The 121,851-nt window shown below is 39.9% G+C and overlaps 4 protein-coding genes across 7 annotated transcripts; 3 read left to right on the forward strand and 1 right to left on the reverse strand.

The window, feature by feature from the left end:
- The first annotated feature begins 5,378 nt into the window (after positions 1-5,378).
- On the forward strand, positions 5,379-27,818 carry LOC145435841 (solute carrier family 23 member 2-like). Its single transcript, XM_080313110.1, has 13 exons — positions 5,379-5,582; positions 6,629-6,772; positions 6,866-7,032; positions 7,097-7,283; positions 13,744-13,925; positions 18,604-18,724; positions 18,792-18,928; positions 19,648-19,815; positions 19,872-19,992; positions 22,436-22,608; positions 23,863-24,044; positions 25,715-25,847; positions 27,629-27,818. Exons 1-13 carry the CDS (start codon positions 5,502-5,504, stop codon positions 27,675-27,677), a joined length of 1,845 nt encoding a protein of 614 aa, XP_080169236.1. The 5' UTR covers positions 5,379-5,501; the 3' UTR covers positions 27,678-27,818.
- Positions 27,819-40,555: 12,737 nt separating this feature from the next.
- On the forward strand, positions 40,556-71,736 carry LOC145435842 (solute carrier family 23 member 1-like). The gene is made up of 13 exons (XM_080313111.1): positions 40,556-41,189; positions 45,454-45,597; positions 45,691-45,857; positions 45,918-46,104; positions 48,362-48,543; positions 56,371-56,491; positions 56,559-56,695; positions 58,568-58,735; positions 58,793-58,913; positions 60,417-60,589; positions 62,298-62,479; positions 63,485-63,617; positions 71,195-71,736. The coding sequence occupies exons 1-13, from the start codon at positions 41,106-41,108 to the stop codon at positions 71,241-71,243; spliced, it is 1,848 nt and encodes a 615-aa protein (XP_080169237.1). The 5' UTR covers positions 40,556-41,105; the 3' UTR covers positions 71,244-71,736.
- A 5,210-nt stretch (positions 71,737-76,946) lies between these two features.
- LOC145436500 (uncharacterized) lies at positions 76,947-77,732 on the reverse strand. Its single transcript, XM_080313862.1, has one exon. The coding sequence runs from the start codon at positions 77,730-77,732 to the stop codon at positions 76,947-76,949; it is 786 nt and encodes a 261-aa protein (XP_080169988.1).
- A 9,319-nt stretch (positions 77,733-87,051) lies between these two features.
- On the forward strand, positions 87,052-103,746 carry LOC145435839 (uncharacterized). 4 transcript variants are annotated; one of them, XM_080313104.1, is made up of 13 exons: positions 87,052-87,232; positions 90,154-90,269; positions 91,031-91,163; positions 91,218-91,385; positions 92,633-92,764; positions 92,825-92,890; positions 93,086-93,148; positions 93,527-93,658; positions 93,764-93,826; positions 99,144-99,326; positions 100,423-100,616; positions 100,699-100,805; positions 103,302-103,746. In XM_080313104.1, exons 1-13 carry the CDS (start codon positions 87,169-87,171, stop codon positions 103,549-103,551), a joined length of 1,671 nt encoding a protein of 556 aa, XP_080169230.1. In that variant the 5' UTR covers positions 87,052-87,168; the 3' UTR covers positions 103,552-103,746. The 4 variants fall into 4 exon arrangements, with proteins under 4 accessions (XP_080169230.1, XP_080169228.1, XP_080169231.1 ...); XM_080313102.1 differs by having other exon boundaries at positions 87,053-87,232; positions 93,755-93,826; XM_080313103.1 differs by having other exon boundaries at positions 87,055-87,232; positions 92,825-92,884; positions 93,755-93,826.
- Positions 103,747-121,851: the final 18,105 nt, after the last annotated feature.

Raw genomic sequence — 121,851 nt, forward strand, 5'->3', positions numbered from 1 at the left:
TCAAAAGCAACTTAAAACTACTTGAAGTAGAATTGAATGACTATAAGAACTACTCAAGTAAGTAAGTAGTTGTGAAAACGGTCGTAGTTCGTTCGCATGGACTGTTAAAAGCTGCAAATTGAGTTACGGAGAAGGTGCAGAGAGCTTGATTCAAATCGATGCGTCCGAGTGGTATCAATTTTCGAAAGAATAAGCATTCGCCCGCATCATGGGATGCAAATGATAGTATTGACATGAAATGTATTATTTATGCTTTGTTTACTCCAACACTCAGTTTTCGAAAATATCATGGCATAGTGCCATCCCCCTTAGTTTAATGGCCGTATACTATAGTTTAGTCGAATACGGTGGTAAAACACTTTGCGCGAGCAGTAGACGTTAATGCAAAATATGGCCGATCGTAAAATGACATACAGTGAATCTTTATTTTCGAAAAATGGAGGCATTACTGCGCTTAATTTTATACTTAAACTTGCGGCAGTTCTCTTCAGACCTTCGTCGAGTGCGGAGGTCAGGTAATGTCAGGTAATTTGTGGATTGCGCTACGAGTAGTAAGAGGTTATACAAGAGGGTTTACAATACGGTACGATCTTCCTTTTTTCTAGTGTAGTGTCCACCATAGATGATATATATCTGATATCGTTGCCTCCTCACTACCATTAGAGTAGAAGATGGAAGGCGTAGGCTATCTTCAGAAAAGCGTAAATCGACAGACCCTGTCTCATCCGATAGCGAAGATTACACATCGCCAAAGTACCAGAGAGGTGATAAGCTTATTTGTCCACCCCTCCCAACCATCGAACCTTCCGACCGGCTAACAATAAAAATCCACCATGCAGTTTCTTACGCCCAACCGGCGGTAATGCTGGTGATAATAAGACTTCAATCAATACCATGGCATCTAATTCAGCAGACACCTGCTGACTTTAGAAGCAGTGCGCGGCCGGTTGGAACAGTGTGTGTAGCACGCCTCCAGCACGGTGCTATAATTGCAATCGATACGGAAATACAGCGAAAGCACGTAGAGGTAAACACAGTTGCACAGAATGCTGCGGTCGAGATCACAAATAAGAATCTTGCCCCAATGATAAGAAATGTCTTATTTGTCATCAATAGCATTGTGCCGCCTACGTACGATGTCCGACGTATTGAGAAGAGGCCAATATTCAGGTCCTGAGAGAACGCTCGAACATTACATATGACGAAGCTAGGACTTTCATTCGCACGCAACCAGCACCACCCAATATTCAAAGTGAACACAGTACAGTTTCGTACGCTCATAATGTAGCCTCTAACCCGAATAATAAGAAAGTTCGCGGCCCTGCCAAGCGTCCAGCGAAGAACGATGGCGATCTTAGACATCTTTCGTGTGGAAATAAATCACCATGTGAAGTAATATCTACTCAGAACTCGTAAATCTCCTTCCTCAGATTAAGGTATCACCTAAGTACTTTCATAGGAGCCTTATGTCTCAAATAGAGGCTAACATTTAGACCAGTGGTTCCCAACCTTTTTCCACCCACGTACCATTTCGAGGTTTTATGCAGTGCTCGCGTACCACCTACATAAGTTACGCGCACTGGAGGCGGTCGAAACATGTTTCCGTCGTGTTCAGCTGCCATAGGCAGCAAAACAGAAGATAAACTGACCATTTTAAGGCGCAGTATAGGATTTCTGTAGTGGATCCATTTGGGATTCTTGTGGTCAGATATATTAGAACGGTGTTTGGTTAGGTAGGAATCCCAATGCTTTACATCTAGATCTCTTCCCCGTAGGTCGGTGGTTCTCAAACCTTTTAAAACACGCTTCCTTTTTGATAGTGATCGTGATATCACAAAATAGCAAAGAGATAAATCAGAAACCTAGCCATCCCAACTGATAGTTTGATGGCATTAAAGGTTATAGCTACAGATGAGAGAATTCTTAAATATGAAATAAGAACAATATACTGAGCCGGATCAAAATCACGCCCTGCGCGAAAAATTTTTCAGTTAACTGTGACTTCGCCCACCTATTCAGCTGTTTTCACGCCCCCCAATTTGAGAATCACTGCTGTAGGCCGTCATTGGTGGGATTGCCACTATTCCCACGACGACGACCACTTTACCACCACCACCACGACGACTTCAAAAAACTCAAAATCAAACTCACCTGAACTAATAACTCCCTTCGGTCGAATAAAAACAGAATCTACTCGCGTACCACCTGGAAGACCTTCGCGTACCACTAGTGGTACGCGTACCACAGGTTGGGAACCACTGATTTAGACAAATAGTAATGACTATCGACAAAATTTGCTATCGAATGCAAATTTATGCATTTTATGGGATATGGTCCTTTGGAGTTTCTTCGGATCTTATTGTGCCATGGTAATGGCATGGTTTCAAAACCTTTTTAGCGCTCGTACCCCTTGTGCTTCTAATAAATTTGTCGTATTCATTTTCAACACAATTTCCGATGGTACCTATATTAAATCAAAAGGCCCATCCACACGAAATCGCGCCTAGCGCGAAGAATGTTTTTCAATTGAATAAATTCCCCACTGCAGTTTTGATCGTTTGTTGCGTCCATGGTCGTACCAAGTCATGGCATTCCGAGGCACAAGTCCTTCACTGATTGTAACGTGTTAAGTGACTCAACTCGAGCTATATTCATTTTATCACCCAGTCAGTCCGAACCCGAGTAATTTTACGGAAGGTCGCGCCCATAAGTCCAAATCACAATTTTCAGTCACGAATCATCAACGGATCATGTTTTATCATCATGAACAATAAATGTGACACATTAGCTGATCTTCCACCGCATGTCAGCTTTTCAAAGTCCTGCGATAGTAAAGTTTGATGAATTTTCAGGTTTTTGGAGTAGTTTCAGAGTGAACTTTAAGTTCTCAAATCAAAATAAAAGATATTTAGCAGTTGAGTATATTATCAAATACTTGAAAATCCGAAATGCCTTAGCATGCCGCACAAAATATTCTCGCGGCCGCGTGTTTGAGACTTCTGCAGTATAGAGCACGCAAGTGAACATCTCTTCGGATAAACTTCTTTATTCATATACCTTTATGCATATCATCATGTGGAAACACTGTCGTTTGAGAGTTCGATTTACACTGCAGGCTGCTTGTGAGTGGGCTCTCTATTACGTGTGCAAAAGCAGCATTCAAACGAACCCGAGAAAATAGCAATGAAACCATTTATTGACTGTTTGCTGTTGTTAATTATTACCCAACAACTTAAAATGAGGTGATCTATTTTCCAAAATACTCCTCTCATCAACGGATCGGTATGTGTGATTGAATCTTTCTTCCCAGGTTACATTACATTTGAATAAACCTATAAATGTTTGGTACATTTAACAAGTGCACCCGAAGGTCTGTGTATGGTTTCTTCCATACCGAAATTCGATTGGAGATAAATCAAATCTTCAATGTACGTGTTAGACCCGACCCGTTTATTACTAAAGGCTGTACTATCTAATAACTGAAACTCACAATTGTTTAGCATTGAAATATTCGTCAACGTTTTTGCCAGCAAATATGATGAGCTGTAAATGATTGCTCCTGTGCGTTACCGGCTCACTCTTTGCGCCTCATAAGAACCATTAGAGAAACCGATTCCGTTTCCACTTTCAGATAATAAGCGGTCGGTGGAATTCCTTTCTTTAAATCATAATTATGACACAACTATAATAATGTTTGGCACGACACTTCGTAATATTTTGACTTTTACTTATAGCACTGGAGTAATTTGTACTTATGCAGGCGGGCAGGCGGCATGCCGACCGGCAATATCATAAATACTCACTATTAAAATATGGAGCTGAATATTACGATGAATCAATCGCAACAAGAAATGGACTTTAACCTAGATTAAAGTCACCAAGCCAAAGAGCTAGAAAATGTCAACCCTGACTAACTCCCAGAATCACATCGCTCTTACTTTGAACTGGTAGATAAATTTTGAGCGAATTCAGTAGTTCTGAATCTTATCGAATTTGGATAAAACGATGTTACTGTAAGTTTAATTCTAATATAATATGGAAAAGGTGAAAATTCTCGAGATGCATAAGTCTTGGTAGACAAAGCAGTGGTAAGGTTTTTAGAGAAGGAGATTTTCAAAAATGGACAATCGAAATTACAGTATGGTGATATGGAGAGGAAGCAACTTACAGAACAACAATTCTTAAGGCAACAACAACAACAACAATCTCCCACGATGGGATAAATTCTATGACCGGGATGCTAATTGCGGAAAGGTGAGACCAATTTCAAGTTAAAATAGAATTGCACGATTCAACGAGGAATTGACGTATGCCGCACTTATATTTTGCCGTTGCAGAAATACGGCTAATGATTATAATGATGAAGTAATATTCTGACCATACCTAGACCAATATTATATGGGCCATACAACGGGATGATATCAAACACCCATGCAATTTTGCTTGGTGTTCGAAATGAATTGATATATTTAAAGAAGTGGTCATACCTATATGATCAAGCTCATTCGGAAAAAAGAAATATATTTTCATTTATGATCGCTCTAGAATCGAACAAATGTATCGAAATGTTGTAATTTTTATGCACTTATTTGATCTGAAGTCCGGCTGACGCGAGGACGATGTCGAGATTCGAAAACAGAGGTGGTCAGTAACGAAGTACTTCTACTTTTTGAAGTACTTGAAGTAGATTTTGACTACTCACACTACTTTTAAGTAGTTATGATTTTAGACTACTTCTACTTCTACTTGACAATTTTCAGTTTTGTAGGCAAAAATAAGCATAGAATACCTACTTACTTACTTACTTGTGAACCACCAGTCCTACTTCTACTTGAAATTCCGACGTTACTTCTACTTCTACTTGAGTAGCGATGGTGGCTACTTTGACCACCTCTGTTCGAAAAACACGTTTATCAGATCATCGCGGGCGAGTGACAATTCCTATGCCTAAAGAGGGCGACGCGCTTGCAAATTCCAGATTGGCTCAATCAACCGGTTATATTTCCATTGTTTAATTATAAACGAGGCTATTTGAATCATGATGTCACTTTAGCGCGAAATGCTGCATTACCGTGACGGATATTTCGTACGTTGACAGCCGAGGAACTTGCGCTAGAGTCTGTCCAAACGTCTAGATTGAATAAACAGCTGCGAATGTATGAAATAAGCCAAGTTCGATAAACTCATTTTACTGCTTCAGGCGACATCATGTTTCCGTTAAGCAGATAAATTACCTATGACGCGAGAAATACATCCTTAATTCATTGTCGAAAACAACGCTCGTTTCCAATCTGCTACTTAGAATAGGTTACTTCTAATTGCGGAGGTGAGCTCTCATACCGTAAATCCGAGGAAAGTATGAATCTCGAGGCGGTAACATTAATGATTATCTTTTCGATGAAGGGATTTTGTAAGGTAGCTAATTTGCCACCACTAGAACGATATTCAGTATATTCGTTGCATGACGCATTAAACCACGACTTTAGACACATAAACTACATATGGAAGATTTGGAAATGGAAGATACAAGGGAGCTGAATGATACCTCACATGAGCGTCTTGTGGGTACGGTCATAAAACAGGTATGACGATTTAACATTCATTGAAGGGAGTTGATTTTTAGATCGACACACTGACCTACTTATATTTGCATACCATCATCACCAAAAATACGTATAATTTGTGGAGTCGAATCCTGTATAACCGGGATATCAATTGCCATGATGGCTGGATCACCAGGTTGTTATATGAACTAAAGCAGTCCTGTGATTTTCAATTTTATGGACAAACATTCTCCCTTTTTTTTCAAAAATGTTATCCGCACAAACCATGCTAAAATTATTACATTTTTTATACTAACCTCCAAAAGGTTGTCTACTGATTTATCGGTGTCTGAGTTTCTGATGTACTGGCAATTTCAGATCAGAAGGACCCAACTTCTTGATCCAAAGCTTCCCGCATTAAGCCATTATCTCTCCGAGGAAACAAGTCCTTTTTCTCGTTTTCATGTGAACTATCATCCAATGCAGAGCTCACAAGCTCTCGTTCGCAGACCAGTTTGTTGGTCTTCGAGGAGTTTTTTACTGGTGTTCGTATGCTTTTGTATGTAATGTTGATAATTCTGGTAATCCTGTTAACTGATCAAAGTATAAAACATTCAAGCCCTTCTTTTAATGTTAATTGAAGCGGGTGCGTTAGTGCCTGGGCGTCTATAGGTCGGGGTGTTCGTATGTCTGAAAAATACCTATCTTCACACCCATGGCAGCCAGAAAGTTACATTCAATGTGCCGACTATAAACGCTTTGGATAAAAGTCTTTCCGGAATACCCCGACTTTACTGAAAAAGCATTAAAAAACCTTGGTGCCGTTTGCGTCATCCTACCCGCGGTAGGCGAGTCCTCTCGCGATAAAGCAAGCCCGTGTGTCTAATAACGGATCATATATAAGTGTAAAGTGCTTTTCGTCAGTTGTCAATAAGCATAGATATAGGTGGCAATGACTATTATTAGAATGCCAATTACCAGGGGGGCGTTGGCGAATCATTTCTGAAAAAATCATCAGTGCAATTTCCAAAAATAGAAAAAGAAAAAGCTCAATCCACTTAATGCGCTTGGTTGTTCGAATACAGAAGGAAGAACCGCAAATGATTTTGGGAATCGCAGCGGAAGAAGTGGATAGAAAAGTTAATCAAACCGAAAATGATGGAAACAGATTGCTGTACTCGCTTCATGACAATCCTTCGTGGTCTACATCCGTATTCCTAGGTTTACAGGTAGAAATAAGCGTCTTGGGACGATTATAAACGATTTACGAATGCATCCCGGTGAAGGTATCGGTAACATAGACTCCTGTTTCGCCGTTGCAGCATTGCTTTGTGGCAATCGGAAGCTTGATCGGCTCACCGCTACTTTTGGCAAAGGCCCTATGCATGACGGAAAATGAAGAGGGTTACCTTGCACTGGCGACTGTTATGAATACACTATTTTTCATCTCTGGTATATCTACATTTCTACAAGTTACATTAGGTTCCAGGTAGGTTCCTTCTGTACTATTCACGCGCAGGTCGGTGGAATATTACAACATTTGCGTAATTCAGATTGCCGATCCTACAAGGAGCGTCTTTAAGTTTTCTGCCTCCGGCGTTAGCCATATTGAGTCTACCACATAACAAATGTCCAAGAAATTACCTCAACGCTACACTGACCAACGGCAGTTTGTTGTATAACGATAGTGTTGGCGAGTTGGTCGACAGCCAGGAGCTTTGGATGAGAAGGATGAGAGAGGTTTGCAAAATGATTTTTGTTATCACGCAACACCAGTAAGAAGCAAAGGGTTACAACGAAGGCAGATGTTTCCGAGTCATACGTCAACTTCACTTTTATAGTTTTGACTGGAGTCAAGTCGAGTCAATTTCTATTCATCACCGAGACAAACCCGAGTCGACGTCGGGGAACGACGGGTCGAGTCCGGGTCATAGCGTTCAGTATCGCATTGAGTGAGGTTCGACTCATTTCTATGAAACTCTTGCGTAATATCGAAGGCCACAGATTCGTAATATGCTCATTTTTCTCACTCCAATCATGGTTATTCGAACAGATATAAGACAGGTTTTGGCAGGGTTGTAAACAAGTTCGAAATATCCGCCGGAGCGTCACTTCTGTGCTAATTTGCGGCATATCACTCGCAATTTACTCTAAATCTGACCTAAATTTTCAAAAAAGAGGACAAAATCTCAAAAAAGAGGACAAAAGGGCGTCCTCCGAGGACACTTTCAAAAAAGTCAAAAAAGAGGACAAATCCTCTTAAAAGAGGACGTATGGTAAGCCTAGGTCAAGTCATTTTCAATTCACCACCAAGTCAGTGTCGGGTCCGAGTCATAGTGTTGTCACTCGAGTCTGAGTTCAAGTCATTGTGTTCACAGTTCCGTTTCGAGTTCAATCCGATTCAACCCCCTTTTTTCAATTAGAATGGCTCGCATTCATAATATAGTAATTTTCCTTAGTCCTAACAGTTTCTTGCCATATTTTCAAGTATCGGGACTGATAGACGAAATACCAATAAGGTGGTGACTTTACTATTAGTCGAAGTTCCAATGAAATGTCTGTCTTTGCCGTCCTAGTCTCGAGTCATATGACTTGGTTCGAGGTTCGAGTCGTGCACAATGACTCGAGTACAATTCGAGTCGATACAAAAATTGACTCGAGACGAGTCGACTCGTTCTACGCAATTGAAAAAAATGACTCGAGTCAAGTCGAGTCACCAAATAATCGCGACTGGAGCCGGATTTGAGTTGAGTCATGAGTCGAGTAATTACAACGCTGGTTTCTATTCATTTTTGATCATCGGTCCTGATATGCGAGACTTGAATAAATCGTATACAATGTGTCGAGCCGTATGATTTGGTTGAATCATGTGCAATGACTCTATTACAAGTCAACTCAATACACAAATTGACACGAGTCGAGTCGAGTGATTTTCCTTTTTTTTTTAAAATGACTCGAGTCAAGTCGAGTAAACGAAAAATTGCGACCCAAGTCATTACAACCCTGGGTGGACCAGATGCAATAGTTGAGTTTAGCATTTTATCGGGTAAATAAGACACACTTGGTCGTGCGATTCCCATAACATCCTTTTGCATACAGAGCCGGTAAAACGTTTTTACATTTGGTCGAAAAAGAAAGTTTATATCTAAAATCTGCATAAGTTCGCAGCTTATTTTTGGCGTCAGAAACATCAAGTCACTACAACGCTTAGTACGTTATATGCTTCTATCCGGCTACACGTATCTCAAGTCCATTGTTCTGCGTGCGCATCGCTGCTTTACAGCTTCCTGGATTGTAAGGTGTTTGAAATCGCACAATATCATTCATTTTCATTAAATTGCGATGGCTTCAAAAATCCATTGAAAATACGAATGATTCGAAAAAAGGTGCATATGCAACAAAAACACCATGTTTCTACTTTGTCGGAGACGGTAGATTCTGTGATTACTGTAGCCACAGATATTGGGATATTAAAAGTCTTGACGAAGGCACAACTGCTGCAAAACGACATTGCAACTTTTAGTTCTTTAATCGATGACAAATTGTTCTGGTTGAAGCTTGGTAGAGAAATTGAACATAATTGCTTTTTCAGATAGGTGCCGCTATTGACGCCTGACGCTTCGAAAGCCTTCTCGTTCCTGGCGAAGTCTTTTTAGGTGCGCCAGAGCCTGACTTCCTATTCGGTATCATCCCGTGTGGCAATATGGCCGCTGACTGTTTTCATTGGTTAATTGCCTTTATTGAAACCACAATATCACTAGCTACAGTGCAGGGCGTCTTAAACTTTTTCGACCCCGACCAAAATCTTAGTTTTAATGTCATCTCGCAACCCACGCATCAGACATAAAAAGAATACATTTTTAATACTAGTATGCTATGTTTTACATTAACACATGGCATAGAAAACGCGCAGGCAACAGTTGTATGCAGCAGAGGAATATGAAACAGGTCTGCCGCGCGCGATATCTAATTGCATTACATTTTTTTCCTCAGGGAGTCGCGTTTGTACCAAGGCTCTGGAGTCGGAGTAGGAGCTACTCTAATTTTTTCCTGTATGGAGTCGGAGTCTCAAAAATGTTTTAGAAATCCTTGAAGTCGTGAATAAATACTGGCTGGAGTCGGGGTCGGAGTTTGTGAAAATGCTCCAGACTCCGACGCCGACTCCAACTCATAACACACTCATACTCATAATAGAAAAAAAAATAGGATTTGTATGTATCAACAATCACTATTATTAGCAGCGATATTGAAAACATTGGACATTATTTGCGGATTGCAATTCAGTTGCACAGAGGAAAAACATTGCTAGATGTATCTTCGTGACCAACGCAAAATTGCTGATGCAATCACAAATTGGTGCGATTATTGGAATTGTGCGATGGTTCTGCGAAAGAGTAAGTACATCATTTGGTTCCGTAATTCACAACATTACTTGTGAAATTGATGTAAATATAACCATACGTTGCTTCTCACTTGACAAAATCAAAAATATTTCCAGTAATAAGTAGCTCTACCGCCTGGGTCGAACAAATATTTAATAAAGAGAGCAAGTTTAGTCCTAGTCCATGAATACTTGACCAAGTGCATGCCGACATATGCTACTGGACTATACTCACTAAATTTCGTTTCTAACCAACATTTGTTAGCAGAGAGAATGTGTGTGCTTTTCGTCATCATGGTCTGTACTAAGAAAATTTGTACGTCTCCGTATTACTTGCTGACTCATACACAAGAGCTACACGTTTATCGTTTTTATCTATATTTTAGTTATTCATGATGGGATATATATCATATTTGAATGATTCCAGCATAATAGAGAATATTGGTGGCTCGTCTATATTATTAAAACTTATAACTTATTAAATAGGAAGGATACTTCGAAATAAATACTTCCATGTTGGTTGTACAGTGAGTATTTCGAGCTTGGCCACAATGAAACAATTTTGCATGCCATCGTGAAGAATATGTTTGCATATGAATAATGGTTAAATGAAACTCATTGAATCAACACTGTGTCATATAATTTTCGAGATAAATTTGTAGTACTGTTGGAGTTGGAGTTCTGTGCAGAAAGTAGTTGGAGTCGGAGTTGAAGTCGGTGTTAAAATTTACCTACTCCACAGCCATGATTGCACCACTGTCTAGTGTAGGGTTGCCATACGTCCGGAATTTCCCGGACATGTCCGGAATTTCACTGTTCAAACTAGCGTCCGGGAGGAATTTCTAAAATATGCCAAATGTCCGGAATTTTGACGTAGGCTCATAATTTTTTTCGTAGATCAGCATAAAAACAATATTGTTTCGGAATATTTATGCTGATGTATGATATTTTTCTTCGCGCTGCGCGCGATTTACTATCGAATTTATTGTTTTTAATATGGAGACTACCACCCTCGCAAAAACTGCCATGAAATATATATAAAAATGACCTTCATTTACTGGAATAAGCCAAATTGTAATCGCAATTGTAGGAATACGGTATATTCCTAGAGATCGTTCAGGCCGTTTAAATGCTTTATTCCAAGATAGTGGTTCCAAACGGGGGGGGGGGTCGTTTGCCTTTATTCTGGGGTTTGCAAATATGTTAACATCAATTGAACGTAATCAGCTTCCAAAATAGCCCGTGAGTAAGTCTGGGCAAAGGTGCTGACTTCTTTTAGTAATCAGTTCGTAAAATCTTGATCTGAGCCACGGAACATTTTCAAATTGGAGATGGAATCGCGACCATAAAAGGTTGGAAACCACTGGATGGGGGGTGTTTATAAAGCTCCGCACCGGCATAAGGCTGGTTAACAATCTTATCGGTAGGACATGAACATGACTTAGTGATGTGCAATTACGCTCCCAGTATTTTCAAACTCATCATCCTCCACCAGCACTACCGCTAACTCTGATCATGTGTGCGGAGAGTAGATCTATATAGTAATATATGGAACGACCAATATTTTTGACAGAATTCATTCAAATAATTTAACGACCAGATGCATATAGAAACCAGATTCATATATCAAGCACCCCCCTTTCAGAAGTTGCATCGATTACCCTATAATGTGGGCTCAAAATCATTGTTTATTTGGGCGGGAGGGGGCTGAAAACATGTGCTTTCGGTCCCTGTTACACAACACACTGCCACATACTCCTGAACCGGACCTTGACCACCTCTGGTGTATGAGCAAAGCTTTGCTGGTGTGACGTCATAACTCATTTTGAAATCCACTAGTGGGTGCTAAAGAGTGTCCGAAATTGGGGTTGCTGAAATATGGTAACCCTAGTCTAGTGTCTACTCAGATTGCAAGGACGGGACTATTCGGCGCTTACCATTTCGAATACCGGACAGGTCAATATCGAAGGTTTTTGCCAACCAGTCTCGGTCAATTTTGGCCAAGCTTTTATCGCCGCCGATATTTTGGCATCGCAATTTACCCAACTTCATGACTTCATGTGTCCCAGCGCAAAAGAGTTTGGCCTCGAAATACCTTTGTATCATATTTCCGTGCCCGCAAAGACGGTGTTTTACGGACAAATCAATGCCGGACTAATCTTAACATCAATTCAAATCAGTTTGTGTATTACAAAAGTCGGCACATATTCATGACCAAGCCATATTGCAGTAACCACTATTCTGCGTGTATACGTTTATTGACTATAGTATCCAACATCTCGTATATGACAAACTATCCACCTGAAATTGCGCGAGGCGCGAATAAGTTTTTGTGTTGTTGCATGAAATTCATCGTGAATATTAAAACAGCGCTCTGGTGCCGTTGCGACCCAAATTATACCCTTCACGACCCACACCTTAGGAGCCCCTCAGCTACGGTAATCAATGGGGCAAGTTTTTACAACTTTGGCAACTTTTTTACAGCTTCCGGGAGCTTCCTAAATACTCAGAATGCATGTAATAGTCTGGTGTTTTATGCAGTTTGAAGAATTTTTTCATAAAACTTTTACTAGAGCTTTTAACAAGTATTGCTCAAAATATAAAGTCGTGATTTAAAAAACTTGCTGTAAAACTATTTCTAGCATGGTTCTCTCTTTGATTTTCTCAACAAAGAGCTAAGTGATGGATTAGCTGCATCGTTATGTTAGATTTCACGCAGTGGCTTGTAAGCTAGATGTTCAAAAGCGACAGCCAAGCACGAGAGTGCCTGAACTAAATATGTAAACATATCGCATGATTGATTCACTATTGTTTAAATTTGAGATCCATTCCTTGTGACATACGCCCAGGCGAGACTTCTGATTGTTACATTTTCATTGGATCACCTTTTCAGGTTATTGATTTGTTAGTCTCCGACACTAAGTTTTACTGCAATGCCTGAGGTCAAGTTTGCAGGGGGTTTGGGATGTGGTACTTGACTTGTTTAATGGTTAATTGCTTTGATGCTTAGCTTTTCGTGAAAATTATTTCCGAATTGCGTTATTCTCATACTGCGTACCGGCAAAAATGTAATTTATGGCGGTCTCGGCAGGCCATCCGTGAAATAGTAAGGTATCAAATTTGACAGTCCCGCAAGAGATGTCAGCAAAATGCTGGCATGTAGTTTTTAAACCTAAAGAACGTAAAATGTATTCATGTTCGATTGAATAGCGAAGAAAGGAACGAAACAAGCAGATACTCTGCAAACCTTCAATTTTTCGAGCATGTCATACCCTATTATATTCAAAAAAATTATAAATGCAACTTTTTACTTCAACTTATATTAAAATTAAATGCAACTTTCCCACGATTTTAAGTGAAACACAAACTTGCCCTAGTAATCACAGAATTCCCCTTCCCTGACAAAGTCGAAGCATGATCCTTATTCGAACCATTCTCGTTTTTGCATGGATTTTTCGAAATTTTGTGCAAATGAACAATTTTGTGCTATTTCGTCGATTGTACTGGTCAGGATGCTGCAAACCAGCAGTAGGCACGCAAAACAATGGCCTTGCAGTAAAGTTTTAGCCAGATAGTAGCTTGAAACGTACTACATAAACGCTGTGGTGACGCGATGCTTCAGTCGGAAACAATTAGCTAACGTAGATATCATAAGTTACGTTTTTTTTGCCCAGTGAATGCAAAGATTTAACAAATGTACATATATCATATATTTAAGGTATAGGAATGATAGAACAAAGTGCATATGCTGCCTCCGCTCCGCTCTTGGTCAACGGATTGGTATCGGAGGGATGAAAATTGCCATTATTTTCTGGACAGATCCAAGGTGCGATCGCTGTATCTGGATTATTCGAGATCATGCTTGGATTGACCGGCGCGATTGGGTTTTTGACTCGCTTCATCGGGCTGCTGACCGTAGCTCCAGCGATCGGCTTGCTTGGATTATCACTCAGTCACGCAGCAGCGAAAAACGCCTCGGCGCAATGGGGCGTGGCGGTCTTGTAAGTGAATATCACAGTATGACCGATTGGATGATTCCGAAAAAATACTGGAGGTTATGACGATTTTGGCAACATTCCATAAATAATATACGGAAACGAATTTGCGCTTAATCTCGCGTAGAATGCCAATCACTACGTAATTAACGTCTACAATTCAATAGATTTTGTTTCGAGATCGTAAGCAAGACATTGTTGCATTGTAGTTGCAATGGGTATTAGTTTATTATCCTTTTTAATTCTGCAAGTCTTGATAAAATTCTGAATCTGAACCGTTCAACCTGAGGCTTGAGATCCTTTCTTACACTTGATATTATCAGTTCAATTCACCCACATAGTAGAGTATATATTACAATAGACCTGTCCAGTGTTCATACTGCGAGCGACGTATCGTAATTCCACGAGAGGAGTCAGATTAAAACCGATTATACAGGAGTATTATAACATTAACTCGGACGTATTCAAAAAACCATCCGCTCTCATACACGGAGATTAGTGGTAAGGAAAGCTCAAGATTACTTCAAACAACGAGCATGCAATATGTACACTGTACAGTACATATATACAACATATTTCAAGAATGTCTCAAGTAATATGAAAATCATCATTTTCAAAACGCCCGAGGCGCATACAGATCAAGTCTGCTCATCTGATAATATATTTCCAGCCATGTAACCATAGCCGCTTTCAACAGATACAATTAGGGTTGCATTTAAAACAAAAATCAATTTAAAACAAACATGTTTAAAACAAAGCCCTAATTTAAAACATGTTTTTTATTGTTTTTTTTTGTTTTTTTTAGGACATGACGTCACGAATGTTCAATTGTGACGTCATAGTGGATTGACAATTGAAAATATAGGGTAAATATAGCTCCTTTGACGAGATATATGTACTATTGCTGTTGAACTGACTATTTAGAGGGCTCCAACCATCCCATATCGATATACTTAGCTTTATCGGGTGGTAATTGTCCGTAGGCTCATACAACATGTTTTTGGAAAGTATTTACACAATTATGGCATAATTTTACAACTTAAAAAAGAAAATTTAAAGGCGCTTTTTTAAAACACTGTTTAAAACATGATTTAAACAAAGTGTTTTAAGACACCGTTTGTTTTAAATGCAACCCTGGATACAATGCGAATTGAGATTTCATTCATCATCTAATACGCTGGCGTCTGTTACAGGGTGTTCAACTGTTCACACGGTTAGCGTCGTCACTCGTGTAGTAGCAAAAGTAATGTTAAAAATTAGTACCTAATGAGATGTACAATAGAGATTTACAAGGTATGTCGAGTAGCGATGGTGTGAACGTGAGGTTCACGTTCGCGTTCTGTGTGTGAACCTCAGATATTTAGAGGTTCACGTTCACAAACGAACCTTGGTAGGTTCTGCACTGTGAACCTTTTTTACATATTACAATTTACACTGCATTATAACATCTGTGGTTGAAATTTATTGCATTTCAACTGCGGGTCACTCTATGCACGGCGCTGGAAGCAAAAAAAAATCAACACTAAACGAGCATGCACATTGACAATCTCAAAAGTTTTACTTGCTTTGTTACTTAACTTTGCTCGAAATATCCAGCTTTCCGTTTGTGAATGACACTCTGCTGTGAGCTTGGCCCGCAATCACACAACATCAAGAGCGTGTAGTCAAAGAATGATGCTTATTCAACCAATCAATGAAATTGATATCGTTTTCTGCTATAAAAAAATCTAGCGGGCTACGGGGTCACGCGGGGTCAATCTTTACTTCATATCCTAATTGTGTCATAAAAACCAAATCTGTGCGATTGGGGTGTTGGCTACTGCTGTGTAACTTGTAAATCTGGTAATATCGGTAGCAAGTATAGAATCCCGTTTTACACTCTGCTCAATATCAACGTACCAACTAGCAATACGTCGAATGTATTGTCCAGTCTGGCCTAGATCGTTAAGGAGTAAGCTTATATTCCCTTGTAAGTCCTCGACAAAATTGTTGGGAAAGCAACGGAAGATATTGATTTTATGGGATTATTATATCATTTGATTGTCCCAGTTGGTACATTTGGCGACGTTGAAAACATCAATATGCACTTCAGCATCACAGCATTATGTGGCCCGAGTCGTCGCTAGGTATCGCGTTCATCAGATGTGTCAAACATACGGCCCGCGGGGTCATTCTGAGTAAATTGACAAATCATTGTATTGTTCAGTACATTTATAATAGTAGTAAATGTCGAACTTGTTCATTGTGCATCGGTCACATTATAACCATCTGTCGACATTGTTGTGTTTTCACTCAAGTAACCATCAGGAAAAAGGTGGTGACATTGCTATTACATTGTGGGAAGGCACAAAATAGCGCATTCAGTTCAGAGATTTTCCGGGAAAATGGACCAAATAATAGTTATTCACACAGGCCGAAACGACAATCCGAAACCGTTGCATGTAAAATACCTGGATAATATAATAGCTACACGAAGAATAGAATTCAAATATCTCTGGTCGCACTGCTGCTTAGGGCTGGGCAAAATCGAGTACCTGAGTGATTCGATTCTGAATCACGTAAAATGCTTCGAGTCGAGTCGAGTATTCGAGTATCACTCATTATGACGTAATACCATAATGTAATATGTCAAAGTTTAAATATGTACCTTTCATGCCACCACAAATAATATAATGCCTGTTATCGATCACATCAAAGATAGTTCGGTATTTTATCGACCATACGGGTTTCATTGCACTTTGTGACAGTGTTGTGAGATGATCATGACTTCGGAAATATATATTTTCAGTAACGTTCGTAGCGATGTACTGTATGTCTCGCATGCTGCGATACGGCCAGTCAATGTTTCAAGGATTTTACAGGGAAAAACTGTATCGAAACTATAATTATCGTTGATAAATTCGCGTGCAGTGGCGAGGAGCGTATAACTACAGTACTCGAAAAAATCGACTTTTACTATTCGACTCGAATCATTAAAATTATTACTCGATTCAGATTCGAGTACTCGAATCATTGTGCCCAGCCCTACTTATAATACTCTGACCAAACGAGGCATCGCACTACGCAGGGCCAAACGACGCATCACGATTAAAGTAAGGAGATCAGTAAATTATTCCAACTTATATTGTCGTTAGAGCCATTGTTTTAGTAGTTTATAAGTATATTCAATCGGCCAATCATCGCATTTTGCCAATTCCATTGTTTACGAATAACGGTGTTGCTAGAATAGAGCACATATGATCCGTGATATGATATATAATACTATTTCACATGAGGGTTGATAATAAAGAATTTCAGTGGAAAACAGAGGTATGGATTCAGAGGTAACATTTTGGATCATTTGATTGGTCCGGCCCGCCAGCGATCAAAACTATTGAATCCGGCCCGCGACCCGAATTGAGTTTGACACCCATGGTGTACGTGCATTAATATAGGCCAGGGGTTCTCATAGAGTGGGCCATGGCCCACTGGTGGACCACATAGCATTTGGAGGTGGGCCACAAAGCTATTTAGAAAGTTTTAGAATTAATGTAAGTTTAGTTATATTTGTTATGTTAAACACTAGAAAAATATTCATAAACTTTCCATCCGACTCTTATGAGATGTAGTGGCACGCATGGAGTCCGCTGTAAAAGTCAAAAATGGGAGGGACAAACGGCGGCATTTTCCACTGGCTATGACAACCTGCGGATAACTGTAACTAAAGTAATTTCGGGTATATGATAACTGGAAAGTAATGGTGAAGTAACCAAGTATTCCGGCAGGGTCATATGTCATATACCGTTGAAAGGGTGTGCAATAAACTCGGAATGAAGTGTAATTGAAGTATAGATTTACTGTACTTCGGCAGGTCGTATTATTGTAAGAAAAAAATTGCCATAATTGAAAATTATAAGCAACTTCTGGTGAAGGTATACTGCACCACCGCAATGATCTACCAGGGCCGTAACTGCCGCACCCTAACCACCTATTGCGGAGCTCGAAGGGGTCCAAGATTATTTCGTTGGTCATTTGTTGGAGGATATTTATTCAACTTGAAAATTTTCGTTGCGCTTTGCGTGATTTCTTGTCCCTAGAGGTCTAGATTTAAATATCGTCAGTAAATTAAGAGAAAAATGCGCATATTTTAGGCAAATAGGCATATCGGAGCCGTCGACTACCACGTATTGAACAGGATTATGACACTAACATAAGAGGTGGGCCACAGCACATTTTCAAACCGGAAAATGGGCCATGGCCAAGAAAGGGCTGAGAACCCCTGATATAGGCTATCACTTCACTGAAATGTTGGGTTGGAATTAGCATTTATGACGCCACGTGACGTAATGAGGTTCACGTTCGTGTTCACACAGAACCTTTCAAAAAGGTTCGCGTTCACACGAACCTGAATCTTTCAGAGGTTCGCACCATCCCTATTGTCAAGACTACTCGATGTTGAAGTTGACCATAATATGTATAAAAACGAATCAAGTAAGTCGTTTCAATAAGTTGCCCTGGTCGAGGAGTGGCATAGTTTTAGCAGTCAATCCAAGGCCAGTACATTCGGAATTGCAAAATGCATGTTGGCGTCTAACGGAAAATCGGCCAAGCACAATAAATATAGGTGTAACTTTCGATAATATATTCAGTAGCCAATATGCAGTGACTAATTTATGTAATATTCGCTATATATATGTTGTTTCAGCACCATTGGCGCGATGGCCTTGTTCACTCAATATCTCCGAAATACTACGATACCGTTCCCGATTTTCTCAAGGCGAAAAGGATTCCACGTCGTGTACTTCGATGTTATAAAGCTATTTCCGGCAAGAGATATGCCCATTTAAAACATTGGAGTCTGTCGCCTGACTTCAACTTCGTATATTATCATAGGTGCTGATTACAATAGGATTAGTCTGGATATTATGTTTTGTACTGACGGTGGCAGGAGCTTTGCCAGACGACCCCAAACAGAGAGCCTACCGTGCAAGAACCGATCTACGCATTTCCGTACTGTACAACAGCCCTTGGTTAGTATGTCAATTGTATATGTTATTAAAACTTGGCTTTTATGTTACGAACTCACATTCTCGGGGGACTCAAGTCTGTTTTGTTAACTCGCACGACTTAATGAAGTTTTTATGTCCTCAGCTTCCCTCTATACTCATTAGTCTAGTCAGTAATCACAGACCCCAAATGCTTTCACACGGACTCCGGGTTGTGAACCACTGCTTTAGACCATCATATCATACTTCCACTCGAAGTGGTTCGACATCGGTACTTCTACTTGAATATCAGTACCAACGAAGACGACTTTGACCACCACCGCTATGATTGATAACACTTTACACATTTTGTGATGTTGAAAACAAACTTCGTTTTGAGACTGTCACGGCGCGATATACTTCAAACGTCGTTGGAAATAATCTATAATTCTCCGAAAAAAATCTCAAAGTACTGCCTTCCAAATTCTATCAGTGGCTGGAAAATACCATCCATATCACATTACATGACGATGCACCTCATAGTGTGCTAATAAAATCTGGTTGTCTCAGATCCCGATCCCAACAAACTTACATCAAATGCATCATTAATTCGCAACTTTATAGGTATACAAACTTGTCGTGTCTCCGCGTCCAAGAAAAGCTTAAATCGCAATAATATATACCCACTACAATTTTAAAACCCGATTGTTCTGAACAACTTTGAATGACAGGCTCGCAATAACGTGCGTGAACGTTTTTTTCAGGCTGCGCTTTCCTTATCCAGGACAATGGAGCCTGCCCGTAGTGTCGGTGGCCAGTGTTGTTGGTATGTTGGCCGCTGTGTCATGCAGTATTATAGAATCGATTGGCGACTATTACTCATGCGCTAGGCTCTGCAAAGCGCCTCCGTTGCCTAGACACGCTTTAAATAGGTATTTTTTTATGCGCGGGTGTGGAGGCTGACAAATCATTAAAAGTTACATTTCAGAGGAATCGCTGTTGAGGGATTGGGGAGTATACTAGCTGGTGTGCTTGGTACTGGATCCGGAACAACTTCATACAGCGTTAATATAAGTGCAATTGCGCTCACTCGAGTGGCCAGTAGACGGGTATGATGAAGCATCACAATATCTCAGATTTTGTTCGGCGAATTACATATATCAGATTTATTACACTTGTATATCTGGAGTGTTCCGCACATGTACGATATTAATGCAATCCGTCGCAATAGATGAATAATTATGCTACCTTTACCACCTATTTTAGTCTCAATCTGTTGGCGGCCGGCCACGTCCACATGAAATTCCAATTTATTAATTGACCTACAATCATGCATAGAATATATGTCAGGGCTCTTCAACCGGGTGTGTCGTAAACCCCAGGGTGTACCAAAATTTTAAAACGGTGTACCAGTCAGAAGGGGTGTACTGGAGTGTACGAGATCCGCATTAAAGTGGACCAATGACTAGCTATCGAAAATAGACAAGTTTATGCTTCAGAACATGTTGACCGGATTTGCAATATAGTATAATGTTCATATCAGCAGGGCGTGGCTTGGAAATTGCATTCCTTTTGTGATGTCATAAGCAAATGTTTCTCCTCACCCTTTAACCGATGGTAATGGACTTATTGGTTCCTTTTGGAGTAGAACAGGATCGAGTTGACATGTGTTTAGCTTGTGATATATGTGTATAATAATTCTCGAGGAAACCGCCTCGAGAGATCAGACATTTTGAATTGGTAGTTCCTGCGGGAGATGCTTATAAATAGCGCATGCAGTGCACATGTGCAGGGTCGTAGCCAGGGGGTCTCAGCGGGGTCAACTTTGAGATCAATTGTGTTAGATGGTGGTCCGGTGATCTCAAGCTCTGATTAGTATTTAGAATTGCATCCTTGCTCATATTCATTTCAACAGGCCAGAGGTGGCCAACCTGTAGACGCAGCCTACGGTAACATGCAGCCGTAAAACAATAATTGTGCGGCTATCTACACAGAATTAAATTCGCGCGTGTCGGCGGGCCGTCAATATGGAATTAGAATTAACAAATTGATTCCCAAATCATAGTGAGATTTTAATTAAACTTGAAAATTTTATTCACGGCTGGGGCGATTTTGGATGACTTGGAATTTTCATTTTTTATTATAATAGTGTAATCTAAGCTCCACCGTAAAATTGCGAACCGCAGAGGAAAATATGCACCCCATAAATAAATTTCAAGTCGGTATCGTGTGATTCCCACGAATGACGTTTATCTGGTACGTTTGGGCGATTTCAATATCCATTTCGACTATGTCTACAAGCCTGATGGGAGGTCAAAAATAACAACATGCAACAAAGTGATTAATAAAAAACAGAAGATGCTGCATCATCATTAATTTTGTACCAAAGATTTTTGAAGACACCTTCTCCATCGGCTCTACCAGTTAATCTAATCACGTGGGATAAGAATGGATAAGTACTTGACAGTGATGTATGAAACAGCCAATATTATCGTCGAAATTAATTTTTCAATGAAAAATACTCGCTCTTTGCTGATGCTTGTTTTCTATTAACACTGAAATACAATAAACATTGGCACATACATCCTTAACTTAATCAAATACAATCTTAATTGGCAATGTGTCTTCCGGGTTTCTAAGGTAATTATACATATAGATTTACTTTCACTGCAATATGATATCAAAAGAGTAAGGCAATTGTAATTGAAATAACCTAACCTGTCCTATTCTAGTAATGCATCAACGTTACTTATCCTATTTTAATAACTAAACTGATTCGAAAACGATCCCACAACTAACACACGTGCACTGAACAGTGAATTGCACCAGGCTGCGTCAAACCTATAGTTGCCGCTGTGATGTAACAATGACGCTGCGTGCACTTCTTTGCTTGGCGGGAGTGTGAAGGAGCCATAGCGACACCATAGGGCCGTACGGCGGCTACAACCCTTCTTCCAGTCGCTCATACCTAGTTTTTCGAAGTAAAAAACAAGGGTTCACCAACAACAGGCTTTACAGAAATACAGATTCGTTTCATGTGTCCAAAACTGCCGATTTTGCAGTACATTGATAAGTACAAAAAGGCATAGGGTCCACTTGTATATGGCTGTAGTCTAGAACAGAGTGGAAACTGAATTACCACAATGACGCGGGTGACAAACCTTTGTTTTAAAATCAAGGCCAATGAATTCACCATTCCAATGCCCGTAATTTGAAGGGAATCAAGAGCGCCTTTAGTTTCGCCTTTCACCCAACAGTCAATTTGTCGCAGCGTATTGAGCTACAAGAACAAAAGTGCCTTTTTCAAAGTGTAATTGGCTAATAATGTTGTTCCAATTTGATCTGCTGTGCTGCAATATATAGCTTGAAGTCAAAATGCGAAGAAGCGAATTATATAACATTGGATGTTCCCCCCAAGTTTTATACCACATAATGCTTCACAATCGCAATTTATCCGCCAATATTTTATTGTAAAACCTGAATTCTGCTCGAGACAATAAAGCTTTTATTTTGCAGATATCCATTATATCCAGCGTGTATACATTTTTATAGGTATTGCAAATGGCGGGAGCAATCTTTTTCTTGGCTGGCTTGTTCGGAAAGTTCGGTGCCGTGTTAGTTATGATACCCGATCCGGTAGTCGGCGGCATGTTTTGTGTCATGTTCGTAATGATAGCATCAGTTGGACTCTCGAATTTGCAACACGTGGACCTGAATTCGACAAGGTAAATCTTTCACATGAGGTAAATTTGCACAGACGGTTTGTTGTCATGTTACATCGACATATGACCGAATGTGTTCGTTCCTCTCCAATTGACTCTCGTGTTGAGACTAGGGTTGCATTTAAAACAAAAATCAATTTGATACAAACATATTTGAAACAAGGCCCATGTTTGAAACAGTTCTTTCAAAGCCATGACGTCACGAATATTCAATTGTGACGTCTTAGTGGACTGACATTGACAATTGAAAATATAGGGTTGTGGTATTCATGATGTCTGTGGACTACTATGGTCATTTACACCAGGCCGATATTCGTCATTTTTATTCCGTAATTGCCGACTCATAGCACGGCCCACTTCTAGGCTCGTAAGACACCGCTTACGCGGATGATATGGCGAGGAAAAGCCTAGGTAAACCTCCAACACTGGAGAATAGGAATTCAGAAGTCGACCACGGTCGGACTCGAACCCACAACCCCCCAAAAATGTAGCGCAAATATAGCTCCTTCGACGAAATCTATACGTGCTATAGCAGCTGAACCGATTATTTTGAGGGTTCCGACCAACCCATATCGTATACGTCGGCTATATCGGGTAGTAATTGTCCGTAAGCTCATATATGTTTTTTTGAAAGTATATACACAATTATGACATAATTTTACAACTTGAAAAGGCTTCTTTTTAAAACATGTTTTAAACAAAGTATTTTAAGCAACCGTTTGTTTTAAATGCAACCCTAGTTGGGACCATTGCTCATTCGAAAAAAGCTCAAAATTGGACATTTGAGTTCGCAAAACGTTGCCACCAGGTTTATCGTTTTGAAGTATACGAAGTATACGCCATTCTTGCGAGTGTTCCATGGAATCTGAACAACTAATTACTCGCTTTATTGCATGGGTAATTGCGATAGATATGGGGGCTCATCATGCAGTGCTCACGCTTTGACGGCGTGCTTGACACTCTCTGCAACACGGCGACAATGTGATCTTTTGTTCAACCTACGTCATGGCCAGGGCTGTGTAATGTTTCATAATTTCAAATCTGCTGCCACAAATACGTCATTACCTTCGCCCTGACCGAGCGCATGCATAATGCTGTCAATTTGAGTTATTTGTGCTGCCGCACACAATACCGTCAGGTTCATATTGTCTGTTAAATCACCTGTGAACGATGATGAGAATTACTTCGCGATCTGTCGGAAGGTTCGCGCGAGACCGACAACTTGACTGAAACATAATGAAGAAATGTTTTGAACAGGAATCTTTTCGTAATTGGCTTTTCACTGTTTGTTGGACTGATGGTGCCAGATTGGGTTCGTGCTAACGAAAATGCGATCAACACAGGAATAAAAGAACTTGATCAGATCTTCATAGTCTTATTAGAAACATCAATTTTTGTAGGCGGAGTATGTGCTGCGTTCTTTGACAACACGCTACCGGGTAAGTATCAAGAAGCAACTGTGTGTAAATTATCTTGTGTCGGAACTCTTTCTCAGTTTTTCCGAAGGTTGAGCTATTGATCAATGATCATAAATCGGGATTTATAGATTCGTTTTAACAGTTAAATATATATTAAGCAGTATGAACAGTGAACACCCATGATGACACTGGTAACCTTTTTTAGTTTTCACATACAGTTTATGTAGGTAGAAAGCAGGGATGTCATCGTGAATCGACTCGAGTAACGATTTTCTGATGACTCGACTCGAGTCAATCTGTGTATTGACTCGACGTGGACTCGAGTCGTTGCGCATGACTCGAAACAAGTCATATGACTCGAGACTTTGACGGCCAAGACCGACATTTCATGATAATGTTGAAGAATAGTAAAGTAACCACATTATTGGGATTTCGTCTAATGGTGCTGGCACTTGAAAATGCGAACAGGAACTGCTAAAAGCGAGGAAAATTAGTATATTATAAGTGCGAACCATTCGATATCATCAAACAGAGTTATAAAAAGTGGGTTTAACAAGACTTCAACTGTAAACTGAGCAGTCAACACAATGACCTGGACTCGGACTCGAGTCATAATACTATAAGTCGGACTCGACGCTCTGCTCGCCGACTTGGACTCGGTCTTGACGCGATGGTGAATTGAAAATGACTCGACTTGACTCGAGTCAAAACTATAAAAGTGAGATTGACTTGTGACTCGGAGCCTTGTGACTTGGTTACAACCCTGCCTGTTAGGGGTGCATGAGTCAGAGAAAAAACTTAGAAGGTTTCACCACTTAAAAAAGAGCACTGACGTATTCTAGCACGTCATGCCAATATATAAATTTCATAATGAAACAGCATCGCTGGATAACATCTAGAAATTGGTAACAATAAAAGTTAATTGGGCCAAAATGTATCCTGAATATTAGTGAAGGCTTGAAAGTGCTATACAGGCTAGAGTTCGGCATATGAACCGTGATACTTCATAGGTTAATTTCAGTGTTGAGATGTCTCCAGTCGTGGGTTGATTCAATTAGACTCGAGTCAACTTTTTGCATGACTTGACTTGTCTATAGTCGCTTTGAAAAAATGCTTCATAAAGCGGAAATACAAAACGCAAGGTTTAAATATACTCAGCTAAGTAGTTTCAACAATATATTAGGTCGAGTGTTCGCATATTTCAACGGTTTATCGGAATTGACTACTTTGGCAATTGCAGAATGTATCTTCGCGACTAAGGCAGAATGAGTAATGGAACAACAAATAGTAAGAATCTTGGAAAATGTATTTAGTTACCATGATACAGATTCTATTTCATGATGGTGTTAGGACAATTCCAATAATAAAAAGTATGTAAACTTATCATAAAAGTCAAGGTCTAAGATTGTAAAAAGTAAGTAGGTTTGCTAAAATACTTTCAAGTAGAAATGGAAGAAGTGGAAGAACACACTTGAGTAAGCACAAAACGGAAGCCGAATCGTCGTAAATAAACTGAATACACACTAACTTTCTCCTGACCACCTCTGAGTAAAAGCGGCAACGGAACTTGTATTTTACTTTTACCGGGAGAAATTCGGCGGACATTTCGCCTGCCTTGGTCTTCGAAATCGCCTATGCTCCATATCTATCGCATAGATTGGTGCTATCTGTAAATATTTTTACCTCTTTAGGAACTTTCGAAGAACGTGGTATGATTAAATGGGGAGCGATAAAGTCTGGTAATGACGGATTGAACGATGCCGGAGTTCCATATCAATCAGCCGCCAAGAAAGTGTATAATCTTCCGTTTACCACAAATTACAGGTAGGAACAGATGTAGCGTATAGGAGTAAGGGTTCTGACGGATTTAAATAAAGCAAATATCGTAGAATGAGGTTGAGTTGACGAATTCTTCGTGGTAGTTTTCGAAGTTTCATTGATGAAGTGTACAACGAAACCTTTAACAAGTCACAATGATCAGTAATGCAATTTTGTCTTGACCTTTTTCTATTCATCTGATTTCATTTCTCGGGTCTTTTGTGAGAGTAAAGTTATGTTGCTCTATAGACGAAAACTGTTATCAGAAGCCTTTTGAATATCTTGTATATCGGGGTTTCATTACATAGAGTCTATGGACTCTTATAGAGTCCCGGAAAACTTATTGAGGCGTCCTTCGAATTGTCTTCTGAAAGTTGCTCCTGCCCCGTCTATCGTGACAACTCGACAAGATGTCAATAATTTCCCCTCACCAATTTGACTTTCGCACCAAAGCCCAAATCTCGCATGCCCTCATAAAAGTGGCATATGGCATAATCTGCTATGTTAGCACACTGAAGCCACTGCAAAAGTAACAACATCAGATCCTCCGTGTCGTAGCCAGGGGGCAGGATGTGTTTCCGAAAAATCACTGCTCAAAGGGTTCAGGGCCCTAAACATAAAAGATATACCGAAACTAAAAATTGCTAAATTTTATGTATCTATTGCACGGCGGTCACTGCCCCAAAAACATCAATGACTTATTTGCCTCGGTATTAAAAGAGCATAAGTACAACACACGAGCGTCCGCGTCGTCCAACTATCATATGCTCGACGCAAAAGATCATCGCTCCATCAAATATGCCGGCCCTGCAGTGTAGAACAGTATCCCGCCGGCTATCTGACAGTCGTCGAGCATGTCTGCATTCGAGTCGAAATACACACAATTTCTACTGAATCGATACTTGACAGCCCTCTAGTTTACTGGGCCACAACATGACATATCGATCACGCCTTCCGACACATTTCATCTATTTTTGTCGCCTGTTCTTTGATATCATCTTCTTTTACTTTTCATTCAGTGTACAATTGTACACGACTCCTTTTTACATCGCCCAGACAAGGTGGGTGTCTGATTCCGAATACTGCTCCAAGTCGATTCGTCACCTTCCGATCTTTCATTGTATCTCAGTCTTGTAATGTATTGAAATGATGAAATTGTTGCCAATAAATTCAATTGATTAAATTAAATTGGGACGATGTTTATCAACGTAACAAAATCTACAAGTTTTCATCATCCGTTATATCAAGCAATAAATTCTATGTAATCTCACCGCTTATACGTTATTCAGAGATTTCTCGAGTAATTGCGAAAATATTCGTATGCTTCACCAAAATATAAAAAATTTGGGGTTGTATTTTGTCGTAGCATGTGCTTTTAGCTAAATAGAAAGGCTTCTCAGACGGCACAAAGGGTCACGATCTAACTGGGTGGCTGAACGTTATGCCCTCATATATGTCATTATCAGAATTGATGATATACGTGTTTCATCTAATCCGGTAATCATTCATAAGTCTCGCATAGCTTGGTTTTTATCCTGTAATATGCAGGTAAACAGACTAACAGATTTCCTTTATCTAAGTTGATAATAGCTATGAAGTGTACGTACGAGTATACATACCAATGCTTTACGAGTGCCCGACACGAGTATCATAAATACGCAAAGATTAACCACAAAACGATAAGTCCACTTCAAAAGTCGATTACATACCGATGTGATATTTCATTTCCACCGAACACGTTCCAACATAGTGTGGCCGCTTTGCACGCTCTAATTTTCTGCATTTAGGTTCTCGGAATTCATCCCCATATTACCGGAATTCGATGATGATAGCTGAAGGTCAACGAGGAAACCTTGAATGGATATATAAAAATGGGAAATGCAGAATTGCACTTGCGCTATATATATGTATACTGACAGTCTGGAATTTAAATTGTTACTCCTAATGTGCTCTTAATAAAAGTTAAAAGGCAGAAAATCGATGTAACGTGTTGTTGTTTAACGCGCGTGTTGAAAGGAATCATTGCTTTTACTTACGTCTATGCTTACTTCTATGCTAACTATGCAATTTTGCCAATTTCCGCGCTCGGCAAGCAAGCGGCCCGAGGGAACATTTTGTGCGGTCCGTGAGTAGTTATATAGATCGAAATGGTTTTGTTACTCTAGGAAAAGCTAGATGACCAAGAGAAAATGTATTGTTACACTGGGTAAACGCCAGATCCCCAAAGGAAAATGATATTTTTACTCAGGTAAACGACGGACCACCAAGTGAAAAAGGTTTGTTGCTCAGTGAAAAAGGTTTGTTGCCCGGGGAAAAAATATCTTTCCAAGTGAAAAAGGTTTGTTACCCAGGGAAAAGATAGATTTCCAAGTGAAAACGGTATTGGTACTCAGGTAAACGACAGATTTCCAAGTGAAAATGTATTGTTACAATGGGTAAACGCCAGATCTCCAAAGGAAAATGATATTTTTACTCAGGTAAACGACGACCCGCCGAGTGAAATGGTTTGTTGCTCAGGGAAAAAATATATTTCCAAGTAAAAATGGTCTGTTGCTCAAGGAAAAAATATATTTCCAAGTAAAAATGATCTGTTGCTCAAGGAAAAAATATATTTCCAAGCGAAAAAAGGTTTGTTACCCGGGGGGGGGGGAATATATTTGCAAGTGAAAAAGGTTTGTTACCCAGGGAAAAATAGATTTCCAAAGGAAAGGGGGCTTGTTACTCTTGGAAACGATAGACCCCCAAGTGAAAATGTTTTGTTACTCTGATTAAACGATAAATCTCCAAAGAATAATGGTATTTTTACTCAGGTAACGACTGACCTCCAGGTGAAAATGGTAATTTTACTTGGGTAGGTATCGTATGTTTAGTGTCGTTGGTGTTGTTAAACGTAGCTGTCGAGTTGTACAATATACTTGTCGTGAGTCTACAATTACAAAGGGAGAGAATGAAATTGCTATTATGAGTGCCAGAAGGTTGTTGTATGTAGATTTGACAGTAACCCTATCATTCGCATATGACAAACACAATCATGGCCATTAACTAACTTGCTCGGTCTAGATCAATGCAAAAGAGATGATTCGTTTTTTTGAAACCGTAGCGAAGACCGCATGTAAATCTGTGCGATAGACTTCTATCTCCTTACATTCAGTTGTGTCGTTTCCATTTTACTACGGGCCCCACGTGTATGACATGCACACACTAACACCGTAAACAGAAGTCGAAGATTTTGATTAATAAAAATATTTCTTGACTACATCGGAATGTCTATGTTGTAGAAAGTAAATACTTTTATGAAGTTGTGTGTTTAATGAAAGCGATTGGTTACAAGTATGTGTTGGGGAAAGAAAATTTATTTTTCTGTTTGTGAGGAAATGAAAATAGATTCGTGGTTTTAATTTAATTGTGACTGTGTTGTTTTAATGTAAGTTTCAACAGGTAGACTTGACACTGAACAACAATTCGACCCACAAAACATATTCGTTGTATGATTTGTCACTGGTGTGTAAAGGGTTAGGAATATTTTGAATGATAATATCTACTAGCTGTTTTGTTGTGAGGGTGATTATGTGATGACTCAGCACTTTTCGTAAGCAAAAGTAGATTGTTTCGTGTGTATGATTTAGGGACCGCGACTAGAAAACATATGTACTCTTTTGTTGGAGTAGCTGATTTATTGTTATGGCATTGATAGAACCATCCGGATGTGAGTATGCTTTTCTTTCACGAAAGTTTACGTGGGTCCGTTGTAATAAATTTGTGTTAACTAACTAAACTCGGATGGATACCGCAATTGTGCTGGACTTACACATGGTATTCGCATACTGTACACATACAAACTTTTGTGTAAACAACTCTGATGTTTCTGTTAGTACTAGTTCTGTGTTGAACTATTTGATTATTAAGATACATGAACACCCATTCAGACAATAAAGGTCTTGTGATATCGAAACAGTTTATAGAGTCTAACCAACCATTCTTTAGTTTCGTAATGCGAGAATATCGAGTAAAGTTAATTACTTAGTGTGATGTTAATATCCTTCGTACTTTTGTAAGAGTTGTGGAGTAACATACCAAGTAACTAGTTGACACAAACAAAATATTGAATGACTGCTAACGCATTGAGTTCATAATCCAAGAGGGTGAAATTTGTTTACTGTTAAACTAACATAACTCGTATCCAGCAAAACAGATACAATCCGGCGATTTGATGTTGGTCAATATCCATTTTGTAAAGATTGAGTAAATCCTCTTCCGTCAGGTGGGTGTGATTCTAGTCGGTCGCATGTTACACATAACCATCATTCGTATTGTGTGATATTGTGAAGATGATACCGCAACAACACAACAAGTAATATTTTGTATCGGGTGTTTGCGCGAAGTGTGCGATATTTTGGATATCTGTGTTTGACTGAAACTAGGGTTGTCCTTGGGTCTTGTGTTGGGTAAATCAGAACTATGCCTAGAATTCAAGCACGTCCGAGTAACGTCTTTTAGTGACAGAGTATTGTGATGACATTTACTTTAGTGAATGACAACAGAGAAATTTTCGATCGCATTGTCGGTGTATGTGTTACACAAATAATTCTAGTACACCTAACTATAGGACACATTTGCCAAACATCGTACAAATTTGTTTCTTTGGTATGGTAACGACTTTCAGCGGCTTGGGCTCATGTCGGGAATTATTATTTTAGGGTTCAAAAACAATCAATACTACAAACGACCAACAATACAAAACACGTTTAGCAAATTACAGTGTAGCAAGTACTTTTTTGATATTACGAGTGTTGTGCACTAGACATTTCTAGCTGAATTGAATGCATCTAGCAAACATATTCCAATTTACTTTTGGCGATATATATAACTACTTTCATGTATGATTTACATAGACTTCGAATTTAGTTTATAAGTTTATAATACTCGTCAACCATTGGCGCAGGCTTGAATTGTATCTCATGGATGTGTTGTAGGTGGGTAGTGTATTTCATCATATCATTTCGTTTATAGTTTCCGAGCTTTCGTAATTTATTCTATATTTTGACTGATAATTATAAACTGAGGCTATACTGATACTTGCGTGGTTTAGCAGTTGTAGGCTACCTACGTGTGAGCGATACCACGCCCTTTTGCATGTTTATTGTATATGTAACATTATATTCGTTCCCCGATTCAAAATAAATGACTCCACAATCTGTATATTTCAAACATCTTGCAAAATGCAATGACGAATTGATTCCTCGCACATCGAAAAGGAAACAACTTGACTTGAATTGTGACTTGACTCGTGACTTGACTCGACTTGACTCGAGTCAACGACAAAAATCGAGTGTCTTGACTTGACTCGAGTCACCTTCGAAAATCGATTGACTTGACTTCACTCAAGTCAAGATGTGCAATGACTTGAAATGACTTGTGACTCGAAGGTATACCTTTATATTGTGACTTGATCCCAACATTGCATCGGTATCACTCGGTTAAAACAAGCGGTGTATGTGTGTCATGGTGATTGATTCGTGGCGTATTTTTCATTAGTCAAATCAGATTCCGAACGGAAGAGCTTTCTGCATGATACCAACTTTTAGAACTGTTGCTCTTGCCACCTCATGTTATAAAATTATCCTCTGAATAAAGCAGCGGGTCTTAACCAGTGTTCCACAGAGCACTCGGGGTTGCACGAGCCATCAGTGCCGGAGGTAGGCTATATCAAGAGACGCGCTCAATTCATACATATGATTTGTGATGCTACGCCCGTCTTGGCCATCATGGACTGCAGATAATTTGATCCGAGCAGTAGTAGAAATTTGACTGTTGTCGTGGCACGTCATGTGCAGTGACGTACGCAGGGGTGGTTGGGGTTAGCTATCGAACTTCCGTCCTTTTGAAATGACAATTATATTCCCAATATTTATATATGCTCATTTGTAATTAGGCAATTGGTATCACGCTGCTGCATTTCGACCAAGCAATACGATGACACTTTCTAAGGTGAATAAGCCTATCATTTATGAACTGGTGGTATCTGAAAGGGAACTGCGTATTTGCAATGAATATTCGTTATCATGTTTTAGTTTTGTGTGGAAATGATATTTTAATGGTTTTGGTCTTTTTACAACCTGTTGATGGACAGTTCATTTTGCGCACCAGCAATCCAAAGTAATGTATTGATGTGTAGTTAGATGTGTACTGTGGTGGATTTTTGTTTTTGTTAGCGGTTCCGCGAAGGAGTGAAGATTAGCGTAAGTGTTACGCGGGTTAGTAAAGGTTAAGAACCCCTGGAATAAATTAATGACTAAAGCAACAAATCCATTGGTAATTTAACATGTATCACACTGAATAAGTCAAGGTTGTCGAGACCTGTTTCATGCTCGCGCCGCATATCACAAAATTTACTTTTGAAATAGTTACAACACAACAAAGTCAAAAATACAAATCAATTCTCTAAGAATTAGATAGGCATTCAGATCACGTATATTATTATATTATAATGGTCGGTTACCGCATCGCTTTGTGGGAGAATAGATGAGACAACAGGGTATGACGATCAAATTATATGACTGGGACGAATACATGCCGAATGTACCACCTCATATGATTTGGTATCGTACCGCGCAAAGTCGAGTCGATCCCAAAAGGAAGCTCAAGTCGAGTCGAATTATCTTCCGTGCGCAAAGAGAATGACTGTAGCAAAGTCGATCCACACGAAAATTGCGACTCAAGTCAAGTCAAGTCCTTACTAGGGTTGTTGCAGCCCCGGATGTTTCACCTCTTGGATATGGTAGTCGAGCTCAATAAGAAATATTTCTAATTATGTAGCAATGCGATAAACCTGTATTCTTACAGCCAATTGTCGGAAATGTCTATTTTAATTGAACTCAAATTTACTGAATAAATTCAATGTTTTCATAGTATTACGGCGTTATAGCACCTAAACCTTGCTTCCGATCCTACGAGAGTAGACCGCAGAGGTAGCAGTAATATGTATTATGTATTTCCTGTCGTTAGGTTAAAGCCTTCGTGCTGCTGAACAAAGCAGACAAATGAGATGGGCGAGGCAAGAGCAAACAGCCACACACCTTTATCAGGCGTAAACTTGCTATGACTCCAACAACAACCGAGGAGGTAGCGAATAATCCGGCAAGATAGCGTAATGATAGCTTCGTGGTCGTGAGTTCAATCCCGGTTATTTCAGACGATGCATTTGATCATAAAACTGGCATTCGCCGCTTCCGCACTAGGCAGACATGGATTGCGACTAAAGAAATATGTTGGTCCTGTCTTCATGACCTTACGGTTTCTTCCCATCTCCACCGTTCGATCACATTAACGGTGTCAACAAAATTGTAATGGTTTCTTTCCTTCCTTTCATTGAATCGCATTTTGACAGTTTGCATATTCGTTGCGTCATAATTGTCCGCACATGCAACAAGTCTTGTATGACTGCAAAATATTGCAGGGGGAAATAAATCGGCGATGGACAATGTACCATCTATTAGTCGTTTACAGCATAGTCGTATATAATGGACACTATGAAAGTCATGCAACGCAGTAGCAGTTTCAGCTGTTTTACGTCATGATGACAAATTTTCATTATGTTACTGATTTTCATATAGAGAAATGTAAATGAAGTTTCTGGCGATCATACTTTACTTGACTGCGATAATTGCCATGGCGGCAGCGGCAGCTGGCAGAGGACGAGGCGGCAAGATAATAATGGAAAGCAATATATATCAAGAACGCCGAAGAAAACAATGTAATATTCATTTTTCCGAAGAATGTTGGTATTTATTAAATTATATATTGGTGAGATTGTCAGGTGTCCATGGTTACATCAAGCGCGCATAGCTTGGTTGGTTGGATGAGGGAGGTAAATGGAGCATCGACTACGAGATCATTTCGTACCATGACTCATACCATAGGTTATAGACGTATATTCAGCAGCTCCTGGATATCAGTAATACATACATCAGTCTTTCTGAATGTTTTCGACATCGCGACACCCTCTTAGACGAATCAATGCCATTACGAATGCCCGGAGTGCACGATTGTTGAAGTTGATCACTATCAACATAGGTCTGTGCAGACAAAGATATGGTGGAAACTACAAAAGTAACGTCAATTTCAACGCTTCATCACCGGTGATGACATTTCTTAGTCATCAGCATTAGCGGCAACCCTCTTTACGTCATCATCTCTTGACATCCCTAAGCAGTCCAACCGGCAAGTCGATTTAGAACCATCCGACAGATGCGACCGTATTGTTTCACAACATTTGAACCGGATCAGAAATGTTTTTTTTCCCGACTACAAAAAGTATTTATCTCTCGTTCGGTCTTTGTTTCTTCACACACTTCATACGATCGATGGGAGGACAATATTTTTCAACATGTTGGATTGATAAAGAAACGTTATGATAATTAGTTGCAAATTAATCTAATATAGTATGGACACCAGCAGATAAGAAACACTCCTGTTAGTTTATCGATTGCATCTGTATTTTATTTATAGAATATTTTTTCTGGCGGAATTTTTCCTTCTTGATATTATCCTGATTATTGTGATGAGAGGGTGGGCACGATTTGGGGCGATAGTAGCAGTCAATTATGTCAATTCTCAAAATTCAAATGTCGATGTAAGCTAATAATTCTAAACCCCTTTAAAGTCGTGAGCCACAAAACGTATTGAAAATATTTCGCAGCCTACATTAAATTTCCGCGCTGGAAATTCACTCCTTTCTGACGGTATCGTTACCAATAAAGATAATATTGACGATAGTCAGTAAACGGTAGACAGAAACTATCGAAATAAATAGGTTCGTTGATGTAATAATGCTTGGTCGAAAATGTCAGGTAATTCCAGTACTTGAAAGTGTCATCTTTCACATACTCGACTCATATCATGCTTGATCAAATCAATGCTTGAATTGGCTTCGCGTAATGGAGACGATGTGCCCTGCCATACCTCATCAATTCTTTAGCGGATTGGTCGATGTCAGATGCATAAATTTAAGGGTGTTTTCGATATCCTACATACATCTCGTATCCTCCAAGATGCTATTTCTTAATCTCTGGGTCGATTGTAATTTATCATGTCTATTTCACTCTGTGATGATAACATTTTCTGCTGGTGAGGTTTTCTGGTGGGAGATTTTCTGACTGGATGCAAATCAATTGAAAATATGGCCATTCTGCGGCGATTCTCCATTCGCTGACGATTGCCCCTGTAGAGTGTCAGCTCGGAAAGCTTCGGGTTTTAGAATATTTCTGTCATGAATATATTTTTAAAATATGTATGACTGGTTCTCGTAATTATTTGTGTTCTGCTGGTGTTCCACAGAAGTATATCGGTAAATGTGTCACGGAGTGATTCCACTTAATATGTATTTCAGAGCTTGAAAACATTGAAAACAAGGTTGCAGACAACATGAAGATGAAGAAGTTAATCACAATAATGTAGAGAGCAACGAAAGATAACGAACATTTATAATCCAGAATTTATCTGTCTATCCTTTCCCATTAGTGTTATACTATATATAATTAATGATTTCTTTATTCGGAATATTTTGAAACACGTTTAGATTCACGTTCATACTATTCTGAGTAGTTGGAATAATCTAGGGGTGTCAAACTCAATTTGTTTCGCGAGCCGGATTCAAATCTTTTGATAATTCGCGGTCCAGTCTAGTCAAATGATTCCAAATTGTTGCCTCCAAATCCATACCCTTGGTTTAGTACTTGAATGTTGATAAGACACACTTCGGTTGGACAATTCGTGACATTTTGACAGTTTGCATATTCATTGTATCAGTTTCCGCAAATGCATCGCGGATTTTACGGCGTCAAGGATTTGCAGCGAGGCAATACAGGATCAGCGATGGGCGCTGAATTATCAGTCGGGCGTGAAAAAGTATAGACTAGGGGTGTCAAAATCAAATTGCGTCGTGGGCCGTATTCAAGGGCTCAAATCATCCGCGGGCCGGGCCAGTCAGACAGTTAATTCCAAAATGTTATCTTCTGCCCTTTCTTTCCACCTGGATAATACACGGTTCATTGGGGTTTTATTCAAGCAAATCGCAACAGCTTCTTTTGCGAACAATGGAATTGGCGAAAATATTACGATTGTCCGGCTGAATACAGTTAAAGGCCGCTGCACATTGCCGTCGCGACGCAACATCGCGAGTTGCGGGTTGGGAGTCGTAAGTCGCGACGCAATGCACACTGGTCCCGGCAGTGCCCACAAGCTGCGACTACAGCTCTTGCGCGTTCTGTCCGAAGGTCTGAAATGGATACACATTGCACAGCTCCTGATAGATCGCAAAATTAGTATTTCGATGGCTCAGTGTGCAGCAGGCTTAAGAACCAATGAAACAGTGACTCTAACGACGATATAAGCTGTCATAGTATTATGCAGGGTTGTAATGACTCGAGTCATGACTCGACTCGAGTCAGACTCGAGTCACGATTTTCAGATGACTCGACTCGACTCGAGTCATTTTCTCAAAATACGGAATTGACTCGACTCGACTCGAGTCAATCTGTGTATTGACTCGACTTGGACTCGAGTCATTGCGCATGACTCGAAGCAAGTCATCGACTCGAGATTCAGACGGCCAAGACCGACATTTCATTGTAATTTCGAAGCCAACACACTATTGGGATTTCATTTGTAGGTACTGGTGCTTGAAAATGCGACCAGAAACTGCTAAAAGTGAGTAAAATTGATATATTATAAATGCGAACCAATCAATATCACAAAACAGAGTTAAAAAAGTGAGTTTAGGAAGACTTCAACCGGAAACTGAGCAGTCAACACAATGACTTGGACTCGGACTCGAGTCATAATACCATGACTCGGACTCGATCCTCTGTTTGCTGACTTGGACTCGGACTTGACTCGGTGGGAATTGAAAATGACTCGACTTGACTCGAGTCAAAATTATAAAAGTGAGATTGACTTGTGACTCGGAGCCTTGTGACTTGGTTACAGCCCTGGTATTATGCTACATTTGCTGTAGTCGTAACAGGGCGTTAGCCCATCGTATGCGCTGTGAGGAGTACGAGATATTCAACTGTATACGCGGACGTTCGAATTTGGGTTGTCATTATTAAATCGCAAATCGGGTTTCTCTTTAGTCCGGGAACCTGTCTGGTTGGAAGTGACACAGCAGTGCGGTCATAGATATTTGAATTATATATTTGTGTACCTATAATATCATACATGTAAACTGCACATAACGTGCCTCCTTGGCGTTTTTTCGTCTATGAATAACTACTTTTTGGTCCATTTTCCCATAAAACTCACAAATCAGTGTGCAGGGTGCACTTTTTGCCTTCTCGAATTAGAGAGAGTGAAACCACAACGCCGTAGTGACGTGGTTATAATGTGACCGGGGTTGACTCCAGATTTCCTACCTAGGTATTGGGTGCTTATCTAGGCTCATCATCGTCATCTCATCCGCGTAAGCGGTGTCTTACAAAAGCCTGGAAGTGAGCCGTGCTGGTGCCGTGCCGGTCTGGTGTAAATGACCATTGTAGTTGACAAACACCATGAATACCACAGGCAACAACAGCGACAACAACAACGACAACAACAGTATGGCATATCAACATGCTTGGCATTTGCTGTCTTGAGGAATTATTCAATGAAAGTATTCCCTGCAAAAAATCTCAACATTTGATACAAATGTGCTGGATAATATAAAAAATTACGATCTACACAGAATTGCACCGCGGACTGGATGCGGCCCGCGGGCAGAATGTTTGACACCCCTGCATTACACCGATCCTCCATTGTTATACTTCATATAAATTGACCGAAAACGAAACGATGACAGCTTATGTTGTCGTCGTTGTAGTAGAATAATCTAATAGCAACGTATCTCCGTTTATGGCTTGCTCTTTGCTTACATTTGCACAGCGCTCACCTTTACCAACACTCTGGTACGATTTGAATCGAACGAATTTAGTTTATCCTTTTATATTCTCACGGATGTGCGGATGAATATTTGTATTGTACCATATCAATTTGTTTCAACTTCTCGATCCTTCTTGAACCTCTATTTTACCTGATAATAACAGAATGTTGCATGTAGCTATAGGTACTCATGTATCTTATTAGCAGTTCTGCGTATGCGGGGGCGATACGACGCATGTTTGCATGTATTTTTAGCTTCATATTCGTTACGTGATTCGAGGTAAATGGCTAATTAATCTGTCGTGCACAGAGCAAGCAAAATGTAATGACTTCGAATGATCACCCATACTTCAAAAATTCAAATCGACTTGAATTGTAACTAGACTCTTGACTTGACTTGACTCGACTTGACTGGAGTCACCTTCAAAAACCGAGTAACTTGACTTGCCTCGAGTCAAAATGTGCAATGTCATTAGATGACTCGTGACTCGGAGGTTGTGACTTGATCCCAGCACTGGTATCCAATAACATACATCATTACAATTGCCGGTAATTGAATCGGGGCTTGTTTCTCTTTTCGACGCGATGGAAATGATGAAAAGATTCCATACAATCTTCGATGAACAAATATAACAATGAGCTAAAAACAGAATAAAGCTATACGAATGGAAGGAATGACGATATCAATTACTTGCAACAACATTGTCACTATCACGTTATACCATCCCGTTCACGATACCACAGTAATCACCACCGAAAATCTCCCATTCCATTAACATTGCCACAAAGACTGAGTGCGCGATAAAAACACTAACGTAAGGGGTAGCGAATAAAATCTGGCATCTTTTCGGTGTCACGTCCATCGTTGTAAAGGCTCACAAATCGAATGAGACTTGGCAGAAAAACAGGATGAGTAATGATGTGCGACGTAGCGGTTTTCACATGCAACCGTACTTAGCAAAACTGCCATGGTAATCTGTCATCAAATTCTTTTAGTTGGCCGTAGACGTACAGTGGGCTGTTGATAGCGAAAATGAGACCAGAGAAGCACAAGCCAGTTGTGATGACAGCGGAAAAGCTCGCCTTTATACGTAGCAAAATGATGACCATCAGCGTATTCACGACTAATCCGAAAATTGCCATGAAGGTGAAAACTCCCCGAATAAATGACTATTGCATCGATGTACGATTAGCAACGAATCCGTATTCTGAAATTTGCATCGGTGTCGTTGGTGAATGTTCATTTGAGCCATTAAAATTGTCAGTATCCATTCTGTAGAAATAATTGTATTAAGCTAGTGACAAACCTGAACGAATTGAAATATTCATTGCCAAATCGCCAATAGCCTACTGATACAAACATATATTGCTGTTTAAAGTTATTTTGTTGGGGTTTGTGGAAAAGATTAAAAAGCAGGAATCGTAAGGTCAATCAGCGTTACCTAAATTGTTTACAAAAATCCATTTTCCTGTCATATACATGACCACTATTCCAGAACAAGTTCGAAAAGAGCTGCTAGATAGAAATGACTAGGATGGACGTTATAGGTTCAATAAAAAATATGTGTCTAAATTTTGTCGGCATATATGTTGCGATCATACCTAAAGGGGACGTCGGAAGCGCCACCCGTTATTATACCATTCACCACCACCTATTTTTGTGGAAGTGAATTTTCGGCACTCCTTCATATCAAAGCGAAGGCGCAAACCATTTCATACATATTTGTATGACACGAATTCTCTGTAATAACCATTAGAGAAGTGGCACACAAAATCTGAGATGTGATAAGCGCCACTACTAGGATCTTACTACCAATATTATTATTATTACTTCTATTATTCGTCTCGAATCATTACAATAACATTCGGATTTGAGTCGCCTACTGAAGTCATTGCGTACAAAAATGCATGCGTAGTCGATGAAGATGAATGAATAGCGACTGCCGGAAGGAAACTTTCCTAACTCTACTAGTGTATAGGTTATACTTGACACGGTGATTGGACCACTCGAATCTGAAACGAGTAATAACTATTGATTCAAGTCGATTAGAGAAAAGCGGTTGCTAGCTGTGTAAAGATGAGATCATAATCATAGTAAAATATAATTGCACGATTCAACGAGAGATTGCCGAATGCCTCAAAGATTTTACCATTGCAGAAAGACGACTTATGAATATGATGATGAATTATTATCCTTACTATACCTCCACCAATATATATGCCATACAAAGGAATGATATCAAACATCCAAGAAATTGTACTTGGTGTTCGAAATTAATTGATCTATTTAAAAAAGTGAGTTGTGAGTAGTTGAATAAACTGTAATGTAAATATTACGTATTAAACAGCTCGCATTTTCTGTCATTTTACATTGAGTATGAAACTACGGACGTCTATACTTCCGTAAATGCATCGGTAGCACTATGTACACATGGCGATCACTATAGCGTCGGAATAAAATGAAGATGATGTATGTCCTCCAATTTATTTTTCAATTCTAACACGAGATCAAATCCGAATTAGCATGAAGGCATGGGCAAATGTAATTAACTTCATTCACCATATCAATTTAAAAGGAAACAAAATAACTTTTCTACATTTTGTCGTGTTATTTTCCGCAATACCGATATGATCAAGCCCTCTCGGCGATAAAGCGCTATAATTTCATTTAGGATTGCTCTAGAATCGAACATGTGCATCGAATTGTAATTATTTATATGCATTTATTTGATCTGAAGTCCGTCTAACGTAAGAACGATCTCGAGATTCGGGATAAAAACGTATGAATGATTCTCGCATGCGAGATAAAATTGCTATGACAAAAGATGTCGACTAGCTTGCAAATTACTGATGGTCTCAATCAACGGGTAATATTTCCATTGTTTAATTATTTACGATGCTATTTGACCCATGATATCACTCAAGCGCGAATGATCGCATTACTGCGAGTAATATTTCGTACGTCGACCGCCAAACCACTTGCGTTAGAAGTCTAACGTCTGAATTGAGTAAACAGCTGCGAATGTCTGACGTAAGCCAAGTTCAACAGACTCATAAAATACTGTTTCAGGAGATTTCACATTTCCGTCTCGCAGTTAAATTCCCAATCACGCGAGAAATCCCTCCTCCGTTGACAGTCGAAAACAACCACCGTTGCTGCTTAGCGTACTTGTAGCTGCGTATGTGAGTTTTCATGCCGTAAATCAGAGAAACTCCGAATCCTTAGGCGGTAATAATAATGATTATCTTTTTGATGAAAGGATTTTATAAGGTAGAGATTTTGCCACTGCCATAACATTATTTATTATTTTTGTTGCATCACGCCTTGAAACACTATAGACACCGAAAACAATGATGGAAGACTTGGAAATGGAAGCTACAAGGGAGCTGAATGATACCTCACATGAGAGTCTTGTGGGTACGGCTATAAAAGAGGTATGACGATTGAACATTCCATGAATTGAGTTGATTTTGTATCGACACACTGACCTACATATATTTGCATACCGTCATCACCAAAAATACGTATGGTGTGTGGAGTCGAAACCTATTGAAAACCTGGATATCAAATGTCATGAAGGCCGGCACGCCATGCTGTTATATAAACGACAATAGTTTAGTGGTTTTCAACCTTATGGAACACCAACCGGCCTTTTACTTTTAGCAAAAATTTCATCCGCACTAGCCAACCGAAAATTATTACATTTTTTATACCAATCTCCGAAAGTTTGGTTACTGATTTGTCGCTGGCTGGGTTTCTGCTGTACTGGCAATTTCAGACCCGTAGAACCCAACTTCTTGATGTATAGCACCCCGCATCAGGCCATTATCTCACTCCTTATCCTCGTTTTGGTAAAAACTGTCATCTAATGCAGTGCTTCTCAATCTTTTTCAGTTCGAGACCCATTTATCATCCAAATTTCATTGCGCGACCCACCAGACGCCCTTCTACGACTAACGCTTAAACCACGGCTCGTGGGCGCTAGTAATTATGTTGTCGGTGCGTTACAGCTATCTGACCGAGCCTAGCCTGAATATTTTCCCGAAATCATGATGGCATTCGGTCAATGATATTGGAAATTGCATATACTACTACGGATTTTTGCGATAGTGATATTTGGAGACAGTCAATTAGGCACCTCTAGTCAATGATCAATTCGGCTTATATCTACCGAAGGTTTCGATCCTTTTCGGCAGAGGTTTTCTCACTGTCGCTCTTTTGGCAGCACATTTCGCGGAGTCGCATGTTGGCCGGAACTTTATATGTCTCGGTATGTTGTGGCGCGGTAATGGCCGACACCGGAAGGCCTATTTTCATAAATTATGTGTTTTATTTTATAAGAGATATGGGTACCCCTATTAAAACCAAGACATCTAACGATTTCAAATCGCGCACCGCGCGAAGAAAATTCAAAATAAGTTTAATAATTCTCCAAACCAATACTCCCTCAGTTATCTTGATTCATGAGATAATGTTGGCCCCTCTTCGAGCTCGATGCACCAATTGGGGGTTGGGGTGCAGCAGTTAAGGTCCATCATGTAACAGATGAATACAGACGTGAAAGGCTTATCTAGGCTCCTCGCTATCAGATCTGCTTAAGCTGTGTTTTAAAATAGTCTAGAAGTGGACCGTGCTTTATGTCGTCAGATCAAGAATCATAATAAGAATATCGGCCTGGTGTAAATTACCATTGTAGTAGAAAAACTCCACGAATATCGCAAACAGACGAGAAAGCGCGTATCCAATCAGCAATTCGTCAGTCCGTCGAACACAAAGGGGTTATGAGTAGCTTGCGTTGCGGTAATTGTTTGCTGATTATAACGACGAATCGGACTAGATTGCTGCATTTCCGGATCAACGTTCGAGAAGCCTTTGGAGGAAAGAATTAATTTCAAACTCACGCATACACATTAACACACTGTCGGATTTCACGCTACAATCAATATGACTGTGACGAAAATGTGCCTCACTAATTAGTGTGAGCACGGTGACGAGGCGTGTCGCGCTTAGGGCGCAAACAATTTAATTTGCAGAAGAATGTGCATTTACTCTTCTATTCTTGACAATATGAAATGTTTGGAAAATTTGGAAATTCGAATACGAAAGTGTAACATTTAGGAAGTCTTCGCGACCCACCGGTTGAGAGGCACTGATCTAATGCAGTGCTCCAAAGCTCTCGTCTGCAGACTAGTTTGTTGTTCATCGAGGAGTTTTTTACTAGTGTGCAAAAAGTTGCTCTTCTTTTTTATGTTATGGTAATGTCGATAATTCTGGTAATCCAGTTAACTGACTAAAATATAAAACATTCAACCCCCTCTTTTGATGGTAATTCAAGGAGCGGTGTGACTGCCTGCGCGTATGTATGTATGTATATGCGGGTATTACGTATTTCTGAAAAATCCTTACCATGGACGAATACTTTTCATTTAGCGAATTCATGTTAGCCAGAGCTTACATTCATTACGTCGGCTATAAACTCTTTGAATAAAAGTGTATCCGGAGTTCCCAAACTTACCGTAAAAGCGTTTGAAAAGCTTGCTGTCGTTTGTGTCATCTTATCCGTGGTAGGCTACTTAGCCGAGTCTTTTCGCGGTAATCGCGGCCGTCGGCGAATCATTTCTTGAAATAATTAGTGCAATTTCCTAAAAATTTAAAATTAACGAGATATCTGATTGCAATTAAATCATAGAAGTCGATTGGACGAGCATTTTTCATTCCAGGAACCGTACATGTGAATTGATCCGATACCCTCTTTTAGCTCAATCGAAATAGTCATATGTGTAAACAGAAGGAAAGGAAAGGTAAGGACGTAGTTTATTTTTGTCCTTGATGTTTTTGCGGCATATACACCGACTCATGATACACATACACGCGATCTGCGCATATGCATACCATGAGTACATGATGTGCATATGCCGCTGGACAAGGAAGTGCAGATATAGCCATTACAGCTTTCTAAGTCATGCACCACCCCTCCATGCTATCCCAGTTATGCATGAGCGCCAAGCAGGGAAGCCATGGATACCAGTGTTACTAATCAGGTCTTTGGTCTGACCCCGGTCGGGAATCGAACCCACGACCTACCGATCAAGAAGCAGGACGCTTAACCATTACGCTATCTTGTCGGAATACAAACACGCTCGGAGTGACCGAATAACCTATAGATCTGTGGTTCTCAAACTATTCAAAAAAATTCACGAGGCGGTCCCTTGGAAGATTTTTAACTGGCTCGTGGTCCGTAACAAAATCCGCTGAGAACAACACGCTGGAGTATATGGTGTCAATGTGACTTTATGTTGAGTAACGATGTAATTTTAGGTCACCTTCGAGTTTGGTTTAAGAAATAAGTTGCCTGAAACTTTATATATTACAAAGAACTGTATCTTAGGACCGTTTAAATTTTTAGAAACGTGCTTCACGGTCCTACAAAAATGGTCTCGTGAACCCCAAAATGACCGCGGACCCCAGTTTGATAACCACTGCTACAAATTGTTATCTGGCGCGTGAAGCAGGATGTCTAGTAACGCTATTTCGACCGGAAAATAGATGGAAATCGTTCCAAAATACCTAGACACGTTGTTATAGTCATGGCACTTGATAGACGGAATACTATTCATTGAAACCCCGCCAACAACAGTGCCACGCAGACACAAGCTTGATCTGGCGACAGGCCATGATGCAACACTAGCCATTTCGGCGAGGCACAGAGGCGTCTCTGTGGATGATACATATAGTTGCCAGATTTACACATAAGATGTCAAGTAGATCTGGGTGGAGTAGATGGCTTTTTGTAGTCACAGGTGGGTCGTGGAACGTTTTAAAATCGGAATTTTGGTTGAGACCATGAATGGATTTGGAGAACATGATTTATATGAATAATTTTTAACCATTTCCTACTAATGAAACTGTAAAGAAGGGAAATGTTTCCCAACTGGTAGTTGAAACAAAATTTCAAGGAAATTTGCAGGCGTTTAGAGAAAATTTAAGTGGTAACTTTCTAGAGTATTATTGAGTCGGCGGAGCTAAATTTGGTTACAACTGGAATAACACAATCATTTTCTTGTCTTTGTAGCAGCCTATGGGATATAGTCTAAGTACTGACATTTTCGCAAAGTAGTTGCGATTCCTCAACTCGAAATGAGTATATGAATATGTATGTGCGTTATTCATTCGATTCGACTAATAAAATACAAAAATACGATGATCGCAAAATCTTGACATTTGTTTAAACTACTACTTATACTTCTACTTAAGTAGCTTTCTTGCCTACTTTGACCACCTCTGCTGATATGACATTCCGTTATATGTTGGCTAAATTGCAAGAGTGAAATTAAGGCAAGATGGCAATAGTCACCATGTATACCGCAGCACATGAATATCTAAACTGTGTCGAGCCATTCATATTACCTTTAATTTGCACCCTGTTGTTCCGGATATTTGTAAATATGTTCAAGTTGTGTTTCAATCTTTTTGCCATACATCTGACCAAGCATCATCCTGGTCAAATTGAGATCTGAAACAGCCTTCCGGTACAGTTAAGACGACTAGGCGCATGTGTATTTAAGTATACCATCTGGCTGAACATTTCAGCTTCACTGCACCATATCGACACCCGGTTATAGGCGACCCCGCAAATATCTTCAGTTATGGACGTTGGGAAGCTCAATCCACCTCATGTGTATGGTTGTTCAATTACAGAATGAAGAACAGCAGATGATTTTGAGAATCGCAGCGGAAGAAGGGGATAGAAAAGTTAATCAAACCGAAAATGATGGTAACAGATTGTTGTACTCGCTTCATGACAATCCTTCCTGGTCTACATCCGTATTCCTCGGTATGCAGGTAGAAATAGGCGTCTTGGGACGATTATTAACGATTTGTGAATGCATCCCAGTGAGGGTATCGGTAACATAGACTTCGGGTTTGCCGTTGCAGCATTGCTTCTTGGCAATCGGAAGCTTGATTGGCCCGCCGCTACTTTTGGCAAACGCCCTATGCATGAAAGAAAATGACGAGGGCTATCTAGCACTAGCGACAGTTCTGAATACACTATTTTTTATCTCTGGTATATCTACATTTCTACAAGTAACATTGGGTTCCAGGTAGGTTTCTTCTGTACTATTCGCGCGCAGTTCGGTGGAATTTGAAGACATTTCTTTCAGATTGCCGATCCTACAAGGAGCGTCCTTTAGTTTTCTGCCGCCGGCTTTAGCCATACTGAGTCTACCACATAACAAATGTCCAAGCGATTACCTCAACGCTACACTAGCAAATGGGAATTTGTTGTATAACGATACTGATGGCGAGCTTGTCGACAGCCAGGAGCTTTGGATGAGAAGGATGAGGGAGGTTTGTGAAATGATTTTTGTTATCACGCAACAACGGGTAGAGGTAAAGGGCTACAACCAAGCCACTAGTTTCCGAGTCATAAGTTAATTTTACTTTTATAGTTTTTACTGGAGTCAAGTTGTATTCATCACCGAGTCAATTCCGAGTCGATGTCAGTGAGCGACGGGTCGAGTCCAGGTCTTAATGTTCAGTATCGATTTCGAGTCAGGTTCAACTCAGTTCTGTGAAGCTCTTGGGTAATATCGAAAATAGGATCCATGATATACCCCTACTCCTTTTTCCACTCTAAACACATTCATTCAAAGATATAAAAGGCAGTTTCTAGGCCTATATTTCAATTATCGGTCCTGATATGCGAGACTTGAGTAAATTATATAGAATGAGTCCAGTCATATAACTTGGTCGAACCGTGTGCAATGTCTCTATAGTACAAGTCGAGTCAATACACAAATTGACACGAGTAAGTCGAGGGATTTTGAATTTTTAAGAAAAGAACTCGAGTCGAGTAGAGTCAACGAAAAATTGCAAATCGAGTCCGACTCGGGTAATTACAACCTTGGGTATAGAGCAATTGAAATACTTGTGTTAAGCATTTTAGCGGGTCAAAAACCTGTATAAATTTGCAGCTTATTTTCCCATAAGAAACATCGCATCGCCACGACGCTTCTAGCACGTTATTAGGTACTGTCTAGCTACACTCCATCGCAGGGCCGTTGCTCTGCCTGCACACCGCTGCTATACAGCTTCCTAGATAGTGAGGTGTTTAAAATCGCATGGTAACTTAAGTTCTGCAGTCGATGAAGAATTGTCCTAGTCGAAACTTTCTGGATAAGGTCAACAGGATTGCTGTATGTTAAGTGTGGTTTTGACGTTTGAAGCTTCGAAAGCCTTCGCGTTTCTTGCGAATTATTTTTGGTTCTCCAGAGTCTAACTTCCTAATCGGTATCATCCCGTGTTTCAGTATGGCTGCTAACTGTTTTAATTGGTTAATTGTCTCTCTTGAGAGCCAAATATCACTAGCTGCAGTAATCACAGAATTCACCTTCTTTAACAAACTCGAGGCTTGATGTTATTCTTCCATTTGCACCTTCTTTCGTACCTTTTTGTTTTAGAATGGATTTTGAAAGACGTCGTAATTTTGTGAAAATGAACAATTTTGTGTTATTTCATATATCTTACTATTTAGTATGCTGTAAACCGGAAGCAGTCACACAAAGCAATGGCCGTTGCAGCCAAGTGCAGTCAAACAGTAGCTTGTAACTAGGGCAATTTTTTGCCTAAAACACACAGGATTTTGACCGAAAAAATCATAGTTTTGATATCTTGAGTGATACCTGAAAAAACTAATTTTGCCCTCATGTATGTAAATTAGGTGTTTTCGCACATAATGTTAGAATTTTAGTACTTATCTTCATTTCTGTTTGGAATTGTCTGTCCTTACTAAGTAGTTTGGCATGAAAAAAAACTTTTTTGACATAAAAACTGACAAGTTTTTACATGAATAAACTTTATTTTAACGAAATCCGGACCAATGAAGAATTTCAGTAGTTACATCACGCATTATTGTAGAAATAATTAAAATATGTACAACGAAAGATACTTTCCTTCATTCTCGGGTAGAAGGTGTCTGTCCTTACTAAATAGCTTGCCAATAATGGAGAAAGAACGTTCAAAAGCAACAACAGCAGTTGTTGGCTGGCAACACTGGAGTTCTGCGTACACTGCTGGTGAAACACCGTGTTGCTTCATTCTGACAATGTTGTCTACACCGCAATTTTTCATCATGAGCTTATTGATAAGAACCAATACCCACGCCATCTTGCGTTAGGATATTGTGGTACGCTCAGCATAACACCATGACAACCTATTTGTTTCAGCGTTTATGATTCACAATGAGCAGACAATGGGCCGTCTACGGTGGTAGGCCTATAAAGTATAGACTACAAGCTGTAAAATGTCAAAATGATCAGTTGATTTCTTTTGATATGTAAAAAAAAAACTCCATACTTATAACGAACTATAACCGTTGTGGTGACGCTATGCTTCTGTCGGAAATAACTGGATACGGACTTATGCAGATTTCATATGCCAAGTTTTGATATGCTCACTAAATGTAAAGTTCTAATTTTGTAAATGTATATTTGTATATATATTATATTAGAAATGTATAGGAATGGCAGTGGTTGCTGCCGTCGCTCCCCTATTAGTAAACGGAGGAGTATCAGAGGAAGGTAAATTGTCATTATTTCCTGGACAGATCCAAGGTGCGATCGCTGTAGCTGGATTATTCGAGATCATGCTTGGATTGACTGGCGCGATTGGGTTTTTGACTCGCTTCATCGGGCCGCTGACCGTAGCTCCAGCGATAGGCTTGCTTGGATTATCCCTCATTCACGCAGCAGCGAAAAACGCGTCGGCTCAATGGGGCGTGGCGGTCTTGTAAGTGAATCTCGCAGTATGACACGCTGAATGATTCCGAAAATAAGCTCGATGTTAACACAGTTTAGGCAACATTCCGTAAATAACATAAGACTGCATTCGCACCTAATTCTTGCGTAGAATAGAAAATTGAACTGGCTTGTCAGTGCCGACTAATTCGTAATTACCATCAAGAATTCAAAGTTTTTTTTCGAGATCGTATTCATTGCCACATTGCAATTGCGGTTGCAATCAGTTTATTATCCGCTATAATTCTGCAAGTTAGACGTGGATCGTCTTGATAAAATTATGAATCTGAACCTTTCTGCATGCGGCTTGAGATCCTTTCTTGCACTTGATAACATCGGTTCAATTCACACAGATAGTTAAGTATATTACGGCAGACCTGCTCATGCAATGAGCAAAGCGACGTATCGTACTACCATGAGAGGAGTTAGATTAAAACCAAATATACCAGAGTATCATAACATTAACTCGGACGTACCCGAGAAACCAGAACACTTTCAGAATAAGTCAACCGCACCCATACTGGGAGACTAATGGCAAGCTACCTAAGTTCCAGAATATTGCGGACACTGTTGTACTGTAAACAACGAACACACAATATATACGTTATATATATACAACAGTTCAACAATGTCTCCAAACAACAGTGTTGGGATCAAGTCACTACCTTCGAGTCACGAGTCATTTCGAGTCATTGCACATTTTGACTCGAGTCAAGTCAAGTCAATCGATTTTCAAAGGTGACTCGAGTCAAGTCAAGTCACTCGATTTTTGGAGGTGACTCGAGTCAAGTCAAGTCAAGTCAAGTCAAGTCACGAGTCAAGTCACATTTCAAGTCAAGTTGCCCTTTCGAAGTGTATATGAGGCATGAATACGTCATTGCAATTTGCTAGCTGCCTGAAATACAGTTCGAGTGGTCATTGATTCCGAACCAATGAACGAATATAGAGTTAAATATAAACGCAAGAAGGCGCTGTATCGGTCACATATGCGTGGAACTGGTAAACTACGTAATTGCATAGTCTCAGTTTAGAGTTACCAGCCAAAATAGGGAATCGGAATGACAATGATGTAATACATTGTAGCCTACCCAGTTACAAATAGATATGATACTATTGGAGCCTGCGACAATGGTTGCGGAGGACTACATAAACTATATTCGAATTGAATTTCAATAAAACAAGAGGTTTGGTTATGGTAAGAACAGATAACAGAAACAGACATTTTGCTATTCTATTACTTTACTGCTTGAGTTACGACAACGTATACTGTAAGCTTCTATCACTTCGTTTGCGGTCAATTTATTTGTGAGAGAACAGTCGAGGCTGAGTGAAACGAACGGCCATTGAATGATTGGTCGCTTTCAATGGTTACACAAGCGTTTCGCGAAAAATCCGAGCATATGCAAGATACTGTGATTTTTATCGATACCGATTACTTGATGACTTGAAATTGACTCGTGAATTTTGCTCCGAGTCACGAGTCAATCCACATTTCTGATACGCCGAGTCAAGTCAAGTCAAGTCATTTTAACAAAGTGACTCGAGTCAAGTCAAGTCACGCGAAAAAGGTGACTCGAGTCTGACTCGAGTCAAGTCATGACTCGAGTCATCCCAACACTGCCAAACAATAAGAAAATCATCATTTTCAACACGGATGAGGAGCAAAAAGATCGAGTTAGCTAGTCTGATAATATATTTTTAGCCATGTAATTATAGCCGCTTTCAAGCGATGCGATGCGAATTGAGATTTCATTCACCATCTAATGCAGTGGTTCTCAACCTTCTTGACCTCGCGGACCGGTAAACCTTCAAAAATCAAAACGAACCCTAAATGTAATTACGACAAATGTATGCAACTCAAATGTGATTGTTCGGTATCCTTTGAAAGGAATGAGATGCTGTTCGCTAGACCCCATTATACTACTATCATCGCATAATTGCAATGTCGGAATTTAACGACCCTTGTTTAAAAGTCTTCCGCGGCTTTCGCATATAACTTGTTCGAAACGAGTCTTAGACTACTTTTAAACAGTTTCGTACTACTAATCTTGCACAAATGCGACGTACGCCCAAAGTAGACCACGAAATGTCTATTACGACACGATGCAAAAATATTCGCCACAAACTTCTCACTCAATTTATAATAAACGTAAGACCTTGGTAGCTTTCACACTCTATTTAACGTCCACTTGCGAATGAATATAACTTTATTAGTTACACGAGCTTTCGGAGCGCTGCTCCTTCATCAGGTGTCAAAGCGAAAGTAACGCAAAAAGAGCAACGCAAAAATATTTTCAATTTGAACATATACATATTATGACATCATAGGGAGTGAGAAATTATAGATTCCGAAGTCACGTACTCTATGGCGTCATAGACACAAGTATCAAGTTTTGATTTGAAATGCAAATAGTGAGTTATGTGCCTAAAATCGGATTGGATAAGGTGTTATATGCTAATTTGAAAAGAACAAAAGGCGTTAAGTCAAACATTCATGGTGTAGTGAGACATACATCCTCTATCTATATTCAGCCCTTGTCGGAAAGTATCAAATTTGTCGATATATTTTTGTTCTGTAGCCTTGCGGAGAGTAGCGTCTTCCATGTTCCCGACCAATACATTGACAGTCATGTCGCTCTCCGAGTGCCCAGCGGAAGAAAAATGATCACCGACAGGCTTCGATTTGTTACCTTTCGAGATATCATGTCGGTGACCATTTACTCTCTTGTGGAGAGGTTGACTGGTTTCTCCTACGTACCACGCATTCGTACATCCTTTTCGACAGCGAATCAAATATACGACATTACTTGATTTACAAGTAAAGTGGCCTTTGATGTTGTGCCGGGCGAGTCCTCTTGTAATCACGGTGCTGTGATTGAGAATAGCACACGTCTTGCATGATGGCTGTCCGCAATCTTCCACGCCATTTTCTCGTCTTGACCGAGGTAGCCTACTATTTACCAAAATGTTACGCAAGTTGCGTGGTTGACGTATGGCTAGAATAGGTCTTTGCGGGAACACTTCATTGCATTTCGGATCGTTGATTAGTATTCGCTGATGTTTTCGTAAAATCTTACGGATCTTTTCTGCTCCCGGGAAATAAGTAGTGACCAGCGGCACTCTGCGATCTTGAGTTTCCTCATTGTGATTTCGGCTGCAATCAAGGAGCTTTTCTCGTGGTACATTGAGGGCCCTTTTTATTTGATTCCTTATCAGCTGTTGATCGTAGCCAGATTTGATTAGTTCGTGTTTCAAAACTTCCAAATGTTCATTTTTGTCCTCTTTCTTCGAGCAAATTTTATGAATTCGAAGGGCTTTGCTGTAGACTATTCCTTTTTTGCAGTGTATTGGATGGAAACTGTGGTAGTTTAAAATCTTACCAGAGTCCGTTGGTTTACGATAGAGTGACGTGAAAATGCGACCTCCTTCGATGTTGACAAGCGTGTCGAGGAATGAAACTGCAGTCATCGAGCTCTCCATGGTCAGACGAATGTTAGGGTGAAATTCGTTTATTGATTCATGAAACTTTTTCAGTGACTGTTCTCCATGGGTCCATATCATGAAAATGTCGTCGATGTATCTCGTATAAAATATTGGCCGCAGTTTTTGTGTCTCCATGAAATCCTCCTCAAAATGATGCATGAAAAGATTTGCGTATTGCGGAGCAAATTTCGTGCCCATTGCCGTTCCTTGAAGCTGTAGAAAGATCTCTTCGTTGAATTCGAACGTGTTGTGAGTTAACGTGAAGCCGATAAGTTCCATGATGGATTTCTTTAAAGGATGTCCAATTTCTGCAAGAGATCTCTCCACAGCCTCCATGCCATCCTTATGAGGAATACTTGTATACAGGGATGATACGTCCATGGTGACTAATATCGTTCCTGATACTAAGTGATTGACATTCATGAGTTTGTTTAAAAAGTCCGTGGTGTCGCGACAAAAACTTGGTGTGCTTTTCACCAATGGTTTAAGGTGTTTTTCCACGTATCCGGATATGTCTTCCGTTAGAGTTTTGTTGCATGACACGATGGGGCGTCCAGGAATATTCTCTTTGTGCAATTTCGGTAGAAGATAGAAGCGGCCAAGAGAGGGATCAGACGGGATATTGATCTTTGATTTCTCGTCTTCTTCCATATCCAACGATTTTATAATATTCTTTAATCGTTTTGTGTGTTCTTTCGTTGGGTCACAATATAGTTTCTGATACGACACGGAGTCGTTCAACTGTCTGTAGCCTTCTTCTAAATAGTCTTTCAGGTCCATGACGACTACTTTTCCTCCTTTATCAGCAGGCTTGATTACGATGCTCTCTTCCTGTTTGAGTTCTGTGATTGCCCTTTTCTGCTCCTTCGTAAGATTTTCGTTGTAGCTTCTGTTCAGGTGTTTGGACTTACTAATGAATGTGGCGTTAATTTGGTTGTGGAAACTTTCTAGATATTTGTCCAAATTGTTGTTTTCGCCGTGAGGTGCCCTCCATCTTATGTTTTTCTTGGGCTTCTTGCTACTTTGTTCAGTTATCTCGTTCCCATTCTGAGAAGCTTGAATTTCCGGATTGACATCGTAAAAATGGTACTTGTTCCTCATTCTTCTGTCGAATTCATCGGCGTCTCCAGCTAACACGTAAGGATCTAGATTTTGAGTAGGGCAGAATTTTAAATTAAGACTGAGAACATCGATTTGGGATTGCGTCAAGGTTTTGCTAGACAGGTTAGCAACGGCTATATCTGATTTATTACTTATAGCTGTGGCGCCCGGTGGCAGTGAAATTTCGGATTTTTCCCTCTCCAGTACCAATTGCGTGATTTTTTTCTCCTTTTGAAGTATCATACCTTTGACTTCGTTCGTCGAAATTTGTTTAGCCAATTCACGCAAATCTCTTTGTAATTGGTGATCATCAACTAGATTTATGGTGCCTTCAATATCGTACCTGAATTTCGCTCGGCTTCGATAGTGGATATCGGTCAGATGTGACATCAATTTCTTCGACATTCGCCGAGCCAAGTTTTCTGAGTACGTGGTCTTGAAAGTGTTACGTAGTGGGTTTTGAATTCGTAGACCTTTCGGGATGAGGTCGCGCTTTTTACATTCCAATAGAAAAAAAATATCAGCGTTTTTGCGAGCAATCTTCTTGGCGATCCTTTCCACTTTAATTCGGCATTTTCTAGTGTGATCCATAGTTGAATACTTTGTTGCGCCGATAGCAGACGATATATATAAACGTAAGACCTTGGTAGCTTTCACACTCTATTTAACGTCCACTTGCGAATGAATATAACTTTATTAGTTACACGAGCTTTCGGAGCGCTGCTCCTTCATCAGGTGTCAAAGCGAAAGTAACGCAAAAAGAGCAACGCAAAAATATTTTCAATTTGAACATATACATATTATGACATCATAGGGAGTGAGAAATTATAGATTCCGAAGTCACGTACTCTATGGCGTCATAGACACAAGTATCAAGTTTTGATTTGAAATGCAAATAGTGAGTTATGTGCCTAAAATCGGATTGGATAAGGTGTTATATGCTAATTTGAAAAGAACAAAAGGCGTTAAGTCAAACATTCATGGTGTAGTGAGACATACATCCTCTATCTATATTCAGCCCTTGTCGGAAAGTATCAAATTTGTCGATATATTTTTGTTCTGTAGCCTTGCGGAGAGTAGCGTCTTCCATGTTCCCGACCAATACATTGACAGTCATGTCGCTCTCCGAGTGCCCAGCGGAAGAAAAATGATCACCGACAGGCTTCGATTTGTTACCTTTCGAGATATCATGTCGGTGACCATTTACTCTCTTGTGGAGAGGTTGACTGGTTTCTCCTACGTACCACGCATTCGTACATCCTTTTCGACAGCGAATCAAATATACGACATTACTTGATTTACAAGTAAAGTGGCCTTTGATGTTGTGCCGGGCGAGTCCTCTTGTAATCACGGTGCTGTGATTGAGAATAGCACACGTCTTGCATGATGGCTGTCCGCAATCTTCCACGCCATTTTCTCGTCTTGACCGAGGTAGCCTACTATTTACCAAAATGTTACGCAAGTTGCGTGGTTGACGTATGGCTAGAATAGGTCTTTGCGGGAACACTTCATTGCATTTCGGATCGTTGATTAGTATTCGCTGATGTTTTCGTAAAATCTTACGGATCTTTTCTGCTCCCGGGAAATAAGTAGTGACCAGCGGCACTCTGCGATCTTGAGTTTCCTCATTGTGATTTCGGCTGCAATCAAGGAGCTTTTCTCGTGGTACATTGAGGGCCCTTTTTATTTGATTCCTTATCAGCTGTTGATCGTAGCCAGATTTGATTAGTTCGTGTTTCAAAACTTCCAAATGTTCATTTTTGTCCTCTTTCTTCGAGCAAATTTTATGAATTCGAAGGGCTTTGCTGTAGACTATTCCTTTTTTGCAGTGTATTGGATGGAAACTGTGGTAGTTTAAAATCTTACCAGAGTCCGTTGGTTTACGATAGAGTGACGTGAAAATGCGACCTCCTTCGATGTTGACAAGCGTGTCGAGGAATGAAACTGCAGTCATCGAGCTCTCCATGGTCAGACGAATGTTAGGGTGAAATTCGTTTATTGATTCATGAAACTTTTTCAGTGACTGTTCTCCATGGGTCCATATCATGAAAATGTCGTCGATGTATCTCGTATAAAATATTGGCCGCAGTTTTTGTGTCTCCATGAAATCCTCCTCAAAATGATGCATGAAAAGATTTGCGTATTGCGGAGCAAATTTCGTGCCCATTGCCGTTCCTTGAAGCTGTAGAAAGATCTCTTCGTTGATCTCTTCTCACTCCCTATGATGTCATAATATGTATATGTTCAAATTGAAAATATTTTTGCGTTGCTCTTTTTGCGTTACTTTCGCTTTGACACCTGATGAAGGAGCAGCGCTCCGAAAGCTCGTGTAACTAATAAAGTTATATTCATTCGCAAGTGGACGTTAAATAGAGTGTGAAAGCTACCAAGGTCTTACGTTTATATATATCGTCTGCTATCGGCGCAACAAAGTATTCAATTTATAATATGAAGTTAAATTTCTCTAAATATTGGACAAGCGTCCATCTTGGCATCTTCCCGGATATTCGAATTGAGATTAATAAATTATGACATATGTCGCAGTCCGGCAGGAAGCTTCCCAATGAGCGGCGGGTGAGAACCACTGATTGAATGCACTGCCGTCTGCGACACGATGTTCCACTGTTCATATAGTTTTCAATACAGCATCCACTGTAACAAAATATTTATTAAACTCGAAGACTTTTCGGGTGTCACAAGCCTTTTTGGTTTTGCTTTTAAATCTGTTTAAATCCCTTTAGTGTGCCGATAACTCTTGAAAAGAGGCACCCGAAAAGTCTACGAGTTTAATAAATATTTTGTTACAATGGATGTTGTATTGAAAGCTATATTCAAGTTCTGTACCACGAACCAGCTATTTATGTTCATATAGTAAGAGTCGCCACTCGTAATTCGAGTAGAAGCAAAGGTAATGTCACAAATTTGTACCTACTGAGATATACAGTAGGTATTTCCAAGGCATGCCAAGACTACTTGATGTTGAAGTTGACCATAATATGCATGAAAACGAATCAAGTAAGTCGTTTTAAAAAGTTATTTTGGTCTAGGAGTGTCATCCTTTTAGCAGTCAATCCAAGTTCAGTACTTTCCGAATTGCCAGATGCATGTTGGGTTGTTGGCGTCTAACGGAAAATCGACCAAGCCCATTAAAAATTGGTGAAACTTTTAAAGATATATTCAGCTGCCACTATTCAGCCGCTTACGTATATAATATTCGGTATGTATGTTGTTTCAGCACCATTGGCGCGATGGCCTTGTTCACTCAATATCTTCGAAATACCTCGATACCCCTCCCGATTTTCTCAAGGCGGAAAGGATTCCACGTCGTGCACTCCGACGTTATAAAGTTATTTCCGGCAAGAGATATGTCCATTTAAAACATTGGAATCTGTCGCCTGACTTTAACTTCGCATGATATCATAGGTGCTGATTACAATAGGATTAGTCTGGATACTGTGTTTTGTACTGACGGTGACAGGAGCTTTGCCAGACGATCCTAAACAAAGAGCCTACCGTGCAAGAACCGATCTACGCATTTCCGTACTGTACAACAGCCCATGGTTAGTATGTCTATTGCAGGGGTCGAGAACCTTTTTCGTCCGAAGAGCCATATCGACCCTATACTTTCCATTTTAACTCAAAAAGAGCAATGCATGCCGTGACGTTATGGTACCGCAAATTCGAAATCATTACATGGGATTAGTCATATGCACCGTATTTTCTCTGTAAAAACTCGTACTAATCATGCTGTGGTTGCCTTATTTGAGTAATGAGTATGCGAAATTTGAGTTACATATATCTTTTTCAATATATATATATTTTAATTGTGTTGCACTGAGAGGCATGTGATATTTTTCGAAGCTAAAGAAAATTAACATTTAGATTGACAACAGACGTAGACAACAGGACAAGTAGCCTATTAATTTACTTTTTAAACGCTTTTTACAGTTAATACGTCTTTTGGTGCTGCATGGCTTTGTAGTATGCTGGTTGATAATTGTTGAGGTTAAGCTTCATACAAAATTCGAGCCTTTCGTTAGTTATACGAGATCTTAGGTTCGTCTTGATGCGAGGATGCATGGTGATATACGTAGATGCAGCCAAACATGTTCCCTATACAACGGTATACATGTCCACTGTAATGTGCGATGCGTTAGTGACGTGGGGTGAGAGGAGGTACGTCAGGCAGTGGCAGCCTGTCCACTAGATTTTGAACATTTACACTGCCAAAATGACCCACAATCACACAACATCAAGAACAAAATACACTACCGTAGTCAGCGAATGATGCTTATTCAACCAATAAATAAAATTCATATATATAATACATCGTTGTCTAATGTAAGAACTCTAGCAGACGTCCATCTTGATTTGATGATTTTATGGGATTATTATCGCATTTGATTGCTCCAATTGATACATTTGGCATCAGTATGTAGGCCTGCTTCAACATTGTGACATAATGGGGCCTTAGTCGTCACTAGATATCGTGTGTACATTAATATATCACTTCACTGAAATGAAAGGTTGGAATTAGCAATATGACGTCACGTGACGTCATAGGTTCACGTTCTCGTTCACACAGAGCCTTTCAAAAAGGTTCGCGTTCACACGAACCTGAACCTTTCTGGGATTCGCACCATCCCTATTTGATATTAAACTATTAACGAGAAAAACAAGGGCATGGTATTGAGGTGATATTTTGGAATTATCGGACTAGTCCGGCCCGCGACATAATTTGAGTTTGACCAGATTTAAAGTGATACATGAAAGTATAAAGATCGACTTTCGTGTTTTCCCAGAATTCATCAAGGTAATCACGAACCCCCAAGTGCTTTCTCACGGACCCCGGAAGGGAAACAACCGCTTTTGACCTTCATATTATACTTCTGCTCGAAGTGGTTCGATATCGGTATTTGTACTTGACCATGAGTACCAAAGACGACAAATTTAACCATCACTGCTATCATAACAGTTTTCCACATTTTGTAAAACAATATTTTAAGTGCAAAGCAAACTTCCTTTTGAAACTTCTACAACGCGGTATACTTTAAAGGTAGTTAAAATTACCAATGCTTTTCGGAAAATATCTCAAAATACTGCTATATAAGACGATATCATCCAGTTTTCCAAATACTGTCAGTGACTCGAAAATGCTGTCTCTATCAAATTACATGACGATGCACGTCACATTGAGCTACTATAAGATGGTTTTCATAAAATTTTCTCTGATCACGAGGAAAACAAACTCAAATCAAATTCATCATTACTTTGCAATCTGTATATATGGCCTACAAACATATCGTGTCGTCTCGTACAACAAAAGCTTAAATCGCAACAATATAGGTTCACTACAACTTCAAAGCCCGATTGTTATGAACAACTATATGTATGACAGCCTCATAATACTTTGACATAAAGTTTTTTTTCAGGTTGCGCTTTCCTTATCCAGGACAATGGGGCCTGCCCTTAGTGTCGGTGGCCAGTGTTGTTGGTATGTTGGCTGCTGTGTCATGCAGTATTATCGAATCGATTGGCGACTATTACTCATGCGCTAGGCTCTGCAAAGTGCCTCCATTGCCTAGACACGCTTTAAATAGGTATGTTGATATGCACTTCTGTATAGGCTGACAAATCAGTAAAAGTTGCATTTTCAGAGGTATCGCCGTTGAGGGATTGGGGTGTATTCTAGCTGGCGTGCTTGGTACCGGATCAGGAACAACTTCATACAGTGTGAATATAAGTGCCATTGCGCTTACTCGAGTGGCCAGTAGACGGGTATATTGAAAAATCACATGAACTCCGATTTTGATCAGCGAAGTACATTTATCAGATTTATTACGCCTGTGGGCTATATCTAATTTGTTCCGCACATGTATAATATTATTGCAATCCGTCGCAATAGAATGATGATTATGCGACCTTAAACACTTATTTCAGTCACAATCTGTTAGCGACCGTTAACATGCAATTCTAGTTTAGGAATAGGCCTACAATCCTTCATAGAACATATCATATTCACGGATGAAATTCGTCAATTCTTGATGATTATATTCGTGCCTCACGCGAGATTATTTCAGGCATTTACCAACTTCCCAATCGCTAATTCTCATTGAGCTCAAAATTAGAATATCTGTCACTGGGCTTAATTGTAGGTCGCGTCCATCGCCGTTAGTGTGAATCGAAAGCTATACTGAGCCTTGTTAGAGTATGGTGTCTAAAGTGTTTTTCAAAAAGCTCATGGTCCAACAGCTGGTTGCCCGATAGTGCTGACCTGAATCTAGTCTCGCATTTTGTCGAGAGTTGGTCAACTTTATGTAATAGTTGTCATTTGGGGAAATTCCCAATGAACATGTTTTAGTAGTCGGCGAAAATAGATAGAATGTAGTGAGGTCGTTATAATCTCAAACGCGACCCTTGGAAATATTTATACAAAGGATAGGGACGACGTGATTGTAATGATGCTGACAAATGGTGTCGCCAGCAGCTGTCGAGCTGGTGGCTTTAGCGACCTAGAGGCGCCGCTCTATTTCTCAACTGGTTTGCGTTTTCTTTCTACAATAGAAACTTTCCGGCACAAGGTATTCACAAGTAAACAGCGATGGCACAGAATCCACAACATATTTTCCGATGCGAAGTTCCCCAGTAGGAAATTTACCTTGGGTAGTGGCGTTCAAGTGGTTCTTTACGACTGACCGTATGCCGTACGCTATGAAAATAATCGACTTGCGGCCGTGAATTATAAAAACATCGAACTTCTCTCTACCAGCTGCTCGTAGCTAGTTGTTCGTTGTACAAAAAACAATGTTTCACCAATTACAGGCTTCATAAAAATACAGATTCGGTTCAAGTGTCCGAAACTGCCAACTTTGCAGTATATTGATAGGTACAAAAAGCATAGGGTCTGCTTGTATATGACCGTAGCCTAGAACAGAGGAGAAACGGAATTTCCTCAATGACGCGCGTGACAGATTTTTTGTTATCAAAGCCAATGATGTCACCATCCCAATACCGTAATTTTTAAGGAGCAACGAGCGCCTCTAGTTTTATCTTTCACCCAACAGTCAATATGTCGCAGCGCATTCACACTCTGACTTATGTCATTAAAATGCGAAGGAGCGAATTACATGGTATTTGATGCCCCCCTCCCCAGTATTTCGCCACCTTATGCTTCACGATCGCAGTTTAAGCGCGAATTCTTGCTGGTAAAATCTGTATTCAGATCGCAGCAATGAAGATTTTATTCTACAGGTATCCATTATATGTGTATACATTTTATAGGTATTGCAAATGGCGGGAGCGATTTTTTTCTTGGCTGGTCTGTTCGGGAAATTCGGTGCTGTACTTGTTATGATACCTGATCCAGTAATCGGTGGTATGTTTTGTGTCATGTTCGGAATGATAGCATCGGTCGGACTCTCGAATTTGCAACATGTGGACCTGAATTCACCAAGGTCAATATTTCACAAGATCTTAATTTGCACACGGTTTTTTGCCACGTCACATCGACGTAAGGATGAATGCTTTGGTTCCACCCCTATTGACTCTCGTGTGGGGACTGTTGCTCATTCAAATATACGAAGTATACACCATTGTCGCTGATATTCCTTAAAATATGGATAACAAATAGTTCGCTTTATTGCATACGCAACTGTGATAGATAATGGACAAGACACAATTCAGGGGTGCTCACTGCACAGTGATCACACATTGACAGCGTGCTGTGCACTCTCTGGAAGTCGACGATAATGTGAACTTCCATTCAACCTACCTCATGGCGGAGGCTGCGTAATATTTCCCTATTGTAAAGCTGCTGCCACAAATTAGTCATAACTTCCTCCCTGACCGAACGTAGGCCTATGCATAATTGCAGTCAATATGGGTTATTTTTACCGCCGCACAAAATAAATTCAAGTTCATATTGCCTGTTGAACGGCCTATGAACGATGACGAAATTTACTTCGCGACCTGTCGAAACGATCTCGCGAGGCCGTGAACAGGTGACTTTCCTGAGTTTTTGATCCATGTCGATTGGAAATATGGTTACCATGGGTAGTGTTTAAAACAAAAATCAATTTAAAACATGTTTTCTATGTTTTATTTTTTGTTTTTTTCTAATCCATGACGTAACGCATATTACATTGTGACGTCATAGTGGATTGATATTCACAGTTGAAAATGTAGGGTAAATATAGCTCCATTTACGAAATAGGCTTCCAAGCACTGTCATATACGCACCAAAAATATCTACTTCGTCTACTTCGCATTATTACGGTCGGCGGTCATCATCATCAGAACATTAAGTCCGTACCAATGATCTATATTTACGAGCTATAGCTGTTTAACCGACTATTTTGTGGGTCCCAGCCATCCCGTATCGTACATGTCGGCTATATCGGGTGGTAGTCGTCGTCCGTAAGCTCACACAACATGTTTTTGGAAAGTATTTACACAATTATGGCATAATTATACAAATTGAAAGAACACAATTTTGTTTCATTTAAAAAGGTCATTGTTTCAAATGCAACCCTAGTTATAGAACGTGCTGAACATTAAAAGCTATAATATATTATTTATTTCTCGCATAGAACTAAGCTATGGGGGTAGCATACAGACACGGTAGTTATTCCGTGTAGGTTATCATGTCACAATAACCGAGAGTGTGAATGGAAATTTTGAAAATCGTTAGCGGAACAATCGAAATTATCTTTTCCAGCAAGTTCATCGCGACCGTTACATGATATATTGTATCGGCGTTTGTCATAAATTGACATTATGGTAGCATACTAATTGGCAAATAAATTGCAAGACGCGCATTACTCGAAACTACGCAACACCGTGCAGGCGTAACATAGATACTAAAAGGGCAGTTAGTACTCACTCCCACTTTTAAAGATATTGTTTTAGTAACGTCGTCGCTTTTGGCTTAACAATAAACTGCAATAGTATTTGGCTTTGCGGCATTCGATGTGCGGGAACGTTTCGGTTATATCGGAGATTTGGAATTCTCGATGAGACCACATATATATTCATGCTTGAATGTAGGCAATTTCGAAGGTTACCTTCGAAGGATGTGCTGCATATGTAGAGTGAAAGTCTATCGGGAGAGCACAGACTGCCATACAACTTGGCTGAAACATAATGAAGAAACTTTTCGTACAGGAATCTTTTCGTGATTGGCTTTTCACTGTTTGTTGGACTGATGGTGCCAGATTGGGTTCGTGCCAACGAAAATGCGATCGACACAGGAATAAAAGTACTTGATCAGATCTTCATAGTCTTATTAGAAACATCAATTTTTATTGGCGGAGTATGTGCTGCGTTCTTTGACAACACGCTACCGGGTAAGCATCAAGAAGCATCTGTATGTGAATTCTATTGTGACGGATCAATTCCTCAGTCTGTTGGCATGTTGAGCTATTGAGAATATATAGTCGGACTTAGAGATTCGTTTTGGCATTTAAAAGATATTTTAGACGCCTATTTAAAGCTGGGATACGTGGACCATACCAATATAGAAATTATTGAAATAGTAACGCTGGAAAACAGATGGAATTGGCTAACAACAAAAGTAATTTGGGCCAGGTTTTGTAATCTAAATAGTAGTGAATGTGTGAAAGTGCTATACAGGTTGGGTTCGGCATATGAACCATGGGAACATTTTCTTTACTCAACATACAGCAGTACAGATAATAAAGAGGGTAATTCAGGAGTCGAGTCGGAATTATGTTTTCTTTTTAGTCAACACAAAAGGATTTCATGTACAAATTGTTGAATCAGCAGCTTTCTAGTCTGGTAATCTGACTTTTATTATTTGTAAAAAGCGTCCTTCTTTCCGGATTTCAATATTTGGTAACCCTAAGTTTATCGGAGTTGATTGCTTCCGAAATTTCAGGATGTATAATCGCGACTGATGCAAAACGAGCAATGAACGCACAAATAGTAACAATCTTTGAAAATATATCAAGTTCCCGCGATACGGAAACTATTTCGTACGGGTGTTAGGACTATTCCATTATTAAAAATGATGCACACTTATCATTAAAGTCAAAATCGAAGTAAGTAGATTTGAAAAAATACTTTCAAGGAGAAATGGAATAAGTGGAACACTCCACTTGAGTAAGTGGAAAAAGCAGGCAGAATCGACATAATAAACCTGAAAACGTACAGCCTTGTTACGGACCACCTCTCAGGATAGTGTTCAACGTAACTTATATCTCACTTTTGTCGGGATAAAGTCGGCAGACGTTTCCACTGCCTGGGTTTCCCAAAATCGGCTATGTTCCATATCTGTTCCATATAAGCCTTCAATAGATTGGCGGTATCTGTACATATTCTCAACTTTATAGGGACTTTGGAAGAGCGAGGAATGATTAAATGGGGAGCGATAAAGCCTGCTAATGACGGACTGAGCGGTGCCGGAGTTCAACATCAATCAACCGCAAAGAAAGTGTATAATCTACCGTTTGCCACAAATTACAGGTATGAGTATGTGTAGCGAATACGAGGAGTAAGGGTTCAGGCGGATTTAAGTATGGCAAATATCGTAGAATAAGGTTTAGTTGACGAATTTTATTCTATATTTCAAGTTTGATTGTTTTCCAAGTTTCGTTGGTGAAACGCACCTTTGAGCGCGTCACAATGATCAGTGATGCCACACTGTCTTCACCTTTTACTATATATCTGATTACATTTCATGGGTCTTTTGTGAGCGTAAATTTATGGATCGTAGATATATGCATTTTTATTCAGCTCCCTTCCAGCTAATAAATTATGTTGCTCACATCAGAGAGTCAGTAAATATTCACAAACGGCAAGCTGAAAATTCGATCAAACTTTTGTAACAATGCAAGTAAACTCATTTAGATTGGCAACGTGCTTGCTTGTTTAGTGTTGATTTTGTTATGTTACCAGTGTCATGCAGTGCGAATTGAAATGCAAAGAACTTCATCCAAATATATTTTAATGACGTGTACCACTCTGATATATAAAAAAGGTTCACAGTGCGGAATCTACCAAGGTTCGTCTGTGAACGTGAACCTCTAAATTTCTGCGGTTCAAACACAGAACGTGAAGGTGACCTTAAGTTCACAACATTCCTAATACGCACCATAATTACGCGCAGCTTAACCACAAAACGATGAGTAGACCGTGAAATCGATTATACCAGTGCTTTTCAACCTGTGTGACGGTTCGCACCTGTGCGAATGAAAAAAATTGCAGTGCGAATGACGAGCATGGTGCGAACGGTGCGAATGAAAATCACGGATGAGTGCGAACGACGAAGGTGGTGCGAACAGTGCGAATGAAAATCCCATATGAGTGCGAATGAAAATCGCAAATAATAATTGTCAATTTTTCTGACCTGGAATAATTCAAATAAACCTTATAGAAAATTCAAGGGCAGTGTAACTTTTGTTGTTGCGACGCAATTGTAAAAACTTGTTTAATTTACGACGCACCACTAGTCGTAGCTCTCACAAGCCGTAGTGAATTAATATTTTCGCACTATATAATTGTTACGTAACGAAAAGCCTGGTTTGGAAGCTGGTGTAGTGGCAGACTTACAGTATATCAGCCCGTCCGAGCCTGCGACAGGCTGGGAAAATGACGTTAAATTGACTTTCTGCTTACTTTCGCTAAACAATCATCATACTTCTGTAATACCTGTTCGATTAGTGCGAGGCCCGAGGATAGTAGTAAATACTATCATCACAGACTCCCATTTGCAGGTTACTGTAACGCAAATCTTACCTCTTCAAGGGTTATTAAAGTATGGACTGCAAAATATATATAATTTTGGGTCGACCGGGTGCCAGAGCTATCTGTTAATATGTATGTAATATTTGTAGAATTTAGTGCAAAGATCCTGAGATACGTTTTACAAATCTAAGGTCACGGTGTTGGGTACTGGAGCTAATAAGCTTTATCATGAGAATTCATGATAATATTTGCCCGTTTTTCTGGGAAACATGGTCGAAGACCGTCGGGATGAACTACTGTAGGGACTAGGCATGTGAAACGAGCGAGTTCACGTCTATGAGACTCATTGATTTCGAGGCCAACCCCGTCTGCGTCGGGTCACATGAAGACGGAAAGTTTTGGTCAACAAACGGCTGATAAAATGCGGTGCCAAAACATAACTGTCGACAAAATCTTGGCCAAAAAATGACCGATACTGGACGGCCAATTCATTCGATATGGATATGCTCCATTGTCAGCACGGAATAGTCCCGTTCTTGCAACCTGAGTAGACCAGGGGTGTCAAACTCAACTGGCGTCGCGGGCCGGATTCAACACTTCAGATCGCTCGCGGGCCGCACCTAAATTCCCCATTCCCACAATACCTCAAAATCCATGCCTTATTTTTCATTTGAATACTCCATTAACCAGCGTTTATACACAATAGTGTGTTACATTATATTACGGATGATGGGGGTTCTATTCTAGCTGCACCTTTTATTCTTAAACAGTGGAATTGGCAATAATACGATGATTGGACGGATGAGTAAAGTTATAAACCTATAAAGCAGTGGCTCTAACGATGGTTTAAGTTAGCATATTTCTATGCTCCCCCTCGTTTTAGTGATATATTGACTTCAACCGTGCGAATGCGTTGTGAGGAATGGAAACACGGTCGTTGGAATTTGCTTCATAGTATTATAGCGCGAATCGAGTTTCTCTAGAGGCTGGAGACCTCTAATATATTTTCCACGTAACCTGCATATCAGGGTTCTAGGCGTTTTTCCTTCTGTGAATAACTAATCTTTCGTCAATGAAATGAGCTCGCACTTTCTTGCTTGCTCGGAATTGGGTCTCAAAGTCAGCGACCTGGTACTAATGGTGACTAGAAACCACAACGCCCTAGTCTGGTGGTTATAATGTTGCCCATAAACATGCTCGACGTGCTACCTTGAAGGACTTAATATTGGTTATATTTCTTACTGAAAATCTCAACATCTTTTAGAAATGTTCTGGATATGACAAGCATTTATCAATCTACTCAAAATGGCTTCGCGGGCCGGATAAAATCACCTGACGGGCCGGATGCGAGTAGTAGTATAGATCGCTCGTGATGTGGCAGGGGCTCTTATGGGCGCGGTTGCACATCGTATGGAAAACTCGTGGTGGCATATCGTACTTTTTGACCCCCCTCTCGGTCGCACATCGTAATGCGTTCTTATGGGTGCGCTCGCATGTCGTACTTTCGAGTATAGGCATCTCTCGCATATCGTATTGAAAACTCGTGTTGGCACATCGTACTTTTAGGTATAGGCTCCGGTCGCACGTCGTACTCCCTCCCAGGTATAGACATTTCCCGTGCGGTGTCTTATGGCTGCGGTGACAAGTCGTACTTTCAGGTGTAGGTTGCGTTGGCATGTCGTACTTCGTATGGTGTTGAATATGTTTCAAGTAAATAGTCACGTGATTGGTACTTAGTTATTGTGTATATCCCAAATTATTATATATGACCAATTTGAAGTAATCCCAACGTTTACGGTGAGTGCGACAATGATATATCGTTATTCTTATGGGTGCGGCGATGATTCGTACTTTCGGGTATAAACCGCGGCGGCATGTCGTACTTTCAGCAAAAAAGGTGTGGAATAGTTTAAAAAATCTTGGAATCACTCGCAGAATTATATTTTGGTAATTATTTTGTCACAGAGCCGGCGTAGACGGCGATACCAATACCAACAATAACCGTGCACACAAACTAACACTTCAAAAAGGTGTGAAATATTTGTAAAATGCTATGATCCCTCACAAGATAATGTCCCAGACATAGCCATCATTCGTGACTTGATGTTACATACATACCAATCGCTCACAAGGTAATATTTTGATAGTTTGGCACGGAACTTGATTTCACTCGTAAGATTTATTAAGTAACGAATAACAGACCACCAGTGTCGGTAACTTGAATAGCGACAAATTGTCACTTATTTCCGCTCTAACCCTAATCCTTTGTGAAGTGAACGCTTATTCAAAAGGGTGTGATATACTTTTAAAATCCAACGACCACTCACCGGATAATGCTTCAGACATAGCAATCCCTCATACCCGCTCACAAGGTAATATTTCGGTAATTAGTTTGTCACAGAACCGTCGCAGGCGGTGATTCGAAAACCAACAATTTGTCACTAGCCCGCGATCGCTATATGTTTCACGCGTCCAGAATAGTGGCTGACTTTAGTTGCGTGATAACATCCATGCGAAAATACAAGTAATGTGTTAGTTTATCAACTTGAAATGAAACTTACTACACAGCTCAAGTTGATTCGTATCTGAATGTGTTAATTCGGTACAATTCTAATTATTTCAAGAAATCTTTTTAACGTGATCTTTTGATTCGACTGTAACCTGAATATTACTGACGCCGACTTTCAGCCACTTTGAATTATTCGCACATTCCGCGCCGCTGTTATCACACCTATAGAATGAATACCAACTATAACTCTACAAGAATCAAGAATCACAAGTATGTGCATTATACAGTTATTGTCTTTATCAACATGAAATCAAACTCTTAACAAAAACACGTAACTAATCATTTGTCAACTCTAGCATTACCAAAAAATTCAGGTATTGTTGATTGAAAATCCTTGAGTCCTTATTATCAAAAATGTTATAGTGCGGCGTCGGAATCCATTCGCGGGATGTACTAAAGGTAAATTTGGACCGACTCATAGGGGCAATTCTGTCCATCTACTTTTCACTCTATGTAAGTCGTGGTAAAAATGAACGTCACATCTCCCACTGCGGCAGTTCAATATCATTTTCAAGAACCCCAACATGTTATCTGTGGAAACCCAAAAGGAGATAAAATAATAATAATCAACCGTGTAATTAGCTACTGATTATCCAATCCCTAGCGTGAATTACGGTTTGGTCCTCTTTCTTATGGTGCAGCCGAATGTGGGAAGGTGCTGGCCTTATATCGACAGTAAGCTTATATCGCCCTGATATGCGGGGTTGAATATACAAATTATACATACAACATACAACCATGACACACGAAATCAGAACCTACCTCAGACTTATATACCACGGTATAAATCGAGTACAACATTTTAATCCAAATTATGCATGCGTCTAGGAACATAGAAAGGTATGCACACATGCACGTAGGATTTATGAGCGCGATATAATTCTGAGTCAGGTTCTGTTTACGTGTACAACCCTTTTCAGCACTCTGGAGGTTTATCTAGGCTCCTCCTCGCCACCTCACCCGCGTAAGTAGCAACGCATCCTGTTTTCTCGAACATAAAATAACTGTGAAAATGATGAGACAACGATGCTTAGAAAGTCAACCTACTAGACTCTGACTAGAGCTTATGAATTGTCATGTAGATGGCAGGGTTGTAATGACTCGAGTGGCAAAATTCAGAAATGACTCGACTCGACTTGGACTCGAGAAACAGACGGCCAAGACCGACATTTCATTGTAATTTCGAAGAATAGTAAAGTTACCACACTATTGGGATTTCGTCTGGTACTTGAAATGAAAATGCTTGCTGAAACTGCTGAAAGTGAGAAAAAATTGTATATTAGAAATGCGAACCATTCGATATTGATAATAATCACACAGATATCACCAAATGGAGTTATAAAAATTGGGTTAACAAGACTTTAACTCAGGGGTGTCAAACTCAAATTGCGTCGCGGGTCGGATTCAAGCCTAAAAATCTCACGCGTACCAGACCAGTCAACGGACTCCAAAATGTTACTTAGTGCTAGCGCTCTTGCTTTCCACTTATATACCTCACAGGCATATATAATAGATAATACACACGGATCATAGTGATTTTGAAGTAGCATGTCGCAACATCTTTATTCCCGAACAATGGAATTGGCAAAATACGATGATTGTCCAGTAGAATAGGCCACAGTTAAGGACCGCCGAAACAGTGGCGGTACCGACGATATAAGTTGGCGTATTCTATGCTACAATGAAATGTCGGTCTTGTCTTGTTGGTTTTCGAATCACCGCCTGCGACGGTTCTGTGACAAACTAATTACCGAAATATTACCTTGTGAGCGGGTATGAGGGATTGCTATGTCTGAAGCATTATCCGGTGAGTGGTCGTTGGATTTTAAAAGTATATCACACCCTTTTGAATAAGCGTTCACTTCACAAAGGATTAGGGTTAGAGCGGAAATAAGTGACAATTTGTCGCTATTCAAGTTACCGACACTGGTGGTCTGTTATTCGTTACTTAATAAATCTTACGAGTGAAATCAAGTTCCGTGCCAAACTATCAAAATATTACCTTGTGAGCGATTGGTATGTATGTAACATCAAGTCACGAATGATGGCTATGTCTGGGACATTATCTTGTGAGTGATCATAGCATTTTACAAATATTTCACACCTTTTTGAAGTGTTAGTTTGTGTGCACGGTTATTGTTGGTATTGGTATCGCCGTCTACGCCGGCTCTGTGACAAAATAATTACCAAAATATAATTCTGCGAGTGATTCCAAGATTTTGTAAACTATTCCACACCTTTTTTGCTGAAAGTACGACATGCCGCCGCGGTCTATACCCGAAAGAACGAATCATCGCCGCACCCATAAGAATAACGATATATCATTGTCGCACTCGCCGTAAACGTTGGGATTACTTCAAATTGGTCATATATAATAATTTGGGATATACACAATAACTAAGTACGAATCACGTGACTATTTACTTGAAACATGTTCAACACCTTACGAAGTACGACATGCCAACGCAACCTACACCTGAAAGTACGACTTGCCACCGCAGCCATAAGACACCGCACGAGAAATGTCTATTCCTGGGAGTACGACGTGCGACCGGAGCCTATACCTAAAAGTACGATGTGCCAACACGAGTTTTCAATACGATATGCGAGAGATGCCTATACTCGAAAGTACGACATGCGAGCGCACCCATAAGAACGCATTACGATGTGCGACCGAGAGGGGGGTCAAAAAGTACGATATGCCACCACGAGTTTTCCATACGATGTGCGACCGCGCCCATAAGAGCCCCTGCCACATCACGAGTGATCTATACTACTACTGATGGGCCCGCGGGCCGTATGTTTGACACCCCTGGAGTAGACAGTAGTACAACTGCGACACGCAAAGGAATTTAATTCACCATAATTTGAAATCGCGTGCCTCAGACATATTTTGTACAGCTGTGTTGGATAGAATTGTTGTGTACGCGTTCTGTATGTCATGCATGTCCGTCAAATCATAGCATACTACTGTAATATTAAAAATGAATTCCTTTTTATGGGTGAGGCTCGGATCGCGAGATGCCACAAAAACTCAGATTTTAGTGGTAGTCTAAAAAACTGCTTTACCACTATTAAACTGTCACGAATTCTCAAGTTAGATTGATCTAGAGAGCAGAACACACAGTATCGTGAGTTTATTTGCTATTACCACATACTCTCGAGACGGAAAATGGAAAATCGAAAAAATAGTTGGAGCAACGTATAATAAGGTAACGAGCTTTAATGTGCCTACTCTCCTTGATCATTTGGACCTTATATTCCAAGACATAAGGCAAAAGCCTCAACACAAACACGTGAGTTATTCACACTTCCGACATACTGGAGCCTCCTAGACCTTTTTGTCAGCTCTCAAAATCTCAAAATTTTATCCAGCAAGCATTTTTCACTCTTGAAAAATACGCTGTATGTTGGATAGGAGTGCAGAAAAGACCTCAAGACCTAGTCATCCAAGCACTAGTAGAAGGGTTTTAGTGAAATAGTTGAAATCAAAATGAGCGAAAATAGTAGCCTATTTAATGAGACACTTAATAGCTTAAGATAGATAGTAGCCAATTTGTTGAACACCTGAGCAAATAAATGTTGTATTTTCATCTTCTTTTTGTATAACAATATTCGATAAGTTTGTGCGAATGAAATTTATTTTACAAGAAAAGTGCGAATGAAGCTCAAAAAGGTTGAAAAGCACTGGATTATACCATGATGTAATGTTTCACTTACACCTAACTGTCCGAACACGTTCTGACATAGTTTGGCCGCTATGCACGCATCAATTTTCTGCATTTAGATTCTCGAAATTCATCCCTATATTACCGGAATTCGATGATGATAACTGAAAGGCTGCGAGGAAACCTGGAAGGAATATGTCAAATATTCGGATTCATTTCAACATGAATATTCTAATTGTATATTGAAGTTCTATACCTCCAAAAAGCTTTTCATATATAAAATATGTGAAATGCAAAATTGCACTTGTATTTTAAATATATGCTAACAGTGTGAAATTTGAAATGCTACTCTTAATGCGCTCTTAATCTACTCTTGATATGCTCCTAATAAAGGTGAAAAGGCAGAAAATCAATGTACCACCCATTTACATCTGTCTGCAAGTTATATTTCATACATGTTAGTTGCTAAAGTTACTGTATAATTTGTCATGCCAAGATAGCATGTGTCAAAGACCTCCCTACTTATTTTCTAATTCTATTCTGCATATCACAGAACTCGTTTTTTCTACTCCGTCAGTTCGTCTAATTCACTGGTTCTCAAACTGGGAGGCGCTCCCGCCTTGGAGTCGTGAAAGCACCCGAAGGAAGGCGCGAAGCCGCCTCAGTGAAATTATGTTTCTTGAACTTATGAGTTTAATTCGTGATGTAACCACCTGATTTGATTATATCTCCTAAATATTGCTCCGTGTAGAGCGAATTTCATATTTGTGAAGTTTCTCAACAGTGGTGCTGATGCTGGTGACGTCATCTTTTGTGATACGATTTTTGATATACAATGTTCTCTCCAATTCTCTACCAGTGGCTGACGATTACCCCTGATGACTGTCAGCCGAAAATATTCGGGTTCATTTCAATATGAATATACTATTCAATTGTATATTGAACTTCTGTACATGTATATGGAACTTCTGTACCTGTAGCTCTCTCAACAGTCAAAAACTTCCATGCCATCCGACTATATGCGTTGAGATTGGAAACATTGTAGTTGCTCATTTAATTTTTTTTTGATATGACGAATAAGGAGAAGCGAAATATTTCACTGTCGTCAAGGGAGGCATGTCTTAAAAAGTTGGAGAACCACTGGCCTAATCGAATCAACTCAATATTGTCACCAGGATTTTGTATTCTGTGAAGCGATAACCTACCTAATCTGTCCTAGAATTAAATATTAATTGTTTGCAAGATGTTTTGGCGATTGGTAGTCCTAGTTAAGATGAGCGATGGCTGACAAAGCAGAGAAGTCTCACTACTCCCAGTGAATTATCCTGCATAAATTCGACGTTCGAGTGGATATGGGGATTCAAATCCAGTCCGGTTTCAATGGAATGGCCCGTCTTCGGCCTCATGGCAGAATGATTAATATCATCCCAGGTCTGTTGTACTAGCATGCCATTCGCTAAAGGCATTATAAGAGTAATTTTGTTTTCAATACTAATAACAATAAAGAAGTTTCTGCTGCACAAAGACTTAGCAGCTATAAGTACCATTTCTCACAAATAACCACCCATTCACTATAGAAAGTCAGTACCGTTTAAGTACGTCTATCAGTCCTTTATTGATATCTTAATCGATTAAAATCACCACAAGATTTCGATGCAATTAAAATATCCAAGGGTATTGCAACGAGATGGAGCAAAAGAGCGAGCGTAGAGCAGTGTTTCATAACCCTCACTACCTTAGCAAACCGTAACGCTATATTCTGAAAGCCTTCAGCGCACCCAAGATTTCCGCTAAGTCACGAAACGAAAACTTACAACAATAAACGTCTAATTCATTACATTAGATTATTAGTGCACTAAAGGAACTATGGATCACCAACAGTTTTCTCCGTATACCTATCGGAATTTTCTTCACATCATCGAATAGGACTCCGCCGAGTATCGACTGAGGTCGCATGCGGTCATGCATGTTTTCGTGATGTCTCTCCCTGTGATTTGTTTGTTCGATTGCGTTTCGGCACGACCAGATGTATGCCTCCAGACGTATTCATAATGGTAGCGACATTGTGTAGTAAGACAATAGTCGGGACCAGTGGGAATATTCGATTGGGAATCAGGTTTCCTGTAAGTTGGGGTGGTATAGCGTAGTGGTATAATTCACAGCTGTAACACCAATGCGTTAAGGGTTCGAGTCCGACCGAGGTCGACTACAAAATTCCTGCGTAAGTATTGGAGGTTTATCTTGGCTCCTCCTCGCCAACTCATCCGCCTAAGCGGTGTCTTACAAAAAGAGCCGTGTTACAAGTCGGCGGCTACGGAATAAAAATAAAGAATATCGGCGTGGTATAAATGATCATAGTAATCGACAAACACTATGAATAGCCTACCACCAAAACAAACGTCTGTTTGTTCAAGTAATAGACACCTTCGACTCCGAGCATCTCATGCAACCATCACATAAATATCATTTCACTTGAGCTGTGACGATCGGGAAACTATGCTTGTTGTTGTTGTTCGTGGTATTCATGATGATTGTCGACTACAATGGTCATTTACACCAAGCCGATATTCGTTATTTTTGACTTCGTGACTGCCGACTTGCAGCACGGCCCACTTATAGGCTTATTTAAAGAGAGAGAGAGAGAGAGAGAGAGATATTTATTGATTTGTCCAACCGTAAAGAAAACATCATTGGCACATGCAACAACAATAAATGAACTTACGGTATAGGACAGGGTGTGACCGATATGACTCTGGGTAGGGTCAACTAGTCTGATCACACCCTGCATTAACAAATACAGATATTGTGTTATAAATTTGGATGCATTGGTTGGGATCAATCAATTCAGCTCAGCATAAAAATAAAATACTAAAGAAACTACAAATTTGGTGGGAGACAAGCGGATCATTGGTAATGGGAGATGAGGTGACTGAATAATTCCTTTTTGAAGGAGTGGTATGGGAGGTCCCGTATTGAAGAGGGTATAGCATTCCATATGACAGGACCGGCATAGTCGATCGATTTCTTTGTGAGGCTACTGGTGGGTCGATGAAAATAGATGTTGCCCTGGGAAGAAAATCTGGTATTGTGTGAGTGAACAGTTTGAGCAAGGACGAAGAAATCATTAAACACAGGAGGCAATTCATTTGAAAAATATTGATGCATAAATTTAGCTACTTCAAATGTAAAAATATCGTCAAATTTTAGAATATTGTATTTGCGGTAGTACTGGGATAATCTTGTTCGATGGGGCAAGCCAGCCATCAAACGCATGGCTCGGTTTTGCAGGGTACGAATTTTAGAACAATGTGAAGTACAAGCATTCCCCCATACAATTATGCCATACTGTACATACGAGTAAAAAAGCGATAAGTAAATTGTCCTAAGCACAGATCTAGGAACTATGTGCTTGAGTTTTGTCATTACACCTACACATCTAGAAAGCTGTGTTATGGTATGAGCAATATGCGGTTTCCATGACAATTTAGAGTCAATAATGATTCCAAGATATTTTGCTGAGTCACACAGTGAGATACAGTTATTATTTAGATTCACAGTAAGGTTATCAGAAGCAGTATTAAAGAGCATCATCACAGTTTTATCGGTATTTAAACTTAATTTGTTAGCAGCAAGCCATTGAGAGACTTTTGTAAGTTCACTCTGCACAGAACTTTGTAGGTTGCTTATAGTATCGGATGAAAGAAAAAGATGGGTATCATCGGCAAACAGTGTAGTATAAAAGGAGGAACAGTTAATAATATCATTGATGTAGATCAAAAATAGGGTCGGTCCTAGAACTGAGCCCTGAGGCACTCCACACTCTACATCCATTTCTACCGATTTTGACAGACCCAATTTCACAAACTGCTTACGGTTTGCAAGGTAGTTCGTGAGCAGGGACTTGGCAATCCCTCTAATTCCATAATGCTCTAGTTTTCGTATCAGTATCTCGTGGTTCACAGTATCAAAGGCTTTCCGAAGATCAATAAAGATACTACAGCCAACTCTTTTATCTTTGATAATTTTGTAGTAATTTGTCACAATTGATAGGGTGGCATGGTTATTGTTATGACCCGATCTAAAGCCAAATTGGGATGGAGTGAAAACCGATTGCAATTCAAAAAATTTCTTGAGCCTATAATCAAGCAATTTCTCATATAGAGTGGAAAGGTTTGACAGAATTGATATGGGACGGTAATTAGACATTGAATTTTTGCAGCCTTTTTTATGAACTGGAATAACTCTGGCAGGTTTTAGAGCACTAGGAAAAATACCCAAGTTCATGGAGCCATTGAACAACGTACAAATTGTATCTCCTATAATATTAAATACTAGTTTTATGAAGTAGATTGGTATTGAGTCAGGTCCTACTGCTTTTGTGTCCTTCATTCCAGATAATATCGTTGCTACCTCTCCTACGTCGGTCGGCTCCATAAAGATGGAGTTCATGGAGCGAGGCTTCATGAATGATAGGATATCATGCGGGCTTTGAGGTATAGAAGATGCTAGCTCTGGACCAATCTGGCAAAAGTGATGGTTGAACTTTTCTGCTACAACATCAGGATCTTTGATGACCGTATTACCACATGCTATTTCAATGTTCTGTAATTGTGTTTCGTTTTTGTTATTGGAAGCGTTCACGAATGGTTCTCCAGGTTTGCTTTTGATCCTTGAAACTCTGCTCAAACCGGTTCATGTAGAATGCTCTTTTGGCCTTTTCTTTCATTTTTGTTACCTTGTTGGCATATCGTTTGAAGATCTTTTTCTCATCTTCAGTTCCGTTAATATAATATCTTTTATGCATCCAATCTCTTGTTTTGATGGCTGCCAGAATTTCTCGACTGATCCAGGGCTTAGATTTTAGGCGTTGGGCGTTACGATTGACTTTGCGGATAGGAAATTCTTTGTTAATGGCTTGACTTATGTCAAGAATAAACTTGTCAAATTGGGAGTCAAAGTTCTCGCTTGTGAGTGGCTCAATTTGATAATCCTTGAAAACATCTCCAATGTTTTCAACGAAGTCGTCAATCCCCTGAGGATTCAGCGGGATTCTGCATTCAAAAATACTAGTAGTAACAGGTAAAATTTGATTGACATGACACATAATAGGATAATGGTCAGTCATGCAGTGCTCAATGACAAATGGAGCAAGTCTATATTTACTTATGTTGGTATACATATGGTCCAGGAGAGTACTGGAATGGTCAGTCACTCTGGTTGGTTTGGTAGCCATCTGGACCACCCCGTACGACTCAATCATATCAGAATATTTTGTGGTGAAGCTTGTGTTCTGTAGGAGGTCGATATTGAAATCTCCCATTATAAGGAATTGGTTATTTGAGTCGGTTAAGCTGTCCAAGGTTTTAGAGAATTCTTCCATGAAGGTTTCTTGTTTAGTTCCGGGATGTTTATATATTACTCCAATGGTAAGGGGCTTTTGATTCCGTGTTGCAATTCTGACAAAAATACTTTCGACGCCATCTGTATAGCAGTTTAGCTCATGTACTTCTTGACATGGTAGATTTTCTTTAACATATAGACCGACTCCGCCTGCGTTAGTTTTTGAAGGGCTGTGTAGGAAGTTATATCCAGGGAGATTAACATTTACTTGATAATTGTTCTTCAGCTTCGTTTCAGAGATGCCGATGAACGTTGGGGAACAGTTGCATGTTTTGAAGAGAGCAGAGATATCTTCCAGGTGTGCTGGTAATGACCTCGTATTTATATGGGCAAAAAGAAATCCTCTAGATGTTGGTACCAAAGCTGGATCTCCCGGTGCAACACTAATACAGTCATGTACTTGACAGATATTGTGGGTCATTGCGTCAAATTTGATTTGTTATCATGAGGCATGTTCCATATTTGGCTAGCCTATATGATCTCGGATAGGTCTTTGGAGGATCGAATATGTATCCTGTTTGAGTCGTTATCCTTCTTGATGAAAATATTTCCATTAGCGGTCCATATGTACTGGTAATCCATGCTCTTCTGCAGCTTTCGTGCTTGGAAGAAGAGATCTCTTCTCAGTTTAGTTAGATTTTCACTAATGAACAGTTTTTTCATGCCAGTTATTCCGAAATTTGTAGCACTTGCAGTTTTCCCCAGTGATCTTTTTTTAAGAAATTCCGTCCTCGGTCGTCTTGAGGCAAATTTCACAACAACTGGAGAAATTTTGTCTGGGTTCTTGAAGTGGACTCTGTAGGAGTAGACAATATCTTCATCAGAGACATCGATACCCATTGCTTTGCCAATTTTTGATACAAGCGCTGTGGTGTCCTCATCTTTGGAGGCTGGGATCCCACAGAGCTCGAGGTTTTCATTCCGGGATTGTTGTTCCTGGTAATCATTCGCAAGCTCCAATGTCGTCATTTTCTTAGTAAGGGTATTGACAGCAGTTTTCAATTCCTTATTTTCCTCTTTCAGGTTCTGGAAGTTTGCCAGGGTTGATTGCAGCTTAGACTTATTTTCCTCGAATTCAGCATTGATAAATTTGATACTCTTCTTGTATTCTTCTACTTCCTTCTTCATTTCTTTATTTTGTGTTATAAGTATATCCATCCTCTCTTCAATCATGCTTTTAAGTTGAGTCTTCAGGCTTTTTGTTATTGAAGACTCCAATGAGTCTAGGCGCTTCAGTATGTCCTTTTTGTCGGCCATTTCAGGATGTATGCCTATTGCTAGTTATTGTTTAATTCAACCAATCTTAATACAACCAAATACTCCAATCACCACTTATGCGGATGATATGGCGAGGAGGAAACTATGGAGGAAGAGCAGACTGTGCTATTGTTATACCTTCATGTACCAGTACAATATGGCTGTTGAATAGATGATTCATGGTACAGAATTTGAAGATTGTTTTCATCAAGACATTCATTGCAAAAATACAAATATTTAAACTCGAGGACATTTTGCGTGCTTCCTATAAAGAGTGCGTCTAGTAAATTAAGGCGTTTTTAAAGTTAACAAAATTGTGTTTTTGTTTCAAACGTAGTCTAATTATGCCATAATTTGGTAAATACGTCCGAAAAACATTGCAGTATAAGCCCACGGACGATTTGCACCAAAAACAGTCGACGTATACTATGTAAAGTGGCAGGACCCCTCGAAATCGCCGTCGGTACAACAGTTTTAGCATGTAGATATAGATCATTGGTACGGAATGGTTATTCTGATGTTTATGATGACCGCCGACCGTAAAAATACTACATAACGATGTAGTCCTGGCTAAAGATAGTTTTGTTCTGTTTATGACAGTGGTCGGAAGCCCTTTTCATCGAAGGAGCCATATTTACCCTATATTTTCAGTCGTGAATGGCAATCCACAGTGACTTAACAATTAAATATTTGTGACGTCATGACTAAAAAAACAATAAAAACAAGTTTTAAACAAGGGCCTTGTTTTAAACATGTTTGTTTTAAATGCAACCCTACCTCCAACACTCAGGTAGGAATTCTGGACTCGACCTCGGTCGGACTCGAACCCGCAACCCATTGGTGTTGCAGCTGTGGATTATACCACTACGCTATCTCGCCAACGCGTATCTGTGTCATGGTGATTGATTTTTCATATTTCTCATTTTTCAAATCAGATTCTGAAAGATGAACCTTCTGCATGATACCAAATTTCAGAAATTTGCACGATGGTTTCGTTCTCGCACGCCGTGATTCTTGACTCTTGATCGCCACCATGCGTCCGTTTCTTGGTATTCTCTGCTGGCTTCCAGCAAGTTCAACTTTCCTACCCAACTTTAAAACCCATTGCAGTCTCTGATCCCGAATGACTAGAAAACTAATTGAGCTGGATTAAGCCAAAACTCATTTCCAAGACTAATTGCTTCGGCCGTTTGTCCTCACGTTGGTTGATAATGTTTGTGTAAGCTTGGCCTTCCTATAGCAGCTGCTGCAGCAGCATGTGTTTCCTGATTTACCAAGTGTTTTGACATTTAGATTCTACACTTTTTGTGAATAATAGCCTCTTGTCTGTAAGTAGTTTTTTTAGATGGGTCACTACAAACCACATCGAAGAGATAAAATCATTCACGGCACTCCAGCACTGGTCATTCCAAGAAACGTATAAAAGAAGAGCCGGATAAGTTGTAAATGTACCGTATGTCAACAATCGTATTTATTTCAATTTCACGTATCATTTGTGCAAATTATAACTTCTATTGATAATGTTGCAGCAATATCGTATTAAACTTGTCGGGAAAAAAGCTACTTCTCCAAAACCCTTTCGTGTTAATCTCCAAAACAAAGTCTTAGCACGAGATATCTACATTACATGTACCGGTTGCGGCTTCGATGGAATACCGAACTGCAGCAATCATTTACTCTTGCCACGTCTACTATGCACCTCGGGATACCAGCAACCCGGGCATTGGAAGATAGAAATTGGCGTGCCCTCATATTTTCGTATTTGAGGGATTATTTAATCAACTTGAATATTGTCATTGCGTGTCCGGAGATTTAGCGTCACTAGGTTTCTTGATTTTATTATGGGTGTTTCCATCCCGCAAAATATATTGAAATAAATATGAAAATGTACGCTTTCATTGCGAAAATATCAATATAATTTTCAGCAGGGCACCCTACGCCTTCACAATCGCACTGTGATGCTAATATCTTTATGCTTCCGGGCAATCGCAGTCTATTGTGTAACAAAAATTCATGCAATTTGAGTTGTCCATATCTCGGTGCTTCGTGACGAATTTCCTCGCGGTAACGCAGACGCGACAGCGTTTCCCAATTGTGAACCTCGACATCACCTGGTTTTACACACATACAATGCGCAACGCACCTAACGAGTTCAAGCTCTACAAAATCTTAGGCCGTAGCCTTGCAATAATCCATTACCCTGCCGCACCTGTGAGCAATCCAATAGACCGGCTCCCGTGTTGAAAATCCACTGACATAAGCTAACGTAGCGGATTTACAGCTTAATCTGGAAAAGATAAAAAAATTATTATTTTTCGCAGATACACGAACAGATTGGTTTCCGCCTTGTCACACATATGTTTGGGGCGATGGCAGTCTGCTAAAAATGTTTGATAGATGAACATTGTTCATTGAATAAACCTTACGACAATATATTTTCAGGTAAAAAACGGCTCTGGTATTGTTCTGATTATTGTTGTGGCACGGTGTGTTTTCTAGATATGACGGGCGGCGTTCGGCTATCTACTGTAGTGCGAGACAACGTCGCGTTTCCTTTGGGGTCGGCAACAAGAATCGACGAATAAGTTGGCCTACATATTGTTAATCAACGGATGACATCATTAGGTTCCGGATAAAAGCATCACATGAGTCAACGGCGTTGGTCGCACAGCGTCGGTCCACAGTCAAGTAACAGGCCGGCACACATAAAACGATGGTCTATTTGAAATAGACACAATGATCACCAACGATTGTGATTGATGATACAGCGTCCAGGTAATCACTGCTGCGATCCGCAATAAGGGTTAGCAACTATATTTCTACAATCCCTGGCGAATAGCCTTCACTTAAATGCAATTGACGTTATTGAGTTTTCAAAATATTCACTTGTCCACTTTAAACTCCGTTAAAAATATAAAAGAAATTATGCCTTTGTGACATTTCCTTACCATCAAGATACATCTGAAGTTTTCCAGTAAGCAAAGTAAACGACGGGAATTAATTACCGAAATATTCAATTTTGTCGATAAAATAATTTTGGTCGAAAAAGGCATATACTTTACGGTGCTCGTAAATATCTTCTGTTTGTTAACGAATGGAATCGTTACAATCAATCCTAGATTTAGCTTCGAATACTATACAATCCTTACGCCAAGTCCAATTCCATAAATTCCTTGGAACAGTGGTTCTCAACCGCCGGTCCGCGACGACTTTCCAGCCGGTCCGCGAGGTATATTACAATTTTATACCTTTATTTCAAGATGCAATATGTGGAAGGCTGGGCAATTGATTAAATAAATCAAACATCAAATTTTAAACTCATTCAGAACTTCGTGTAGTAACATTAGGTCTGGAAACATGTTCGATTTGAGTTCAAGTTCAAGTTCATTTGACGACATGGGAGCGAAAACTACGATATGACTAGCTAGTCCGCGCAGTTTGAGCAATCATTCGTTTCGGATTCATTCATTTTGTGAAGGACTGTAACTGCCACACCCCAAACCTCCGAATTGGAACGGGCCGAGCTTGAAGGGGGCCCAAAATTATTTCGTGAATGAACATAACTTAAAGAGCATTTTTTATGAAACGTTAACCAACTTGTTCAAATTTTTTTTTCGCGCCTGGCGCGGTTTCGTGTCACTAAATTTCTTGATTATTGGGTGTCCTTCCCCAAGAAATACTCCATATATATAAAAATAGGAATTTCGGCGTCAGCCATTACCTCGCCAAGACGCGCCAACACGTCATGAAGTTTGTGCTTACGAATGACTCCGAAAAGTGTGCGAAAAACTTGCCAGCGAGATGACATTGGCCGGAAAGGACTGCTCTTTGTTGACCGAAAACTTCGATGTATATATGTCTAATTGTCCATAGGAACCAAAATGGCTGGCGCTGAATCTCGCTGTCCTGGCAATCTGTACCCACAGGTAGGGCCGTAAAAGCCGTGCCACGAACCCCAAAAAGTGGAGGGGTCTCAAGTTTCGAAAGGGGCCCTTGATTATTTCGTAAATATACAAAGCCGAATATGTTTGTTTGTAGATGTCATATTCCGAAATGGTACGAACACAGCGGTAATAATCGAATGATACGTAGTAGTAAGGGTGGTATGGGAGACGAAGCCTTCAGAAATAACCTAAATGAAGGACCAGGGGCAGCGTTTTTGCGGGAGCCTAACCACGTGCTGTCATGGTCCTGCCCACAGGACAAATGCCAGACCACAGGAAAAATTGCTGGCCAGAGAAGAAATACCAATTTGGAATCATGTGCGTCCTTTAGTTTAGTACGCTTGGATGATTTCAATGTCTATAGTCACTATGTAAAAGACAGCAGGTCACGACATATTGACATGCAATGAAGTAATTACTCCAATAGGCCCATCCGCATATGTTAATTATAATTAATACGCGTCCTAAATTTTCCATGAGGACACCCAATCAACTCCATCGGTAAATCTGATAATTCTGAGTATAAAAAATTTACAGCCATACATATGAAATTTACAATATTATTGACCGATTCAATCATGAATTATAGAATATTTTTGCGTTTGGTGCGATTATGTTACATAAACTCTCTGCCTATACTGAGTACGTTAAATGTGTTCACAATGACTGGTAAAAAATCCGACCAACAGTGGGGTATGGGGCGAAGCTTCCCAGAGGTTAGGTCTATTACCCTGGGGGAGGCCCAAGACCAATGTTTTGGGCGGGTAGGCTGGCTATCGGCGCTGATTTTGTGGATGGCCTGGTATAGCTGTTGTCTGATGTGGCGCATTCTATTCATAGTAGCCGGAGTTGCCTATACGTCTGGTGATAGTGGACAATGAGCAAGGAAACACGACAAGGTGATTGGTTCGACTCCGAAACGCTTGTTATCTCGATAATACCGTCGATTTAGAATGGTGGTTAAATCCATGGTCTTCAGCGTGAAAGACTGCAGTAAATAACTCGCGGCGCTAGCACGTTTATCTGAGCATGGCAATTTTACCTCGACTCAGCAGACTCGCTACGGTAAAATCTCATGAATGCCTTCATGAACATAATCAATTACGATAAAAATCCTAAACATGTCTCTCTCTAGCTAGCACCATATACTTGCAAAAATCGGTTGCATCCTTCACTTTTTCGATTGATTTCTATTTCTGAATTTCCACCGGTCCGGCAAATATTTTTTGAAATTTTACTGGTCCGCGAGGTGAAAAAGGTGGAGAACCACTGCCTTAGAAGATATGTTGATGTCAAATGTATAAATTCAAACAGCATCGCCCATATTAGTCATCTACTTCATATTCTCTGATATTTAAATATCCATATCTCTGAGTTATTCTATGTTGTCCATGTCGATTTGACTCTGAGTTGGTCACATTTTACGATGGAAGATTTTCTGAATGAGAGCGAATAATTTAAAAAGATAGTGCCTGTCTCCTCCTCGCGTGATTATCAGGGTTGTAATGACTCACGATTTTTTATTGACTTGACTCGAGTAAATTTGTGTATTGACTCGACTTGTACTCGAGTCTTTGGGCGCATGACTTTAACGAAGTCATATGACTCGAAGCTAGATGGCAAAGACAGACATTTCATTGTAACTTCGAAGAATAGTAAAGTCACCACATCATTGGTACTTCGTCTATCAGTCGTGATACTTGGAACATATAGGGCGAGAAACTGTTAGGACTGAAGAAAATTACGTTATTATGAATGCCAACCATTCTATATCACTCGAGCAGAGTAGACAAAAGTGGGTTGAAACGGATTAAACTCAAAACTGAGCCGTGAGCACGATGACTTGGACTCGAACTCGAGTCACAACACTGTGGTTCGGACTCGACCCTCTATACTGAACTGGACTCCTACTTGACTCGGTGGTGGATTGAAAATGACTCTACTTGACTCGAGTCACAACTAAAGTGAGATTGACTTGTGAATCGGAACCTTGTGACTTGGTTACAACCCTGGTGATTGTTTTGTGTTCTATTGGTGGAGAACAGAATTATTTCCTTCCTTTCCAATGTTATGTAGGAGCCTAATTCTCAGTCATATGTGATTCAGGTGAATGAAAACCATGAAAGCTATAAACTCCATGAATGTTAGGAATTTGCTTCAGAGAATTTAGAGCATTGATTGGGCCGGTATTCCACGGAACACCGGGGGTACCACGAGCCAGTCATAGGGGGTCCCCAGGAGCCCAAGACATACAAAATTATCAATATGGTTTGGTATTACACGCTAATATTTGTTGCAGGAAATTAGGCGTGATCAGTAGCCGAATTGTGAATGCCATGGTTTCGGGCAATGTGTCGTGCATGGCGCAGGGTTTTTTGGCTTTAAATTCGAAGCCACGTCCTTTTGAAATGCCGATTTCATCTCCAAAATTGTTAACAGTGGATCTTAACCAGCGTTACACGGAACAGTAAGAGGTCAAGACACACACTCGACTCATAGATAGGATTTCTGATAATAAGCCGGCCTTGGTCACCGTTAGTTGCAGACCTTAAGGCCCTGTCATTTGTTCAATTACGACTGTTGTGTTGATAAGCAATGTTCTGTTTCATTTTTCATGATCCTGAGCAAACACGCGAGGTCCGTTAGACAACTTTGAGCAAGACGAGCGTGCATCCATTCAAGTCGCAAGAATCAAATTACTGCATTTACATCACTTTTTATTAAGTTACACTAGATCAGGGACGGGCGAATTCTCCGGTCGGCGGGTCGGATATGGGTATATGAAGTACTTGGCGGGCCAGATTACAGAATATATACATATGCATCAATCGCGTATTTATCCACCAAACAAGAAAAAATCGTATTTAATGTAAACTTTAAGCTGAAAGCATGAATACCAAAATCAGACATCTGTGGTCGGTCAAAGTTGTCAACAATTTCTTGGAACTCTGGCTGCATGTCGTATGTATAAACCCTTGGTAAAGTCTGCACGTGAACATCATATATATTGGAACGCAGCCTTGTCTCGTTAATGTTCAAGGTCGAAAATGTATGTAGACCCGAACAAGGCGAAAGGTGCAAGTAGTTTCGTGTCCATCTTTCTCAGGTTGGCAAACTTGGATTCATTCTGTGACGCATAAAATTTGTCAATATACTTTCATAATAAAAATTCACTATCAGGGTAGAAACTCTCTGCGGGCCAGTCAAAGTCCCTTCGCGGGCCGGATCCGGTCCCCGGGTCGTATGTTGCCCGTCCCTGCACTAGATAATCAGATTATGGAAGAGGAATGTAAGAAAAACTACATACTAACTATAATGTGGTCTTGGATTGAAGATAAAATCGGCAAAAATATTTTAAAATTAGCAATTTCCGTCAGAATGCCACCGTATTCGACCTGGAGTTGAAATATTTTTGATATATGCAACATAACACACGTGAGATCTCTGTGGTGACGAGGTTACTCGAAGTCGCGCACCAATACTTCTTGATAATTTGCGAAGTTTTAAGATATCCCCGACCGGCCATGCACCCGTTACTAGCAGGACGTACAGTCGAATTTAATGATACGATAATTCATGCGTATCTAAACTGAAGCCAGAGCAATATGAGTATGAAACCATGTCAATAGAAATCGTAAATATATTTATATATATACATCACAATCGTAACACAAAATATGGCGTCACCAGCACGAAATGTCGAATACGAGAGCGTTCAATGTACTATTTTTAGATGATACACGAACTCGTTTTGTTGACACAGCCTTGACTGGTGACGTCATATTTTGTGTTACGATTATTGATATACGCTGTTCTTTTGAATTCTCTACTAGTTGCTGACGATTACCCCTGACGAGTGTCAGCCGAAAATATTCGGGTTCATTTCAATATGAATATACTATTCAATTGTATATTGAGGTTCTGTACCTTCAAGAAGCTGTTCAATTCAGTATCAGAATCGCAATCATTTGAAATTTCATTAATTAAAAACTGTACAGGATTTCGACACAATGAGCGATAGGATGGAGTCGAATTAGTCCAGAGTAGACTGGTATTCACACTTACAGTCGCGTGTAGTATTTTATAAAATGGCAACGCTTGATCAAAGTATATTTTACATATACGCGGATATTGCCCGAAGCATATTTACCTGTTGAAGCCTCATCGTATGTCAAGAATGATATTTGGAATATTCGACACCATATCCCAATAACAAAAATTATATCAAGAATGTTCAGTGCTTTCAGTTGCTTTAGACTTTGTTGTATGTGCCAGCTGGTTACACTATATACACGATATGTATTGTGGTTCAAGAATAAGAAAGAAATATTGTCATTTATGAAGGGAATATGACTGTGAAATTAGTGTATATCCGTGTATATGTTATTGTCGTCATACAGATCCGCTGCAGAAGTCAGATTTAGGAGGATTTTACTATTTTACAAATATAAATCAAAAGTATAGTCAACACAGTTCAATTCCAAATTGCGCCAATGTGCGAAACAAATTGGCCATAGATCCTAAACCTGTTAAAAAATTCCTCGTATATTTCTTAGCCTTCGCTACAGAGTAGACTATACCTCTAGAAACATCAGAAATGTTGTCGAATGTACTGAAAACAAACGAGAAAACGACCGAAAAGCGTAATTTCACTGATACATATGCGATATTTAATTCGTAACCTCAGTTTGTTTAGTCGAATTGAGTTGAAATTTACGTCCGGCCAATCGGCGTGGATCAACATGCTCTGGTATTATTTCCACAGCTTCACGTCAAAATTTGTTCCATTCCAGAGTATGCATGATATTAAAGAATTAGACAAACAGAATTGTGGTCTAATATGAGAAATTTAAATACAAGATTCCTTCAACTTCAACCTCTAATGTACTCTTCATTAAAATATGTTCAGAGGTTAGGTTGATTACCCTGTGAAGGCCAAGACAAGCGATTTCGGTGTTCGAAAGTGAATTAGAACATATTGAATGTGATTGATGATATTGGGTTTGCGTTATCAAAAGCGCAACCAAACATACACCAGCTGATCGCAAAATACCAGCTACACCCGTTATATTGACGGTATCAAATGTCATGTTTTATTTTATGTTGATTTAACAATGGGCGATGAGTGATTTAATAAAAAACTGTAAAAGGATCGTTTTGTGAATTTTCATGAAAAGTTTGGAAATAACTTTTATAAACAATTGATAATCCTCTCAATATTCATATGGATAACATGTTGATATTGCCATTTTTGCCGATACGCAATCCTCCACAAATTCGCAAGACGCCACGGTTCGATAGCATACCGCCGGAGCTTGGCAACATTGAACTGTGCTCTGCACAGTAAAATTTTGAATGCACGACATTATTATCTATGCATGCTCGGCCTATTTATATTCCTTCATTTCAAGGCGGAATTTTAAAAATATCTCGTAGAAATTGAGAGAATCTAAAACCAGAATAGGCTTCACTAAAAAGTTGTCAACGAGACTATGCACCTGACTTTTATCTGTTCCCTTGTGATCTCCACCATCGCTATCACGTCGACGTTTGCAGGTATGGATGTCGATCATTTTCATTGATATCAATATTGCGTTGAGGATTTCATTAATTGCTGTATAATTTATATATCTCGATGACGTTTCGTGTGCCCCTCATCAATCGTGACGGCACAATAACAACCATATAAACAGATACCGAATGAAACAACTTTGGCAACGTATGTCTTACCGTGGTAATTTTGAAACTAACGCTAGAAGTAACGTAGTAGAAATACCGGCATCAAGCTTCCTACACACTAATAGTTTGTTGTAGGGGAGATGTGGTACCGATGGATTGCTGGGACCGAAAATACTTTGAAAATTCTCTATGATAATTCCATGATTACACTCCGTGAACTTGTCTACAATTGCATGCTGGCAAAATCTTTCCTCACATACAAAAAAAATCGACGTGCGCCAGGTATGGGGTCGCTCACAGATGATTTTTGTTTTGGGGGTGTAAACTAAATTTAGATCGACATATACATTTTTATTTGTAACCTTCAACACGAAAAAACCAGCAATCATTTTTATCGTGAAGTGTAGGGCTTGTATCAGGCTATATAATGGCACCTATTATTTTTTTTTCAGTACTTTCCTTGAGTAGACTTTTTCCGATTCATGTATAAAATTCGTAGGGTGGGGACCGATGATACAATAGCCAAATCAAGCAAAATAATCAAGCATACTAATTATGAAATAAATGAAACATGCCTACGTACAGAAAATCTTTATGTAATAATTGCATATGATGTTTTATCGCCATAACGAGGTATTTGGAAGTCACACTGTCGATTTTCGGGCAATATGTATGTACCCTCAAATTTATAAGTCTGAGCCTAAATCGAAACGTGATTTTATGACAACATTTGAGTTAATATTTATTCTATTTTTGGACAGTTGCGACCAAACATTCTTCTTTGGCTTGCTGTAGCTTAGATTATAATACTGAGCAAGAAAAGTAGTCACATTTGAGTTTTTTAGGGTATCTGTGTCATAGGTCCCGGGGTCGTGTGCCATTGGACCCACCGGGTGGGGACCGATGACACGTTCGAGCAACAAATTTTGAACGTCCATAAATATTTTTTGAAAAGACGGATATTCATATAGATGTGAGCGATAGGTAGAGCTTGTATCAAAGTAATGAGCCAGCAAAAGATCTGCTGTTTTCGGCTGAACATTTCGGGGCCAGCGATCACATTCCAATTTTTGATCCATCGGTACCACATCTCCCCTACGTTAAGCGCCCCTTACCGTAGTTATACCGTCGGGGCTGGTAATACCATATATTCATGATAATATCGACTGACAACTATCTAAAATCTCTTCTCTGCCCAGATTGCGTCGGGTGAGAGCGAGAGTGAAGGAAGTCTTGTCAGAAATTCCTCAAAGTGTTAAGACGCGACAAGGCATGGCCAGTTGGCCACGATACCACAGATATAGGTCGAGTGGGCTGCATTCCGAATACGGTGGTTTTCTGGGGTAAATGACTGCTACGAAAAATGTTTTTGACACTTTGCACATTAAATTTAGGCCATATTATATTTAGAGCGCAGTGCCCTTTTGAGAAATATCGCTCTATTTAGTAGGCATATATATGTTTGGACAGTATATATAACTATTTCTATATAGGGGAGATGTGGTACCGATGGATCACTGGGACCGAAAATACTTGAAAAATTCTCCATGATAATTCCATGATTACACTCCGTGAATTTGTCGACAGTTACATGCTGCCAGAATCTTTCTCCACATGCAAAAAAATTCGACCTGCGTGAGTTATGGGGTCTGTGACGAATGATTTACGTTTTAGGGGGTGTAAAGTAAATTTGGATCGACATTTGCATTTTTCTATATCACCTTTCAGACTAACAAACCCGCCATAATTTTTGATGTGAAGTATAGGGCTTGTATCAGGGTATATAATGGCACATCTTTTTTTAATCAATACCATCCTCGAGTGAACTATTTTCAATTCAATTACAATATTTATGGGGTGGGGGACCTATGGTACCATAGCCAAATCAAGCAAAATAGATGGACCAACTAATCACTCAACAACAGAAGCTCGCCTATATATATATAGGCTGTAAATCATAGTTACCTATGGTGTTTTGTCGCTATTACGGGTTATTTGAAAGTCAAAATGTCGATTTGCGGGTAATATGTATGTGGCATTAATTTTGTTATTTTGGGCGTAAATCAAAACATTATTTTATGCCAACATTTGAGTTGATGTAATCTATTTTATTCTTGAAGGTCGTGACGAAACATTCTTCATTGACTTGCTGTAGCTTAGCTTATGGTACACAACAAAACAAGTTAACAAATTTGAGTTTTTGAGCGTATGTCTCATAGGTCCCATGGTCGTGTGCCTTCGGACCCACCGGGTGGGGACCGATGACACGTTCGAGCAACAAATTTTAAACGTGTATAAATATTTTTTGAAAGGGCGGATATCCATGTTAATGTTTGCGATAGGTAGATCTTGTATCGAAGTGTTGAGATAGCAAAAGATCTGCTATTTTCGGCTGAAGATTTGAGGGCCAGAGATCATTTTGCAATTTTTGATCCATCGGTACCACATCTCCCCTACATGCATTCATGACGTCAGTAGGAAGAACACAGTACCTCTTCTATGTGTCAGTGCAAGAAATTCGGAGATTAGGTTCGCCCAACTTATGGGATTTGTAACGTCATACTGTATTTGACTATCAGCTGACTACGCCATATGATGCCAGATCGCCAATTCAATAGGGCGCCGCGAGTATGTAAAAGTTTTCTAAGGACGATGTCAGCAAAAATAGTTTGCTAACAACTGATGCGTTATACGTTACAGGCGATTTATTTTGATGGTATTGCATTCACCAACAACATATAAGCCGTAATTGCACAATGCACACATCTCTTTTAAAACGCACACATTTTTGTACGCAGGTCGGATCATCCAGTGTGAACCACCAACTGCGATCAATGCAACCATCGCCTGCACCACTTTCGCTCTTCCAAACGGAAATTACGCCAACCTCACAAGATGCACTATTTTTTGCAAGGTGCAATGCGACCGCGCCATATGCTTCTAATTATTAATCGTCATAATAGGAGTAAGAGTTCGAAGCATTTTGACCGGCCGGAGACATTTCGAAATTTGCTGTAATTTTCTCCTAGAATTATTAGTTGTGGTAAAGTCTGTTAACTGTAAGAAAATATAACATTACATGTAATCTACACCCGTTTACATCGAAATTCAGTCTGAGCGTACACTAAAGACTGCTTTCGTAAGATTTAGATGCCCCAGGCAATACGAAACTTAGAAGGTGACTAGGTATATTTTTGTTTACTTTCAGTTCCTCTGAATATATTCCAGGTTCGCTTGGGTATACTGCACAAAGACAAAAAGCGCTTCCATATTTGTAAACTATTTGAATTTTAAGAATAATAAGTTGGGATTGACAAAAAATGCAACCTAGGCCTTTGTATTTCTTGCAGTGTATTTTCCAATAACGATGACATCACAACCACTTGAAAAGTCTATGGATAATGGAATAGCACCGATAGGTAAACATGGTGAAGATATGTGATACAAAGCATATGTCCCTCTTATATATTCTAGTAATTTGAGGCTTGGACAATCGTAAACGAAACCATCCCACCATCAAAAGAAATATGAATGTATAGTTCATACGCTGGCCACTTCTATCAATTAATCGCCCGTAAATTTTCATGTATATTTAGTGCATCATAAATTTATAAAGCACAATCAGGCTATACAATTTGGTTCTCCTGTGCTATATTTTCGTCATCTCATTGACAGGATAACCATGTACATGCAACGGGACCAAAAGCGATTTATTGCTACAGAGCCCGTTGGCTACACGGAAGCGACGGAAACATTCCATATTCGCATCCAACTACTTGCTCTCCAACTTCTTTCAAAAGCGATACATGTAACGTTACTATAATTGTAATTACAAAACAAAGATGACGTCGATGTCTTCCAGTTCTAGGCAGACGTTCCCTATTTCGGCGAAATCCATTTATCTCAGAATCGAAGCACGACGGAAAATGCTCTCAGAAATATTGCCGGCAAAGGTACTCTGGGATTACAAAATCTGTTTGCTCCCAATTCAAATGCTGCTGGAATGAGCTGCAAAAAGATTGTTACACGTGTAAGGTATTTTCGATGATGGTTTAAGTATGGTATTTATGAAATCGGTAGGAGGAGATTAGCCTTCTACATAAGGAAATAAACAAATTTCACGAATTCAGGTGCAAAATCAGAATTATTTAAGAAGATAGCCCACGGCAACTTTAAAAATCGTTTGATACAGGGGTGGCCAACCTTTTTAGCCAAAGGGCCACATTTCATTGACGAACTATTGCGCGGGCCACTAGCCGCGCCAAGCGCGAAAATTTTTCGAAGTTCATAGGTCAATAATATTGTAACTTGACTATATTACGGGCCTGCTGTACATCGCTGGGCTCAGTTTGCAAGGAACGGACTATTCGGCGCCTGGACATATCGATATCGAAAGCTTCGACCAACATGCGTCAATCATTTTGTGCCTAGGTTTCATAGTCGACGGCCTTTCTGCGAGCGCAAACGCAAGGTCGCATATGTTGAACGACACTTTGTATCGTAATCGCGAATATAGATGGACTCAATCTGATGCATTGAGCGTTATTTCATTTTCACAAAGGGGTAACAATATTAAAAGCAAGAATTCGAGTGACAATATGTTGCGCGAAGCGTGTAGAAAATATGTACTTTTGATAAATCTATCGCAAATTATTCTGCTTTATTGTAGTGTACGAATTTCTACCAAAATGTGACTGGCTCATGGATCTGCCAAGTGCCAATGCGTCGGAAATGATATTTTAGTCATCACATCTCAAGTGTTGCGGCCAGACTAATCAAAATTTTAGTTGGCCTTGCAAGTTCATAATCTGTGCAATACATCTTTGATAATATTACTAATTTCGGAAATTACGTCGCGGGCCACTCAAAACCTTCTCGCGGGCCACTGGTTGGCCAGCCCTGGTTTAATATATCTCCATTACCTAAGGCAGAAACGGAATGGAAGTACGAATATTATCATTTCTTTTTTGAGTAGACCACGGACCATACATCAATTTCAATACTTTAATTCATTCTAAGCTTTTGAAATGAGTCTGTGATTGAGTGTAAGAAATAGCATTGGCATCTGTTATTCTAATTTCATTTTTTTATGATACTCATTACTCAAACGCTTTTACCAAAATAAAAGCAATTATTTTACAAATTAGTTGTAAAATCAAATAAGACAACGCAACTGTGACTCAACTTATCTCGATAATCTATTAGGTTGTTTGGCTTGTTTCTTCAATCAGCTTCGTGATTATTATAACAAAATTATCGACGTTCTATTGGTTTAAGATTTGGAGCAAGCCTGTCAGATCCGCGAGTCCGAGCGATCGCATTGCTCTGGATCTTGGAAAGGCATCTCTGCGCGGCTTTGCAAAAGCAGGAAATGCTGCCACGATAGCGACACCGGAGAATGCTATGCGGGTAAGTTTCATTATATCACATCAGCGTCCAAATCCCTATCAGAACATTGTTCAATTTCAGCGAAAAAAGCGATTCATGGGCTACAGATAACCCCTACTCCGAAGACTGCTTCAACAACGAGTGAGTGTCCTGACATTGAATATAGCTCTGGAATAATAAATATATCTGACCGCCAAGAGTTTCAATCACATTGTTTTGTTAACCTAATAATCATAATTGTCAACGGATTGTAGGATTGGATTCATTAATTTCGCATAGGATATGACAGCTATATCATTCAATGTAAAATATTAATCGAATACTATTGTGCTCAATATACAGCTACGAACAGTGAAGTGAAAACAGAAACGCAAACTGCTGTGGCCGTATCAAATTCCTCGACAGGTAATGTATTATTATTTACCACGAAATAGTTTTTATCGAAATATGAGACTACAGAGACTATAGGCTATGCTAGTCATTCTAGCAGTCCTGCAACAAATTATAGGTTTGACTGATATAATCGTAATGCAATTTGCTAGAGCCTAACATGTTACACTTCTCATTTATATAGAAAAAGAATGAAAATGAACGTGATTAGAAATATATCAAGTAGATAAATCGGCTGGTTTTGCCATTTACAGCATTAAGTCTCCTCGCTATCACACTGTGCAATCAATGAAGAACTAATCCTTTAAATTGCTATCGTGACCACGTTGTATTCATCAAACTCTTTATTCTTTTGTTGGCTAAGATTGATCGATACATGTCCTTTTTTAAAAGCCGAGGCGAATGTGTGCGCAGTGTTACCTTCTGAAAAAACCACCTGTCCCAATACATGGCCCTCCATACCGCCGTTCCTGTGCTTGGCATTTGGATGCTGCTACGATAAACATGAATCGCACTGCTACTCGGGTAATGCTTGAATCAATTGTATTTATGAAGTAAAATCCAATTCTGGTTTATTTTATTCATTTACTTATTGAAACTTCTTCGTCATTTCACATGTAGCCTACACAGCTGCTGAAATCTGTACTGTACTCGCCAACTCACGCCGACTGATATCAACAAACATTTTGTCAGGTATGAACGACGGGTGACATAGATTGTGGAACTATAGTGTCATATAGCTAGAATTGCAAGCACACCAAACCGAATTTGTCTGAAGTATATATTTCAAGCTCTGATTATATCGTTATAATCAGCTCTGAGAAAAGTGATTTTCGGCGACAAAGTTCATGATTGCATCGCAGAAACTATCACTGTATAGAGCAGGGGTGGGCAAACTACGGCCCGCGGGCTGCATGCGGCCCGCAACGACGTTCTGTGCGGGCAATGAGAGTCTAATAAACTTATTAGAAATATTGATAAAATGCGTTCTAAAATCGAATTAATGCTGGCACTTGATTTAACTTTTTCTTAGTATATTTCACCATGATAATTATAAGGCAGTGGTTGTCACACTGAGGGCGCGCCCCCACCGGGGGCGTGAAAGTATCTGAAGGGGGCGCGAAGCTAAGCGCAACTGAATTTTTTTCGCGCTCCGCGCGATTTGCGTGCAAGTCGTAGTTATTGCTCTGTATTTAGTCTGCATTTCATATTTAAAAATCTCTCATCCACAGTCGTAACCTTCCATGCCATCAAACTAACCATTAGGTTTGCTAGCATCCTGGTTGCGTTTCGTAATATGACGACAAGGCAGTGTTGGGATCAAGTCACTACCTTCGAGTCACGAGTCATTTCGAGTCATTGCACATTTTGACTCGAGTCAAGTCAAGTCAATTGATTTTCGAAGGTGACTCGAGTCAAGTCAAGTCATTCGATTTTTGGAGGTGACTCGAGTCAAGTCGAGTCAAGTCAAGTCAAGTCACGAGTCAAGTCACAATTCAAGTCAAATTGCCTTTTCGAGATATGAGGCGTGATTACGTCATTGTATTTTGTTAGCTGTCTGAAAAACAGATTGAGTGGTCATTGATTTTGAACTGATGAAGGAATATAGAGTTAAATATACACGCAAGTAAGGCGCTGTATCGCTCACATATAAGTAGAACTAATAAACTACGTAAGTAATTGCACAGCCTCAGTTTATAGTAACCAGTCAAAATAGAGAATAGAGAAAAAAATAAATAAGATGCAATGCATTACCCTTTTGCAAATTGATATGATACAATTCGAGCCTGCTCCAATGGTTGAGGACTATAAAAACTATTTTCGAATTCAATTTCAATAAAACACGAGGTTTGGTTAACACAGAACAGAAATGGACATTTTGCCATCAAACTACTTTACTAAAGTCTAGTTTAAGACAACGTAGGCTGTAAGCTTCGATCACTTCGTTTGCGATCAATATATTTGTGAGGGAGCAATGGAGGCTCAGTAAAACGCACGATCGTTGAATGATTGGTCGCTCTCACGGGTTACACCAGCGTTGCGCGAACAATCCGAACATATGCCAGATACAGTGATTTTTATCGACACTGATTACTTGATGACTTGAAATTGACTCGTGAATTTTGCTCCGAGTCACGAGTCAATCCACATTTCTGATACGCCGAGTCAAGTCAAGTCAAGTCATTTTAGCAAAGTGACTCGAGTCAAGTCAAGTCATTCAAAAAAGTGACTCGAGTCTGACTCGAGTCAAGTCATGACTCGAGTCATCCCAACACTGCGACAAGAGGAGGGGGCGGGGGGCGGATGGCGAAACCTTTCACCATCATAAGGGGGGCGTGTCTTAAAAAGTTTGAGAACCACTGTTTTAAGGTAAATACTTCCATATTACTTTTTATGTTAAAGTTCTGGCGCGACAGGCCGATCTCAAGGCAAGCACAGTTAAAAAAGTTTCAACTGCTAAACATCATAGAAATCCTAAACGAGATTGATATAATTCGGATCACGAGTGTGATAGCAGATTGGCCACTCCAGTTTTCATTATTTTAATGATGTGCTTATAGAAACGATTCGCGCGTGTCTTCGTTCTCTGTATGCGTAGAATTAGGGTATTTATATTTTATCTGCACATAGTAGAAGCGTGTTTGAAGCTAACATGGTTACGATACTGTCAGTATTGCGTGTCCTGGAACTATGCACCAAAAGTGGAATTAAAAAATATATGAACAGATCGCTGCTCACAGACTCAAATTTCAATCATGGTCTAAGAATTGGGACAACCGACTTTGATGTCTATAGTTTTGACAAATTGGTTTTTGAGGTCGACCAGCCTATGAAATCTCGACACTGTTTCTGACACGAGTACGATATCATCAAAGCAATGGTTCGTTGGTTTTAAATAAGCTTATATATTATCTCCATGTAATCACTATATAATAAAATACAAATATTGCGTTTTGCCTTATAATCCCAATTTTATAAGTGTGGTCCGCGAATGGATTCAGATGTTGAATGCGACCCAAGAGCTCAAAGGTTTGCCCACCCCTGGTATAGAGTATATCTGTGCTATGTGAATCGCATATGGTTAAACATTGTAGACTTATTTTCAATTGCTCAGGCACAATATGTTATTTTATGAAAATAAAGTACCATTTCCATGCCCTCCCTTTTTATTCTACACCAATCTTGTAATTCTCCATGTTGTGGCAGTGTTGGGATGACTCGAGTCATTACTTGACTCGAGTCAGACTCGAGTCACCTTTTTCGCATGACTTGACTTGACTCGAGTCACTTTGCAAAAATGACTTGACTTGACTTGACTCGAAGCTTCAGAAATGCAGATTGACTCGTGACTCGAAGCAAAATTTACGAGTCAATTTCAAGTCATCAAGTAATCGATGTCGACTAAATCGCAGTATCTTGTATAAGTTTGGATCTTTATCGGATCACTAATGAATTGATCGTTAACGCAGTGATCGGAGCTTATAGATTACGTTGTCGAAAACTTGCTCACCTCAACTACCCTCTTGTGTGCTTTAAATCGAACGGATATCGTCCATACGTTTGTAATGGTATGTCATAAATATATATATGTGGGTAGGGTACTATTGCTCAATATCATTTTTTGAACTTTCTGATGTCTCATATGTTATCCTACAATTTGGCCGATGAATATAGATCAGCGGTGGGCAGAGCGGCTTCGCGTGCGAGTCGCATATCAGTGCGGAGCTCGGTAATCATAACACTTCGTAAATATGTCTTTATTGGGTAACTCGTGGCAATTAGGGTTTTGGTGTTTGGTTTCGTAATGCCGTTTCAATTCTAGTTATGTGATTATTGGGCGAATATTGACGGAAAAGGCACAGTGGCTTACGTTCATTATCACCGAATGCACATTGCACACTCGTTGAACAGCCGCAATCAAAGGCTCAAAGAGTAGCATGCGGCTCGCGAGTCGGAGTTTCCCACCCTTGAATGAGGCTATACCGCTATACTTGCGTAGTTTGACAGTTCTACGTATGCATGAACGATAAGCGCCTTGTTGCGTGTAACATGTACAATCAACTCTTGATTCGTTCTTTAATTCAGATTAAATGGGGACTCCATCTGTATTTAAAACAGTTAGCATGATGCAATGACTTTGAATCATGTCTCGTACTTTGAAAATTCAACTTGACTCGAATAGTGACTTGACTCGTGACTTGACTTGACTTGACTTGACTCGACTTGACTCGAGTCTTCTCCAAAAATCGGGTGACTTGACTTGACTCGAGTCACCTTTGAAAATCGAGTGACTTGACTTGACTCGAGTCAAAATCTGCAATGACTCGAGATGACTCGTGACTCGAAGGTAGTGACTTGATCCCAACACTGTGTTGTGGAAACATTCTTCGATACCATCGTGGTAGAGATTAACATTGGCGTGTGCGTGCACGGCTCGCTGTAAAGGGAAAACAGCTTGACTGTTGGCCTGTTGGGGTATTGTACTGCGTCCATCGATTAAATCTTCATTTTGTAGTGAAATAACGTATTCCTACAAAATCTGGCATTTGCCAAGTTCGGTTAGCAGGCCCAAATCCGCGCAAGGGTAATGTAACATCTATCAAGCTGTAAAATGGACCCCTCGCCCGTTTTTATAAGTCACTTGAGACTCACTATTCTATAGACCAGAGGTCAGAACCAACTTACATTTTTGGATTAGTAGGGAGTCCTAGCTTCTAACGCTGGATACGTCGCTCACAAAGACGTGTTTACGCTGTCACGAGAATAACTTATTATGGTTGTTATGAGAATTTAGCATCACCTACCTAAAAAAATGATAAATTGGGTGCAAAATTAACAATTTGTCGAATAGGCATATCTTATACCCAAATAGTCATATTTGGCTCGCGAGCCGTAGGTTCACGACACATGCCATAGACCAGGGGTGGGCAAACTACGGCCCGCGGGCCGCATGCGGCCCTCGACACCGTTCCGTGCGGCCCGCGAGAGTCTAAAGAAACTTATCAATAATATTGATAAAATGCATACTAAAAATCGAATTAATGCAGGGACTTGATTATCCTTTTTCTTAGTATATTTCACCATAATAATTCTAAGACGGTGGTTGTCAAACAGAGGGGCGCACCCTCCTTGGGGGTCGTGAAAGCATCTGAAGGGGGCGCGAAGCTGAGCTCGTCTGAATTTTTTTAGCGCTTCGCGCGATTTACCTACAATTCTAGGGTAAATACTTCCTATATTACTTTTATGTTCAATTTTTGACGCGACAGCCCGATCTCAAGGCCCACGCAGTTTAAAAGGTTTCAACGGGTAAACATCACAGAAATCCTAAACGACAGTGACATAATTCGGATCACGAGTGTGATTTCAGATTGGCTGGTCCAGTTTTAATTATTTCAATGGAGTGCTTATAAAAACGATTCGCGCGTGTCTTGGGTAGATTCGTTCTCTGTATGCGTACAATTAGGGGATTTATATTTTATCTGCACATAGTAGAAGCGTGTTTGAAGCTAACATGGTTATGATGCTGTCAGCATTGTGTGTCCTGGAACTCTACCAAAAGTGGAATTGGTAAATCTATGAACAGATAGCTGCTCACAGATTTAAATTTCAATCATGTTCTAAGAATCGGGACAACCGACGAATTGGTTATTGCAGTCGACCAGCCTATGAAATCTCGCCACTGTTTCTCACGCTTGTCCGATATCATCAAAGTAATGTTTGGTTTGCATTGAATAAGCATATATATTATCTCCATGTCATCACTATATGATATAATCAAACACCACTACTGCGTTTTGGTGTATAGTCACAATTTTATATAATGCGGCCCGCGAATGGATTCAGATGTCGAATGCGGCCCGCGAGCTCAAAAGTTTGCCCACCCCTGCCATAGACAATTATTCATTACGTGGTGTGGAAGTACTCGTAAAAAAGTTAAATTAAACGCGAATATAGATAAACTTGGAAATAACTTGCTTAGCGTCAAATCATGCATCTGTTTTATTCACAGCATGTTCAGCTCCGTACTTACCGAATGGTTCGACGCTGGATTGTACAAACAACTACCGAGCGGGTTCAGTCTGTTCGATTGAGTGCCCAACGACAGCTACGTTGAATGAAAAGGGTTCGGGCATCATTAAATGCATGAGTTCTGGACGATGGGACAGAGACTTTAACGATGACAGTTGCATTGGTATTTGTGATTTGTATTCTTATCCACGGTACGGAAGTAGCCTATATGTGTGCTCCTACCGTACGGATTAAATTGTCTGATGTCTCCTGCACCCCATAGTCAATGACTCTAACTAAACCTCTCAGGTATAATACATAGCCATAGTTTGCCATTCATTGACAATATGATTCCGATATATCATCCTCTCTTGGAGCTACAGACACCAGCAGGAATATAAAACCCAGTCTACGTAAAATCGACACTTCCCCGATACATGTCGCGCGTCAAATACATTGATTCTCAGGCCACTGGTAGCACAGTGTATAATGATTCTAGTCATCTAATATGAGTCAAGTAATATTTTAATGATTCAGGTCGAGTAGTCACAAATCATTTTTCGATTACTCAAATGCCGTCAAAATGAGTGATACTCGAATGCTTGACTACCCTCGAATCCTAATACTCTATTCAGATTCGAGTCACTCAGATACTTGATATTGCCAAGCCCCGGCCATAAGTAAGTGATTCGATTTGCAGTAATAGGGTTACCATTATTTGAGATTGGTAAGGAGGACACTTTCCACAGGCCCCAAAAGTTACTTGAGCGGAATATAAAACCCTGTTTTTACGACCAATTTCGTTGACATATGATTAGAAAAATGTCGTTTTTCCGATTCGGCTACCGATAAAAGCGCTTTCACCTTAGTTTAGGAGTGTTGACTTAGAAAAGATCATTTTCCAACTTGACTCCTGCGTAACCTGTTATCTACTTTTTAGGCCATAATTTAACGTCTATCGTGGTCTTATTGGGGATTTTAGGATTAAAAGTAGGGCAAATTGTCAAAAAGGCGGACATTTGGGTGAACGGAGGACATTCCTTCAAAATGTAGGGCAAATCCTCCCACAGTAGGACGTATGGTAACCTTAGGCAATATACATTGTTTACAATGACGGAATTAAGTCTGGACGTGACCTATTTGTTTTAAAAACAGACTGTCTTTGCAAGCTCATGTAGAGGTCGCAAAATGGAAGGGACTTGGTGAAATCCCCCTTCAGCGTACGCAGTCCAGTCTTAGAATTAGCGTGTAATCTGTTTTACTTCATCGCTATTACCCAGACATCACAACCAAAAAATGCGATCTTGATATCGATCTCTCTAACGGAAATATCACATATGCGGATGAGTCACAATCTACGTACGTCCGATTCATTGCTGGTCCAGAATTGCCATGTTGGAAAAAGTTGCTATCTGGCGAGAATGAAAATTGTGCCTACCAAGCACTACTCGAAGTCGACTACACCAAATTGAAGGTATCTCGATCGCAAATAATTACTCTCGATTATGACCCCAAAGTCAATAGACGTGATTCGAAAAGCATCGATATTATTCCAGGCCTTCGCTTTAAGGATGAAATACGATATACCCAGTCGAAACCATTTTCAAATTGCCTCGGATGATTCAGCAGTGTCGATTTCGGCTTCAAGCTATCACTTGAAAGGGTAAGTGTTACATAATGACATTCAAAGTATAGAGCTTTACATTCCGAATGGAAATATTAGACTCAAGGAGATAAAACACAACAATGGAGGCTACCGGATACAGCTTTCACGTCATCATGACGTCTAAGTTTGAGGTCATCAGATTTTTATTACTATATTTCATGGAATGTACATTTGTGCAATCCTTCTTATGACCAGGCCAGATTTAAAAAAAAATGATGTATCAGGTCGCATATGGGCGTTCTAGTTGGATGCAATATAATCTAATTGGGCATTCGTAACGGTGACGAAGAGTCTTATCAATAAGATTTGATATCGGACTACACATGTCAATTTAATATTATAATGACTGGAGGTAAATCGCGAAAAGCGAAAATTCATGCTATTGAATTTATATGTGTAAAGTCAGTATATGTATAACTTGGTGTTTTTGTCCCTTCTTCAGGTGCTCTTCAGCTCCAACATGCCAAGCGACATGAGACAAATTTGAATATAAAATACCGATACTAAATTACAATAATAAATAATGTTAATATGAATATTATCAATATTAATTAGATAAACCCCTTATTTCTCAATGGTACCTTAATATTAACGTTTATTTACTCGGAGAACTTTTTGCTTGCGTCTTTTCAAAAGCAGAGTTCAGATTCTATTGGTGCTATTTATAAATTCAACATTATTGCATCACAATTCACTATTTGGTCTTTAATTTAACTCTGTTCTATGTCCTTAAACGTGCCGGTAGCTCTTGATAAAAGCGACGTGAAAAGTTCTTCGTGTAACTAAATCTTATCAGGAATGATTGAACGTAATTTTGAAACCAGTGTTCAAATTCTGTACCACCAATCTGTTATTCCCTACTTAGGAAATATTGGTAATGTTCTAAAGGCGTGTGTCGACAAACGATGTCTTGTATAGCAACAAAAATACGGATAAACGCATACAGCAATGAATGCTGCACTCCAGATAGAATTACTTCACTAATTTTTTTGATGCCCGTGTAATCTTATTAACCGTCAGTAACAGACAATTAATAGTGGGACGGATCGCAAAATTTCCTAGTCCGATTTCGATCTTGTTTATTCAAAATGAATTGCGGCTCCGATCAGACTCCGGCCTAGCAGAAAAAGTATGGAACAAGGTCCAATCCGGATCAGAGTCCTGTCAGTATCCCACGGATCTGACTAAATCTTGAACAATACTCCCTGACACTCCGGACGTACCAGAAAAGTACTAATCCGCCTCCGATACGGATAAGGCTAAAAATTGAAAGAAAATCGGCGAATATCCTGTCCATGCCCCGCTTTATCATGAAAACGCGAATCGATTGCGCCAAGTTTATTCTAGTTTCCGTTTGAATAACAGTGGCGCAATGTTCTTAACCGGCCTTCACAGTATTCCATTGAATTAGTACTTCTACAAGGGCTCATTTGAACGGCATAGTTATTACGTCCACTATAATAGCAGAAGGAGCTACTTCGATTGCCTACTTTACATGTGATGCGTGGAGGGCATCTGGCAGGGTTGTAACCAAATTACAAGGTTGCTAGTCACGAGTCAAACTCACTTTTATAGTTTTGACTCTATTCAAGTCGAGTCATTTTCAATTCAGCCACCGAGTCAAGTCTGAGTCCAAGTCATGGAGTAGAGTCTCGAGTCCAAGTCATAGATATTTCTTGGATTATCTCTGATTGGTGGATAATCCGAGGATTATCAACGAGAAACGCCAATAACTCCGCTTCAACTAGTTGGAATTGAGTCAAATTTGTTTTGCCTGGTCTCTGAAGACACCTCAACAATTTCATGGGGTTGACAGGAAAATTTGAATTTTTTTCTTCAATTTTCCTGTTTAAATTTAAAAAATCAATTGGATCTGCGGAGCCCCATACTTTTTAGAATTGAACGAAATTTGGTGTGCAGCGTTTTTTAGGGTAACCTGACGATTTAAGAGGTGACCGGCTTGAATCGGGGGAAAAAGTTATTTTTGAACAGCCCTACTGTTCAGTTCCGAGTTAATGTCATGTGAAACCCACTTTTTACCACTCTTCTCGGTGATATCGAATGCTTCTTATTCATAATATACTTATTTTCCTCACTTTTAACAGTTTCTGGTAGCATTTTCAAGTACCTGTAGTCCAGTACTGATCGACTGCATAGCTTCACTATTCTTCGAAATTACAATGAAATGTCTGTCTTGGTAGACCCAGCCTCGAGTCATATGACTTGGTCCGAGTCATGCGCAATGACTCGAGTACAAGTCGAGTCAATACACAAATTGACTCGAGTCGGGTCAAGTCATTTGTCATTTTTAAGAAAATGACTCGAGTCAAGTCGAGTCACCAAAAAAACGCGACTCGAGTTTGACTCGAGTCATTATAACCCTGACATCTGCAAATCAAATTGGGGATTTAGCCTTTTTTCCGACGTGTCCTTGTGACAGAAGTATCTGTACCATAATACCGAATGTCAGCCTCAATTCATTTAACATGACAGAGTTCCCGGCATATCCGGACGTCGAATGATTCCACCCAAGTCCGAAGTCATTTTCCTGCTGACAAAGTCAAGTGGTGACGTGATCTACAAAGTTGATCGAGTGGACGAATGGAAGCTACCAGTCACATTTCCCACTGATCGGCGTATCAACATTGCATTAAACAGAATTGTGTTCTTGGCCCATTCGTTTGATATTGCTAGGATGGGTTCCGGATTGTGCAGATTTTGTCTAGTCTTCTCTCCTATCTGATTGTATGTGTATAACATTCAATTCTCCACTTAACATGAGATCATAATTTACGTCAGGGGTTTTCACCCATTTTTGGTACGTACCTCAGTTACTCTTTTCTGGAGCACGCGATTAAGGCTAGTGAAATTTGACTGAGTGTTTATGTCATTGCAGTTTGCTCTGATACGTTCGAATATATTTGTAATCCATCAGTAATGAAGCGCATGTTTACTTATGTTGAGCAGCAAATAGCCAGAACTCGGAAGATTGCTGTAACTCTAATTTACGGACGTATATTACCTCACCTCCAAATAACCACTGTCATAAGCAGGGTTGCCATACCGTCCTTATTTCTAAGATTTGTCCTTATTTTGAAGGGCCACGTCTTAGAAAACTCAACTGTCCTTATTTCTAAGAAATGTCCTTATTTTTGACTTGCGTCCTTATTTTGTCTTATTTTCAACAACTATAGAACTTCGATCATTTCCCTCTGTTATCTGTGTTGCATAATATTTCAAAATTATGCTTTGGCATCGAGATTTTATGACATCATAAATGAAAGGAACTCCTGTGGCGTACGCACCATAGAATTTGACTTCGAAGGGGTGCGATAGCTTAGCTAGGGCAGTGAGTGGTGTAGCAGTTTCGGCTGTACCAAACTATTGCAGCGAACGTCATTTTAACAGTAAACAGCAGTACCAGGTTTCTGCTGTTTAGTCTAAAGCAGAATAAGCTGTAGTGAAGGCAGCATTTTTCACGTACGAAAAAGGGCTTCGACACTTGAGTTAAAACGTAAAGCTATAAATCATTGATAAATTTATCTAAATTATATTGTACATATAGTGTTAGCTTCTAATAAGGCTAAATCTGGTAGTTAAGGAGCAGGCGTAAAAACGATTTTCGTGACGATTATGAGAGAGAATTCAAAGGTATCAAACGAAGCTGGAAGGGCGAGTGTTTCGCACATTGCAATATCTGCAATTGTGACATTAACCTGCAGCTGGAGGCCATAGGAAAGACCGCTATTTCAACTCATATTGATACCCCAAAACACAAGAAATGTGTCATAATGATTAATTCGAGCCAGTCGATGAATTTTTTTTCACAAGTCGATCAGCACCAACGACCACGGACTACAAGGCAGCTGCTGCTAAGGGTATCTGGGCATTCCATACTGCAAACACCAGCAATCATTCCGTACCAATGATGGCACATCGAAATTGTTCAAAGCAATATTCCCCCATTCCGACATTGCAAAGAAGTTTGCTCCGGCCAGGACGTAGACTACAAGCATTTCTACTCGAGTTCTTGCTCCACGCTCAAAAAAGGATTTTGTCCGGCCTTTTTCCATCTTGGTTGACGCCTCTAATCACCACGAGGTGAAGAAGTTTGGTTTATCACCGCATTAAGGGCCCAAGACCAACATGTTGTTGTTTTTTTTTTGGGGGGGGGGGGGGGGCTGACGAAGTGCTGTTTCGGCCCTGAGTAAAGATAAACCTAGACATGAGACGTCGTGAGATCCACGAAGCACTTTATACTAACAATAGAGTTACCATACAACAGTGGTTCTCAACCTTTTTGTCTTCGCGGACCCCTTTCGGACCATCACGGACCCTGCGGACTTTCACGAAGTTTCAGTTCAAATTTTGCCTAATTCTCGTGCAATAGTCATCTGTCTCGTGCAAATGATAACTGTAGGCTTAGTGATAAACAGCAACAAAATGACTTTTCTTGAAAATAAGATCTTACTATTCATGTAGAAATGGGGTTGACTTCTATTATTTCAAAGCGAATTCTGCAACTGCATTTCTAGAAATACGTGGTCGTGTCTTGATAATACGCTCATTCGATTTGATATGAACGAGTGCCAAAATTCCATTTCCACACATGTAGGTGGTGGCTAATGTAATAATAACGCGTAACGCTTCCGACGACACATTTGGGTATGATCGCAACAAATATGCCACCAAAAATTGACAAACAATCTTTTTGATGAACATATATAACGTCGAGCCTGGTCATTTCTATCCAGCAGCTTATCTTGAAGTTATTGTGGAAAAAATGGTTATGTAAGCCTATATCAAAAGAACAAATGGATGTTTGTAAACATTTCGAAGTCACCGTGATTGATCTCACTCATCAACTTTGTTTTTCCACAAATCCCAACAAAACATGTCTAAACAGCAAATTGTTTGTATCAGTAGGCTATTGACAATTTAGCAATTAAACTGAATCTGCACGGAAGGATATTTCACCTCAGAAGGCCATTCTGTTGATGTGAGCTCTGGAGTTTTACTATTAACGAAGCGCAACTGCCTCCTGATTCTCCGAATTAACAAAAAATACAAATTACGTTATCAACTATTTTGAGGCTTCGCGGACCCCCTGGAAATGCCTCGTGTACCCCCAGGGGTCCGCGGACCCCCGGTTGAGAACCACTGCCATACAATATCGTGAAATGTGTACCGTTTTTTCGGATTTTACTCCAGTATTCTTAGTTTGAACATTTTGAAAAAGTGTCCTCCTTTCCCGATTCCAAAATATGATAATCCTAACTAACACGGAGTTGTTGGAGCAGTTTGTTTCTGGAATGTGATATGCCACGGCTCGTATAAATACAACGTATGTACAAAAACGCCTCTTAATGCTGATCTAATTTTTCGACTGTCCTTATTTTTGGGTCCATGTCGATGGCAACCCTGGTCATAAGGGTGGTTCACGCGAGCACCAAGGCAGAGTTGCTATTTTATTAGGAAAGCGATCATATCAATCTCCAGTAGAGGATGTAGATATTGGTAATACCTGCGTTTAGAACAGTGGTTCCAAACGTGGGCGATATCGCCTCCCAGGGGGCGATTTGGCGGCCTAGGGGGGCGAAAATAACGAAGGGGATGATAGGGGGCGAAAACGTACGAAGGAAGCGATAGGGGGAATATGACACCTTAGAACATAAAACGGCTATATGGAGTCAGGACCATCACTGCCGCACCCCAAATCCCCAATTGGGGGTGGCGAACTCGAAGGGATTCCAAAGTTATTTCGTGAATTAACATAAAATATTGAATAACTTTTTAGCAATTCAGACAACTTTTCAACATTTTTTTGCGCTGCGCGCGATTTCTTATTGTCATAGACCTTGATTTTGTGGCACCGTTCCCTAACAAAAATACGCATGATTTCTGGAAATGGAGACTTCGGCGTCGCCCATAACTGCGCCACGACGCACCAAGATATATGAAGTTATAAGCCATGTAACACACGACGAGAAGCATGCCACAACGATAGGCAGCGAGAAAAAGAACGCCCTTGTGCTGACCGAAAACTTCGATAGATATACAATTATACATAAATATGTTTAATTGTCCATAGGCGCCTCAATGACTGGCGTCGAATGTTCCTGTCCTGGCGATCTGAACCCTACATGACAAATGCCATCCCGCAGAGAACAATTATTTGCCCGTTAAGAAATAACAAATAGTTTGGTACAATTTGGCGATTTCCATATACTTTGACATAGCAGGTATAGGAGGTCACGAAAAGCATCATGCAACGAAGTCAATATAACAACGGGTCCACCCGAAGATGTTTAATTATTATTTAGGGGTCCTAACTTTTGCAGCACACCACATTCAGCTCTACCGGTAAATCTGATTACGTGAGCTGAGAGAGGATAAAAAATTGATAGCGATATATATGCAATTTTCGACTATATCGACCGATTCAAACATGAATTATATAAATTTGTCACGCTTTACGCGTTTAGGCGAAATACTGTGACTCACCAAACACTACATGAAGCAGGGTATAGCTGATATGTAGCGACAAACAGCCTACTGGCGGAGGGGATCTGGTGTTTGTTTTTTTACCCTATGTGGGCCCGAGACCAACGTTTGATGGGATGAGGGGCTGGCGAAGTGCTGTTACGGCCCTGATTGGTGTCATGTTGGAGAAATGATTTTTTTAGAGTCAACTCACGAAAATTTAGCTGTAAAAGTGTAATTTCAAGGTCGAGCCAAAAAATTGACCTTTTTCTATTACTCAACTCGCCGGTGATCCCAGATTGTATACCCATTTTTCGGTTTCCAATATTTGGGGGGCGATGATAGGTGTGGAGCTTCAAAAGGGGGCGATGAGTCAACAAAGGTTGGGATCCACTAGTTTAGATCACTGATCCTTGAGCTTTTTTTGTAGCGCCCCTTTGTGAAATTTGCGTCCGTTGGTACCCTCTCATCACTCTCAAAAGTGGTATAGAACAACATTTCCAGATTCGAAGAGACTCTTTGGGGTACAGAACTTTAATATACATTTTAATAATATATTCATAGTAAAATATATTAAAACCCGAAGCTTTTCGAGCTGACACTTTTCAAGGGCAATCGTCAGCAAATGGAGAATTTCAAAAACATGCATCGAGCTACTTTGCATACAACCAAGTATGACGTCATAGAAACAAACAACATGAAATACAGGCAAACCGCGAGCGCAGCTAGTGGCCAATTTTTAGATTCCTAGAGGCCAATTCCTTCTGCTGACACAAGCGCGGTCGGTGGATTTTAATATAAGTCGATTCCAGTACAGACAGATGGAAATTAGTGTGGCCTCTACCTAATATAAAAAATCTTTCATCGCGATAGTTTTTAGCGCAAGTTGCATTCTCAGCCAAATGCTGGCTGATGGCAGAGTTCATAGCCATGGCCTGATTACTGGGGGCCATTTAAAGTCATTAAAGTCATATTTTTTTCTATGCATCAGCAAGTCGTGACATCAATTTTAACGCAAAAACCGCATCCCTATGAGGTATATGAAGAAAGTTATAAAGTCATATAAAGGCATATAGTCCTGGTTAGATAATAAGTAAGCTTTTCAAGTTATAGTCATATTTTTGAGTTATAAAGTCGTATCGATGTATACGTAGAATAAAAAATACCAATTTAAGCGGTGAAGCAATTAGGCGCCAAGAAAGTATAGCAGTTACTCGTTGGGGTAGTTGGTTGAATGCTGCTCAATATGATGCCGAGAGACCTTCACAAGTTAAAGAAATAGTCAACGCATAGGAAGGTGAAGGAGTTCTTCCCACGTAGCCACAAGTGTCACTGTGATTGTGGCTACGTCGGAAAAACGTCAAAGCGCTTGCAGGAACGCATAAATCAGCATGTCCCTAGATTCATTAGAATACGCTCAGTGAAAAGCTCACCCATAACTCATCCGCTCAAGATTGATGCGGAACAATCAAAGGCCATAAATTCTGCAATTAGCAAACACTTGTTGGATAATCCCGCCTGTGCGAAAAATTATCGAGACGACAGATTTCGCATACTCGGAAAGGGTCGCTCACACTTTCATTTGTGTGCCTTGGAGTCGACTTTTATCGAAATACACCAGCCAAGGCCGCGTCAACAAACAGAATTCGTGTATCATCTAAAAATAGTACATTGAACGCTCTCGTATTCGACATTTCGTGCTGGTGACGTCATATTTCGTGTTACGATTGTTGATATACGCTGTACTTTCGAATTCTTTACTAGTTGCTGACGATTACCCCTGACGAGTGTCAGCCGAAAATATTCGGGTTCATTTCAGTATGAATATACTATTCAATTACAGAAGTGTCAACACACATCAGCGTCTGTGGAATGCTAATTTTCCTTTACTGAAGTCATTTTACCTCCAAATCGTAACTTCAAAGACTCTAACATTCCACACTACATGAAACTGTACCACAACAGTGGTTTGTAATAAAAATGGATGTGTATTACTGTCATTTTGCGCAGGTTTTACTATTTAGTTCTGTGAGTGACGTTGTTCGCAGGTAAAAATACATGATTTTCACATAAAGTCATATAAAATCATATTTTCCATAAAATCAAGTCATAATATTGATTTTTTAAGATCACATAAAAATGGCCATACTGATTACGTTCTAGTAATCGCAGATCAGTTACGGCTGCGTCTTCGCAAGAGTCCAATGTGCGTGATCTAATAGCGCTCGGAATGCTGCAAGACACAATGCCTAGTTCGAAACATTAGGATTAGAGCTATCTACATGTCGATTATATTTACCCGACAGTGATTATTACGTAGTGGGACTCGCCGAATTCCGATGGCTTACCCGACAGATTCGCCGTTTTACATGTCACCGGTTTATCTATCGAAACTACACATTGCATTACATTCGATAGTTTATAATTAGTTCATTAACATTCATCAATATGATGTTTTCCATTGCATAGTTGTCAGAGGCAAATAAGAACGCATATCACTGCAAAGGAGTCGTTTGGACCTGTGAAACTTTAGGCAGCCTGTTGATGTGCCATGTATATGCCGATTAGGACCGGTTTTCAACGTGAATAACCTTAGTGAACACTTAAAGTTCACAATATGCTACAACAAACATTCTTACAGCCTAAATTTATGTTTGGCAAAGCGGGTTGTTTTGCATCGAAAGCTAAATTGGCTCCTCCATATCAGAGAATAATTCAGTTCGTTTCGTACGGTACTTTAGACATATCGCCATTCGACGATATAATTATATCCACAGGTGCTAAAAGTAACTTATAATGTTATAAAACTGACTTATAATCAATTATACACCCATGGAAATACCTAAACCAGACTAAAATCTCAGGACGAACGTTTCCGTTACCCGATATACGCGATTTCCCCTGCTGTTTTATCGGGTAACCTCGCGAGACAATTTCGTCCGACAGATTTCCCGACAAAGTTGCGTCGCCTGTGACGCACGAATGCGTCACCTTACGTCGGGTAATTTGTCGGGACATCTAGCGACATGTAGATAGGCCTATTTTGTTGAAAAAACCGTTATCTATTGTTGGGGAACTGTTAAGGGGGACTTTGCAAACCTATATTATGCATGAAACATAGTAACCACTGCATGTTTTGAAGTACTGAATATACCGTCGGCATATTTCACCCGGATTGACATATATGTTGAACCTTGGCCGAAGTAAATTTTCAACGAGATCTCAGGGATATATAAAACTATAGTTCTACTACATCACTCTCCTTCCAATCTGAACTACTACTAAACCATTTATACTGCTACGTCATTTTTCTTCGGAGTCCCTATAGCATCCCAACGCCCCACATATCGCCTTTTGAGTGTTCCCGCTCCCTTCCAAAATCAAATCGACCCAGATGGGCGCTGGCGACATGGTCAAGAACCACTGGTTTAAGGTAATGTCGTAAACTGTTGCTTATATTTGTTTTCGTACAACAAGCATGTACAGTTGTACACTGTACAGCACCAGAAATGTACCGACTAATACCGTAATACGGGAGTCAAGTTTCACATCGGAGCAATGTGGCATCATGTCATATGCTACCTACACCGGGCCGAGCCCGACATCTAGCGAGTTTAAAACTCACGGTTACATTCGAAACCCGTGAAATAGTGGTTCTCAAGCTAGTGCCCCCCCCCCCCCCCTTGGGGAAAGAGAGAGAGAGAAATCAGATTCATTTCATCTGCACCATCGAGATGCTTTGACGATGGAGATGCTATACGACCTTCAAGCAAGGTCATCTAGTCTGCACCACCGTATTTTCTCATCCATATTATCCGTGAGTGCTGAGCGCCTAGCAGGTTAGCCAAGGATACTAGTTTTTGAGTCTTTGGTGTGACCCGGCTAGGGATTCAACCAACGACCTACCGACCAAGAAGCCGGACGCATCACTATTACACTATCTCGCTCGGTGAGGCGTGAGAGCATCTGAAGGAGGGCACGAATTTGCGGATAACTGGATTTTTGGCGCTCTGCGCGATTAACCTTATCTCCAATTAATGGTTATTGCTCTGTTTTTAGTCCGAATTTCAGATTTAATGATTATCTCACCAACAGGCATAACCTTGCATGCCATCAAACTATCCGATGGGATTGCTAGCATTTTGTGATACGAAAATAAGGCGAAATTTCTCACCATCATAAAGGGGCCGTGTATAAAAAAGTTTGAGATCCAATGCTTTATTCGAAACCCTTGAAGCAGAAAACTATTATCGATGCGATGCATGCGGAAATGTCACGAAACAGCACCTATGGATAGAACCTGATTATGAATGTAAACCCAATGTCGCTGCGATACCGTTTAATCCCTTCACTTTAAAGAAATGAACAATTAATTCGCAGCACGACCGACAATGTCACTCGCAATTATTTGATTAGTATAGTAGATAAATAATTCGTGGTACAGAACTTGAAACTTTATCACAATATCTTTATTCATATTCTTTATTCATTATTATGTCATATCAGAAATAATAGAGTAAACCTGTATCAGTGCAAGAATACATTCATGAAAACTCCAAAACTTCAAATATCAAACAGGACATAGGTACACAGGATCAAGCCCAAGAATTCATAAAATATTAATAATAGTATATCAGCATCCAGTGTTGGGATCAAGTCACTACCTTCGAGTCACGAGTCATTTCGAGTCATTGCACATTTTGACTCGAGTCAAGTCAAGTCAATCGATTTTCAAAGATGACCCGAATCAAGTCAAGTCACTCGATTTTTCGAGGTGACTCGAGTCAAGTCGAGTCAAGTCAAGTCAAGTCACGAGTCAAGTCACAATTCAAGTCAAGTTGCCTTTTAGAAGCGCATGATTACATCATTGCATTTCGCTAGCTGTCTGAATTACAGATTGAGTGGTCATTGATTCTGCACCGATGAACGAATGTAGAGTTAAATATACACGCAATAAGGCGATGTATCGCTGACATATACGTACAACTGGCAAACTACGTAAGTAATTGCATAGCCTTAGTTTATAGTTGCCAGCCTTAATAGAGAATAGAGAAACGAATTGATAAGATGCAATACATTACCCACTTATACATATTGCTATGATACACTTCGAGTCTGCGCCAATGGTTGAGGAGTATATAAACTATATTCGATTTTAAAACAAGAGGTTTGGGTAAGGTAAGAACGGAGGGCAGAAATAGATATTTTCTACTCAATCACTTTACTACTAGTTTTCGACAACGTAAGCTGAAAGCTTCGATCAATTCGTTTGTGGTCAATTTATTTGTGAGAGAACAATAGAGGCTCAGTGAAACGCATGATCATTGAATGATTGGTCACTCTCACGGGTTACACCAGTGTTTCGCGAACAATCCTAACATATGCAAGATAGTGATTTTTATCGGCACTGGTTACTTGATGACTTGAAATTGACTCGTGAATTTTGCTCCGAGTCACGAGTCAATCCATATTTCAGATACGTCGAGTCAAGTCAAGTCAAGTCATTTTAGCAAAGTGACTCGAGTCAAGTCAAGTCATACGAAAAAGGTGACTCGAGTCCGACTCGAGTCAAGTCATGAATCGAGTCATCCCAACACTGTAGCATCCCGTTAGCAATGTGCTGCGTTTCAATATCTTGTCGTGGGCCGCCTGAAACGACCTCATTGGTCGCATGTGAAAGAAAATATTTACCTTCCATGAATTGCTCACGTTGAATGGACATAATGCGTAAATGATAACTAATATACGTGCATGCCACGTTGCAAAGCATGGTGATATATTTTGAATGTTACAACAGTGTAGTGCTTCAATACGCTTACAATACAATATTTCGCAGATGAGGTCGTCCGAAGTGTATTATGCTATATGCTATTCATGATTAAACAGAGCGGTGGTGAATACGTGATGATCAGTCTTCTGGGATTGAATGAGGCAGCTTAAAACTAAAAATCGTAGTTAAGTCCTCCGCCTCTGAATCCACTCCTGTAGTATTGACAGACTTTTCCGAGACGACAACCTTGCGCGCATTTGAGGCAGTATCAACCGATAATGAATTTGGCACCTCCGAAACTATTCCACTGCTATTCTCCACGCGTACTTGATTCTTTTGAAGGGAGGGTAGTTCGTCATCACTCACCTGAATTTGATCATTGTCAGTAGTCTTGCAGATCGCATGATTTGCGGACCTTAAACGATCTGCAGTTGCTCTCTTCATATCTGCAATCAGGCTCTTAGCTTCGATCTTTATATCGCTGGATGCTAGATAATACATGAACGGATTGACGCATTCGCACACGCGTAGGACTCCATGGGCCGTTAAGAGGAGTGATACCATAACATCTTCGGGAACTGAAAAGCCTCGTACTATTAGGTATAACCTGACTGCGTAGTCAACTGAGTATCCAATAACATACATATAGTTACAATTGCTGACAATTGAACCAAGGCTTGTTTTTCCTTTCGACGCGATGCAGATGATGAGGAAATTCCATGCAATTGACAATACGTCATGGTTGCAAACAGCGCAAAACAGAATACCAATATGAGAATGGATGGAATGGCCATAGCAATTACTTGCCAGCACAATAATGCCGCTCTCACGAACAATCCACCCAATCCCTTAACGATACCACAGTAATAACTGTCATCGGTATTTGCCCATACCATTATGGGAGCGGTAAAAAGTATGTGCACGATAAATAAAGTAACGTATGAGGTGATAACTAATTTTCGGCATCTCCTTGGGGTCATGTCCATTTTGGATCCATTTATTTTTGTAATCTTTACAAATCGTATGAGACTCAACAGAAAAACGTGATGAGTAGTGATGTAGGATGTAGCGGTACATTCTAGGTACATACATTATAGGTATTTGTATTGATTAAAATTAAATTAAAAACACGAGGCTAACGAAATACACATATCAAATTTTTCAACGTTCATTGAGAATACCTTAGCAGTTCTTTTCTTAAGGCGCTTGACGGAAGAGAAACCGAATTCACCAAAGTTTTCGAGGAGTTCCGAGTCTGGAATGTCGAGTGGGACCCCAGAAATTACCGCTCTGGCAGTGTAAGACCTATCATGATACAGAGAGGTTTTTATTTGAATTGACTTGCCCGAGACTTCATCGGTCAGGCAGTTGGACTGTAGAAGCGCTTTAACTTGCTTCTGAGTTTTGCAAGTTACAAGGAGGTCCCCCGATTTTAGAGGACGAGGCTCGTCATATTCGCCAAGTATCGAAAAGAGGGCTCTATGGACTACAGTCGGGTGATGACGTTTCATTGAAACACCCTCACCCGATACAACGACTTTCATTCCGCTGCTTATACTATGTTCGGCCTTTCCATCATTGGGTAACTTCGTTGACTTGGATTGAAGAGTAGCAGGCTGCGTCGACGGCTGACTGGCAAAGTCCTTAGCTGACACTTTAGCATGAGCTGCACGTCCATCGCTGTCGCTATCACTGGCTAGGGAATCCGTAGCAACGTGTGCCAGTTTACGCTTACCGGACGACAATATTTCCATCAAACCCTAGCCCTCGATCGCTAATCAGTCTGGCAATTTACGATCTCGTATTTTACGAATTAAGCAGCTGAAAAAGACGTGCGTACGCGACGACCTCTCAAACAGAATGATTGGAAATTGGGTAGTTCTAGTTCTAGTTGCGGATTTTGACAATCGGTTAGTTCTAGTTCTATTTATAGTTGCGAGTTTTACAAATTGAGTAGTTCTTGTTCTGGGTCTAGTTGCGCTTTTTGAAAATCCGGTAGTTTGTACAAGTCTGAACTGAATAGCACTCGATTGCAAATAAATACATAGGTTTTAAAATTTACCCCAAACTATTGAGTGCAAAGACAATGGGTGGAATGCATTGATTAGGACCAATAAGTTTACGAAGACTCGCCAGATGACAAACTAAACGCATGTTCTGTAATATTTCGACAATAGGCCAAGTATTTATACACCAAGGTCCGGTAACTTTTCGTATGCAGTGGGTCAAAATATGTCAAAGTGAAAATATTAGCAACTGACCCGCCAAGCATTTTTAGTTTTGTCATAAGTATCGTTTAAAGCTGCGAATCCCACCAACGACTTTCTTGGAGCTGGCATCCCCATCCGCTACCCCAGTGGGTTTGAAGTTGAGGCGGTAAAAGTAGTCAAGAAATCTACTCAAGTAGAAGTAGTACTTTTAAAATCAACCTGAAAGTACTTCAAGTAGAAGTAGACTTGACGAGCTTTAAATCTACTCAAGTAAGTAAGTAGTTTTAAACACAGTCATAATACTACGTTCGCATGGACTGTCAAAATCTGCAACTTGAGCTATGCGGAAAGCACGGAGATCTTGATTGATATTGACGCTTCCGAGGAGGTATACGGTTTTGACAGCATAAGCATTCGACCGCAACATGAGATGGAAAAGACAGTTTTGCTGCGGGAAAGCGATTCTAATTATTTGCTTACACGAACACTCTGTTTCAGAAAATATCATGGCATCGCGCCCTTTCAGCGTATAATAAGACCCATAATTTTGACGAACAGTAATTGGTGACGCTGTATCGGATGCGGTGTTAACACTTTGTGCGATAAGTATACGCTAATAAGTATATATCGTATCGACAAAATGCCATACACTGTAATTTTATTCACGGAACATATAGGTAATGCTACACTTGGTTTTATACTTCAACATTTATGTTCTTCGCACAAAAGAACTGGAATTGATAAGAGAGAGTCTTTATTTTCATCCAACCAAAATACATCACAAACGGCAGTGATGGTGGTACAGAAAATATGCATGTACAGTATTCGGTATTAGAATGGAATGATCGATAAGACCGTGAAGGTCATCTAGTCTGATCACACCAGCATCAAACAGGTACACTTGGTTCTGAACAGTATGGCTGTAAAAAATGTTTAGTTAAAAAAGGAAAATAGAATAAAAATTAAACGATGGTAGCAAATGATCAATGAAGCAATGTCTGGGCGAGGTAGGGAAACAGTGTTTGAGGAATTGAAATTAATGATACTGCGAATTAAAAGAGAAATACAAATAATATTCCGAAAAAGCGGTAGGCCCTAATTGTTAGGGATGTTGCGAATCCCTGAAAGGTTCAGGTTCGTGTGAACTGTGAACGCGAATCTTTCTGTAAGGTTCTGCGTGAACGCGTACGTGAACCCTATGACGTCACGTGGCGTCATATTGCTAACTGCTAACAACCCTACGTTTCAGTGAAGTGATATATCAATTAGAGGTCGACCGATTATCGGCATGGCCGATCGAGGCCGATATTCAGAGCTTTCCCGAGCTTTCACTGGACGACATGATTTTTGTTCTTTGGTCGAAATGATGACTATGAAGTCAACTTTTGTACGCTGATTACGAATATGAAATCGCTTTGTTCCTATCACGTCTAGATGTTTTATAATCTGAGATTTAAAATTTTGCATTTTAGTGCTAAAAACAGCCTGTTCTTGATGTTGGGTCATAGGTATAACCATAGTGACGTCATCAGATGTGGTCAAAATACTTACCATTGGTACTCAAGCAAAAGTAGACGTAACGGTGCCAATTTCTACCCAAGTAGAAGTAGAAGTAACTTTGTATAAGTATGTAAAAAAGTAAGTATTCTAGGCCTAGTTTTCGATATCAGTATCAATTTATTATTATTCTCTTCCATTCATCACCAGACTGCAATACAATGAAAAGATAGGAAGGCATCGAAACGACAGAGAGTCACGTCGACATGGAAAAGAATTTTATTTTTGCTCGTGTTTTTTTTTGGGGATTCAATGTCATAAATTTGCATAAAATTCAATATCCAATTTGATTTGACAATACGACGATTCCTTATGGGCCAGATGTCACAATTCCATTGCCTTCAAAAGTTTTACCAACAGTTGAAGAAGATTCCTTCGGTGAAGAGTCTTTGTCTGGAGAGTGTTCTCAACATTATGAGTTTGATGGTGATCAGCAGCTAAATGAAGTTGAATAAGCATAACTAAGTAACTTTGTCATAAATTTGAATTCGCCAAATTAATCTGCTCTTATTTTAGGTTCCAGAATAAAAGCCAAACATATACTTGGAACTGATACCACTGTGACCTGGTATATGTACCGTGATAGTGAATACACACGCTTCTTTGCCTCCGAACCCTCTTTAGTCTATTGTGTCGATGTAGATAGAGATCTCGGGAACTGTGCATTGCGCCTCTTTATTTATGCACCAAGCCTAAACGATGTTGTGTCGCACAATACAAATTAATGTGCTTCCATCCCTGTAGCTGTTACAGCTGGTATCAAGGGGTCTTGCGAGAATATGAAACTTTCGATTTCAAATTTGGAACATAGTACTCAAAGTACTCAAACGTGTAAAGTTTCCGTTGATTTTGAACTCATAAATATGCTACGGGTTCAACTGTCTATAACTACCGGGTATCCTTGTTTTATGTGTGTATGGGACAATAGAAATCATTGAATTCAACGTAAGAGGCCGATGAGGGAGTATCTTAGACCAGGCTCTTATCGACAGATCTAATGTTGTATTTCCCCCATTATATATTAAACTGGATCTCATGAAAAAGTTTTTAAGGGTTCTGATGAAAGAGAGCGCATGTTCTAAATGCATTCACGAAAGGTTTCCTAACGTGATTTAATACAGTAAGAAGAGGGTGTATTTGTAGGACCACAAATCAGAACAGTCAGCAAAACCCCACGTTTCTTATTAGGATGGCGACTCTCTTTCATTGAAGTTGCATCTTAATTTCTTGGAAATACTAAGGATCCTGATTATTTGGTGGGTTTAATTTAAGATAATAACACCTCAAATCCAATAAAGTAAGTTGAGAGCTTTGTACGATGTCTTTCGTATCATAAACGGACCTAAACGAGCATAAGTGACCCTGGTACAGCCGATTTTGAGTAAAAATTTCATTCGATTTTTGCGAAAAAATGTGACGTGATGAGTGAATTCTGACGGCAAATTCGGAATCAGCATCGTCAAATTATGTAAACTCAATTGTTCGCTTGAAAAAAAAAAGTTGAAAAATGTCGACCAGTGTTATCGATATCGGCCTATGAAACCGATATCACGGCCGATATTTGATAAAATTTCCAAAATATTGGAAATTAAATGCCCCGTGTTGTCAATCTCAAGAAATCGACGACGCAAAGGGCGATATACAGATTAACTCTTACAGGACGAGTTTAATTGGGTGAGCATGCTGAGAAACTATCCTTCCTGCATTACAATCTACCTTTTCTGGACTGATCTGCAATTTCTATTATGTTTTGCCTTTTGGGTTATCCCTAATTTCAACGAATGTGCACAATTAAGCAATAATTCTTTTTGATTTTAGTTTTCTCGTATGTTGTTCAGCTTTCTGTGCCATGTGCAGGTGCCATCTTGCCTAATATATAAAATTTTTGGTGAAATTGTTCTCTGCTCCTTCCATTTTAATATCGGCCTTGTGAGTGTGTCGACATATCGGTATCGGTATCGGCCTGTAAAAATTGATCTCGGTCGACCTCTAATATTAATGTACGTACACGATACCGAATGACGACTCAGGCCACACTATGACTTTTTAAACGTCACCAAAGGTATCAACTGGAGCATTTAAATGGTATAATAATCCCATACAATCGATATCTTACGTCGCCTACTAACAATCTCAACGAGAGCTTGCAAGGAAATATAATCACGTCTTAACTATCTAGGCTAAACCCGACAATGAATTCAGTGACTTACTATTGCTACATTGATATCGAGCAGAGTGTAAAACGAGTTTCTACCGATATTACCCCATAACAGGTTATACAGCAGTAGCCAACACCCCAATCGCACGGATTGGATTTAAATGATGAAATAAACCCATAAAATCAAGATGGACCCCGTACGCCTGCTAGATTTTTTGCATCAGACAACGATGTATTCTTTGTAATAATTTCATTGATTGGTTGAAAAAGCATAATTCGCTGACTATAACCTGCATGTAATGTATTTCGTTTTCTGTGACGCGTGATTGCGGGTCTACTCACAGCAGAGAGTCAACAAATATTCACAAACCGAAGGCTGAATATTTCGAGTCAAATTTTGTAACAAAGCAAGTAAAATTTTTGAGATTGGAAAGGTGCATGCTCGTTTAGGGTTGATTTTGCCGCTACCAGCGCCTTGCATAGAGTCGTCCGATGTTCAAACAGGGTTGTAATGAATCGAGTCATGACTCGACTCGAGTCCGACTCGAGTCACGTTTTTCGGATGACTCGACTTGACTCGAGTCATTTTCTCTAATTACGTAAATGACTCGACTCGACTCGAGTCAATTTGTGTATTGACTCGACTTGGACTCGAGTCATTGCGCATGACTCGAACCAAGTCATATGACTCGAGACTCAGACGGCCAAGACCGAAGTTTCATTGTAATTTCGAGGAATAGTAAAGTAATCACACTATTGGGATTTCGTCTATTGGTACTGGTACTTAAAAATGCGCCCAGAAACTGCTAAAAATGACGAAAATTAGTATATTATAAATGCGAACCATTCGAGATCACCAAACAGAGTTACAAAAAGTGGATTTAACAAGCCTTTAACTGGAAACTGGGCAGTCAACACAATGAGTTTGACTCGACTCGAGTCATAATACCATGACTCGGACTCGACCCTCTGCTCGGGGACTTGGACTCTGACTTGACTCGGTGGTGAATTGAAAATGACTCGACTTGACTCGAGTCAAAACTATAAAACTGAGATTGACTTGTGACTCGGAGCATTGGGACTTGGTTACAACCCTGTGTTCAAATACAAAGAATTTCAACAAAAGACGTTATAATGACGCGAAAAATTGTATTTTATGAAAAACGTTCACAATGCAGAACTGAATTTGAAAGGTTCACACACAGAACGCGAACGTGAACCTGACGTTCACACCATCCCTAGTAAATATAGTTGATGTCTTTTTTCCAGAGAGTTCAACGGTGGTCTGCAAAAAAGGGTCTTATTGTCAAAAATTTCGGATACAATTTTTCCAGATTGGGACACGCCATTTGCAGTTAGATTACGATGCGATAAAGAGATGCAAGATTGCGAAACGGTAGTTCTGTGCCATTACTGTGATTAAACCAGTGGCGGATCGTGACAGCATTGGGTGTTGGGGCAAGGGGTGTCTAGATGTCGTCACAAGTAGGGCTGGGAAAAATCGAGTACGTGAGTGATTCGATTCTGAATCACGTAGCCTATTATGCTTCGAGTCGAGTCGAGTATTCGACTACCACTCATTATGACGCCATATCAGAAAGTAATATGTCAAAGTTCAAATATGTACCTTTTATACCACCACAAGGTAGATAATGCCTGTTATTCATCACATTAAAGATACTCTGGTATATAATTTTCGACCATACCGGTTTCATTGCACGTTGTGACAATGTTACGGGGTGATCATGACATCGTCAATGCGCTATTTCCAGTATCATCTGTAACTTTTTACTATGTTCTGTGTGCTGCGATAAGGACAATCAAGCTGTCAAGGCTACCACAGTGGAAATAGTATCGTAAATTTAATTATCGTTGATAAATTAACTTTTCGTGGCGAAGAGCGTATAATTTCAATACTCGAAAAAATCGTCTTTTACTACTCGACTCGAATCATTAAAATCAATACTCGATTCAGGTTCGATTACTCGAATCATTGTACCCAGCCCTAGTCACAAGTCACAATGGTGTACTCCGACGTGAAGATGTGACTCCGTAGTGGTCAAACTCACAGACCAGACGCTTCAGATCGCGCGCGCACACTCTCGCATTTACCTTTGGAGACCCAGCACATACGGCGAAATGTCTCTCCACAATTCGGCTGCGAAATCGATTTCGGAAAACATATTACTGAATAAATATGTGAATAAAAGCTGTAAACTATGAACACTGTTAGATGACATCATTGTGATGTAGAATACTCAATCTAATGTCCCATTCCGTTATGGAACGCCGTAAAAATCAATACAGACCAACAGCGAATTATGCGTAAAATGTGTGCGGCATTGGCTAATTAAGTGATCAGTTGTTAGTCGACATCAGGGATATCTAGATATCCCTGGTCGACATCGCAAACATCGCACTTGAATAGGCATATTGTTAGCAAAGGGCTGGACGGCTGTAAGTTTCCTATAAAATCAACATTGAAGAGCATAAATTTAAATGAATATTTCATTGCAAACTGAGAAACTTAGTACACTGGTACATGTGATATACCCTTCGAGATGCCATCACCTATCTCGGTATGGAACACAGCTAAAATGGGCACAGACCAACAGCGGATTTTTCGTGAACTCCGCAATGCGGCGTAGGTCAGTGTCACATCAGTGTCACTCAACCTCGATAACGAAATTACTGCCCTAATCATTGAATTTCAACGTTGAGACTTGGCACAGCGTTCGATACAAAAATGAAGACTTACCTTGCAAAATCTCATGACAGGTCTGGGCATGGAGCATGGCTAAAATCAATATAAAACAATGCCGGCTTTTGCGTACAATCTGTTTGCAATAAATAACGCGTCAGCTC

The sequence above is a fragment of the Botryllus schlosseri genome, chromosome 3, assembly GCF_051294905.1.
Source record: "Botryllus schlosseri isolate E-star chromosome 3, Bs_hap1, whole genome shotgun sequence".
In the NCBI taxonomy this organism is placed as follows: domain Eukaryota; kingdom Metazoa; phylum Chordata; class Ascidiacea; order Stolidobranchia; family Styelidae; genus Botryllus; species Botryllus schlosseri.

Bases quoted from the DNA above. Each gene is read 5' to 3' on its own strand.
- LOC145435839 (XM_080313102.1), top strand. From the start codon at position 87,169: ATGCACCTGACTTTTATCTGTTCCCTTGTGATCTCCACCATCGCTATC. The intron at 91,164-91,217 runs GTAACGTTACTA...GATGTCTTCCAG, and splicing joins TTCTTTCAAAAGCGATACAT to TTCTAGGCAGACGTTCCCTA. The intron at 93,149-93,526 runs GTAATGTATTAT...CTTTTTTAAAAG, and splicing joins CGTATCAAATTCCTCGACAG to CCGAGGCGAATGTGTGCGCA.
- LOC145435842 (XM_080313111.1), top strand. From the start codon at position 41,106: ATGATGGAAGACTTGGAAATGGAAGCTACAAGGGAGCTGAATGATACC. The intron at 45,598-45,690 runs GTAGAAATAGGC...TTGCCGTTGCAG, and splicing joins CCGTATTCCTCGGTATGCAG to CATTGCTTCTTGGCAATCGG. The intron at 63,618-71,194 runs GTATGAGTATGT...TTCTGCATTTAG, and splicing joins CCGTTTGCCACAAATTACAG to ATTCTCGAAATTCATCCCTA.
- LOC145436500 (XM_080313862.1), bottom strand. From the start codon at position 77,732: ATGGCCGACAAAAAGGACATACTGAAGCGCCTAGACTCATTGGAGTCT.
- LOC145435841 (XM_080313110.1), top strand. From the start codon at position 5,502: ATGGAAGATTTGGAAATGGAAGATACAAGGGAGCTGAATGATACCTCA. The intron at 13,926-18,603 runs GTAAGTGAATAT...ATGTTGTTTCAG, and splicing joins CAATGGGGCGTGGCGGTCTT to CACCATTGGCGCGATGGCCT. The intron at 18,929-19,647 runs GTTAGTATGTCA...CGTTTTTTTCAG, and splicing joins GTACTGTACAACAGCCCTTG to GCTGCGCTTTCCTTATCCAG.